The sequence below is a fragment of the Halichoeres trimaculatus genome, unplaced genomic scaffold (assembly GCF_033239565.1).
Source record: "Halichoeres trimaculatus isolate MK-OKI-2021-1 unplaced genomic scaffold, fHalTri1.1 fHalTri1_scaffold_3, whole genome shotgun sequence".
In the NCBI taxonomy this organism is placed as follows: Eukaryota; Metazoa; Chordata; class Actinopteri; order Labriformes; family Labridae; genus Halichoeres; species Halichoeres trimaculatus.
The window spans coordinates 38,048,481-38,192,659 of record NW_027437181.1 but is presented as its reverse complement, the minus strand read 5'-3'; the positions used below and the strand labels follow the sequence as shown (position 1 = coordinate 38,192,659).

General features: G+C 43.2%; 1 protein-coding gene across 2 annotated transcripts; it reads right to left on the bottom strand.

The window, feature by feature from the left end:
* Positions 1–47,302: 47,302 nt before the first annotated feature.
* On the bottom strand, positions 47,303–140,375 carry adamts18 (ADAM metallopeptidase with thrombospondin type 1 motif, 18). 2 transcript variants are annotated; one of them, XM_074666376.1, is made up of 24 exons: positions 139,913–140,375; positions 139,561–139,645; positions 138,476–138,798; positions 121,560–121,830; positions 119,440–119,654; positions 116,529–116,612; positions 116,084–116,243; positions 115,098–115,203; positions 113,123–113,260; positions 112,881–113,034; positions 109,877–109,972; positions 106,570–106,718; positions 95,158–95,330; positions 93,557–93,687; positions 89,922–90,045; positions 88,259–88,503; positions 74,422–74,542; positions 73,136–73,262; positions 64,033–64,237; positions 59,733–59,927; positions 55,352–55,422; positions 55,060–55,225; positions 49,876–50,074; positions 47,303–48,141 (listed from the first exon to the last, which is right to left on the bottom strand). In XM_074666376.1, the coding sequence occupies exons 1-24, from the start codon at positions 140,012–140,014 to the stop codon at positions 48,026–48,028; spliced, it is 3,756 nt and encodes a 1,251-aa protein (XP_074522477.1). In that variant the 5' UTR covers positions 140,015–140,375; the 3' UTR covers positions 47,303–48,025. The 2 variants fall into 2 exon arrangements, with proteins under 2 accessions (XP_074522477.1, XP_074522478.1); XM_074666377.1 differs by lacking the exons at positions 139,561–139,645; positions 139,913–140,375 and having other exon boundaries at positions 121,556–121,830; positions 138,476–138,613.
* Positions 140,376–144,179: the final 3,804 nt, after the last annotated feature.

Here is a 144,179-nt window from a genome sequence, read left to right as displayed (position 1 = left end):
TACAGAGGAGTGAGTGTAGAGGGAATGGCACGGCTCACTGATGTGTTTGGAGGCTGGCTTGTGTGTGTGTGTGTGTGTGTGTGTGTGTGTGTGTGTGTGTGTGTGTGTGTGTGTGTGTGTTAGACTTAATATCAGACCTCCAAATGAAGAATACCTAAAAGTCAGCGAGCAGCTGTGCACTTTCTATTCCACCCTTCACACTGGGAGTTTCTAGTTCAGTTCATGAATAGAAAACAGCTCATTTTTGATGTGGCTCTTTCTTCTAAATGGCACTCAAATCCGTGAACAACACTTCACTTCTCTCCCTGGTGAATAAGAAATCTATTTCTCCCCCTCTCTTATCCGCCTCTCTTGGAGTCCTCCTCCCTCCCTCTCACACACCCTGATCTAAAATTTGAAATGTGCTGTGTGTGTATGTGTGTGTTAGTGTGTTACAACCTCTCTGTCCCTGTGACAAAATGGTGTGACAGGCTGTGTCACATAGTGGACAAGCGGTGGATGGGAGCTCGCCATCACACGATAAAGCCTGTCAATCTCACAGGCAATGTTACGAGACATCTGCTGCCTGATGTGTGGCCTGTTAACACCCAGACACACACACACACACACACACAAAACAGAACCTCTTTTAACTCTACATTACCCCGACATGTTTTTCGTAGCCTGCAGGCCTCCTTATGCAAGAGTTGGAGGTTTGAGAAAGTTGTCTCCCCAAACACGCACAGCTGACACTTCCACTACTACACGTCCTTCCTCGGCCTCTTTTCCTTCACCTCCATGATCAGACTGACCCAGCAACAAGCAAACAAACACCCTCTGGACAGCAGAGCACAGTGTGAGAGGAAACAGCACTTACCCAGTGTTTCCTAGGAGCTTCTTCTCATTTCAAGGCAGGCAGAGGATTGGTCACATTGGTTACATAAAGAGGTGAACCATACCTTACAGGGGACATATCATGCTTGTTTCTCCTTTTCACTATGCCAGACTAGGATGCCTGTAAAGCATTTCTGCCCTCAGTACAAGTCATTTAGTTCCTTCATTGCCCCACGATAGCGTTCTCAGTATCCTCAGTTTAGGCCATTCTGAAGATCTCGTTGAAACGCTCCGTTTCCAGAATGACCTCCAGTAACCTCGCAACGTCACAGCCCTTTGTGCTCTGATTGGTCAGTTCTATCAGAGGGGCGGAGGGGGAAGAGCCAGGGGGCAGTTTTTGCAGCACGGCATTATTTACAAAATCGCCATATTGGATGGGGCAGACTGAGCGAGTTTGCTGTTTGCCAAAACTTCACCGTAAGGCATTGATAGCACTAATAAAATGGCAGAGTGAAGGATACGTCCTTTTGTATTGGACCCCGAGTCAAACCCAGACGGTTCTGCAGCTCAGGAGGAAAAAAATCCACCTGGACACAGATCATCTCAGGACGCTTCAGTGTGGTGAGTCAAAGCGGTACTGTAACAGGTATAGTTTATACGTTTATACTCGGCTCTTGGTGGGTGTATCCCTCGGTGGCGGTTGTGTGACTAACTGACATCACAGAGGAGGAGCTGCTTTATCAGATTACCCCAATAAATGAAAGGATCCTCGTGTCGTCACGAAGGTCGAAATCTCGCGGCCATCTGGCAATGACCTATTTTCAGAGGCATCAATTCTCGTTCTAGGATATCAGAAAAAATACAATATCTCTTTTTTTTGAAAATTCAGGGGGTGTAAGGTCTTGTTTTTAAATTTATTATATTATATGTGAGAATTAAATCAGGCATCGGCATGATATGTCCCCTTTAGGAACATGTGTACTGTCATATTTTTTTCTTAAAGGTGGATCAGAGCCCAATGCCTCCTGCAGGTGGGGTCTGGTTAGACCCTGAGTTCCCCTCACCAACTGTTCCCTAAATTAGTTGTCTAAAGCCCTGATTCTAACTTGAGGCAAAAGAAAACATGGACTTCAAAAATGGAGAGCTTAGCCAGCTTGAGTCCAAAACTTTATTCAAAGTAAGCAAAATATGAACAAAGTGTGTTGACAGGTGTGCAGGAAATCAGCTGTTTACCAGTTTATACCCCAGTGTTCGGCGTCCCTTCTGTACCAAATGGAGATTGATTGTCTCTCTTTGGGCAACAAGATTTTGGGACTCAGATGCCTTTGTCTCTGGGTGTATTTTTGGAAGGTTTATGATGGTTTCCTGTTTCTGAGTGCTCTGAGTGGTCAGGCAAAGGTAAAGGGAAAGGAGAGCTATGAGAATACGTTGGTTCAGGCACTGAGGGCCGTAGCCGTGTAACTGCTTTTACTGTGCTTAGTCAGGGTTGTATGAATGTATGTTGTAACTTCTGTTGTCAACCAAATTGCCCTCAGGGGACGTTAAAGATTTTCAAGTCAATTTTAATCGTTTTCCTGACCTTATTTAACTTTCCTTTATACACAGTAGTCCTGTACAATGAGCTCAAGTTCAGGGACCTCAAATTATTTCTTGTCAAGGCTGGCCTCTAACATGCATGTCAACTGACTCTTCAAGAGGGCAGGGAGTTTTATGGTTTTGCCCCTGGTTGACAGGAGATGGTCAGCTAACTGCTATATTTGAGCAAATACACAACTTTGAACTGTCCCATCATCAGGATTTTTGACAAAGATCCTTCACAGTACACCTTTAGCAGAGAACACTCTAGACTCTGGCCTATCCTTCAATGTCACTATTATGTGACACTGTGAGTTGACCATCAAGTCAACTTGAGGGGACAGGTAGGTGAGGGACAGGACAACCCAACTACATCTTGCTGTCACCTCACAAAATCGCAAGCACCAAACAACCTCAAGGGTAAAGAGCCATTATGGCTGCCAGACTACAAACTCCATCACCATCATGCATCAGGACTCAGACAACTGCAGGTGTTGGAGCCACCTGAAGTAGATCTGAGTTGGGGACAAGAAGCATCGGTCACTGAGAACGCCTGAAGGTCGAGCAGAAAAGTTTAGAGAAGGCAGGAGCTGGAGAGAACACAGCTGGAGTTGGACCCTTTATGTTGATCATAGTTTGAACAGTTAATTAGGTAGAGGACTTTTCCTTTTGGGTCACTTTAAGCTGCACTTTGATCCAAAGAAGAGATGTACCTGGGCCCAGGGTTCTGGTTTGGATAAAGACAGCTGACATTTTTGGTGGAACCTTCCATTTGTGCATTACTATTGCGCTGCCTCATTTTGTGCTGCTTTGAAGACCTCTCACGATAAAACATTACCTAGCTCGCTGAGCACGTTAGCATAATAATTCTGTGATCTACCACTAAGGGCCTGCAGGTCCTGAAGACTCACGCTGGAAATACACCAGATATGTGTGCAGTGTGACTCCGTTGCGCTGCATCTTGACTGCGTTTGTCAACTCACACTGGCTGTGCGTTCAGTCCGTAAAGCAGCGCAACTGTCCAGCAGCTGGAGTCACAGACTGAGGAGTTCCTGCTCTTCCCACTCCATTGATAAGTCTCTCTTCATTCATGTTGGTCTGTAAAACCTCAATCCTGTTGACTCCTGGTCTGGCTCGGCTTATTATGTGTATTTGTCATTGTAGTCAAGCTAAATACAAACTTATTTTGACACAGTTTGTTTAATTTTGAAAGACATTGGATGTTTTTAAGTAGTTTCTAATCACGGCTTCCTGTCCCGCTCGATCTTCTCTGCACCAAATTTATGCCCCACAGCTCCGCATCCATCAGAAATAGGATGGCTGTGTATTACCTGCAACACGACGGAGCAACCACGCTGCTGCACTGCAACAGAACAGATCCAGTGTAAGTTGACATATTGACTTGAATGAAACCTATTTGATCCATTTGCCTCAACAGAGCACAGATCTACTGCAGACGCATCACAGAATCACAGGGGGACAGGGTTCAGCATCTTACTCATATACACTGTAGCCCCATTCCCACCAAGAGATTCAGTTCAGTTTGTCTCAGTGCTACACACATTTTGTGGTGTTTCCACTGACAAATCCCAGGACAGATCCCCTAATAACTGTGTGGCACTATTAAGGCATCAGGCTATTATTTAACAGATGCGGCTATTGACATCCAGCATACAAGCCCCCTGCCACTAGGGGGCACAGTTAGCTGTGGGAACGTATCAGGACCAGGCTTAACTCAGCCAACCTGTACCAAACTGTACTGATCTGAACTGGACTTCTTGGTGTAATGGGGCTTTAAACATACGTACTGTGGAAACTTGGATTGAACCCCAACCTTTTAACTGTACCAGTGTACCACTGAACCATGGCTGCTCTAACTTCTGAAAGTGTTACAAAGTGGAAAGTGTTAAATGTGACCTTACAAACAAGACTGTTTCATGTTGCTGATATTACGGTTCTGCAGTGGTCACACCAAAATCACCCCCATAGGCCCATTATCAGTGTTTAAGGTGATGGGGAAGTGAAGCAGCTTCCTGGGAGTCCGCTCCATGGGCTTCAGAGGCTGTGCTCTGACCTCCAAAGGAGTTTGTGTGAATTTCCTTCCAAGGTTGGATATTTTGAATTTGGGGGAGGTGAGCAAATGAACACACTTCCTTCCTCTATAACTACCTCTGAAATGCCTGGAGGCAGTGGGGCTGCAAGCAGCAGCAGACTCAGGGCAGCTCCCAGCTCTAAATATGTGTGTAAGAGTAAAGCTGAAGGTTGCAGAGAAAAAGCTCCCTCCATCAGCGCTCTCTGCATAAATAAAGGTTAAAAACTCTGAGCCTCCTCTCCCTCTCGCTCCTTTAAATCTCCACCTCCTGTGCTCAAAGGCAGCAGCTCACCTATTAACATTTAACTATACACGGTTAACGACACGGCCGTCCTGTAACTTTAATCCTCTGCTTGTTTCATAGATATATCATCTCGTCACTGAGCTGCACCCCAACACACACCAGGAAGGAAACACACACTTCAACAAAACACACAGTTTTGACAAGCGTCTTTTTAAAACAAGCCTGTAAAATGATCTGGAGCCCTCCCTGTGCGGCTTTCAGACCAGATCCATTCAGCGAATCCTCACAAAGGGGAGGACATCAGGAGTAGTGGCAGCAAGTGAGAGCGCATTTAATGTCTGCACTTAGTTTTAATTCATTAGGTCTGCAAACGCTCCGTGAACGTCCCTCACCATAACGCTCTCTGTAATTAGGACAAATAAAACATCCTTGGATCTGAAACCACACACTCAGGACCACACAAACACCCACTGGTGAGGCCTCCCTGCTGTCAGACACTCAAGGCCGTTCTTATTCATAGAAGAAGATGACAACAAGAAGGACAACCAGAGACAACACGAGATTTTAGAGACAGAAGGCTGAGGACAAGGAAAACAAAATCTCTTCAAGGGCAGAAAGCATCACCACAGGAGGGTCTGTTTGCTTCATCCAGCAGACAGACCTTCAGCCATTACAGAACACACACACACACACATTCACATTTCATTCGACAACTCACATGCACACAGTTGTGTTTTATTTAAAAGATCTGTATTAAAGTCCTGGTCAAAGCTTAAAGCTTTTGGCTCGAACTGTAGCGCCACAAGAACAACATCCAACAGCACCACAGCAGGGTAAAGGTAGGACAGCAGACCCAATCCATTTAAGGTCAAACTCCTTTACAAGAAATTGCTGTTACAAAACTGGAAAAATAACGAAGCTCCAAGTGTAGACAAATGGAAAATAATAATGAAGTACTACTTGAGTATTGAGAAAACTTTGTCAGAGGACAAAAATAAACAAATGCAGTTTGACTGAGTGGAGACATATTTTTGAAGCTTTGTAAACAATTTAGCTATATTAGCTAAAAATTTAGCCCAACACCAACTGTTGTCTATATTTATGATATATGTATCAATTTATATTTATATATTTTTTTTTCTTTTCTCTCTCTTTTGTTTCCAACAGTTGTATGGGTATAAGGACAAAAGAACCACCAGAAATATAACTGAGTGAATGTGTGGGTGTTAATGAGTGATTAAGTTTGTTTTATATTTTTAGCTATTTCAAATGTGAGTATGTTGATTTTTTTGTTTTGTTTTGTTTTGTTTTTTTGGTTTTGCGTTAGGTGTCTTGTCTTGTTTGTGATGTTGTCTTGTGTCCTTCATTATTATTATTATTTTTATTTTTATTTAAAAAGGGGAAAAAAAATGAAAATGGGTTATATGTTTGTTGATAAGCAAATGGAATGTGCATTGATTAACTTTGTTTCCCTTCTGAGCGAGGGAGGAGCTTCATTGTTGTTTTTGTTGTCAAATGCCTTGTACAATCTTTGATCCTGTGAAATAAAAAATAATTATTAAAAAAAAAAACATTTAAGGTCGAACTCCATGAAAGGCCGTGCTCTTTTAGTGCCCTCAAAACTCAATCAATGAACCAGAGTGATGATCAGTAAAGTCTGAACCTGATTGCTTTTTCCACAGCCGACCATGCCCCTTATAAGAGGTGGCATGTAAGCCTGATGCTGATAGCCATGTCAGCTATGTAACAGCGGAACAGCATAGCAGCACACCACAGCGTACCCCACTAATAAATCCAACAAAGAAGAAAAATACAACACAGTAAACACAGAGCGAAAATGGAAGACACCGAGCAACTCATCTTCTTTTTGATTGGCATGTGGCTCTTTGTTACAAAAACAATCAAGCTTTGGTTCAGAGAAGGCGGTATGCTGTAGCACAGGAAGTGACGATTCTTTTGACCAATGGACAGACTGTAGGGTTTCTAACTCCACCTTCTGGGGTCGAATCGGTATGTCCAGCACCCCAACAGAGGGGTACCAAAAAGTGGGATGGTGTGGTCAGTAATTTTGAGACCTGTTCCAGTTTCAGTCAGAGGAAACGCCACAAAATGTGTGCCATACCAAGACAAACCAAACCCCTTGGCAGACACAGGGCTTTTAAACACCAGGGAGGGAAAACTAGTCGTTTTAGTATAACACACCCTCTTCAATGCCTTGGAAGACAGAACATGGTGTCTTGTTTTCTCTGTGTTGTGCCTAAAGTCCTTTGCCCCTTAAAACTTCCAGATACCATTAGACACATTAACAGTTTTCTTATATTTGTCTCAACTCTTTAGGTAATTAACCTATAGCTAAGCCCGCTTACAAATGTGATGAGCCAATTACAGTGCATATAGCCTTCAAATACACTCAGACATTCTCTGCCATGTCAGTACAACCATTGAAATACATGGCAGCGGGTGGGTAGTTTGTTTTTCATTCAGTCTTTTCATTCGTCTTTTTTCCGAGAGTTTAATTTTAAAAATGTTCAAACTGTGTTCATGAGGTACATGCAGCTTGGATACAAGGTATCTCGAAAGGCTGGGCAACGACGTGTGTTTTTAACCCTTTCCTGAGCCAAATTGAACAGAGGAAAGTGCCTGCTGTGGGTAAAGTTTTGCCGCAGACCAACGTCAGCTCTGTATGAATCAAATGAAGAAGGATGTCTCCATCTGCTCTAAGGTACGCTAACATCATATTTGGGGCAGCAGATTGTGACTTTGCTGTAAAGAAATATTAAGTTATCTTTAACACTAGAACCACCACTACAGTCTGATGAACGCTTTGGTATTTACTCAAATGTTAGCTAAAGTTAGCCAAAGGTTAGCTAAAGTTAGCCTAATGATAGCTCCTAGCTGCATTGCTCATCATGTCCCTTTGCTTACTGTTTTGTTCTAGTTTTTTTTTTTTTTTCTTTTTTGGTGATCGTACATCATTATTAGCTGTTGTCCAAAGGGCTCCAGTTTAACTAACGTTAACTTCTGGAGCTTAGCTTCATTATCTTGTCTCTAATAGCCAAGATAACAAAGGTTGTCAAAGGTTGTGCTGAATTATTCAGTGTAAATCCTGTAGCTCCAAACTAACAGACACACTCTTGGTAAAGATGGTGAAAAGGAGGTTATATCTTTGTCCTGACCAATGCTGATCCTGTATCTTGTTTTCTGAGATGCTAATGCTGACCAGGTGCTGTTTATCAGGTTTGCTTGGGGAGCTGTAAATTTAGTCTGTAACTTAAGTTTATCTACCTTCTTAACAATAAAATGATTCATATCTCCCTCCAATGTGGACTTTAGAGCCTTTTGGTGACTGAAAGATAATCTGTGATCTTTGTCTCCCAAACTCATCAACAGCATCCTGTGAAATGTCTCCCACTGTGACGCCTACCATAGCACCTATCGCTGAATGTTCAGTGTTTGTCCCAGTGAGTGGAGGGGGCGTGGCTTAGCCACAGGTCATTTAAGTTTTATTTAATTTCTATGCCCAGTGATTTTGAAATTACAACAACATATGAAATGTATTAGTTTGATATCTGCACATGCCCAGTCTACACATCCACCTTTGGAACTTATCCATGTTTACAATATTGGAAAGCAGAACACCCCCACTGCCTTCATCACAGCAGTTAGCACTTAACTCTTCATCATCAGTTTGTCCTTGTCTCAGCTTTCAGCTTCATGTCAGTGTCAGTCTGAGGCTGTTCTTGGGGTCCATGGTGTTTTTCTGACTCTTTGTTCCCGGCTCGATCCTCGCCTGTTTAGATAAACCCACATCGTGAAACACTTTTATAAACTTTCTCCTCAGCTCCATCCTGAGTAAATGAGGGGAGCGAGAAGCTATTTCTGTCTGCGCCTCAGGGTGTTTAATAGCAGCTGATATGTGGCGTCTTGTCAGCCTTTTGTCATAGCTTTGTTTTCTTTGTCGCTCGCAGTAATCCACATCAAACACAAAGCCCTACAAGCATCGTGTCATTACTCAGCCTGTCACGCACTGCTTCAGAATCCGTTTATTCTGCAATGTCGCTCATTTGTACAAACCGTCGCTTTGCAGAATTGGACACTTCAATCCATTAGGCTGTTTACAAGTCGAAAGTTTCTCTGTTTGCTTTAGTCAAAATGCTCCCATAAATTAAATAGATTTGGCTCCTTCAAACCGAGCAGTGTTTGACGAAATTGTCAACAAATCATGGTGAGAAGAGATCTTATAAACGTTATAATCAATGCTCTTTATTGGCTTTTTAAGGAGGGGGAGCACTATCAGATGGGCTCTGAGACAGTGAATTCTGGCAGAAGAGCAGGTTTGATGGGATAACGCAGACTCGGGTTGTATCCATTAAGTCATAATGAGGCAGACACATCAGTTGGGTGGATAAATGCTTTGTAATGGAAGTGTTTTCACATAAAGCAGTTCAAATTTATATTTCTTTAGGCTGCATGTGTTGACTTGATGTGGATTGTGAGAGCTTGTTGTTTTCCTGCAGGTGGAGAGAGGCTGTTTCATTTCTCCTCGTAATCTTTACCCCGCTTTTATTTCCATCGCTCCCCTCCTCTCCCCGCTCTGTGCTTCCCTCCAGAGGGTTTGTGACAGCTGTAAAACCTTGTATCAAGGCGTTGACCTATGATGTGGCCCCCCTTCCTCCCCTTTTCCTCCCACCCACACTTTGCTGAAGTACGGCCCCCATCCCTCTGCAGGCCTGCTCTGCCACTGCAGCACACCTCTCTGCAGCCGATGCTGTGGAGCTGATAACAGTCTCTTTTATCTGCCGCTTAGCTGCACAAAGGGACCAGGGCATTGATCAAATGCCAGCAGACTGATGGCTGCTCAACAGGCTGCTTTTTACACCCGCCACACAGCCGGGGGGATGGAGGGGGGGGCTCAACCCTCGCTGAAAGTACAACAAGGCCCAAACTGACAGGCTGGTGCTATGGTAATAGAGAGAAAATAGCACAAACTCCAGCTTGTTTGGAGAGCTCTTTTCAGTTTGAGCAGAGAGTGACGTGAGATTGGCTGGTCTAGACGGGGGCTAATGATGGGTGACAGCAGAAACGAAGACGGGAGCAAAGAGGGAGCTGCTGTTCCACATGGGGAGTCTGGCTTCAAGTCGAGCCCCAAAACATCACAGCATCACCGTGTTTAGCAAGCAAAAAGTAATGTGTCAACCTGTCCTGCTGGTTAAGGCTTTACCTTTCTTACCTTTCTGCTGCTGTTTTTATGCTGACATTACGCGTGCTACTCTGTTTGCATAGTTAACAGAAAATCTGTCCACCGCTCAGATACTCCTTCATTACACGTCTGTAGGAGACAGTCCAGCTGTACCTATCTGAATGTTTGAAGCAGAGTGAGGTGTAGGTGAAGAAAACTGTGCAAGAAGAGAGTCAAGACCAGGGATGGAACAGTTCATAAAATCCACAGTTCAGACCTTATCACATAGCCATGGTCAAGTAATACCAGAATACCATTTATCCCAATAATCCACTGTTAGCATTAAAAATTTACCAAAAAAAAAAAAAGAAAAAAAAAAAAGTTATGTCATGTTAAGTGAAATCATTTAAAGTGGGTGAGACATTGCTAGTTTCAACATGCCAACTCCTCAGGAAAGTCTCAGAAGTCACTGAAAGTCGTTCCTCCACAGACTGCAAGGGGTCTGGCCAGCTGCTAATTTACACAACAGGGGATAATTGCAGAAGCGCTGCAATAAATGCACTTTTAGTTGATTCAGCAGCAAAAGTAAAGGACAGTACTCCATCTTTGTTACAGATGTTGTTGTCCGGTTCATGGCAACTTAAGTTCAAGGTAGCTTTACTGTCAATTCTGCAATATGTGTAACACAACACAACTTTCAGTATAAAAATCAAGATTACAGAATAAAGAATAAATCAAATAGAAAAATATGAAAGGAGAAAGAAAAAAAAATCATGCAAAAAAAAAAAAAAAAAAAGATAGAGCAACACAAGTCAAAAAAGTACGAGTACCAAGGCTCATAAAGGTAACAAAGTGTGCAAAACAGTTGCCACAACAAATTATAATATGCAAAGCAGGGGCGGCTTTATGGGCGGGCCCAAAGGTGTTTTGTTAGTATTACAAGTGTTCGTGTCCTTGCTTTTACAGCTTATAATGCAACAATGTAAATTAAATGTGAAAACAGCAACCAAATCAGCTATAAAACCACACATTGTTACATCGCTATATTGTACGTAATTTTTATTAACTAGATTAATGATCTACAAACTTAAGTATCTTAAGGCCCAACCAAAATTTGTCTGGCGCACCCAGAAATTAAATCCTGGCTCCGTCCTTGATGCAAAGCAGAATGTGACATTAGTGTTTACACTGAAAACTGTTTTACATGGCAAGGATTGCTGTGGTGCCATGTAAATGGCCCCTTGTAAAGAGGAGCTCTGAAGGTGAGGGTGGTATGATTTCCCAATTTGTGGTGTCCCAAAGTGGGCAGATTCTGAACACAGCGTCAGACAGAGCGGTGTCGGATGAGGACTACAAGGGACTGGGATGGGAAGCCATCTAGAGGTCTGTCAGTTGTAGGCAGATCTTTGTGTCTGAACCAGTTTGAAGATCCTTATGTGATGACCTCATCATTTCAGAAAGAAGACCTCCTGCTGCTCTTAAAATGGACTACTTTGGCTGTTTTTAAACAGATTCTGGGATTTCTGCAACATATAGGTATGTAATTTGCACAAGGTGAGGATGGAGAGCCAGGATTGCTACTTAATATTTCAAATATGGAAAAGCAGAACATCCCCTCGAAGTTTGAATAAGAAGTTTGCCTACATGACCACACCTAAAGAAAAGAAAGACTACAGACCTAACAAAAGACTGAACATTCAATCTCCTGAGGAGGAATCTGAAGTTTCTTGATCTCCAACCAGAGTCTGATGAACAAAAAACACACATATATATATATATGAACTCACACTGTGACAAGATTTTTAACATAATTTTTCCTAAAAGCCTGATTTCTTCAGTTCAACTATCTCTGTCCAGTGAAATCAGAAACACAAACATGTGATGTTTACTCCTCAGTGATTGTTCTATAATTATGTCCCTACACAGTTTGTTTGTGTGAGGTCTGAATAACAACCACACATGTTTCACTTATAGATAAGTCCAGGCTTCCTCGAGCCTATCATCTGTGCTGTGAGTGGTAAACACGTCTTGAGTTAAACACGTATGGACTAAAGAAGAGTAAAAAAAAGGTCTTTATTTAACTCATCTTTCCATCTTCAGCCAGCTGAAGAAAAACATGACTTTAATGTCATTAAACCTCCCCCTGACAGGCTGATACCTCACTCTTATCTTGTCTGGATAATCCTTTTCACTGCGGCAGCTATCATTAGAGGGAGCTGCCTGTGTATTCATCTGAGCTATTTTCTCTCAGCACAATGTTAAAACCCTGTTGTCATGTTACCGTGGCACATTAGTCCCTTTTGGGGTTTACTTGAATTTGTGAACTTTTGTGAAACCACTTGTCAGAACAAAGCCTGAAATGAGGAAGATCCCTGCAGCACTCTGGGCTAAGAATAGAGACACGTAATGACATTTTAATTTGCTGCTGCTAACAAACCCGCTGCTCTCCTTCCCCTCCGTTTTGTGTGAACTAGCGGAGCTCCAACGTGGCTGCTTTCAGAATAAAACAGAGGGTGTCAGAGAGGAAAAAACTGACAGAGGAATTACTCTGTGACACCACGGTGACAAGAGCCACAGTTTGATTGTTTTAAGTCCAACGCTCACAAAGACTTCCTGACAGCATTTAATTATAGAGCAACGCTTCATCCGGCTGTTTCTGGATGAATCTTCCCATGAATGAGACGACTACACGATCACTGTTTCTGACACGTCTCTGACATCTGAAAGTAATCCCCAGAATCTGATTTTAAAGGGTCAACAAATACCAGTCTGTCAATCCCTGTAGCTGGATTTCATGGCAGGTTTTCAGACTCTGATCCCAAAGTTTTTTGCATTTTTTGCAGTGAAACCGGCCTGAAACTGAATCACATTCATTTTACATGGTAAAATAAATAAATAAATAAATAGCTATACATGAGGCGTCCTCTGAGGTCAGGTCCTGAGATTCTGTCGTCTCTTAACAGCAGTGGCTCTTTTAATCAGAGCAGTGGTCCCTAACCACCACCACAGACCTGTACTGGTTTGTGTATTAGTCAGAACAGGGCCACACAGAAAGACTAAATCATTCTTTTTATTTTACACTGAACGATGTTTTATTTTGAAAACTGGGTGCCCTTTAATAACTTCTGTCTGTTCCTGTCAACAACTGGCTCCCACCTGGTGCACGATCACCTGTCTCAGCTTTCAAAGGAGTTTCAGCGTTACTTCCCACTCACATATGATCCATGTAACATAAACGAGTAGATCTGCAACCTGTTTGTAAACATGCCTAGCACATCAAGCATGTCCAGACTTCAGAATAAACTTTGTGCCAAGCTGCAGGAAGTCTTTTTCTAGGGTTGAGAAGTAATTCATAAGAGTTTCTTTTGGGATGAACAGTTTGTTGCAGAGACTCCTGTGGCTGAGATGTTTGTTATGAGGCAAATATATGGAGAGCAGATCTTCTTTTCAACTCTACTTCTGTTTGTTCAAGCCAACTCTTCCCAGGATGCAAAATGAGGAGGTTATGTATTTATTAGCAGCTACATACTGTAGAGCTACAGTTTGAAAGGTGACACCAGTCAAACTTAGTAAACTTAGTTTGTAGGAGACTATCTGTTCCTCACAGCTCTGTGCTCTAAGACATGTCTGTAATGTGCAACGTTAGTGAATCCTGGTTATGTCCTGCCAGTCATCTACCAATCAGAGCTAACATAACTTCACTCTTCATTTCATTGATAGACTCTCAAGTTTAAACAGACCACTGCAGAATAACTGCTGACTGTGGGTTGGAGTCAACATTAGCACAAACAGTTTAGCCCGTGTAATCCGTGGGCCCATCCCAATTCTGCCCCTTAGCCCTTGGTGTTGTGGGTTTGCGTCTAGTGAAGGGTTGTCCTATTTCTCCATAAGGTCAAAGGGAAGGACAGCCATGAAGTTGAAGAAGTTGAAACTATGGGGTATGAAATATCTTATGATGTGGATATTTTTTTATCAATTATCCAATCCTTTGCTACTCCAAATGAATATTAGCCATGCTTTGAATTGTTGGTTGTATTTTGAAGTAGTTCTTTATAACGACCTAGCTACACTGCTTTAGCAACAGCTATAGCTAATAACAGCTACACCAATGTCAGACCAGGGTGAAAAATTTACAGTTTAAGTGACGTCTCTTTTCTAAGGGTTGGGTTTTTTTTACCCCTTTCCCTTGGACTTCAAAACTGAGGACCAAGGGGAATTAGTAAAGAGTGACATTTGGGAGTGTCCCTTAGCCTGTGTTTTAGCCTTCGTTTCACCTTGAGCCTTAGCTTTGGCTGTATTGTTCTCCTGTGAAGTTTTCTACTTTAAGCAGAAGAACACACAGATCTCTTTTCTCTCTGATAAACTTTGCTGGCTGGTTAGTGCCTGTCATGTTGGTTTGTGTTCTCCAAACTGATCATCTCATTGATTGATTTTCTTTAGATCTGTCTGAATGCAAGAAGCTTTTGACATAAAGTGACAAAGAGCCACAGTATGCAACAGGACTGTGAAGACAAATGTAAAGCTTAGATTGGTGTTCACCTACCAAGGGCTTACCAACACATTCAGATAGAGTTATACTGATCTGATTTCAGGTTGAAAAGAAACATGATGTGTATTATCCCTTTCTATTCATTTCATGAGTGGCTCAGATCAATGTGAAATGAAATGTTCCTGGCGAGGTGTTTTCTGTGCTTTGAATGCGAATACAGTGAGACCTTCATCTTGCTGCCAACACTTTAGGCCTGTTAATGACCTCTCATCAGATCAGCACAAAAACAGCTGTCAGCACCTTAGTCTAGCAGAAAAGGAACACTTATGTGAAGTTCAGCCTCCATAAATCCTCTCACAGTGACAGAGGCTGACAGAGGCTGATAGACAGTGACCAAACTGAATCTGTAACATGTGGCTAACTGATCCACCAAACAGTGACCTCCTGTCTAAAAACATGAAGCCAGTGCAGAACTGCTAAAAACTGTACTTCTTAGAGAGTCCACCTGAGGCTGGCTGCAACAAACACACCCAGCCAAAAGAGACGACAGAACTTGAAGCTATGGTCTACGATTTGGAAGCTTTGTACATCTTAACAACACTGTTTATAGGGCTGTTGTGGTCCTATGGTCCAATTTAGACAATATAAAGACCAAAAAGAATGAAAAAAATCCATTCAATCTGCTGCAAAGCTGCATACTAGTTGACCAATTCTAACCACGCATGGCATGTGGGGTTCGGATTGGTCCGTGAGTCCATCCAATCCCCTGTCTCCTTCACTTCGCACCGTCATGCCCATGGTCCCACCATGTCCTTCCCCACTACCCCTTTCATGTCAGCTAGCTGCTCAGCTAACAAAGCGTCATGGAGCCAGAGAAGACCCAAACCAGGGAGCTGTCACTGTTACCCTCCACAGGGAAGGGAAGAAAACGAAAAAGTTTCAAGGAAAAGGCTGAAGCAAGGAAGCATTATGACTGATACAGGTGCCAATAAAGACTTAATATTGGAGAAATGTACGACCGGTGGAAAAAGCTGCAGAGGGATTTGGGACCAAAGACTGACGCAGAGACAGCTGAGTTTCTGTTGAACAGGTAATGACTTTGTTTACCACAGTGGGAGATGTCAGCTGAATAACTCTGGTTAGTCTGTGCCTGTAATGGCTAATGACTGAACACTGCTGGTCAGAACGGGTCGGCTCTGTCAATAGATTTTAGCATAAGTTAGCCACACATCTTTAGCATTGTAAACTGAGCCGGTGAAGACACGCAGAGAAAGGTAAAGCCTCGCCCACAGTCGGCTCTGCTCTGATCAGCTGGCAGTGACAACGCCAGACCTGCTTCACCGGCTAATTCATGGTTTTGATCACGCCGGTCCAATTGAAAAAGCTACCACTGTGTGTTACAAGGAGAATGACTGTTTTGTTTGTTACATTTTCTGCCGGCCGGCTTCTTGCTCTGTTGGAGGGGGCGTGTTGTAAGGAGGCGAAGAAGGGCGATACGAGCTGGGGGGCGGGATCTTGGAACACGGAGGGGAGGGGTGAGTGAGGCTGTGTTTTTCAAATGTGTCTCATCAGCCAAACTTGGTTTCAGATCCTAGACCAAAGCTTTAACTGTTTTAAAATCAAGTTTTGATTCTGTAATTTTTAAAGTCACATGTAAGTAAAATTGTTCAAAAGCCCATTTGACATGTGTGGACCAGTCACAAGCCTGTTTGAAAAAACAAAGCAGAAGATATAAAACAACATGAACTGTCACTTAAATTAAGAACAGATAAACCAAAGACAGGCATACAGACAGACCAACTAAAGAGAAGCCAAGTAGAGAAAACCAATCCAAGACAGATCAACATAAGATAGGCCAACCACAGACAGACCAATCAACCGAAGACAGACCAACTGAAGAAAAACCAACCTAAGACAGGCCAACCGTAGACAGACCAAACACAGACAGTGTGTACTGATAGCAAAATCAATGTTTCAGACTCAAGATGTTTTTTGAACCTGGCTTTAAATATGCTTTTTAATCCCATAAAGTCTATTTCTAAGGCTAGGTGTGTATATGACCCCTGTTTTTTCTGCAGCCAGCCTCAATTAGATTCTTGATGAATAGCAACTTTTAGCATTTTAATTAACCGAATGATGCCCCTTGGATGTGGCATGGCACTGGGATACAATATGTTGAGGAAAATTCTTTTGGAGTCAAGTGCTGCACACACATATCCTTCTTTAAAGTTTGTAATAGAAATTATTAAAAAAAGGAAAAAAATTAAAAAAAATTAAGACAAATGGTAAAACACTAACAGTTGCTGTTCCTAAAGCTGGCTTAAAAAAAAAAAAACAAAAAAAAACAAAGAAGAAGGTGGTTTTGACCTGAACATTTCAGAGACCTGGAAATGAATCCTGTGGCCTACTATTCGTGTTTGTTTCCACCAGAAACCCAAGCTCAGGGTAGAACATGCAAAAGAGGCCACTGGCCTATGGAGGAAGTAAGGTAATTGCACTGCACTGCCAGACCAGTGGAGGGCAGTAAGACAATGACTTTTCCATGAAAAAGAGACGCCATAAAAGGAGACAGACAGGTTGGTATCGTGATGTGCAGAACCTCAGCTAGCCTGTTCTGTAGTTATGATTTTGCCCCCCACAGAGTTCAGCTCCAAGATAGTGTTTCTGTTCTCTGACTGAGTTAAGCCTGGGTTAATTACTTCATGCGAAGTCATAGCTCTACATATCCCCTATACATATACAGAGGCCTGCACAGGTAGCTACAAACAGCTCCTCCAACGTATAACTACACAATGAAGCCGATAGGGCCTTAAAGCTTGTGACTGGTCCACTGAGTGGGTCGTGTTTCCTGTATTTACGTTTACAGAATCATCGACTCTGATGTCTCCTCTCTGACCTTCCCTATGATAGTTACTGTATGATGAACATGTATCAACCTCAGGGTGAGACAACACGCTCAAAATCTCTGTGCAACAGCAGGAAGAATGAATGTTTGCTTCAAATGAACTCCTGTAGTTTCAAAATGTTTGATTTAGTTTCATTAATATTAAAGATGAAAGTAAATGTAGTTATTATAGAGAAGCTGTTTGTATGAGGGGCTGTCCCCAGGTCTAACCCTGGCCCAGGGACAGCTGGGATTGGCTCGAGCCCACCTGTGACCCTGATTTGGATAAAGTGCATGGATAATTAATGGATGGATAAACGTGTGAGCAGTCGTGTTGGCACCCCACACTCCTAAAGAAGGACAGCAGAAGTGGAGACAACTCAGTATAATGATCACTGCCTCCTTCAAGCCGTGATTAAATACTTTGGATAAATCAGAGAGTAGATGTGCCAAGATGTCCTCCAGTCAAACAAAGACTACACTGGGGTAGACTGTTTCAGGAGCCAAGGAGGAGTGATTTAAAGTCAGCGTGCAGCTTTAGTCATTACAGTTAGAAACACTGACCAAGGCAGAAAACTGGGATCTGGATGTTGTCATGGACTCAGGTCTGTTTTTAAAAACTACAACAGGACAGTTTCAAAGTCATCCTGCTGTGACATAAATAAAACTGGACTTAAGTCTCAACAAGGCCTACAACAATGATCTATGTATGTGTCTTATTTAGTCTATATTATTTTTATGTCTGTTACCTACCTGAAATATCAAACAACTGCAGCTGTTTCAGGCCTCTGCAGCCAGAATCCTCAAAAACCCGATCAGGGTCTTCTTTCTGAATCAGATTCAAATTGAAGCAACATGTTGTCTCACATATCTGAAAAAACAAAAAAAAACTTCTTTATAGGGGAGGTATTGTCCTTCTTTTTAGACTTTGCTCTGTCCCTCTGGTACCCCAGAGAAGGATCACCACATGCTTTACAGCTGAAATAAGTCCCTTTTTTTCTCTTTCTGGTGTTTTAAAACTATTATTTTATCTTCTGTATGAAACACTCTTGTTTTAGCTGCTGTGACTTTAACCACCTTACCACTGATTGGCCAGCTAGTTGGAGGCCAGTAACTTCTACAATTATGAATATGCACACACTTAGTCTGACCATCCAGCATTGGCCCTTTAAACATGTTGAAACAAACTGCAGAATACCCTCTCTTTAAACAATCAGTTCTTTAAATCAGGGCTGAAGACTCACCAGTTTACAGTTGTCTGTTCTTTAATGCTCTTAACATATGAGAGATGATTCAGTATTTTTAACGTGGGGCTGGATGAGTTACCTGTCACTGGTTGTTGTGTTAGCTAGGCTACAGTTTTTTTTTGCAGCTCTACAGACTGTACCTTACACACAGAGACAGACAAAGTGGTGTGTTAACGTCCAACTTAAGTGTTTTCAGTTGTTGCTCTCCACCCTGTGGGATGAATCATATGAGACTTCTCAGGGGCGGTCATAGATTTAACCTTTATGTCTCACCTCTTTTTCGTATTCCTCTGACTCTATGCCGTGAACACGGCTGCTCTCTGTGACAATGTGCACCCCATCAGTCCTTCCCTCATTTCTACCTTAGCTGTGTTTCTGCACACAAAAAAATTGTTGGATTATTTTTTCAACCCAACAGCTGGGTTGAGACTGGGTAATCTAAATACCCAGATTGCTGGGTTATTGTAGTTGGCAGTTGAGTTATTAGCTGTTGGGTTGTAATTTTCATTATACTGTGTTTGGTTATTCCTGACTACCCAACATGTTGGGTTGACGCTCGCGCATGCTTGACCAACAGCTACCCCCAGTTTACCCCTACTCATTCGACCCCCCCCCCCCCCCCTTCTCTTCGCGGGCTTCTACGTGCAGTACCGCCATCTAGCAGCGTTGCATACTGAGAGACACCCTGAGAGACTCAGCTCAACACAAGCAAGGTTTGCTACGTGTGCACTATTCTTTCACCACAATGTTCAATTTATATTAATAAAATGTATATAAAGCTCACTGTAGTAATCGTGTATGTTGGCTATCCGAAGTCATCGTGACACGGGCATCGTGGCGCAGTTGGATAGTGTGCTTGGTCAGTGGGAGGTTGCAGGTTCAAGCCCAGATCCAGGCAACATGTGGTGATGTGTCCTTAAGCAAGACACTTCAGTTGTTTAAATCATCCCACTGCTGCATCAGTGGCTTCTGAAAGGGTGTAGACATGTTAGAGTGCTGATGGACAACTAATATAGAAACTTACAACCATCAGTGAGTGAATGGGTGTGAATGGTTAGGTGTAACCTGTGGTGTAAAGCAGCTTTGAGTAGTCAAAGACGAGAAAAAGCGTTATATAAGCTCAGGTCCATTTACCATTTACATGAGCGTGTGCAGCAGTGATTGTGAGCTCTTGGTCATTTGTAGTTAACGTTAGCAATAGCTTCTTGTGGGTAACGTTGGGTTATTGGAACAACCCAACTGGCTGAGTAAAAACAACCCAACTGTGTAGTCAAATTGAGCCTGTGGTTAGTTGACAAATTTGTCAACCAACTGTTGGTTAAAGGAAACCAACCCAACATGTTGGGTCAAAATAACCCAGCATGTGTTCTGTCCAATATTTAACCAGTGTTGGGTTAAAAATAACCCATATTGGGTTGTTTTTAACCCAACATTTTTAAGTGTGTGTGCTCATAGATGCTGAGCAGCTATCGTTGTTCATATTATGTTGATATTTTTCTCTCTGGAGATTATTAAACTACATTCTGCTGTTCCTGTTTCCTCCGTCTGTATGGCTGGTGATGATTCTCTCATGTATGCAGACATGAACACATTCACTCAGCATGTATACACATATCAACCATCCATTTATTTTTCTGACATGAATTTATACTCGACAATAAACGATTGAGCAGAGGTCAGACAAGAGAGAAAGGCTTCGACCCAACCTCACCTTCACCAGCGTTCATCCTGAAAGCTCTCCTATTCCTCTTCTTTCAGCGTATGGATCCATTCATCTTTTCATTTCTTCTCCTTTTTTTCTTCTAAAGTGACAGTAGTCCTCATTTGTCATGTCCTCATTGACATCACTGTAAATCTAAACTGGGAGAAGATTGGCAAAAGGTTGTCTCCACTGATTTATGAAACCTCCCTAGCTATTGATACAAAGGGGGAAATCCAATGTGAAAGGCAGCCGGCTGACATTTATCAGCCATACAGTGGATACACAGTCTGCATGTGCTGTCTGAATGAAGCAGAAATAGGCCAACTCTACTGTTTTTAGAGGCTAAGGCTGCTCAACCTTAAAAGAAGATTGTCTTATTCTACCAAAAGACTTTTCTATTTAAGGAAACATGCTGTTAGAGGAAATATAACCCTCATATTATCAGCTGATGGTTGACATTTATTCCACACAACATATATTTGACACAAATGGTCATTGTGTTGCCAGCCTCTCCCTGTTCCCCCTGATGTCCTGAAATGTAAAAATAACATAAGGGGCTGTGTACCCACTTGGCTCCCTGAGTGTTCAGCTATCATAGCTAATTCCAGAATATTGCAGCCACTTCAGCCCGCTGCTGCTCCCATGCCACAAGTGGCTCTCGTGGGCTTTTTCATCGAAATTCAAGAAGGGTTTTCTGGCTTTTCGGTATCTCACAGGTGCAGAGACAAAGAGCAATTATTCCAACCTCTTCACAAAAAAGCCGTATCGAGTTACGGGTTGTGGAAACAGCCGATGTAATTTTTCCAAATAAAGAATGCATATCAAGCCATCAGATGCCCTGAAATGACACAAGCGTGGGCTCAGTAAATACCCTATTTCTGGAAACAAAGCTCTCAGGGATCCACTTATGACTCATGGTCAATGACATGTGCAGTCCAAAGCTTTTGCTGGAATAAATACGAAGTTATTTCAATACTCAAAGGGTCAAATTCAGACACTGAGTGTGCTCTGCATAGGTCTGTGTTTAGGCTTTTGTAAGAATGAAGGAACAGATGCAGCTGTTGGTGTGACTCTGATATTCTGATCATCTTCATCATTGTGGGTTCAAGATGTTAAATGAATGTAGATGATTCAAAGCATGTGTTAAGGTGTTCATGGGAGATATGTCTGCTTCTGTCCAATAGGTGGCACTTTTCATATGACCATGATAATGTGCGTAAAACTTGGTAAATACGCTGGTGGCAGGGGCTCAGCTCATAGGGACTTGGTTGGGGAATCTCAGGGTCACTGGTATAGCATAGCTGGAGAGATGTGAGCATTAAATGCTGAGCGCTGTCGAGGTGCCTTTGTGTGTCTGTATATACCGTATTGACCCAAAAATAGGATGAAATTTTACTCTCCTGAGAGCCAACAATGTTTTTTTGCCCTCCATAAGGGCCATCACTTTCAAAGCTTTATTCAAAAAAAAAAAAATTAAGGATTAAACCTGCTGTGCTCTGTAGAGACCATCCTGTGCTTTCCAGTAATATCTGATTTGTAGAGGTTGATTGAGTGAAACAAAAGCTCTGTCTTTCCAAAATGGCCACCAAACCAATTTTTGCATTTTTTGAGGGTAGGAATATGTGCCTTTATGGGTATATATTGAATGTTGCTTAAAACGTGTGTTGAATCTATATTTTGAGAGGTTTTGATGTCAACCTTTATTTTAGAAAAAAAAACTTACTCAAAACAACAAATTTTCCAAATGTCCTCCACAGTGGATATAGGGATCTATTTATTCATGTAAAATGCAAGTGGCAGAGATGTGAAGACTCACTGACTGAGATTCAGAAATTCATCAACACTCACATACATGAACATACACACTCTATATACATTCATATATACATACATACATACATACATACATACATATATACACACATACATACATACATACATACACACATACACACATACATACATACATACATACATACATACATACTTTGAGGGCTCGCCATTTGAAAACCGGGCCCGAAATAACAACTTCCTACTTAACTATTGTACAGCAGGGTCTAGTCTGTCATGTGAGCCAGTTTCAAGCCCACGGGACTTGTGGTTCTGGCCAAGATAATTTTGGCAGAAAGAGTAAAAATGCAGCGAACTCTTACTTTGAAAGGCAAATTGCCGGCTTCCTGTGCGAGAAAGGCAAAAACACCTCTTGCCTGTTTTATGTGTCTCAATGAGACGAACATTTTGGCATTGGTTTCACCTCTCTACGACCTTCCTAGCCCTGATCAGAGCCATTTTTGTGTGTTTTTGAGTGTTTTTTGGCATTTAAGAGCTTATAATGGGATATTGGGGGTTATGTTTGGTACCATATATAAGTCTTTCGCAACTGTGGGGTGTGTACCAATTTTGGTGAGCTTTTGAGCATGTTTAGGGGGTCTAATTAGAGCCCCAAACGGGTGTGCAATAATAAGAAAGAAACAGACGGAATACAAAGGCCAAGGGCACCTTCTAGCACCTTCTAGCTTCTAGCTCTGCTAGAAGGTGCCCTAGCTTAGGCTGAGGACCCTAATAAGAACCTGTTAATAATATACACAATGTCACATATACTCAAAAAGTCTAACACATAGCACGATGCCCATGTTGCACAAACCCGATGACATAAAAGAACAAAAAAATACAAAAAACATTAAAATACTGTTGCACACTCTACAGCCTCCTGCCCAGATCTCATACATGATAATGCTCTCCAAGAATGCCTGGTAAAATAAAAACGTTCTGGTTTGACTGACACCAAACAGTCTCAGTCTGCGTGAAAAGACAGAGAACACACATGGTCAACATGGTCAGTCCAGCTAAAGAGGTTATCTAGGTGAATACCCAAACACCTGTTGGACGTGACCTGCTTGATTTCCTCACTGTGTATGAACAGTGGAGTTTGATCCCCTTCTGTCCGGGGATCCAGCATCATCTTCTCTGTTTTATTTGTATTGATTATAAGTAGGTGGTCATCACACCACTGAAGAAACGATGATGAACCTCCGTCTTCATCGGGGCTCAGTTGAAGGACCACTGTTGCTGGATGACCTCCAGGGCATTTACAATCAATGTCAGCCTAGACACTGCACCGACCAGCTGCTTCGTGTCAGCAATGATGGCTGAGTGTCAGAAGGGAGGGGGCGCGCTACACTGGACACAGCTCCACTGTTCTCCAGCTCCATGGCTTCAAACTTCATGTTTTGTTTACTGCCACTCTGCTCTCCAAACTCTCCATGGTGACAGCAGGTAGCATGCTCTACACCCTTATTTAAATAAGACGGTTTGCTCCTGTTATCAATAGCGCACACAGTCTTAGTCTATCACCTGCAACACACACTCTAATAACAAAGTAAAGTAGATGTTCCTGTTTTATGTCTCTTAAGTAGTTGTATGATGTTCATTGGTACATCTGTCATGTTCAGCCTCTGTCAAAAATATAAACCAAGTCAAAAGTAACCTTCTGACGTCTTCTCACTTATGAGTAATGGAGAATCAGCTTGTCAAAACAGTTATTTGGTTTATGTCGGGACAAATATCGATTTCAACTGATGTGGAAAAAAATATTGTGATAGGATTAATTGTCATAACCCCCAGCCCTAACTGGCACATCATCATTTTCAAAGCTTACTTTGAAAGACCTCCTGGATGTTCATAATCTCATTGTGGAAACCACACCAACCACATCTCTATGACTCCATCACCCTGTGCAGAGAGAGAAAGGGTGTGGGCTGGGGCAGGCTGAGTGGAAATTCACCATGACTGTTGGTTTGTACTTATCCTCCTTTGTTCATCTCAGCTGAAGATGATCAGGTGGATTATATCTTTAAAACTGTTTTTTCTTCTGCAGCAGTTTCACAAACAGCAATTATCCACTTTCAGACATGAAGTTTGGGTGGTACCAACATCCAGCAGTAAGCTGAAGACTGAGCTTGTTAAGTTCCACCGTACAGTATGACACACAAAGAAAAAACTTCAACATTACAATGCACAAACCAAGGACATTTAGCCTCAGGAAAGACTGAAAGAAAACTCTATACTCTCGAACAGTCTGTTAACTTTCTGTGTAAGCCTTTTAGAAAGTGACAGAAAAACAAGGCCTGAAAACAAAAGTTTGGTCACAGCTGTGCTGCTGACTGTCTGCGTGTTACAGACTCGTCTCTCCCTCCTCTGGGTGTAGGCAGCAGGATAAGGAATGAAAAAAAATTACAGTGACACTTGTAGCTCTGCACCATTGTATCAGCTGAATGACTAATCTGCATCTGCCTGCTGATTTCAACAACAACGCTGCATTCCAGACGCAGAATAGGGATGGGGGGGCGTTGGGATGGGAGGGGGGTGACATGCCTCGCAATCAGTCCTCAGCAGCGCACGGAGAGCTGCTGTAATTAAGGAGCAGCGTCCCCCATGAATCCTATCCATGAAGCAGGACTTTAATTCCCCGCTAATTGAGGCTAACGCAGGGAGGGACGAGGTTTCTGCGGCTCCTGCCGGGTGGACCGACCACTGAGCTAGATGATTAGCTGAGGTGTAGCAAAGGTAACTAGGAAACCGAACCTCTCCAGCACAGTCGGACACACCTGCCCACCTCTGCCTGCTTCTCCCTCCTTCACTGCTGTGCTCTCCATGATGGAAACCCAAACCAAATGGAGGAAAACTTTCCCATTTTAGCTCCATTTTGATGGCAGCTGTTTTCTCTGCTGGTGGGAGGCGGGTGGGAGGGAGGAGAAGCAGGCGCTTTGATTGATTTGCTTCATTTGGATTTGTATCTATTGCAGTTGTGATTGCTGTTGACGGAGGTTTATACGACTGCAGGGGAAACCAAAGAGAGATGGGGTTATATTTAGAGAGAACTTCATGTTGCCATCGGCACTACATCTCACAAAGGCAATCATTTGCAACACAAGATTTATTTATTTTGCAGATATTAAAGAAGCATGGACTCTGAGAGTGTCTGTCTTTCATGTGAGTATTTTCACTATTTAACCCGTCTATAAACAAGCTGCTGAAAGTACAGCGAGGGAAGCCGTCAAACCGGCTGACTCCAGCTTCAGGTGACAGTTGTTTTGTATCTGTAATGGTGCCGTTCACCATTTCTGCTGCATGCAATGCCTCCTTCACTTTAATGTGTGTACTTCACCAGAGGCAGTGGAGAAAAAAAACAGCGCTGAGGAAGTGGCTGTGAGGCACATTGTCACTGAAATGTGTCAGACTGCTCTCTCTCCCTCTCTGTCTGTTTATATATATAAAATCTCTTGGTGTCAGAGCTCTCCCTGACAGCCACAGACTCCTCAGATGCCTGAGATCTACCTGCTACTGTCACTGTTGTCTTTGGAGAAGTCGTGATGTGTTCCTGCCTAACACTGCTGTGTACACACACATACTCACGCATGATGGCACAAACGCTCTCATTTAAAAGGCATATTAATCACAGACATATAGAGCAACCGAAACACAGATATAGAAAAGCTAGAGAAGAAATATATCACAATAAAGACAGACTAAAAGAGCAGTTTCAACATGCAGATATACAGCAGCCTAAAACAAAACAGATAGAGCAGCTTAAACACACATATATAGAGCAGCTTTAATACAGACATACAGAGAAGCTTAAACACAGGCATATAGAGCAGTTTCAACATGCAGATATAGAGCAGCCGAAGCCCAAAATATATACAGCAGATTACACACAGACCGATAGAGCAGATTAAATACAGATATACAGAGCAGCTTTAATACAGACATGTAGAGCAGCTTAAAACAGACATACCGAGAAGCTTAAACACAGATATATAGAGCAGCTAAAATAAAAACATATGGAGCAGCTTGAACATGAACATATAGAGAAGCTTAAACAAAGATATATAGAGCAGCTTTAATACAGACCTAAAGGGCAGCCTAAATACAGACATATAGAGCAGTTTTAACACAGACATATAGAGCAGCTTTGACATGGACATTTAGAGCAGCTTCATTACAGACATATAGAGCAGCTTGAGCACAGACATATAGAGCAGCTTTGACATGGATATTTAGAGCAGATTAAATACAGAGATATAGAGCAGCTTGAGCACAGACATATAGAGCAGCTTTGACATGGACATATAGAGCAGCCTAAATACAGAGATATAGAGCAGCTTGAGCACAGACATATAGAGCAGCTTTGACATGGACATATAGAGCAGCCTAAATACAGAGATATAGAGCAGCTTGAACACAGACATATAGAGCAGCTTTGACATGGACATATAGAGCAGCTTAAAAACATAGATATAGAGCAGCTTGAACACACACATAAAGAGCATCTTAGACAGTTATATGGAGCATCTTAAACACAGATATATAAAGCAGTTTAACATGGACATACAAAACAACTTAAATACAGACATAAAAAGCAGCTTCAACACAAACATATGGAGCAGTTTTTAAATTGGAAAAAAGAGGAGCTTAAATACAGATGGATAGCGCAGCTTTAACATGGACATATAGAGCAGCTTAAATACAGAAATATAGAGCAGCTTTGACATGAACATACATAGCAGCTTAAACACAGACATGTTTGGCAGTTGCAACACAGACATAAAGGGCAGTTTTGACATGCAGATATAGAGCAGCCGAAACACAAAACATATAAAGCAGATTACACACAGACCGATAGAGCAGATTAAATACAGATATACAGAGCAGCTTTAATACAGACATGTAGAGCAGCTTAAAACAGACATACCGAGAAGCTTAAACACAGATATATAGAGCAGCTAAAATAAAAACATATGGAGCAGCTTGAACATGAACATATAGAGAAGCTTAAACAAAGATATATAGAGCAGCTTTAATACAGACCTATAGAGCAGCCTAAATACAGACATATAGAGCAGTTTTAACACAGACATATAGAGCAGCTTTGACATGGACATTTAGAGCAGCTTCATTACAGACATATAGAGCAGCTTGAGCACAGACATATAGAGCAGCTTTGACATGGATATTTAGAGCAGATTAAATACAGAGATATAGAGCAGCTTGAACACAGACATAAAGAGCATCTTAGACAGTTATATGGAGCATCTTAAACACAGATATATAAAGCAGTTTAACATGGACATACAAAACAACTTAAATACAGACATAAAAAGCAGCTTCAACACAAACATATGGAGCAGTTTTTAAATTGGAAAAAAGAGGAGCTTAAATACAGATGGATAGCGCAGCTTTAACATGGACATATAGAGCAGCTTAAATACAGAAATATAGAGCAGCTTTGACATGAACATACACAGCAGCTTAAACAAAGACATGTTTGGCAGTTGCAACACAGACATAAAGGGCAGTTTTGACATGCAGATATAGAGCAGCCGAAACACAAAACATATAAAGCAGATTACACACAGACCGATAGAGCAGATTAAACACAAACACATAGAGCAGCTTAAATACAGAAAAATAGAGTGGCCTTATTAGACGTATAGAGCAGAATTAATACAGACATATTGAACAGCTTTAAAACAGACATTTTGAGTGGCTTAAACGCAAACTATTAGAGCAGCTTAAACAAAGACATACAGAGCAGCTTAAAGAGACGTAGAGCAGATTTAATACAGACATATAGAACAGCTTAAACACAGACATATTGAGCATCTTAAACACAGACATTTAGAGCAGCTCAAAGAGACATAAGGCAGATTAAACACAGACTTTTTGAACAGCTAAAACACACATATAGAGCAGCTTCAACACAGACTTTTAGAGAAACCTTAATTCAGACAAATAAACCAGCTTAAACAAAAACATAGAGCAGCTCAAAGACAGACATATAGAGCAGGTCTTACATGGACATAGATAGAACATTTAACACATACAGGGCACTGGCTGCAGAACAGAGCATCTGTCGGAGCTTTTTGAAGCATCACAACTACCCTTTATCAGTGTGATTTCTTTTTTTTTTTTTTTTTAAAGATGCAAGCTTTACTGGACAGCAGACAGTGGGCAGTTGGACTCCTCTGGCACCTTTTGAAACCAATTTCCTGAAGCTTCCTGTAAATATTAAAGCTTTATTGCAGCGGCCTCTCCGCAGAGTGGACTTATTAAGGCAATGTAAGGCAAAGGCAGGAAGAGACATGACCTATGGGACTCTGTCTTTAAGCCTTTGGGGACATGAACTGAAATATTAAAGATTCGTATAGACCATCAAAACTCAGTGTCATACAGCATCAACAAAGATATCTGTGAACATCAGCATTCATGACTGTAAGAAAGCTCTGTAAATAAACAAACAAAAAACCAGCTTGTTTTCAAGGTAAGATTATGTCTCAGGAAAACCCAGACCTTCTGGTCGTCTGACTCTGAAGGGGAAGATGAAGAGACCACCAGTATCTGGAAGTACCAGTGTGAATTTTCTTACTGTGATTGAGGAGTCATGTTTAATTTAAGATCCCTTGTAAAATGGGAGTATCTGCTCTGATGAATCTGAAAGGAATAAAGAATGCTGGACTAAAGTTATCAGCCAGGGCCAAAGCTCAGGCACTGCTGTTGGCATCAGGACCTCTGTATGTGGAGCGGTGCTAACCCTACAAAAACTTACAAAAAGTTACAGACACTCAGGGAACCAAACGACAAGCTACAAGCTTTACCACATCTCCACCACTGCCCACCAAATCCTCCACATCTGGAAAATACAAGAACCACAGTCAGGGGTCTTCACTGTGGGTCCAGCAGATAGGTGGTTAAAGAGGCTGATGTGTATTTTGATTTGTGATGACCGTTTAGATATTCATTTGGTTCAAGTGAAACCTCCAAAATGTAACACCCAGAATCTAAAGTGTTTAAAAAAAAAACTTCACAGAAAAAACAAACAAACAAACATCAAAGCTCATTTCACCTCTCTAAAGTATTTAGAATCAGTGTCACACCCCCAGCTGGCAGTTTGACTCCCATTAGTTCACTTTTTTTTTTTGTTACATAAGTCAGCCCTATTTAATCAAAACCATGAAAACATTGAAATGATAAATAATAATCATAAAAAATAAAATACAATAAAATAAACACACCCCTAGACACAAATAATCAATAACACCGCTAAAAACATTAAAAGTGAAAGATAAAAAAAAACCTTCAGAATGGGAGCTGTTCTGCAGGACCTGCTACTTTATGCTTCTCCAGACTGTAGAGTGTCCTCTTTCACCATGAATAACGAATAACTGTGAGTACCACCTATTTGCATTTGTTCATTTCCTGTTAACTGCAGCTGTGCAAAAAAACTCTGCCTTCAAAATAAAAGCCCATCATTCAATGGAGATGGAAGAAACAGAAAACCAAATCATGTATTAAAGATATTATCATCAGGAATATAAACAATCCTCTGGAGCCTAAAAAATGACTAATATGTGTGGTATTGAAATAAAATTTGGTGTTAATAACCATATCCTGAAGCTGAAAAAAGGAAAATTATCATTTAAAAAATGTGTCGTATAAAAAAAATTAAGTTTAAAAACACAGACATAACATGTTTTATATTATTTCACTTTGAAATATTCTTTGCATCCTAATGTTTTTGAAGTAAAAAAACAATTTCATTTTTTTCATGCTACTGTTTGATCAATGACATTTATTATTTTTGATTACCTTTTATTTATTTATTTATTTATTTATTTATTTATTTATTATTATTATTATTATTATTATTATTATTATTATTATTATTATTATTATTATTATTATTATTATTATTATTATTAGCAGTAGTAGTAGTATTTTGATCACACTTTTTTTGCTTACTGTCTTTTTTCAGTTTCAACTTTCTGTCACTGTCCTTGCGTGGAGGGGAGGGTTTGTGGAGAGGAGCTAGGAGGGCCTGATTTGCATGTTATTTTCATATTATTTGCAAATAACAGTGCACTGGGTTGGGCCATAAGCTGTATGTTCACAGTCTTTAGTTGGACCCCACAGGACTGACGAGACCCTAAAGCATGAGACATCCACAAACTCACCTGAAGCTCCAGAACCACCAAGTCAGTAAGTTTCTTTCTGCTTATGTTTATCAAGATTTGGGATGGATTGAAGATAGCTTAAAATGCTACAACAATCCTCCTCCTGCTGATGTGACTACGCTGAAGACTGATGCTGCTGGATGTTTTGAGTTAATACATTTATGAGGTCTTGTCAGTAATGATGTTGTCCCTTAACTCCTGGAGAAATAAAAGAAATCACAAAGGCAGACTCTTTCTTGATCACAATTAGCCACATGTTAGTAAGATAACACCTATGAGCTAACACAGGCTAGCTACTTTCAGCAGACCTCTGCAAACCTGTTCTAACATCATTTTAAAATGTACTTTTTGATGAATAACAGCAGAGAGAAACAGACTAACTTGTGGTTTTGGAGGTGAACTGTGGATATCTCACACTCATGGGTCTTGTAGATCCGTGGGGTCCAGCCAAGTGTTGCATTAGTCGCCAACCATATGCAAACAATATGCAAATCACAAACCAGGACATGTCTTCCCATACAAAATTTCATTTTCAATACCAAACATTTAAGTTATTACTTCAGCTCCATATGATTCTAAATGAAGTGAAAGTTTTTATTGAGCCGGGTAAACAGAAGCTTTAACAAAACCGCAGATTGTTGTTTTACTTGAAGCTTTCTGCAAGTGGTTTTGATCTGTTTAACTGATCTATTTAAAGATTAACTAAACACAGCAGGGCTGGAAATTTAGTCTCTTCAGAGCAGTTTGACTTTTAAAAATGCTCCTGACTGAGTTGAAAACGCAGCCAAAGCTTCTCTGCCTCTGAAACGGCTTCACAGAGATGTGAGACATAAAGCCTTTTTTTTCTTTTATACATGCAATCTGTTCAGTCTCATCAAGATGAAAGCAGAGCCTGATGTGGAGGCTCTTCATGTGCAATGTGTGCCACTCAATACCGCAGCACATACAGCGGGAGGTCAGCAGCCAGGGGGCGCTGCGAGCCGTCCAGCGTCTGCGTGTGGGGTTGGTTTGTCTGAAAATAAAGTATCCGCTGTACTGTGACCACTGCTGTGTCCTTCTTTCAAACACTACATGCCTTTGATTTATTGAGGTGTGTAAACCTTGGCCAATTACCTGCAAACACATTCTAGTGCTGCGTGTTTTTTCCACAGCGAAGGAGACCAAATCCCCCGCCCCCTCACACTTTTGCTGCTTGCGTTGCATAAAAACAGTAAAACAGTCGTCCTTAATTGGTGATCGTTCTGACCTTGTTTCTTTGCGTCTGATGATGTTTCCACGTGATTATTTGTAACACAGCTCTGCCCTCACATGCTGGAGAGCACTCCATATACCCTGGAAATCAGTGGTGGTCTAAGAAATCAAGCCTGGCTGGTTTTTAGCCTATTCATCTTTTTATCCGCAAGGGGCAGAAATGAAGGATGGCCTCTGAGATTCAGCTGGCATCCTGGACCAAAAAACCCTGAAAAATTGATAGGTTCTGAATTTACATATCTGTTGAGAAATGTATTCCCCGTGGCTGGCATGAGCACACTGTTCATCAATAAAATATAACCAAGCAACTAATATTAAAACCGTTTCCTCAACTTAGGTTTGGTGTGATGATGTTACACCTGGACGCAGAGGTCAGAGGAGTCGACGCTTGTGTTTGTGCGATTGAGGGAATCTGATCCACACACACCTCATCCCAGGTGTGAGAGTGTGTGATTCATTTTAAGGTTGTTCTTCTTTGTTTATGCTGTTGTTTGGAATTTACATGTTAAATCTGAGAGAAAATTTATGAAGAAGAGGAGATCAATGTGGGATAACTGGGTGAACAGTGCCCTCTGGTGACTGGAAGGGGAACAGCGCTCAGACCTGCGTCTCATTTCCTCAGCAGCTTCCTTTACTGTGTGTGAGTGTGTGAGTGTGCATGTGTGTGTGTGTGAGACACAGGTAGCATGTGTGTTTTTGCATGCATGTATCAGAAGATGCACTTTACTTTGTGATTCATTCAAAGTCCAGCAATACATCTGCCACGTGGGGGAGGAGGAGGAGGAGGAGGCACAGACACGTCCTCAGAGGATGAAACAGATGAGCTCTCTGCTTTACATTGATTCATTCTGGTACATACACACACCCAACAAACACAACAAATCTGACGAGACAGAGAAGAGACAAAGAGAGACACAAGCGGAGAAACAGCCCTCTCAGATACTGGGATGCTGTTTCCTCAAGGTTGCAGGGTTAACAGGCAGGTGGGCCCGGCTACAGCTGGTGTCTGCAGAGCCCAGAGGATCCTAATCAATTCTTACATTTCAGGGGAAAATGATGAGAAAGCGGCCGCTCAAAGGAAGATAGATGAGAGAGAGTTTCAGCAAACACACAGATCAATAATATTCATACCCTCAAGGAGAAAATACGTTAAGTAAAAGCTTTTTACTCAATGGATCTAAGCGGAGATGCTCGGAAAAGCAGCTGGCATGTCCACTTTTATGCTACAGAGAAATATAGAGAAAGAATGAGTTTATATCAGCAGAATGGAAAGAAATCGACCAGTCAAGGCTACGTGCCGAGGGAGGCTGAGCTGAAATGCAGCGTAATGCTGCCGAGTGTCTCTGAGCGCCGTGTGGGAGACGGAGGTAGAGATGAACAGGTGGAATCTATTTTGTAAATGAGCAGCTTTTCTTCTGCTGCAGTTTAACAAACAGAAATCAAGTCATCTCTTTTACTGAAGGTGGTTTAAAGGCTGAATCTGTGTGTAAGTGGTCCGATTGTTCAAACTCTCTTTTTTATTTGTCCTGGCTAAAGTCTGCGCTGCTGTACGCTGACTGAACAGCAGAAGAAGAGGAAAACAGGAAACACAGACAGAAATATAAAGACAAGAGCTGGCTAATGTTAGCCAGCTCCTTCAAACCATTAATACACATGACATAAGCTACTCTTAACAGAGTGTGTGACACCTAAACTGTAACCTCTCAGTGTGTCTTAAGATAAAGTGAACAAAGATAAAATCATCATCACAGGTGTCTTCATGTTAAACAGCTGCTCAGATCACCTGAACCCCTTATCCACTCAGAAAGCATGAGCACTGTGCACTATGCCGTACTTACAAACCACTCTGGTCAATCGTTGCATTGGCATAGCACACACTGCAGCCCGTCTACAGCTTGCACCACCAACGTCTGTGTCTCTGGCTCCTAATCGTAAAACTCATCTTCATTTTTCAAAACTACGTCACTGACAAGAAGTCATCAGCAGGTCAGATCCAGAGGAAATCTGGCGTTTTGGGTGTGAAAAGTTCATCTTAGAGGTGAAAAACTTCATAATTCTATATGACACAACACACAGGGGCGTAGCTACAATTAGGCAAACACAGGCAGTTGCCTGGGGCCCCAAGATTCCCAGGGGCCCCCAAAGCATCTCTTAAAAACTGATTTATGAAGTTCTCTTCAATTGAGAGAATTTCTTTTTTCTAAATCTTACTTCACATGCTTCAAAATACATCAAAAGGCTTAATCTTTAATGATGGTTTTGGGTACTCCCCCTCCCTTCTTATTCAATGGGCTATTCCATGTTACAACACATCTGAAAATTTGATTCAGGAAGAAAGTGGTAAAAATCACTTTTTTCCCCCCATTGTTTTTCTTATTTTCAACCAAGTCGGAAATAAAAACAATGTTGCTCTGAGATCTGAGATAAACATATAAGACTTTTAGGATTTTAAGGACTTTATCTAGCCCAGGAAACAGGATAATTTTCTCAAAATCAAACTTTTTGAGTTGATGATAAACATTATTGTACAAAATCTCTTTTTTGGATACATAACTCACTGGACAGGGGGTCAAATAAAAATACATTCACTTTAAAATAATAGTACCAGAAAGTATGGTAACTGTAAATATCACCTCTTTCAGTAGATTTTTTTCCAGTTTTATGTTGTGCTTGATATTTACATATTTTTTCTTTACTAAATTATTTTTTTCAATATTTACCTATTGTAATGTTTTTCACTTCATACTTTCTTGTTTGTTACTGTGTAAATTTCTCACTGTGGGACAAATAAGCTGTCAATTGACCATCAAAGATTTCAAATCCAGGACAAAGTGGACTCAATTATGTATTCACTTTTTTCAAAATCAAACTAAAGTACAGAACTTGAGGAAATGCATTTAGTTCGTTAAGTTACCATGTACAAGATTAGCACGGTCTCATGCCTTGATTCTGGGAAAGAGACAGTGGACCCAGGGAAGGCCAGTCTAGCTCTGAGGAAGATGAGTTACAAGGACATGGAGGGCCCCATTGACTGGGTTTGCCTTGGGCCCCCAAACCACTAAATACGCCCCTGACAACACATAATTTATGTAAGGACACCAACAGAAAGGAGAAGGCATCGACTGAAGGTGCTGAAGTTTTGGGAGGACCAGGTGAGTTTATCATGCTAATTAATCACCATGCAATTAGGTTGTCATGGGTGGGATTCCTGCAGGAACATGTGATCTTGGGTAACCAGCTGCTTTGGAGTGCGCTAAATAAATACTATTAATGTCTGGGTCCCTGATTGTGCTTCCTGATGTCTTCATGCATGTTGTCTTTCTGCCCGAGTGCCTCTTAGAACTGTGCGTTTTGTTTTGTTTTAGTGTTTCTGTGCTTTGTTGTTGTTTGTCAAAGCACTTTGTAAACTTTTGTTTTTTAAAGGTGCTATGTAAATAAATGTGTTATTATTATTATTATTATTATTATTATTATTATTATTATTATTATTATTATTATTATTATTATTATTATTATTAAAAACTCCTGTAGAGGGTTCTGGTCTGCAGGGGTCAGTACCTTGTAAGGCCCATTGTAGTAAAAGTTGCACCCTGATCAGAGGCAAATATACACTCACCAGCTTCTTTATTGGGCACACCTGTCCAACTGCTCATTAATGCAAATTTCTACTCAGTCAATCACATGGCAACTACTCAATGCATTTAGGCATGTAGACATGGTCAAGACAGTCTGCTGTAGTTCAAAGAAAGCATCAGAATGGGGAGAAAAGGTGATTTAATTGACTTTGAACGTAGCATGGTTGTTGGTGCCAGACGGGCTGGTCTGAGTATTTCAGAAACTGCTGATCTACTGGGAATTCAACCCACAACCATCTCTAGGGTTTACAGAGAATGGTCCCAAAAAGAGAAAATATCCAGTGGGCGGCCGTTCTATGGGCAAAAATGTCTTGTTGATTCCAGAGGTCAGAGGAGAATGGACAGACTGGTTGGAGCTGATAGAAAGACAACAGTAACTCAAATAACCACTGGTTACAACTGAGGTCTGCAGAAGAGCATCTCTGAACACACAACACGTCCAACCTTGAGGCAGATAGAATACAGCAGCAGAAGACCACACCGGGTGACCCTCCTGTCAGCTAAGAACAGGAAACTGAAGCTACAATTCACACAGCAACACCAAAACTGGACAATAGACGATTGAAAAACATCTCCTGGTCTGATGAGTCTGGATTTCTGCTCCACATTCAGATGGTAGGGTCAGAATTTGGCCTCAACAACATGAAAGCATGGATCCATCCTGCCTTGTATCAATGGTTCAGGCTGCTGCTGCTGGTGTAATGGTGTGGGGGATATTTTCTTGGCTCACTTTGGGCCCCTTAGTACCAACTGAGCATGGTTTAAAGTCCACAGCCTACCTGAGTATTGTTGCTGACCATGTCCATCCCTTTATGAGCACAGTGTACCCATCTTCTGATGGCTACTTCCAGCAGGATAACGCTCCATGTCATAAAGCTGGAATCATCTCAGACTGGTTTCTTCAACATGACAATGAGTTCCCTGTACTCAAATGTCCTCCACAGTCCCCAGATCTCAATCCAATAGAGCTCCTTTGGGATGTGGTGGAAATGGAGATTCTCATCATGGATGTTCAGCCGACAAATCTGCAGCAACTGTGTGATGCTATCGTGTCAATATGGACTAAACTCTCTGAGGAATGTTTCCAGTACCTTGTTGAATCTATACCACCAGGGATAAAGGCAGTTCTGAAGGCAAAAAGGGGGTCCAACCCACTACTAGCAAGGTGTACCTAATGAATTGGCCTATAGGTTTATGTTGTCTTTTTTATTTGTGTGTACATTTGTTTCTGCTTTAGAAGGGGTTCAGCACAGAGGCTCAAGGCAGCGCACAAGCACAGGGACAGGGATATTATTTGAATGTTTTTTTTTTTGTGTGTGTGTGTGTGTGTGTGTGTGTGTGTGTGTGTGTGTGTGTGTGTGTGTGTGTGTGTGTGTGTGTGTGTGTGTGTATGTGTTTGGTTGTCATTTATGCCATTTTTTGCCTGCTCTTGACTTTTTTTAGTTTATGGTTTTGGTAAGCAGCCACTCCCATGGAAGGTTATTTAAGGTGGTCAATCACTGTTTGAGCGACCTGAGGAGGCTCTTTCCAAACGAGTGGAACTATGTCCGGTCGGCGTGGCTGAGCAACGGCTGTGGCAGATGTAACCTCCTTTGTCGCTTCATTTTTTCTTTCTTTTGGATATAGCTTACAAGGAACTGGGAAAGGACTCATATCATTCACGGAAGTCACTTCTTTTCATTTCTTAAAACTTTTTTCCTGTTTACCAAGTCTAAAGGCAGGTTGGAGGGTCAAAGATGTCCATATTTACCTTTGTTAGGTGGTCAGCTACGTCAAATTGCTGACACCGCCTGCCCAAGCGCAGTGGCCATTCAGTTATTTTTGGTTGATAACTGTAATTGTTACATCCCAACCTAACTCTTACAGCAGCTAGAAAAAGAAATGTGGCTGTGAGCCTGCCCCCACCCCCACCTCCCATTTTGAACGTGCTCATAAAGTGAATTATTTCTCTCAGAACAGATTTATTTTCCATTTTCAGTGAGCAACGCTAGTTGATGTTTCTCTAGAAGAACAATCCATTTAGCCATTTATCCCTTTTTAGCGGTTAGCTAGGCAACTCACACGTATCACCCAATCAACGAGAGTCGCTAGCTAGTGTATTTATTTTGACAATTTGATTCGCTGAACTCCCATATGTGTGACTTTTTGGCAATGTGAGCAGGCACCACAGACTATAGCTTGTGTCAATCTATACCCAGATTTAACATGTGATCAGGCTGTTTTCAAATCACTGTTTTTTTCTTATTTTTCCATATACCTTCTTGTTCACTTTGCATACACAGGTTTGGAAATCACAGCATTGCTCCAGACTTAACAGATGGTGGGTTTCAGATAATGGAGCATCACTCCTGGTGCAAATTATTCCTCAGTGATCAATGCTAACAGCGTCTCCATCAGTCGTCAAATTAGCAGATTCAAAAAAAGACAAACCTCAGAGTTTTACCCCAGAAACGAAACATGAATCACCTCCAACAGGGCAGACTTTGCCTTTAAGACTGAATTTGAAAAGCTTCGCCGACACCAGCTGTGGAGGATTCCCAGACGACACCCAACAGACAAGAGACACACAGCAGGAGGGGTCATAAAGTGAGCTGGGTGTTTGGTAAGGCAAACACTGAGAGCCTCGCAGAGTTCACAAAAGTACACGCAAGGTTAATGAAGTCAAAGAGTGCAGGAAAGAAGCAAGAACTGCAGGAAAGGTTAAAGAAATGATGGAGCTGCAGAAAAAAAGACAAAAGGCAGAAAGGAGCAGAGGGGTGGGGAGGCTGCAAATAAAGAAAACACACAGAAGGAGACGGATAGAGAGGAGGGCTAATGAGACACAGCCTGGGAGCATGTGATGGGCAAGGATCGGTGTGAGGGGTTCAGGAGAGCCAGGGAGGTTTAGTGGGGCGCAAGGAAGATATCCCCGGGTCTTTACCTGACTCTTAAATCATCCAGTGTTACTGAGACACAGAGGCCGGGCGTGATGCAGAGCTGTCAGTCGTCTTTTGAGCTGTTAATCACAGAGATCTGCGAGGGCCAGATCTCTTAGCATCGAAGGAGACGCCTGGCAGCAACAAATGAGCCCCACACTGAGACTCCCACGCAAACGCACACCTCTAAAGCCCTGCCAGAGCCGTGATCCACCTGCAATCACCCTGCAGCAAATACCAGGCGCTCCCCGTGCAGGCGGCCACATTGTGTGAGAGGATGTGAGAAAGCCAGGGGGAGAAAAAGAAATGAAGAAAAGGGTAAGAGTGTGTGTCTGCTATCTCTTTGTATGTGTGGGCTGGAGCTGCGTGAACTCTGCCTGATACAGACGCTCTGATGGGAGAGGTGGCGTTGAAATATGACAGCTCAGACTTGTTCTGAAGCCTGCCCTCTGTGTAGCCTAAGCCCTGCAAGAAATATAAAGATCACTCTCACTTTCTCTTCCTCCGCACACACACACACACACACACACACACACACACACACACACACACACACACACACACACACACACACACACACACACACACACACACACACACACAAAGATAGAACTCTGTTAAGATGTGATTAGGCTGACTGTCAGTTGTGAGGAGTCCTATCAAGGTTCAGTGCTCACCAAGCGAACACAAACGGCTGTGTTAGCCGGCTGCCCCACAGTCAGCTAGGAGGAATGTAGGAGCTGAAAATAACACACTGACTTACAGCTGGACCAACGGCACCGGCTGCTTTGCCAAGTGGAAAAAAAAGATGAACCTGGGGTGTATTCTGAAGCAGAGGAGAAATACTTGCATCGATCTGCCTGGGCAGAAAGGTATTAACAGAGACAGGCCTGTGGGGCTCACACTTTGAGGCATGTGTTCGGGGTGCATGCTTCTCCTTCTACCTAAAGGGGAAACGTGTTCACTTGTTTAATGAAGACATGTTCTTCAGAAACATGAGATCCATGTCAGAACCACTCACTACAAGGTTCCAGTCCTTAATGATCCACTTTAGAAAAGCTTGGGTTCACGGACCACACCCAGGTCAGGACTCCTGTTAGCCGTCCGTGGAGTAGGGGAGAATGGGGTCAGTCTCACTCATTAGAATAGAATAGAATAGAATAGAATAGAATAGAATAGAATTGAAAATACTTTATTTATCCCCGAGGAGAAATTCAGGAGTTACAGCAGCATTTAAGAAAGCAAAAGGAAGAAAGTGTACAGAAAGTGCAAAAAGGTCCATAGCAAAATAGATGACCGTTCACCACTCTCCAGCCCAGCCAGTCTCCACCTCCACGGGGTCCAGGACTGAGCCTCCCCAGAAGTCTGTTCAGTCTCTGTCTCCTGGATCCTGTCTGCACACAGCAGGCGAAGCTCCTCCAATGTGGCGCCGGTGCCCGATGTCAGCTCCATCAGCCACGTCCGTGAACAGCACGATGCCACTCTGCCCTCCGGCAGCCCCTCTGCCGCTGGGCTAGCACGGCTAGCTCCTCCATCCCACCGGGGATAGATCCCACCTTCCAAACAACGATGGATGGAAGGACAGGTCCACGTCGTCCCCTCCCAGCTCACACCTGAGAACCAGCACATCGTCCTCACCTCCTCCTCCTCACCTCGAGGGAAATCATCAAGCCTTACACTAGTTAGCATTGACATGCTACAGACTGCTAACAGCTGAGATCACATGTAAACAATGCAGCCATGGTCACGTGTAGGATCTCCAGACAAACACAGGAGAAAAGTAGTAAAAATATCACTGAAGCCACAAAAAGTTTGGTGTTCATGACCAACAATGAACCATACAAAGTAATGATCCACTCCAAATACAAAGATGACGAAAAAGAGAAAAAAAAAATTACAAGAAATTGACAAAGAAGAGAGAGTTGTTGCAACAGGCAGATACTTGGGCGGCACCTAGCAACAAAAGATATTATACTACGCCACCAGAGGGTGCTGTCTCTCAAACTGCAGTATGTAAACTTAAAGAAGTGGGACCAGAGCTCATATACAGGGTCTTCTGGAGTCAGACAGCTGGACTTAAGGGAAAGGACTTACTTTGTTTTTCATGTCAAATTGTAAATATTCAGCTCCTCAGTAGTAGTAGTAGTAGTTGTGAGTTTGTAACAAAACAAGTGTTATCCTCAAACAGTCTGAGGGGACAGCTATTGTTAAATTGTTATTAGCTAGCTAACTGTTTGTTGCAAGGTTGTTAACCTTGATTATAGCAAGAAATTCCAGTTAGGGTTGGTTTGACATGTATGTTCATGTTATATACAGTAGGCTGAGACGCTGACACAGATGCTGCTCCCCCTGGTGGCTGGCTGCAGTGTAGGATGAAAAATCAATTTTCCCAGCCATTCCAGATGAGCTGTGGTCAAACTTTAAAAAAAATTGAAACATCTGATAGAAATGTGGATCTGAAGATATCACAGGGCTGCCTTGTGTTCAGGTGCTTCTTTTCTGAAATGGTTCATTTTTATTAGTTATTAGAGGTTAAAAACGAGGTTTACGTCATGTTTAATGATGACTAACGGCTGCCGTTCTTGTATTGTTGGGTTTTTTTTAGAGATTGTAAATCATGTCTGGAGGGAGAGCAAAGAAGAGATACCACTCTCTAGAGGAAATAATAAAAAAAAAAATTATCATTTTAGTCATCCGGCTCCACCCAGATTCCCTTTGAGTCCCTCATAGGCTCTACTCTGGCTGCACACTGGCTGCCTGGTGGCGCCTGTGGGGGTATGTAGTATAATTATTAGTAGTTATAATATTGACTGCATGTAAACGTAGCTATTGGCACATATGTATAGAGGCCCAGAAGTTACAATTGAGGGGAATTATGCCTGTAAAAGTTGAAAAAAAAAAAATCAGTTAAAATTCTGAAAAAACATACTAGGGATCATCTTAGGGTTTTTCAAAAGTGGGAGGTAAATCAGTTCTCAGAGTTCTTTTTTTTTTTTAAACATATTTTTTTCAAACTTATGACTTTTTTTTTTTTTTTAGGGGGTGGCGGGTGGGTTTTTTTTTTTTTTGCAAAATTTTGCTAAAATTACAACACTCCGTAATTTGTGCATCGGCCGCAAATATACAGTACTTAAAAGTAAATGGTCAAATAACAGCAATTTTCTGTTGAAGAAATGATCAATATTAGAATCAACAGGCATTTATCACTGTTCCAAAATCGAAGTGAAGTTCATAACCCAGCCCTAACTGCAGCTTCAGATCCAATCCAGGCAATGATGGCACAATAAAACACCCTGTGTGTGGGTCTCTTTATCTGAGCCCTGGTCTCTTTATTTCTCTGCAGCAGTAATAACTGGGCTGATGTGGCTCCCCATGCTAAGATAATCAAAATATGTCATTATGAACCAATATGGACAGGGAAAATTGAGTCCCATCTGGAAATGAAAGCACACTGGAGAAATAAAAACTCTCACATCAGCTCAGCAGTAAAATTGCTGTCCCACCGAGAGGCAGACATCATAAGCTGCTTCATGGAGACATACATGTGTTGTACCAACCCTCCCTTGTCCTTTAAGGCAAACACACACACACACACACACACACACACACACACACACACACACACACACACACACACACACACACACACACACACACACACACACACACATAGATACATACTAGATGCATGAATCCAAGCAGAAAATATGGGCATACACCCAGGGAAGCATGAAGAATGTGCACACATGCCTAAATTGCATAAGTGTACCCTCACACACAGATTTAAGCAAAGCTAATACACACCTTCACGGCCTGTCCAGGCTCAGTGAACATGCTATATTTGTGTATGTCAGCCAAGCTGCCATATTTTTGTGTACGTGCGTGGGCCCCAGCTTGTGGTGTCTGGCTCTCAGCATGCGGGTAAACAACATGCAGCCGAGACGATGTGGGGACTCAAGGCTCTGTGATTCACGCAGACGGGTTGATTAAAGAGCAATCCCAGCCCCCGCAGCGTGAGAAAGGGTGGCATAATCACCGTAAGAACAACTCTGCTTGATAGCATAAATCTCAGCACGCTCTAACTTATGAAAGTTTTTTGGGAGGCATGAAGTGAGCAAACATCTGAAGCTGCCAAGGAGGCCAAAGATAGTGCAACAGTTTCCCAGTATGTGGCCAGACGAATGTCAGCAACCGAGCATCTCGTTGAGCATAACAATCACTGTGTTTAAGGAAAGGGCAAAAAACGTTAGGAGGAGAAGAAAACTCTGTGCGTTATGCTTAACTCTACAGCTCCTCCAACAGTTTGACTCCAGCAATGGGTCAAAAAAGCATTTCAGACCACCTTTTTCAACCTTCTGCGTATGACACTGTTTTTCATGATTGGCACAGAAAGGGTATTATACGTTTTAAAGATCTGTCTATAGACAACAAATTAGCATCATTTGAGCAGTCAAGCAAAAAGTTTAATCTACCAAAGTCTGACTTCTTCAGATATTTACAAGCAAAACATTTTCTTATCTCAGCAACAGAAACAACCACCGCTAACTCAATCCTCTCCCTGTACCCATTTAGAAAAAGACTCATCTGAGTGCGGTATGGCATACTGGCAGACTTAAAGTGGGACACTACAGACATGCTTAAAAGATCATGGGAGGAAGACTTGGGCTTGTCTATATCTGAAGACACTTGGGGCTCAGGCGTGTTAACACAACTTCTCTCCGTGCTCGCCATTGCCTAATCCAGTTCAAACTGGTTCACAGAGCTCACATTTGTAAAGCTCAACTGTCTCGCTTCTATCCCGAAATCGCCCCATACGGTGACAAATGTTCATTCATTCATTCATTCATTCATTCATTCATTCATTTTCCCGTTCAGGGTTGCGGGTGCCTGGAGCCTATCCCAGCTGTCATTGGGCTAGAGGCAACGTACACTCTGGACCATCCAGTGTTGCATTCATTTTTCACCAAGATCTTGCATTGATGATGGTAGAGCCTTCTCCAGCACATCCCAAAGATTCTCAACGAGGTTTAGGTCTGGACTCTGTGGTGGCCAATCCATGTGTGAAAATGATGTCTCATGCTCCCTAAACCACTCTTTCACAGTTTGAGCCCGATGAATCCTGGCATTGTCATCTTGGAATATGGCCGTGCCATCAGGGAAGAAAAATCCATTGATGGACTAACCTGGTCATTCAGTATATTCACGTAGTCAGCTGACCTTATTCTTTGAGTACAGACTGCTGCTGAACCTAGACCTGACCAACAGCAATAACCCCGGATCATAGCACTGCCCCCACAGGCTTGGACAGTACGCACCAGGCATGATGGGAGCATCAATTCATCTGCCTCTCTTCTTACCCTGATGGCTCATCACTGTGGAGCAGGATCAACCTGGACTCATCAGACCACATGAACTTCTTCCATTGCTCCAGAGTCCAATCTTTATGCTCCCTGGCAAATTAGTGGTATTCTTAAGGTTACACAGCTGTTCAGTCCCAATCCCTTGAGTTCCCTTCACATTGTGCGTGTGGAAATGCTCTTACTTTAACTATCAAACATAGTCCTGAGTTCTACTGTTGCTTTTTCTTCCATTTGATTTCACCAAATGTTTTAGTGATCTCCAATTGTTCATGATTTTTTTCTGGCCACATTTCTTCCTGGATGACGATGGGTCCCCACTATCCTTCCAGTTTTAATAATGAGTGGAACAGTTCTTAACCCAGTTTTAGTAGTTTCTGCAATCTCCTTAGATGTTTTCTCTGCTTGATGTACGCCAATGATTTGACCCTTCTCAAGCAGACTATCATCTTTTCCACAACCTCGGGATGTGTCTTTTCACATGGTTGTTAAAGGGGACATATCATGCTGATCCCTGATTTAATACTTACATATAATATGATACATTTGAAAACAAGACCTTACACCCCCTGATTTTTAAAAAAAATGAGATATTGTATTTTTTCTGATATCCTAGAATGAGATTTGATGCCTCTGAAAATAGGTCATTGCCAGTTGGACGCAAGATTTCGACCTTTGTGACGACACGAGGATCCTTTCTTTTTATTGGAGTAATCTGATAAAGCAGCTCCTCCTCTGTGATGTCAGTTAGTCACACAACCGCCACCAAGGGATACACCCACCAAGAGCCGACTGACTGAGGGCTGGATGCAGGAACCCTGCTCTGCTGAGCAGCTCGGCTTTACATGGTGAACTAGCAGTTAAAACACTGTAGTTTTAGCTTGTGAGACTGTGATATTTGCATGCTTGTTCTGACATGCACTGTGAACCTGGACCACAATAAAGCTGCGGTAATAACATAGTGAGGAACTGACGGTAGAGGCGATCTTTAGACTACACTTTCAGCATGATGGATAAAACAGACAGAAAAGTGAAGGAGCAGGATGGAGCCCTGTTATAGAAATAGTTTATTGGTGAAGTCTGCCTATATTTCCACGTATAAACTATACATGTTACAGTACCGGTTTGACTCACCACACTGAAGCGTCCTGAGATGATCTGTGTCCAGGTGGATTTTCTTCCTCCTGAGCGTACCCCTCTGAACTCTGTAGACCTAAAACCATGACCCAGATGCAGCTTGACTATCTGTCTTTTTCAGATGCATAACTAAATTTTTAATAGGACTAGGGAAATTATTTCACATCATCATTTGCAGTGACAGGTTAGGGATTGTTTTATAATGGATATTTGTTCTGTCTTTCATTCGTCAGTTTTTATTTTCCACCTTGTTTTTCTTCATTTACCTAAAAAGCAAAATGGTAACAGTCTGTTGTTTTTTTCTTTTGTACACATCTCTCACCTTTTCTATACAGATGTAACTGCTAACTGCGATTAGTGTTTATTCATACTATTGTTTAATATCAGTGACCCATCAGCACTGCACTTTTATTTTGACAAAAAAAAAAAAAAAAAAAAAAGCGTTCAGTAAGAAAAAGGCTCCTTCAGTGAGTATGGACTAATTCACATCTATCAGCCTCATGTCCAGGTCAAAGGTGTGACACTGAGCCATCATAGCAGGCTTCATGCTAACTGCTTATGCTGCTGCTGTAAAGCTCTCTTCCTTTGTAGGCCTTGAACAGAGCCGTCTACATATCATGGCAATTTTTAATTTTGCTCTGCTGCAGGGCGCAGAGGGAACCAGACCAGAAACAGGTTCGTCAGCAGACTTCATTAACAAAATGAGAGGACCAGGCTCTTTTAAAGTTGTATCAGAGTGAAGCTGAACAAACTGTCACCCATTATGGACGCCATGCCGCCCTCCTAGATAACCCACAAGACAGACCTCAAGGCCTGCCCTCCAGCAGACTGGTTCAGCTTTGATCTCACAAACTGATATACAGGGAATCTTTCCTGTCAACCCACAGGAAAACTCTCAGTCCATCAGCTGCTCTCTGAGCCACTCTCCTCTCTGTTCAGTTACTGTAAAAAGAAAACTTAAACTTTGAATAAAGCCTGTCAGGCTTTAGAGACAGGCTCTCTGTCATTAGCAGGGTTTCGAGGCACATTTTGAAAAATTGTTAGCAATTTGCTAAATTAGAAACTCTAAACCATCAATCATTCATCAGAATGTCTGTGCATAAAGCAAATGAGTTTTTTTTCACCAAAACAAAACACATGATGTTCATACAGAGGAAAATTGCTGCCACACCAAAAAAAAAAAAAGAAAAAGAAAGTTTCATGTCATTTTATTTAACTGGTTTATGATGTTATTGTACTAAAAACCAAATACCTAGGTAGGGACCTTTGTGTGTCAGTGGTTGCTCAGGGGGCAAACAGAAGTGGTGAGTGAAGTAATCAGTTTTTACTCCAGCGTTGGACTAAGCAGTTTGTGGTCCTCTGTGTCCCTTGAACCTGTTGATAAGTCAAGTGACCTCCAGGGGTCCCCGTGCATTTCAAAATCGGTCTTAGTGTATGCATACTTAAAACTATATCATTGAAATTAAGCTAATCCATGGACGCAACCACATTGGTTATGACTGAGCTGTGAGCTTCCTTTCCAACAGCTACAGGGCGCCTGTCAGTCACGTGACCTGAGTTGTGTTTCTGGACAATCAGTCAATCCTAACAGCTTCTAAACCGCAGAGTTTAAAAAAAATTCACTCACCATACAATGTGTGCTGATAGTAAAATCATCATTTGAGACCCACAATGTTTTTTTGAACCAGGCTGTAATACATTTTTAATGCTGACAAAGCCTTTTTTTTGGCTCGGTGTGTATGTAGTTTCTGGCCTTTCTGTAGCCAGCCTCAGGCAGATCAACATGTACAGCAAACATCTGTGCTTGACTCTGACAGGCACCTGTTAAGAGTACCTCCAGATTTTATCAAAGTGCTGACATTTATCCACTCAGCAACCACTGACTCTGACCTAACTCTGCTTGTTTTATGAAATTATTTTATTTGAAGATGATTCGACATCAAGCTGCAACTGCTCCAGGGTTAAAGATTAAGCCAAAGAAGAAGTGCAAAAAACTGCATTTTTTCAGTTTAAAGAGGGGTATTTTCTTATGTCTTCCTTTCGCTGTACAGCCAAATAATTATCTCAGTTTTCTCTCTCTCGTGTTTTTAATAGTCATATTTCAGCCTCTGTCTGGAAACCTTCATTTTAGCTACTGCCTCTTTAAGACTCCCTGCTCCCCCTCCTCTCTGATTGGCCAGCCCTCTGGAAGCCTGTTGGGGGCAGAGTCACGGGCAAATCTTGGTGTTTGAGACCCAACCCTCCATCATGTCATAAACCAGTCAGGAGATCCTTATGTAAGTTTTTTGCCCTTGAATTGGCGTTAAAGCTTTTGCATTTATGTTGTAGCTTTTGCATATGATGGTTTTGTTTGCTCTTGCAGTTGTGTTGTGATTTTTTGCATCAGTGTTGTAGCGTTTGCATTCTTGGTATAACTTTTTCATTTATGTTGTAGCTTTTGGATTAGTTGTGTTTTGCTCTTGCATTAGTGTTTTTGCTCTTGCATCTGTGTTGTAACTCTTGCATTTACAATTTTGATCTTGCATTCATGTTGTAGCTTTTGGATTCCCATGTTGCAGCTTCTTCATTGTGTTTTTGCTTTTGCATACGGGTTGTAGCTTTTGAATTTGTGTTGTGGCTTTTGCATCAGTGTTGTGGCTTTTGCGAACCGTCTGACACCCACTGGCCACCGTATGTTCCCCTCCTCGTAGCTGAAACGGATGGAGAGAATGCACAAAGAGGAGAAACAGATAGATGACCATGTTGTATTTCCATGAACACACAGGAGAGATAAAAAGGACCACTTACAGCGTGACTGCATAAAGAGTTTAACGTACACAGAGAAGCATGGTCTAAAAGCGTTAACAGGGCACATAAAAACATTTCCAGGTATGACTCAGCAGCAGGAAACAAACAGGCGAAGAGTTATTCAAAGGAAAAGTGCAGAAAACTGACTGTTTAAACTATTACGTCATCTTAAATCTCATCACAAGGATCTAAAGTTGACTGGCACCATCCGATGGTTCATCCAAACAAACATATGACATGTCACAGATCCACTGTTCACCTGACAGAGTGTAAAATCATATATAATGCACCATAATAACTTAAATAGAGGAGTATGAAACCAGACGCTTTCAAAAAACACAACATAGAAGCTAGATAAAATGCTACTGTCCGTTTCCTGCTCTCTTGATGGCTTGTAGATTCAGAGGTTTCAAAAGGAAAACAGGCAACAGGACAACGTAGGGCTTATATTACATCAACGAGTCCTCAGAGGCTCCCATTTCCTGTTTGAAATATGACTCATAACCTTTGGCAGAGGAGCGCCAGCAGCCACGTCGTCTTGTCTGTAAGTCCGAGGAGTCTTTTACACCTTCTTAGAGTTCATCAGTCAAGTACTCCAGGAAGCAAACACAGGGGTAGAGCTCAGTTCTGAGTTTCAGTTCCCATCCCTGTAGAGTCTGTGTCGGCCCTAAGCTGTCAGTCCTCGGGCTCAAAGGAATTGGGCGTCTACGCCCTCTTGTTGGAGCAGGACTTGCAGCACTGCTGTCCGTAGAACTTGTGGCCGCAGACGCCGTGCTGAGGGACCAGGTGGCACCAGCTGAAGTGGTCCACACAATGCTCATCTGCGGGGAGAGGAAGATCAGGTTGAGTTTAACAGATGATGAGGCCAATAACCCACAAACTCATGACTTTATTTTCTGGAGTGGAGTCGTATCAGGGGATAGTCATCTTTTTCTCTCCCTGGTGTTTTGGTAAACTCTTATTTCAGCCTGTCTGCAACACTTTGTTTATGCTGCTGTCTCCCCCCGTTTTCACCAAGTGGTCCAGTTTGGATCAGTGCACTTTGGTACGGGTTGAATCAGTAAAGCCTGATCCTGTTTGCATTTCCACAGCCAACCCTGCCCATCTTGGTAGGCGGGGTGTAAGCTGGATGCTGATAGCTGCACCAGTTACTTAATAGCTGCACAGTAAACAAAGAGCAACGATGGAAGACATCCAGCAATTCACCTTCTTTGTGATTGTCATGTGGCTCTTTGTTAAAAAGTTTTGTTTCAGATAAGGCAGGAGACATACAGCAGTTGCTGTCACACAGGAAGTAACAATTCTTTCCACCAATCAGTAGACTGCAGTGTTTCTAGCTCCACCTTCTGGGGTTGGATCAGTATGTCTGGCACCCAAACAGAATGACACCACAAAGTGAGACCGTACAGGTTGGTAATTTGGGGAGCCTTTGGAAGCCTGTTTAGGGCCTTGTAAGAGCACCATTTGTAACAACAACACGTGATGTTATTTAAAAAAAAAATCTTAAGAGGCTTTTATATTTTGGGCAAAAGGTAAATTATTTTTATTTTTAATTTTAATTTTATTCTATTTAATTATTATTATTATTATTTTTTTTTTTTTTTTTTTTTGGGGGGGGGGGGGGGGGGGGGGGGGGGTGACCACTTTTGTTTTGACACTTACAGTATTGACCAGTAATTACTTTTTAGGTTGATTGGTTGAAACGTTACACATGGTTACAGCATGCAGGTTGTTGCAAACTTAGTGACTCTGTTGCTGTATTTAGCAAATTTTCAGACCCCTCTAGTGTATTTTTTTGTGGAAAAAAGCGACTACCCACAAATCTGTCAACTTTTGTGAAGTTTAAAGACTGAGGTGAAAGTTTTTAACAAGCTGCTCTGAACACAGTACTGAGCCTCTACCCTATCCAAAACACTCAGATAGACAAGTCCTCTCTTACGTAGCTTCTCTCAGAGCGTGGTCACACTGGCCATCCATACCGGGCCCAAGCACGCTTCAACCATAAGGCCAGTTTGTTTGGCCAGCGTGACCTCAGGTGTGCTGTGCCCAGGCACAATTCACCCCTCTGATTTGGCAGGAGGTGAGCTTTTTAGCGTGGTACACCTCATTCACAAGCACAAGCAAATCAGTGCATATGATGCATCATGTGTGCTGCAGCCTGAGAAGGCATCTTCATGCAAATGAATCATGGTTATACTTTTCTCTCTTGGTCATTTGTGGTGGTCCCAACCTGAGATAAAGAAGGAGGATTATTTTGACATTTAAAAAAAAAAAAGATCAGAAGAAAGTTCATTCAGTTATAAACACATTCATGGTGCACTCTGTATATTCTGACCTATTTCCTGTTTGCAACTGTTCTCCTGCTTGGGCAGTTATTTGTAGTTTATTTTTATAGGAAAATTGCTCAAAGTGAAAAAAAAACTACATTCAAAAAATGAGTCATTGACTTGTGGTAAAGCAGCCAAAGAGCTAACATTCAGCTGGTACATGGTTTAAGATTGATTTATTAGAGATAGCTGTCAGGCATCCAGAGTTTCCACCTCGGTGGGCTTTACCTTTCAGTGGGTGTCCGCCCGCTGGGACCCGTACAGGGCGTTGTGGAGGAGGTGGGACAGCAGCAGGGGGACAGAAGTGTGTGTTGCACGCCCTGGATGTGACAGGCCTCTGATGTGGCAGGCAGCCAGCTGCAGGGCGACCTTGCCGCAGACACTGAATGGTCCGGGTCTGCACTCCTCCACCACAGGACACAGAGCACTGACGAGGAAGGAGGTGGAAACAAGAAGACGGACTGAGTGAGCGGAAGAGGAACTGGAAAGAAGCGCGGTGGTATAGATAGTGGAGGGAGATCAATCAATAGAGCGCATGGCATTTTTCATTTGAAAAATGAACCATCATAAAAGGAGGAGGGGAGCAAGGGGAAGGATGGAGGAAAAGTCTGCGCCGAGACAAAGAAGAGATGAAGAAAACAAACATCCACCCAGCATGTACTCGCCCTCCAGCGAGCTGTCAGGAGAGATCTGCTCTGGTGGAAACATACTCAGATCACAGGCTTCAGATCAAGCAGAATAAGACTCCGTGCTATAAGAGGCTGCCCTTAAGACTTTCTGCATAATGGATGATATAACACATAGCCTACACAACCTGCACCCAGACACCATGTAACAGAGCCAAGCTTCTATATCTGAGACCTTTACCACACAGCAAGCCACTCCATCTCTGAACTATTACCATCTCTCTCAGTCTGCCTCACAGGTTTGGGAAAAGAGCGATACAGGATCAGAGGAGCCACTCTTGGTCATATATATCTCGTATTGATCGGTTTGGGCCCAGACATTGTGTTGCCTCCCTCGTGATGCCAGGGCCTCCCAGAGAAAGGAGCTTGGTAAACAGAAATCCATAAAGGGAGAGATGGTGAGGCAGAAATAAATGTTCTGAAACACCCTCTCACTAGATTTGTTAGCTGACGAGAAACTGACCACACAGAAATATGATTCTGTAAAGAGCTGAAACCTGCACTGCTTCCTGACCTGATCATTTCATATCCTGGCTTCAGAGACTGCGTTTACTTCTTGCCTGGTTCACTTCTTGCCTGGTTCACTTCTTGCCTGTAAGGAGTTTGTTTCCTAGTATTCATTAAAATCAGGTTGTTGATTTGAGAAAGAAGGGGATAAAAAGAGAGTTTTCCATCTGTAGACAGAGACTGTAGATATTTTTGACTGAAATGACCACTCTGGTTGAGCAGCTTTATCAGCTGTAGCTCCATTTGTTGTCAGCTAACATCTGCTGGGTTGAAAACATCATCCTGAACAGTATTTGCATGTAGCACAAACAGCTTAATCGTGTTATAGCATTTAGCTCGTGTTTCAGCCTTTAGCTTGTGTTTTAGTCCATATCTTGCGTTTTAGCCAATGTTTTTAAGCATTTTGCTTGTATTTGAGCCTTTAACTTGTGTTTCATCATCTAGCTCATGTTTAAGCCTTTAGCCAATGTTTCGGCCTTAAGCCTGTGTTCCAACCTTTAGCCTGTACTGTAGCCTTTAGCTCATATTTATACCTATTTCTTGTGTTTAAGCTTCTAGCTCTGGTTTAGCCTTTAGCTTGTGTTTCAACCTTTTGCTCATGTTTTAACCTAAAGCAGGGCTCTCAAGTGTCACGCATTGAGCATGACAGTCACTCTTTTAGGTCTTTAGTCTCGTGCTCCTGCCACACATTGTATTTCTCACGCTGAAAAAAAAAATGTCCACAGAGAGACTTCAGACTTGACTTGAACTCGTGAACAATCATTATAATCTTTCTTTTCCTGGCGTATAAACATTAGGAAAACCATGAAATATCTGATCAACTATGGAGCATCATAGATATGACACGCGTCTAGCGGTCCCACACATTAGTAGCCTACATCTGATGCCGCCACGATCCGCTCTGTGGACTATAGGCTTGATATCTTCCATTTAAAGTGTGGCTGTTACTGTTGATGTCTGACAGTAATGTCACTTAACAGCTGATGTACGTGTAAATATCTGACCTACATACCTCCAGAAACGCTCGGCGTCTTTGGGGGCAGCGCCCTGTGTGCTGGTGAGAGAAAAGACGCAGACAGAAAACTCCATCTCCAAGCTGCTGTTTTTAGTCACTCACTGAAATAAGTTCAACCTGAGGTATCCTGCATCACGTATTGTTTATACCGGGGTGAAGACAGTTCCATTTTTAACGTTAGCCTTTTTTCTGTAAAAGCTGTGAGAGGATGTCCGGGACACATTAGAGGTGATTTCTTGATCATAGATTAAAAAAAAAAAAAGGACAAAGCCACTTTAATTCCAAGTTGAAAAAAAACACACTTATAGTGACTGGCCCTTGATTATGTTCTCAGTGGGTTTTTATGACCTTTTATTAAAAAAATTAAGAGCTGTGGAAGTTGTGAGAGGATGTCCAGGACAGTTGAGAGGTGATTTAGTATCAACAAATTTAAAAATGAGAAAGCTACTGAAATTTTAACCTGAAAAATTGTCTTTTTAAGACAAAATTTTGATGATGATGAAGATTAGCTGAGTTTCTTTTTATTATTATGCAGTATTTATTGTTGTGATATGTTAAGGGCTGTCACATCCTAAAACAGCAGTGGATTGAGGCGGAGCCTGCACTCAAAACTTGAGAGCCCTGCCTAAAGCCTGTGTCTAAGCCCTTAACTAGCCTTGCAGCCTTTGGCTTGTGTTTTAGCCTTTGGCTAGTGTTTCGACCTTTAGCTTATGTATAAGCAAATATGTTGTGTTTTAATCCTTTAGCTTGTATTTTAGGCTTTAGCTTGTATTTTAGGCCTTTAGCTTGTGTTTCATCCTTTAGCTTGTATTTTAGGCTTTTAGCTTGTGTTTCAGCCTTTAGCTTATATTTTAGGCCTTAAGCTTGTGCTTTAGGCCTTTAGCTTGTGTTTTACGCCTTTAGCTTGTATTTTAGGCTTTTAGCTTGTATTTTAGGCCTTTAGCTTGTGTTTCAGCCTTTAGCCTGTATTTTACGCCTTTAGCTTGTATTTTACGCCTTTAGCTTGTATTTTAGGCCTTTAGCTTGTATTTTACGCCTTTAGCTTGTATTTTAGGCTTTTAGCTTGTGTTTCAGCCTTTAGCTTATATTTTAGGCCTTTAGCTTGTGTTTCGATCTTTAGCTTGTATTTTACGCCTTTAGCTTGTGCTTTAGGCCTTTAGCTTGTGTTTCGACCTTTAGCTTGTATTTTACGCCTTTAGCTTGTGCTTTAGGCCTTTAGCTTGTGTTTCGACCTTTAGCTTGTATTTTACGCCTTTAGCTTGTGCTTTAGGCCTTTAGCTTGTGTTTCATCCTTTAGCTTGTATTTTACACCTTTAGCTTGTGTTTCAGCCTTTAGCATGTATTTTAGGCCTTTAGCTTGTGTTTCAGCCTTTAGCCTGTATCTTAGGCCTTTAGCTTTTATTTTTGGCCTTTTGCTTGTGTTTCATCCTTTAGCTTGTATTTTAGGCTTTTAGCTTGTATTTTACGCCTTTACCTTGTATTTTAGGCTTTTAGCTTGTATTTTAGATCTTTAGCTTGTGTTTCAGCCTTTAGCCTGTATCTTAGGCCTTTAGCTTTTATTTTTGGCCTTTTGCTTGTGTTTCATCCTTTAGCTTGTATTTTAGGCTTTTAGCTTGTATTTTAGGCCTTTAGCTTGTGTTTCAGCCTTTAGCTTGTATTTTACGCCTTTACCTTGTATTTTAGGCTTTTAGCTTGTATTTTAGGCCTTTAGCTTGTGTTTCAGCCTTTAGCTTGTATTTTACGCCTTTAGCTTGTATTTTAGGCTTTTAGCTTGTATTTTAGGCCTTTAGCTTGTGTTTCAGCCTTTAGCCTGTATTTTACGCCTTTAGCTTGTATTTTACGCCTTTAGCTTGTATTTTAGGCCTTTAGCTTGTGTTTCAGCCTTTAGCCTGTGATACAACCTTCGGCCTATGTATGAGCAGATAGCTACACTTTTAGCCTTTAGCTTGTGTTAAAGCCTTTTGCTTGTGCCATATCTCTCACCTGTTTTTCTTTCTTCTGCTTTTCTGTCCTTTTTCTGTCTGACAGTTAGGCTCCAGTGTCCACCATCACAACTAAATTATTTTCAGAAGAGAAAAACTTAGATCTCTCTCTTCAATCTTGATGGTTTTGTCTTTAAAGGGAGGTTTGGTTTATGTATTTGATGGATTGTGTTCTCCCGGGCAAATCCCACCTGACCACAAAAACTGAGAAATAACGTCTAGAAATAACTGATTTTGCGGCTGATAACCTCATTCTAAATGGTGGATTTTGAACAGGTGAATGTGTTAAAGAGAGACTCTTTAAAGATCCCTGATGAACCCCTGTAAGTTGATTGTTTTCCAGCCAAACAATATGGGAAGTAAAAAATGAGCTTGACTTGCCCAGAGCCAAAACCTGTCCTTGAGTGTCAGTTTGGCTCCGTTTTACTTTTTAACTTGATTAAACTCTTGTGATTTATATTCCAGATAATAGAAAGTATACAGTTGTGTTTATGTATTCAGGGATGGAGGCTTTTAGTAACGGTGAAGTCCCCAAAAAAACCTTGTTCATTAGTCTGTTTGAGTTTACAGCTTCAGTCGGCTGCCTCCATGCTGACCTCACAAACATCCCTGTACTCTGTGCTTCTCATGGAAACTTGGTGAAAGCTTGTTTTTTATCTCCACAATAACTGAATCAACCACAGGCCCACGCTTTGCTTCACTGAACTCTCTGCTGTCCAGCTCCACCCCATGGTCCAAATGAGACCAACACGCTGACCTCTAGAACGAAGGGCAGCTGTCAACAAAGTGGTGAATCCCAATTTATTTAACTGGACAAGTCAGAAATGAAGGAAGGAAGGGGGAGTGGTCATCTCATGCTCATCTTTAGCTGGCCTCCCCAAACATCTGTCAGTGAAGATCTTTTTGAAGCTTGGCTTTTTCTCCAAACAGCTCACATCTACTGCTCTACTTCCTGTCCCGTTCCAGCCGGTGTAACAGATTACAGATCTGAGAGCTGGCATGGCTGTGATGACAAATCCTGGTTGGAGTATCCAGTCATGTGTTACCCATCTGTGCATTAACGTTTATCTGGGTAATAAATGTGGAGCAGGCAGAAACTGTTTCATATGTTGGAGGAACAACTCCTGATTGGACGCCTGTCAGCTGGAACACCTGAAAGACTAAAAGGATCTCAGGTAGACTGTTCAGGATCTGTTTAGGATCAAAGCATGGGAAAATGTACCTGCTGCCAGGGAGACGAGTACCAGCCCAAGACCACCGCGGTGGAGGGGGTTCTGCCAGGGAGGACCCGGGGGAGCTGTGGGCACGGACCTCTGTTACAGACCTGCTGGAGATCCACCAAAGGTTTGGCCGTGTTCCTGCACCTCCGTGTGGGAAACTCAGTGAGCCTGTGAGCCAGAGGAGAGGTTTCTGTTAAAAACACTGGAGCCCAGGGGACAGAGGAGATGCTGGGGGGTCCTGAGTACCTGAGCAGGTCTGTCAGAGTGTGAGGGGTGTCTCTTAAAGCTACATACCCTCCATGTGAGTCTCTCTCTCCACAGCGAAGCTCTCTTTTCTGGACCCCTGAACCACAAGACCTGGAGCACTAAAAGAGAGGGCAGGCAGAGGGGACAGTTTTAGACACTGGACTCTGTGATGCAGGTACAGACAGACTCAGACAGAACAAGGTCACCTTTTGGTGCAGTGATCGCACCAAAAGACAGAGGGCGCCACAGGGCACATCTGTCCCTATGTGTGCTGGGCAGACAGAGTGTGTGTTTTTAGAGTGTGTGTGAATGTGTGTTGGAACTTTTTCTAAAATGGGGATTTAACAAGACTTTTTTTTTTTCCTTTTTTTTCATCAAACTGCAGATTTTTTTGTTACCTCTGAGTAAATTAAATTGTTGCTAGGCACTGCCCAACTAGCTGCCTGTTGCAGCAGCTCTCTCTTCTTTGTCCGTTTCTTGTAATTTTTTTCGTCTGTTTTTCGTCATCTTTGTATTTGGAGTGGATCATTACTTTGTATGGTTCATTGTTGGTCATGAACACCAAACTTTTTGTGTCTTCAGTGATATTTTTACTACTTTTCTCCTGTGTTTGTCTGGAGATCCCATATGTATCCATGGCTGCATTGTTTATATGTGAAATTAGCAGCCTGTAGCATGTCAATGCTAACTAGTGTAAGGCTTGATGATTTCCCTCTAGGTGAGGAGGAGGAGGTGAGGACGACGTGCTGGTTCTGGGGTGTGAGCTGGGAGGTGACGACGTGGATCTGTCCTTCCATCCATCGTTGTTGGGAACGTGGGATCTAGCCCCGGTGGGATGGACGAGCTAGCCGTGCTAACCCAGCGGCATCATGCTGTTCACGGACGTAGCTGACGGAGCTGACATCAGACGCCGGCGCCACATTGGAGGAGCTTCGCCTGCTGTGAGCAGACAGGATCCAGGAGACAGAGACTGAACAGACTGCTGGGGAGGCTCAGTCCTGGACCCTGTGGAGGTGGAGACTGGCTGGGCTGGAGAGTGGTGGACGGGATGTCGTCATCTATTTTCTTATGGACCTTTTTGCACTTTCTATACTCTTTCTTACTTTTGTTTTCTTGATTGCTGCTGTGTCTCCTAAATTTCCCCTCGGGGATAAATAAAGTATTTTCTATTCTGTTCTATTTCTATTCTATTCTAAATATTAGAAACACTACTAAAAAGCCTTTCTTTCAGTAATGCGAGACATTTTTGTACATTGTGCATAAAAATAAACAAATAAATGAATAGGAATAAATGAATAAATAAAACTCAAATGATCAACCAATTAACATGTTTAAGTTGATTTATTTACATTGCAGCCTAAATTTTCATACAGCTTGACTGCAAACTGAGTAAATCTATTGTGATTTGTCCCTTAACCTGGTCCTTACATTTGACAGGTGTTCTGCTGCATCTAAAACATGAACTTTAAAAAAATTAATGACGGTAAATGAAAATATTTAATATCATAGCAGTAAAAATAAACACCAATAAAAACAGACAAACATCTAAAAGAAAATATAAATAGTGATAAAAAGCTCAAGAAGAGTTTTTCTAAAAGCAAACTGAACCAAAATGCCAGATGCGGTGATGTTCATACGTTATGGTTCAGTCCTCTCTTTTCTTTGTCTCATCTTGTTTTATTTTGTAATGATATCTCTCTCCTTGTTTCAGGAAACTGCCCTGAACTGTTTCCTGCCTTTGTGATTGTGGTCCCCGCCCTCATTGTTTCCCCCAGTGTTTCATGTATGAAGAACCCGTGTCTCCATTTGTCTTCTACCTGCTTTCTACCTCGAGTCCACCGAGTTTCAGAGGTCTGTGTCTTATTTTCATGTTGGGGCTGTGGTGGCAGTGATGGAGGGCAGAGCAAAGACACACACAACAGGCAGGACGAAGTGTAACTCAGTAAGCAGGAAACTCAGTTCCTGCCTCTTCCTGTGTGCTTTAGAGAAAAAGGATCATAAAATAACTTCTCAGAGTTTAGTTCTGCTGCTTGGTTTCCTCTGCCACTCTCTGTCTTTGCTTTATCTCAGTGCTGATCAACTACTGTTTCAGCCTCGGTGCACTTCCACACTACAGGGTGTGAAAATAAGGAATCATTAGCGTGAGTGATGCTGAAAAGTACCCCCATTCAGAACATTTTCAGACTCTCCTGCTGTTGAAGGTAGCAGTCATTCAGCTTCTGGTGGACGTTGGTCTCATCCTTTCTGAGGGGCCAACAACACACACTGCCTCTGAGAAGTTTCAGAAAGGATTTATTTCAATTTTTCTTGTTTTCTTGTTCTTTGAGTCACGTTTGTCATTTCCCAACATCTGTGAGTTTGCTTTCCAAGAACCCAGCAAAGGGGAGTGAAGTTGAGGAATGCTGATAGCGTTTCAGTCCACATGAAGCACAAGGCTTGATGTTACGATGCATTCTGGTCTACTGAGGCTCCCAGCTGTGAAACTGTTTCCTCTGTTCTGTGATGGATTTCTCCCAGTTTGGTTGTCAAATGTCTTTGAAAACTTGGAGCATAATGCAAGAGGCCGTTTTTACCCTGCAGAGCTGTCATCAGAGGGAGACGTTTCATCTTTTAAAGCTGGAGGTCGGAGCTTTGTGAGACATGTCTGAGGCTGAGGAGGTTAAATCATAAGACTCAGAAATATGCGCTGCATCTCCTCAACTTTTTACAGAGGTCCTCTGAATATTTAGTCACCCACCCAACCCCATCAGCCTCCTGCTAGAGGTTGGCTGGTGTGAAAGCAGCAGGTTCACAGTGAGTGGAGGTCCTAGTGCTGTCACGCCATCAAAAATATGCATTTTGGCAGCGAAAGCAATGCTTAGCACCCTTCATTCAAAGGAGATATCATCCTTTAAAGACTAAATTCAAACTGTAAGCGGCATTAAAATGTCTGTTTTTCCTGAGGTCACACTTTACACTGAAACACCAGCCGCTTTTGCAACTAAATGTATCTTCTTTATCCAACCTCAGGTAACCAGGTTCAACCACAAATAAATAATATTAACTGCTGATATTCTCAACCTTGTTTTTACTTTGTGAATTTAATACAAAATTTGATTTTGGGCTGAGGTTATGACGTGGATATACTGTGGAGGGTAAATAATAAGTGAACCTATCAATTAACAGAGCAGATTTATATTCAAAGTAAAACTACAATATGTTATCAAACTGTTAACCGGTCTTATCAGTAATCTGACAATAAAAACATTAATATTTTGGTAGATCTGGTGCTGTTCTATCTGGATCTAGTTTTCAGACTCCTGTGTTATAACCCAGGTCTTAGGGGTCTCTCTTAGCTCTTTCTGGTTTGGGAGGGTTTGTGGTTTATTGACAAGAGTTCATGTCTTTATATTTAACAGCCTGGTTAGTGTCCACAGATAATGCAGTCACCAGCTCAGCAGTAAGAAGTTTCTGCTCATCCAGGACCTTATGTCTTTGAGGGATGCTTCAAGTTTAGATAGGTGGTTGGTTTCTTCAGGCTTCATTGACAAGTAAAGCTGAGTATCGTCTGCATAGCAGTGAAAGTTTATGGAGGGTTTCCTCAATATAGTGCAGAGAGGAAGCACATACAAGGTGAAAAGAATCGGTCCGAGCACTGAACCTTGAGGAACTCCATATTGCACCCTGGTGTGCGAAGTAGAGATGTTGTTCACAAGAACAAACTGATGTCGATCCGGAAGACACGATCAATCCGAAAGATACGATGATAAGACTCCTTATCTTGTCTTGATGTTGGGTTTCTGCTAATAAAATTTTATCAACATTTACGGGTCTAGACCTGTAAATGTTTTTGTAAAGTGTCTAGGGATAACGTTTGTTTTGATTTGGCGCTATACAAATAAAGATTGATTGATTGATTGACCAGTATCGAGTGATTTGTGTTTAAACTCCTCTGTGGGGTGCCTGCTGGACTTCTCCTCTAAAAACCTCTGTCTTCTGAATCCGCTTGCTGATTCCCCCCCAAACCTGTGAGTCATTGAGCATCTGTCAAATTGGTGTTTAGGTTAAAAAAAAAAAAAAAAAAAAAAAAAGTGCTTTTTTGATGGTTTACAAACAGTGAATTGGTCAATAATTGAAACATATTTTAAAACAGTGGAGTGAAAATAGCCTGTACAAAGTCCACATGTGGTTTAGTGAGATGTTTCTGAATAGACTTTGGTTTAGATTGTGGCTCCTTTTTCTTCAGCTGGATCAATGCTGATTTCATGTTTCTGTCGATGGCTCTACATTTTGGAAAATACTGAAACTGAACAGAGGTGAGTGTGAGTCCTCAGACTTTTGTTCTGTTCTCAGATCTCTCAGGTGGATGTTCTCCACCTATCTATCTAAAAATACAACATCACATCTTCCACTTCAGCCTCTCAGCTCCGCGTGGCCCTCGTCCCCTTACCTCTCCCCAGGGAGTGGGGATCCACTGTAACCTCTCGTTCTTGGGGCAGCGCCGCAGGACACATGTCTCCTGGGCTTTGGGTTTGTGATGCTGTCTGCACATGCTGTCAGGGACCACCACCGCTTTGGCCCCGGGATCAGTGCTGCGACAGAACACGCTCCTCTTCCTCAGTCCACGACCGCAACTCTTAGAGCACTGGGGGGGGGGCAGAGAGGGTCAGAGGTCAGTGACATGGATGACTGCGTCCTGAGCTGACAATATCACACAATCATAAACATACACTTCCTCTAACTCTTACACTTCCTCATCTTTATCCTTCATCAGATCACAGTGAAGCAGCAGGCTGTGTGAACAGAGGTTAAATCCTTGGCATAGACTCAGGAAATGCATTTTGGATTCACCACATGGTGTACAAGCAAACAGAAGGTCATGGGTTTGATGGCAGCCCATTATGGCCCAACATTAAATACAATAAACCAATAACTCAGGGCTGAATGTGACCCCATCCCAGCAGAAAGAGCTGCTGCTTTAAACTCAGCTCCGGAGTCAAACTGCTCCATGGGGACACACAACTGTGGCGGTCACTGCAGTTTTAACATCCCATTCATTTATTAGTAAAGCTCTGCACACATCTGTGCACACTTTAAACTCTGACAGCGCACACACACACACACCCAGTCGTCCTTTTGTCACCCAGAGGTTGGATTGATCTCTTCAGGGAGACTGACCTTCTCTCTGCGACCGCCAGCTGAACCCCGAGTGGAGCTTAAAGCGACATCGCCAAAGCACACAACACAAGTGTCCAGAAGAGTGATGGCTGAGTGACAGCTAAATGTCCCAGCTGTGCGGGTCACTCCAGCTAATCACTCCATAAAGTTTGACTAGCTGTCAGATGTGCAGCCAGCCCACTCATACTCTGCACAAGGACTGCTCCCATCATGCACTTTGGTTTCAGAGGCCAAATCCTCCCAATTAAACCCGCTTATTGGCGGGAGGATGAACTCCCCTCATCAAGTCATGGCTTTGTTTCATACTCCTCTCCCCTCAGATCTGCAGCTAACAGGAATAATTAGTGAAAATATGATCTGCAAACCAGGAAACAATCAGACATGATCCTTTTGGTGAGGCTGATTTTGATTTATCTGGGTGTTTGGTTACTTCTTGCAGGTAGAGTTTGTTAGAACTCAGTTGTTCATCATTTCCAAACTTGAATAAAGATGAGTCAGAGATAGATTTCTGTCTGATTGTAATTAAAAAAACAAAGACAGAACTTTAGAAACAATAGTTAAAACAATCCAGATCCTCCACATGAAAGCTGAATGTGTCTCAAATGGATCCAGACAGGAAACGTTTTCCTCATGTTTTTAAAGTTCCTCACATGGCCAGCAGAGGGCAGCAGAGTCTGTATTTTAGCTTGAGCCTGCATAGACAGGGACCATGAGTCTGAGGGTTTGTGTTTGTGGATGGTTAAAAATTTAGGATTGAAGATGAACTAGTGTCAGATATGATGAAGTGCAGAGTGTTAGCTTATAGCTTAGCATAACAAGAGCCATGAGTTACCTCCAAAGCCTGATGCATCAAACTAAATATTGATTTCTTATGGATTAAAACTGGATCAACAAACCTTCCTTTAAACCCTCCTACTGGAAAATGATTCTTGAAGCTCAGAAACTTCCAGTCATGAGAAATGACATCCATGTGGAAGTGTTCAAAACTGCAGGTATCTACAATTCTGTTTCAGGCTCGTTACAGAAACACCAAGCTCATTCAATCAGTTACTGAATCAGCCAAACTTTATTTATAAACTTTATTTTACAAAAAAAATGTAACCTGAACTGCTTTACAGTAAAATCCTTTTAGCACAGGCTGTACACAGGAACATTTTCCATTCACTTTTATTTTCAGAGTTACCAAACTTCCCAGTTTGCCTTTAAAAGGACGTGGCCGATTTGATTGACAGGTGGACGCCCTGTCACTGCCTTAGAGAGGCTTAAGGCCCACCTCTCTAGCTCACCCTGACCTGGATGAAGCCTGGTTGAGTTTAGTAACCTGACTGTGCCCTCTGTCGCTGATGGGCCTCAAAGTCTAAATCAGAGACAGAAGATGGATGTCATGGAGACAACCTCAAAGACTCTTGGTGAGTGCTGCATGAGTGTATACCATCGACTGTATAAAACATGGATGTAGTCTCACCGACGTCACTCGTCTGTTTCTGAAATGGAAAATGAAGCACATGGGCTGTTGCGGCCATATTGGTAGTGGAAAGAGCTTTGCTTACATCCATAGGGCGCTGGCCATCACGTGACCCTCAGCTGTGCCTCTTATTGGGGGGGCTCGCAATCTTAAAGGGGACATATCATGCTTGTTTCTCCTTTTCACTATGCCAGACTAGGATGCCTGTAAAGCATTTCTGTCCTCAGTACAAGTCATTTAGTTCCTTCATTGCCCCACAATAGAGTTCTCAATATCCTCAGTTTAGGCCATTCTGAAGATCTCATTGAAACGCTCCATTTCCAGAATGACCTCCAGTAACCTTGCAACACAGCCCTTTGTGCTCTGATTGGTCAGTTCTATCAGAGGGGCAGAGGGGGTAGAGCCAGGGGGCGGTTTTTTGCAGGATGGCAGTATTTACAAAATCGCCATATTGAATGGAGCAGACCGAGCGAGTTTGCTGTTTGCCAAAACTTCACCGTAAGGCATTGATAGCACTGATAAAATGGCAGAGTGTAGGATACGTCCTTTTGTATTGGACCCCGAGTCAGACCGGGACGGTTCTGCAGCTCAGGAGGAAGAAAATCCACCTGGACACAGATCATCTCAGGACACTTCAGTGTGGTGAGTCAAACCGGTACTGTAACATGTATAGTTTATACGTTTATACTCGGCTCTTGGTGGGTGTATCCCTCGGTGGCGGTTGTGTGACTAACTGACATCACAGAGGAGGAGCTGCTTTATCAGATTACTCCAATAAAAAGAAAGGATCCTCGTGTCGTCACAAAGGTCGAACTCTTGCGGCCATCTGGCAATGACCTATTTTCAGAGGAATCAAATCTTGTTCTAGGGTATCAGAAAAAATACAATATCTCATTTTTTGAAAACTCAGGGGGTGAAAGGTCTTGTTTTCAAATTTATTATATGATATGTAAGTATTAAATCAGGGATCAGCATGATATGTCCCCTTTAATATCCTCTGAACAGCCACGTTAGAAAAAAATTCACCCCCCGTACAGTGAGTGCTGGTAGTAAAATTAGCAACTCAGACAGGAGACGTTTTTTGAACCAGGCTGTAAATAGGTTAATTTCTGCTTTGAATGGCTTTTTTTTTTTTTGGCTTGGTGTGTATGTGACTTCCGGTACTTCTGGAGCCAGCCTCAAGCAAACACTCCAGAAATAGCGGATTTTAGCACTTCCGCATTGTCTCATATTCTCAGACTGGAGGTTGCTGCTTGGTGTAAACTGAAAGCTGGATATGTAAATCCACAAAGACTAACTGGACCACCCACATGGGGCACAAAAGTTCACTAAACCTAAAGGTTCCTCACAGGAGCTTTAATGGTCTATGCACTAACTACTCCTCTTCAAACCAGCAGCACATCTGCACTGCAAAAAACTGTAACTTCAGCAAATGTTTTATCTTGGCAAAAGTTCTCCTTTCAGCCCTAATATGACTCAAATTCAGCTGAAAAACCCAAAAACATGTTTGAATTCAAAACAGAACTGTTAATGGGGTTAGAAAATGGACTCATCCAGTTTCTTTAAATACACACAATTGTTAAATAAAAAATAATAAAAAATAAATAAAAAATTAAATTGTTAAAGACTTTTCTTACCCCATTATCAGATGTGTTTTTTGGTCTTCAGGGCTCATTTTTTGTCCTCTGATATCTTGTTAGATATAGACATGTTTCAGGTGAATATGGCTTAAATGATTTCTGATAAGAAATCTTGACTAAAATAAGACATAAACAGCCACTTCCTGTTTGTATGGGCCCAAAATACAAACAGAGACGAGCAGAAATCTTGAGTCATGATTCTCTCTCCTCTACCTCAGAGGGTTTTATTCACTCTGCTGCCTGTTGCTCTTCTTGGCTCACACATGATATAACCATCATCACCTTCACGTCTCCTTCGTGTGGTTCCTTTGTTTCCTGTTTGTTTCCTGCTGCCTTCTCCTGCTGGCTCCCTCTGATACCACACAGAAGACTGTCCTTCATGACTTCACATTCACACTTTTTTTTAAAGATGGAGAGGTCTTATTCTATCCCCTAACCTTCAGCCTTCAACCATCTCTAAAACCCACCTGAGACCAGGATCCAGTACTCCACTCTGGCGGGCAGGCCTGGGTGTGGCAGGGTTGGACCTGGGCGGGAGAGATGACAGGACAGAGGGAGTGGGCCACCACTTCCTCCCTCTGATAGGTCACCTTCCTCAGGCAGCGCAGTGTCCTGGTCTGCTGACCTCCCCCACACGAGCGGCTGCAGGAGCCCCACTCCCCTGTGGCCCAGCTGTGGAGACACAAGCAGAGAAATGAACTTTCAAACATGTACAGAGTTCGTTAGGGTCTGAGTCTAAGCCACCTGAGAATCATCCAGTCCAGGGTTTGCAGCATCAGAGCTGAGGTAGGCAAGACCACATCCACACCAGGGATCATGTGACTCACTTTTCTTAAAGACAGCGTTGACATAATGATCATTTTTGCTGTACCCACATCTTTAATGTGAAGTTGTTACTCCGGCAAACTTAAAAGCAAATTAGAAGAAAATGTTCTGTTTTTCAGGATAATACCACAGGCATTAGCCTGAAAAGGTGCTGCTATGGTCAGGTAAATGGAAAAAAAGCAAACAACCCATGGGACAGAGAAACACAGACAGATAGTTGACACTTTCTCCTTTGTTTCCTAATTTTTTCTTCTGATTTCATTGTATGGCTGCTATTTTGGCCAGGTCTCTCTTGTAAAACAGATTTTTTTTTCTCAATGGGACTTCCTGGTTAAATAAAGGTAAAAAAAATAAAATAAATAATAATAATAATAATAATAATAATAATAATAATAATAATAATAATAATAATAATAATAATAATAATAATAATAATAATAAAAAACAATTGTCCACTGTTCATCATTTCACCTCTCCTCTTTCATCCCCAGTCATGTAACCTCCTCTCTTTGCCTCTGATTCTCTCCTGTCCTCTCCTGTCCTCCCCTGTCCTGTCCTCTCCTCTCCTCTCCTCTCCTCTCCTCTCCTCTCCTCTCCTCTCCTCTCCTCTCCTCTCCTCTCCTCTCCTCTCCTCTCCTCTCCTCTCCTCTCCTCCAGTGTCTCTGAGTCGTTCGTGCTCTGATGAAAGCCTTCTGCTGTTTCTAAAATAGCTTCTGTCTTGGCATCAGGGCTGCAGGGGGAGATTACAGCAAATGAGTGGTCTGACAACCACAGGCTTCGAAGAGGGAGATGGAGACATGGGCAGATAGCTCGGTCCGGTTTCTGAGATGACAACCCACCGCAAAAGACCGTTCCTCCGCACCGCTGACTTGCTCCAGGGGAAGAAAAATGCTTTCATTCTCTTTCAAAGGCCACAGACCAGTGAGGCAGCCAGGCTAAACTGCAATTTAGGAGAGGGAAGGATTTGAACCATTGGGACCCAAAGGCATGGGTTTAGGATTTTTTAGGGACTGTTTGCTTTTTTCCCTTTGCTTGGCCTGGCTTATAAATAACAATATATCATTGGAGAAAAGTGGCTAAAGTGCCACTCCGCTTTGCTGCAAACCACCACGAAGGGTTACTGTAATTTCTACCTCTGCAGTCTTTCAATAACTGGCATATTTTGAGGCAGAACCAAGAACTCTCTCCCAGGCGCTTTGAGGACTCATGCTGCTGCGCACACGCTGCCACAGATGAATGACGATCTGTTTCTTTTGAACCTAATGCTGAGTTAATTGAAGGTCAGTGGTTTTCTGCTGAATTATGCACTGAATGGACCACCTTAGCTAAACAGGTCTATACCGCCCCTTTAACCAGAACTCTAAACAAAGTATTTCTAACTCCGATAAATCCATGCTTACATGTGTGTGGTTTGGAGAAGTCTTCTGTTTGTATTTGCTTTGCGCTGCTTTCTTTCTCCTAGCACATTTTCTTTTCTAATGTTTCCCTCAAGTGCACTTTTTCAGTAATTCCAACCAGCTTTCACGTGTGTCAGCCTCACAGTCACAGGTTAGTATGCTTCTTCCTCAATCCCTTTCAGCTGCTTTTGTTTCAGGGTCCTGGGTAAAATGGACACAATGAACCACAGATTCTGAGTCAAATTTCCCGACTGTCACAGCAAAGAAAGATCCAAAGTGTCAAAAAGTTTACCAAATACATCTTATTACCTGGCTGACTAAAAACTCAATTCTGATTGGTCAATACCAAACAGCAGAGCTGGTGAGACAAAGTAACTGATAACAGCAATTGAGTTAAAATTGTGACATTGGCTTTATTCATGTTAAAAGTTTGATCTGCTGCAAAGTTTTGAGAAGAGAAGGAGCTGAGTGGAGAAAATCAACACATAAACATCTCTGTCCCCTTCGCCTTGTCTGATATTACAGTCAAAACTAGTTTATTATAATTAAGAAAGTTAAGTTTTGACTGGAGCAGAGGCTCACTGGACCAAATGAATAAACTGCTGTCATGAAATATTTGAAGAGAAAGAACAAACTCTGCAGTATGCCAAAAATATCCTGATGTTAGACTGGTTCGGAAAAAATCCCTTTCTTTCCTGCTCTATCTGTTCTACGGTGAATTGTCGTGTTGCAGCTCCAGCATCCAGCAAAAATAGACAGTATGAATTATTAAGTATGTAGTAAGTAGTGTGTAGAAGGTTGTATGGAGAATGTAGTATATGGCAGACAGGCTGTCATATGTAGTATGTTGTGAGTAATATGTAGCATGATGTGTGTAGTATATGTTATGTAGTGAGTAGAATGTTTTATGTAGTATGTCATACGTTGTACGTAGAAATCAGTATCTGGTATGCAGTAAGCAGTATGTATCATGCAGTGAGTAGTGATACGTTTGTTATATATAAAAAGTAGTATAAAGTAAGTAATATGTAGTTAGTAGTATGTAGTAAGTAGTATCTGGGGAAGGGTACCTTTCAGATTTGAAACGATACCGTACCGATGCCTGGTACCTGGCAACGGGTTTTAGTACTCAACAGCACCAGTATTTGGTATTTTTATGTGTTTATGTGGTGAAATATTATTTTTAAAAAAATCTAATCTCAAAGTTTTTCAATTTAACAAATTAATTTTTCAGTATATAAATTTGCAATGCTACGTTTATGTCCAGTATGGAAAATTGCCTACTCTTTCACTCCCACAGTCACAAGGATTTGTTGAGGTACCTAAACATGGTACCTTTTGGATTTACATGAATTGGTACTTGGTACTACAGACAGAATACGGTCCGCACATACAAAAGTACCCAATTCGGTACCCATCTCTAGTAGGGATGGGTACCTTTCACATTTGAAATGATACAGTAACGATGCCCGGTACCTGGCTATCGGTATCGGTACTCAATGGTACCAATTTTCGGTACTTTTTTTGTGTTTATGTGGTAAAAAATATAAGTTTGTTTAGTAGTAAAGTATAGATTTTTTTTCAATTAAACATATTTATTCTTCAATATATAACCTTGCAATGCTGTGTTCATGACCAGCATGGAAAATAACCTACTCTTCCACTCCCTCACAGTCACAAGGATGCATTTAGGTACCTAAACATTGAGCCTTTGGATTTTACATGAATCGATACCCGGTACTTTTGACAGAATTCGGTCGGTACCTGTAAAAGTACCTAATTCGGTACCCATCCCTAATCTCTAGTAGTATGTAGTAACTAGTGAGTAGTGTGTAATAAGTACTATGTGGTGAGTAGTATGAAGTCAGTTATATGTAGTATGTAGTTTCTGGTAAGTTGAGAGTAGTATGTAGTATGTAGTAAGTGGTATCTAGTATGTTGTATGTTGTAAGTAGTGTGAAGTAAGTAGTATGTTGTATGAAGTATATAGTATTAAGTGTTTAGTTTGATGTACGTAGTCTGTAGTGAGTTGTATGCAGTGGATATTATACAGTGTGTAGTTTATAGTATGCAGTGAGTAGTATGGAGTATGTCGTATTAGGTTTTGTAAACAGCCTGAGCTTATCTAGAGAAAACAGATCTTCATTCTGGTGTTTCTGTGACATGATCAGAGAAGAGCAGACAAAGGGCAGAGAAAACAGCACAGACTGAAGTGAGGGAGGTTAAAACACACAAGCTAAGGCAGCTTAGCAAAGGGCAAAGAGACCTCAACCACACACCGCAACATGGTCTGGTCTGTGGCAGAGAAACAAGACTGGCTGATTAAGAGTGAAACACCACAGAAGAGTTTCTAAGAGGACCTTAGAAAGGGGCTGCTGCTTCTTCTACTTCTGTTAGTCCGAGCTAAAGCCACAACATTAGTGTTTTTTATTGGCACTGTCTCTCATCCCGTAGAGGTTTTACATCTGAATAACAACTGGCTTACTATCCATTATCCCTTAGTTTACAGTGTGACGTTGTCTGCTTGTTCTCATACTGCATTAACTCATTCTAACCCTATCTGTATTAGGACAGACATCTGTTGGGTTACACTAGGGGGTTAACATTTCTCACTGATTGGTCACATGATTTAACTTTCTGAAGTCGTCACAAAGCTCTCTTCAATGTTCTGCTCAGTAACTTGTGCATACATTCTGTTTTGTCTTTCTGCCTCTGGCTCAGGTACAACATGTCTCACTTTGATCTGTCTACGTATCCTGCTGAGTGATGCACAGAGAAATCCCCGACCTGGTGGTAAGCGACTCAACAGATGGCCTCTGCCAGGAGAACGAGCCAAGAAACTTCAAACAGCAGAGGAGGACGTATGGATTCAGAGGAGATGGAGAGGTAGATGGAGGAAGGGAAAGGCCGAGCTGCAGAGGAAGCTGAAGGAGAGACTTCCTTTAGAGACATGAGCGTGTCTTCTTCAGACTCCATGCTGGGCGGGAATATTGTAAAGCTTCAAATTCTCTTTGCATCTCAATCTGATGCTCTGAGGCTGCTGCTGCTGCTGCTACAACACAGACAAGCCTCCCTGCTCTCCCTGACAGTCTGGGAAGAGGAGGTTTCAGGAGTGTCTGACGCAAAAGGGGGTAGATGGCGGTGAAGGGGTGAGAGTTTGGCTGGCATGGCTAGACTGGCTGGGCCCTGTGGGAATCCCGTCGTCTCTGCACAATAAAACATGGATAGGCCTGTCAGCAGCCGAGGGACACGCTGCAGAGATAAGCAGGCACTTTTACAACCCCCCCTCCAGCCACACACACACACACACACTCACACACACACACACATACACACACAGAGTGCACTTGCATCCCACCTCTGTTTCAGTCGGTCTTCTCTGGGATCTTGAATGCGTGCCCATACGTTGGAGGTCTTAATGCAGTCGTTAAAGCTTTCATGCTGCTCACTCAACTCCACTCTCTTCCTGTGCAGTGCCCATAAATTGGCCACAACAAGCTGAGAAACGGTGTCAGCTACTGTATAATAAGATCCATGGGCGTTAAATGCTGCTTTATTTCCCTGAATGGACGACCTCGCTGCTGCTTTTTTACCATCAGATCTATACTACTTTCTCCACACCAACAAAGGAGGGAGGCTGGGACACGCAACAAGGCTGTTTAATACCTTTCACCAAGATAAGAGATGTGGTATGCCTGAGATCAGGCGCAGGAAATGCCCTCTCGGGTGGTGGGAAACTGAGGGAGAAACAGAGGCTGTATGTTGAAGGTGTAACTGATAGCAGTCTGGTTTGTTCAACCCCCGACACTGGAGAGAGTTCAGCCTGGACCTGATGTGGCTGCACAAAATGACAACATTAAAACAAACAGCTCTGCTCATGTTTTGCATCTTAAATATTTACAATCTGCATATGTGTGTGTATGTGTGTATGAGCTGTAAGTGTGCAAACTTCCATGCTCCTCTGTTTTGCCTGGATACTGGCTTTGAACTCAAGACACGGTCCCCTGCCTGTTCTCTGGACCAGCGCTGTAAATCAAGCTAGCTCCAGCCCCTCAGCCAAAGGCCCAGGTAGAAGAGAGGGCATTCATTCATTCATTCATTCATTCATTCATTCATTCATTCATTCATTCATTCAGGGCTGTTTCCACCTGTTACTGTGCTGGTTTCCTCTGCTCTCTGCTCTGCTCCCAAAGCACAGACTCCTTTAAAAATGCATGCCACTAACCACGCCGTCTAGACAACACAGAGAGAGAACAGGGGTATGAATCTGCTCCTGGGAAAGTGGAGGAGCTCTGAGTTAAAACCTTCTGACAGAAACCAAAGCTCCGCTTGGCTCCACTCTCCAGCTCCTTGTCTTTAACCCTGTCTGTCTTCATTTTCCTCTTTCTGATCCTCAGCTGTTTGCTGGAGTGAAATGTTATCCCAGGCTCTGAAATAACAACTTGTTCCTTCTTCATGACAACAATGATTAAGATATTGGTAATCCTTGCAGGATTAGACTTCAATGACAGGCCTTGACCAGGAATCAAAAGGGTAATAAGACCAAAATCCCAAATAGTGCTCGGCCCACGGGATCAGCTGATTAGCTGGTTAGAGAACTGGCTCAGGTGGACAACAATCAATCTCTGGTTTTGTTTTCCTTTTACCTGTCATAGCGTGTTTCCTGTGACTGATCTTAATGTTGTTACCCTAGCATGCAGTGTGTAATGAATTCTTTCATCCAAACAGAGGGCTGTGGGTCACACACTGCTGGTTAAAGGGACAGTTCAGTTTTTTTTTTAAGTGGGGTTGTATGAGCTCTATGTGACCACTAAGGACATTAGATACAGTAGAAAGTTGTCTCCTCTCCCTCAGTAAGACACAAACTGTAATCGCTGGTGACGAGGAAATAGACGCTAACAGGGAGAGACCGTACCAAATTCAAAGGCTTTTTTCTCTGCCTACAAGAACTCAAATCAAAAAGTAATACCACAGTTTAAGAGTACGATACGTAAAATATTTTTAAGTGCATTAAGTCTTCAGAAATATAAACATTTATCCGGATCTAACTCACTGGTCATGTATCCTTCCGCGCAGTGCTAGTGCGCTCCGTCCCCCCTCCTCCTTTCAGCTGTAGGGAATGTAAACAAGCTATGCTTCGGGCACCGGTTGTAGCCTTGTGTAAGTTTGATCAAGTATCGTAATTCTTTTGTTTGTACTCTAAGGATTGTGAGGCAGCGTAGGAAATTCAAAATGAGTGACCATGACAGCGATGATGAAGTTTCATTCACTTTGGAACCAAAAGGATACCTGCATGAAACGGAGCACACAGAAGAGGAGCTGCTACAGATGGTGACTGAAAGGAATACAGAGGAAACATCCACGGATGTTAATAAATGTTTATATTTCCGAAGACTTAATGCACTTAAAAAATATTTTATGTATCGTACTCTTAAACTGTGGTATTACGTTTTGATTTTAGTTCTTGTAGGCAGAGAAAATAGCCTTTGAATTTGGTACGGTCTTTCCCTGTTAGCGCCTATTTCCTCGTCACCATCGATTGCAGTCTGTGTCTTACTGAGGGAGAGGAGACAACTTTCTACTGTATCTAATGTCCTTAGTGGTCACAAAGAGATCATACAACCCCACTTAAAAAAAACTGAACTGCCCCTTTAAAGTTTCACAGCTGGTGGATCACAGGATGGTACTTTAGCTCCATCACAGACATGACAACATCACCCACTGTGGACAACCAGATGCAGGCACCTGCAGATCAGCTCCATGATTTCCCTCACTGCAGAGTGTATGGACATAGTCTCTGTGATATCACCCATCTGATCCTGTTACAGCTTTTTAAAGCCCATCATGTTCAGGGGTCAAAGAGTGCGGGCTTTGGGCCTCCTCACTAACAGCTATAAGACCTGTCAGTCAGCTAAGCCCTGCCTCTGATTGGGTGAACCTGTGATCTTAATATCTTCAAACTACCTGGTTATAAGAACACACTCACCTTGTGCAGTGTGTGTTGATAGAGGAGTGAGATTCCCAGACCCTCACTGTGTTCTGAACCAGGCCGTAAACAGGTTTTTCGTCAGGTTCACTTTCCATTATAACAAACGGCTTTAATCTGACATCAGATGTGACGGGACAGTTAATATAGATATAAATGTATATGCTGGTTCAGACAGTTACATTAAATAGTGATTGCTGTGATTGTTTATTGCATTAAAATGTGCCTGACACTCTGGAAACCTGCCTCTGAGGCTTTGTTGACATGTGCGCACATGTGGGCCTGTCACCAAATTACAGCTGTGGAGGGTGCGCTCCGCTTTGCGCCGAGGATAGACCAAGTTGGAGCTGGCGAGCTTTAAGCGCACTTTCTGCACTGTTTTTGGCACAAAATTGTCACTGTGCCAACATGAATATGCCGACGCCTCCCCCTGGTGCGCCGTCAACTCCCCCTGGTGCACCGTCACACCCATCTCTGTGCAGACGGTCTACCAAATTGTCAAATTGGCAGGGCACAGCGGTGCGCCGCATGAAATTAACACTGTGCCCGGTGCGCCAGGCTTGCGCCCCCTGCGCTGGGCCACGAAATTAGAGCCCATTCAGTCATAAAAACACAGAATTATTCATTCAGCAGCATCATGTAAAACCGAGGTGAACCTGATGACCTGGGAACAGGACTCATCTTACTGTGAGCTTAAATGAGGACATTGTGTTTCAAGGAGAACGACCAAACATGAACCAACCCTGGCTAAAATTTAGAGCTAAAACATGAGTCAAGGTCAGGAGCCTCTCCAAGTTCAGACTTTCCTTCAGCTGAGCCCGGTCTCACAAAGTGAACGAACAAAACTGGACATCCCAGACAGAGACAGAGACAGAGACAGAGACATCAAAGTAAGACATGATTCCTTCAGAGGGATCAGAATGACTGGTACTATCAGACGGACCTGCAGATTGAGCCAACTCTGACTGAACATTAAATCCTGGAGCAAACAGAGTGAGGAGCGTCCACATTTTTTCCTCCAGAAAAAAAATAGAAGAAAACTGAGAGAAAGATGAATGGATGGAGGACGAGGAGAAGGACGAGGAGGAGGAGGAGGAGGAGGAGGAGAGAACAGCTGAGCAGAGTGAAGCAGGGACCGCAGCACATGAACCACAGTCAACCTCCACACTGCTCCACCACACTAAACACGAGTGTGTGTGTGTGTGTCTGTGTGTTTGCCTGTCATTAAAACAGTGCCTCAGGCTCCTGAAAATTTGGCAACATAAAGACCAGCATCACACACACACACCACACACCACACACCACACACACACCACAGCCCAGTGTAGACAGAGAGGAGCTCTGCCCCACAGCAGCACTTACTATGCAGGGCAGGGCTGAGTGTTGCACAGATGGGAGCCCAGACTGGGTCTGCTCTGAGGATTACACATGCTGGAGTTGACCTGGACCTTCTGGTCCTGCAGACAGATAGCCTTGGTGGAGATACGACCTGAGCGGGGAGGAGGAGAGAGGAGGAGAAAGAGAGCTTGAGACGTGGAAGCAGGGCTCCAAAGAGCACACACACACACACACACACACACACACACACACGCACACACACACACACACACACACACACGCACACACACGCACACACACACACACACACACACACACACACACACACACACACACACACACACACACACACACACACACACACACACACACACACACACACACACACAGAATCATGCACTGACAAGTGAGCAGGGGGTTAATGTGAGTGTTTTGGGACCAACAGAGTCTCAACTTCTCAGTTAACAAAGGAGCTTTTCTTTCCCTGATACACAGAAAGAAACACACACACACACACACACACACACACACACACACACACACACACACACACACACACACACACACACACACACACACACACACACTCATGCACACACATGCACATTTTCTTTTAATTTTCAGATCATGGTATTTTCAGATTCCATGGAGTCAGAGTGTTTGTGTCTTAAACTAACCCTTATGTTTGTCATCCACATGGTTCCTGACCTTAAAGAGGGGGTATTGTGCTTTTCTTAGCCCTTATCCCAGCTCTCTGGTGCCCCCTTCACATGATTCACAGCTCAATAAATAACCTCTTTTTTCTGAGTCTTATTTCAGCCTCTAACTGAAACACTTTGTTCTAGCTGCTGTGCCTTTAAGACTCCATGCTCCACAAACCCCCTTAACTCTGATTGGCCAGCCCTCTAGATGTCAGTCAGGGCCGGGGCTACAGGCAGACCTTGGTGTTTGAGGCCCGACCCTCCACATGTTCATTCTCCTGACTGAACTGAAGTTGTTTTTTTTCCTCCTGCTGCTGCATAAAAACAACGTCAATCACATCACTGCACTTTGTTAAAGAGAAAAGGTTGGACTGTTTTTTTTTTTATTTGACATTTGTCTGTATTAAAGACCCAATTAACTAAGCTCAGGAGAAAAAATCAGATTAATTGCTGCTGAAACATCAGGTAAAAGCTCTCATTGTTTCTCCCTGAGGCCAGCTCAGGTCTTCAGGTTGACAACAGCTCAGAGAGAAAGCAGATATTTGTTTCCGCTCTGATGGCAGGGCTCCAGCTGTGTGTTGGTTAACGTAGACAAACACAGAGTCTCACCTCCAGCACAGGGAGCAGAGCAGTCTGAGCGGACCACGCCCCAGCTGTAGTCAGGTTTTCTCTCAGTGCGAGGCAGCGTGTACTCCCACATCACGCCCGGGTTCTTCCCCTGCAGGAGGATCTGTCAGGGAGAACACAGGAGCATGTGAGTACGGTTTTTAACCCTGATGTACCCAGAAGAAAGCTACCCACTGACATGGACCCCAACATTTACACTAAGAAAACATAAATATCAGTCAGTGTGAGTCAATGCCCCGACACAGACTTCTCCCTCTGTTTCTTCTAAATGACCTCTTCTAGTTTAAGATGCTCTCTAATATTCAGGTGAAGCAGAGAACCAGATGAGTGACGCTTAAAGTATCAGACTATCATCAAACCGCCTTACTCAGAGATGAAAACTGTGCACTGGATTGTGCCGAGTCTGTTTCATAGACTCTCAGTTCAGGTTGGGTGGGAACTAATCCTCTGTCAATTTGACAAATTGCATTAAGTCAAAGTGCCAGCAGCTATTCCAACCCCTGACAAACTAATCACATCTTTTGGTATCTGCATTAAGATGCTTTGACAAGTCTATTTTCTTTGGTAATATCCCAGAGTCTGAGGAGTTTACCTCAACCACCAGAGAGCCAGGAACCCTCTGGGTTTGATCCACATTCAACATTCCTGCAGTGCTCCCATTGACTGGACTGAACAGCCTCTGCTGCATCATCACTGCTCAACATGGACAGTCTGCGGATAGTCATCAGTTTAGTTCCTCTCAGTATGGCACACATTTTGTGAATTTTCCTTTGACTAAAACCAGGACAGGTCCCTAAATTACCAACGTGTACTGTCCCACTTTTTGGTTCCCTTTTGTTGGGGGAGCCAGACAGCGAGATTTTTTTCCCTAGGATGAAATTGGGAAATCCACGCCCCCAAACCATTTGATTGGTTGCTGCAGCATCTCTTCTTCTTCTGTGTAATCCTGCTGATTTGACATTGAGTGCATTACATGCGCCACCATCGATCTCCAAGGGAAATGAGGCACCTCGCAGGGAGTTTACATTTACCTATCAGAATGGTATACAAAATCAGAACAAGAAGAAACGCGCTGATTTTGAATATTTTCTTGTTGCAATGGCTATCTTTTGTCAGCATTGCAAGCGGCCAGGAGGCAAAGACTGGAAAAGTCCACTTTTGGAGGTTAGAAATTATGTTAAAGTAAAATATTCTGCACTTAAATTACATTCGGTAACAGCATCATCAGTATGCTGTTTTGCATCTAGTGGAAATGCGCGCCTACCTTCCAAAGCTAATGCGTTTTTTCTTCAAAACGTTTCGGCTACATATGGTTCTGACTGATGGAGTGATGGTGGTCCAACTTCAAGGAAGCCATGTAGTATCCTATTAACTGAAGATCTATGCATTATCATCTAGTTATGCAATTTGGGTAAGTAGTTATGGTGGTAATAATCATGATGATGAAGTGTACATATTTATAATAAAACCAGGCCTGTTTGTAGAACACTTTAAATGAGATGAAATGCAGCTCAAAGTGCTTCAGAGTTTAACAGAAAAAAAGAAATGATTAACTAAGCTGATTTTTTTTTAATGTAAAGTAAAAACATCAAACTAAAAAAGCATCAAAGATTAATAACATTTAAAATTTCACACTACTATAGAATTACCTCATGTTAAATTTCAATTCAAGAACTAAACACTTCCAACACAGCGTGGTGGGAAAGGCGATGTAATTGCAGTGAAAATGTAAAGACCATTCGGGCATTCCATAGAGGCTGTGGAAGTGAGAGACTTTGCAGGAACCGATCACATGGGTTGGGGGCGTGGATTTCCCGATTTCATCCTAGGGAAAAAAACCTTGCGGCCAGACATACTGATCTGACCCCAGAAGGTGGGGCTAGAAACACTGCAGTCCACTGACTGGTGGAAAAATCAATCACTTCCTGTGTGATAGTCGCTTACTGTGTCACATTTTTCTTTTTCATTCGATTTATCCAACCCACTTCGTTTATACAACACATTTGATATAGAATCAAGTTTACCAAAAAATCAAATAAGAACACAATAAAATAAATAAAATGAAAAAAAAAAACACAGAAAAACACTGTTTTGGACTAACTGTAAGCATGCAAGGGAAGTCTGATTAACACCAATGATGGGCACATCACAATAATCCAACCATGTAGAAATGAAAGCATGAATCACTCACTCAAAGTACTCAAAAGATAAAACCAATGTAACCTTGGATAAAAGCCTGAGGTGATAAAAACTGGATTTAACAACTGAATTCATTTGTTGTTCCAGTTTAAAATCACTGTCAACTTTACACCAAGATTTAAAACCGTGGGTTTAAAATCAGATAAAAGAGGGTCCAGGTCCCTGGGAGCGAGGTGCCTCCTGAGCTACATTCGAGCCAAAAATGATCAATGATTCATTAGAGGTACTCTTCGTCACGCTGTTACACAGCTGATGCTGTTAGCAGCATCCTGTTGGCTGTGGAAACCGGGCTTTTGTTTACCCCTTTCTGATCCTATACCTTATCTAATCTGGAGAACGTAAAGCCTGAAAAACATGAAACTTCTACCCTGACCCTTGAGCCAACAGCTTGATGACGGCCAACACTTTGTTTCCCACAGTTCCTCCCATCTATCAGCTATCCCCCAAACCCAAAGCCATGACAACACTGCTGCAACGATCCACACCATGTCTTTCTGTTTGTCAAAGCAAACTAACTCTTACCAAAGATCCTCCTCTTCACCAGAAACCAGGAGTTGTGCAAACCAGTAGTTGTAAACCTGATCTTCTCTGGCATCAGACGGTGGAAAACCAACAAACACTCAGGGCCTTGACGTTTCCTAAATAACTGACCTTTCTTTCAAAAGCTATCCACATGACAAACACAGCCAACCCACCACAGCGTGAACTGTCTGCCTGCAGAAACTCTTAAGTTTAAATAATGACAGAAGACACAAACTCGTCTCCTCTCCAGGTCTCTAATCTGAAAACTGCAGCCAAACTTTGTTCATGTGCAGCCAAATAATCACCCAAACTGATAAGAACAAAAAGAAACAGATCACCTGCCCACGATGGAGCAAGAAAATCACACAAACCAAACTCTTTGGTTGTCAAAGCAAAGCAGCAGCAGAACACTTCTCTAGTATTTGTCACAACACATATAAATCTAACAAACCTCCACAGCAGCAAGTCGTCACTGACAACACCACTCAGAAAATCAGCACAAGACGGGAGGAGGAGCTGTCACCGAGGCTTAGGCTGACCTGATGTCCTAAAGCTGGCTGGTGAAATACATTTGTTACCCCTTTATCAGGTTCACCTGTTCACCTGCTCGTTACCACAATTATCCAAACAGCCAATCACAGGGCAGAAGCTCTGCAGCATTCAGCCATGTAGACAGGGAGGAAATGAGCTGCTGAAGTTCAAACTGAGCAGAATAGAGAAGGAAGGTGATTTAAGAGACTCTGATCATGGCATGGTGGTTGACCTGAGTGTTTATTAAGAAAGTAAGTAACCTTTATTTGTATAGCACTTTTCACAGACAAGCGTCACAAAGTGCTTCACATTGCATTGTTACATTCACATTGTTTGACAAACTGATGATCTTCTGGGATTTTAACCCACAACTAGGCCTGTCACGATAAAAAAATTTGCTAGACGATAATTTTCCCAAATATCATTGCCGATAAACTATATTATTGTCACTATTATGTTGATTTTTTTTTTTTTTTCGTTTTTCCATTGATCTAATTATGATAAATGAGATAATAGAGTGAGTACACCATATCAAAAGCAAGAAACTTTAATTTCTTAAGAGTATTTAACTGTAATTAAAAAGGTCAGGATCTTTTAAATAAAATAAAATAAACAAAAAATATAATAAATTTAACAAACAAGAAAGAGAAAAAAATACAATGAAAATGAAATGGACTCTCTTTTAGAAAAAAATACATGTCAATGAAAATAATTAATACTAATCAAAAACAATAAAACATAGACCCTGTCTCTAAAGAAAAAACGAAACTCCAAGAAAAACAACAATAAAAACTTTAGCCTAAATAAAAGGGAGTTTTTACAGTTCCTGAATTGTTTGTAACATGTACTTTTTCCCAGTCAATCCGTACTGTCTGTCAAACATTTTGAACATTTCTGGCTTTCAACCGTATTGAAGGGCTGCATTTCTTTGGTAATGTAGCTGTCTTTGAGCACCCACCATTTGGCGCTTTTATTTCTATTTACTTTGCCGACCAAAAGCCTCAGTAAGAGCGGATTGTCAAAGAACAAGGCTCTGCTGCACCTCCCCTTCTTCTTCTTCGTCGCCACTATTTTCAAACAAATGCGACATATCAGCTCGTTGGTGTTCATGAGCTCACACTTTGTTCATTCTGATAAAAAACAAAATATTCCCACACTGGGACTGTGGCAGGCGGCTTAAGGACCAAATCTTTGGTGCCATCACTCATATTAGCGTGTGTTTCCTCCTTACCCCTCAGGATGCTCGCTTCAGCTCTCTCCGTGTGTAAGTGCGAGCAGCCCCGTCTTCACCCCAAAGATTACATTTTTGACAGATGCTCACTCCGCTATAAACCGCTAAAGAACCTATGCACCCCGATGTTAGGAAAGAAAGATGTAGTGAGTCATCTTCTCATTCAGCCTCTTTGGTCGAAAGAGAGGAGGAAAACAAACAAACATGCACTAGTCAGTTTATCGAGGCTGGCAAACTAACTCCGTTAATTGATTTATTGATTATCGTGACAGGCCTACCCACAACCATCTGTATGGTTTACAGAGAATGGTCCCATACAGAGCAAATATCCAGTGAGCAGCAGTTCTGTGGGCCAAAATGCCTTGTTGATGCCAGAGGTCAGAGGAGAATGGACAGACTGGTTGGAGCTGATAGAAAGGCAACAGTAACTCAAATAACCACTGGTTACAACCGAGGTCTGCAGAAGAGCATCTCTGAACACACAACACGTCCAACCTTGAGGCAGATGGGCTACAGCAGCAGAAGACCACACCGGGTGACCCTCCTGTCAGCTAAGAACAGGAAACTGAGGCTACACTTCACACAGCAACACCAAAACTAGATCATAGAGGACTTAAAACTGTTGGTCTGATGATTGACTCAGGGTTTGGAGGAAACAACATGAAAGCATGGATCCATCCTCACTTGGATCAACCCTTCAGCTGTTGCTGTGGGGCAGATTTTCTTGGCTCACTTTGGACCCCTTAGACCACCTGAGCCTGGTTAAGGTCCACAGCCTTCTTAAGTCTTGTTGCTGATCATGTCCATCCCTTAATGTGCTTGCTGAATCTATGACACCGGGATGAAGACAGTTTGAAAGCCAAAAGAAACAAATCAGTGTGAGAGTCTGAAGTCTGTCTTTCTACACTGAACCATCAGACCACGAGTGTGAAGAAGGATCTCTGTTTCCTAACTAAACCAGCCCACATCTCATCACGTCAGATGAGATGATGATGAATTAGGCTGTGGCGGACACAGATATCAATCTCACTTCTTAACCCACAATGCTTTGCTTTGGACTGGCATGACCTCGTCTCACCAGACCACAAGAATGTCTCTTCAGAGAGAACAACCCTCTTGAGTCTCCATGAGACCTCAGCCATATGTTCTGTTTCCTATTCCTACACACCAGCTGAGCAGCTGCAGATGTGAACACCTTGTCACAGCTCACATTCACACTTCTCAACATTTGTTTTTCTTCCAGTGATCAAGCTGAGCTGGGGTCTGGGGGCGATCCCTGTCTCCTCACTCCGTCTCTGTGTGACAGCAGCAGTGAAGTAGAAAGTGTGAAACAGACGAGGATCAGGAGGAAATAAAGAGCCTGACTCATTTAGCATTTTTCATTTGCACTTTAAGTCCCAACACCCTGATCTCAACTTCTCACATCCGTCAGTTCAATTGCAGATATTTTAATCTCTTAATCTCACTCTCCCCTCTCTACATCCTGGGTTTTTGTAATTACAGGACATACTTACAGAGATTATGCTCGTGTCATCTGCAGATCAGCAGCATGCCACACTGAGAGCTCGGCTGGACAGCTGCATGACTTAAACACACACGCCAGCAGGAAGAGCACCATGTGAGCCAGTGATGTCCTGTCTGTATGCACTAAGGACAACTCAGGGCGCTGGTTTGGCCCCGTGGGTGAAGTACATGCCCCTGAGTCCTCCTCAGAGCCATGATCCTTTTCTCCATGTCATCCCCTTCTTAAACTCCTACACTTCCTGTCACTCTTCATGGGCACACATGGCCTCTGACAGATATCTAATCCTCTTTCTTTGAGCCCAAACCAAAAGACTGCACAGCTCCTCAAAGTGTTCAGAGATAAAGCTGAACCAGAAAAAGTTGGTCCTTTGACTCAGACTACAGAAACAGTCTGCAGTGCCTGCTCTGGATCCTCTTGGTTCATGTTTGTGTCCATCCAGCGGGTCATGGTTTCTCCATTAGCTGGTGTAGCATAATCCCATCACATACATACAGCCCAGTTATATTCTTCAGCTAGCAAACAGCTCATGTTTGTCCACTGAGCTAATGTTATCATTTAATTAACAAGCATTCTCACTGACCATCCAGCTGGTCAAGATGCATGATTCTGATTGGTCAAACACCCTGATGACAGTCTTTACCTTACAATCACAAGAACAACGTCAGAGGCAGAGCTACAGATGCCTCAAAGACACCTCTGAGCGGTAGTGATAAAATCAAATCAGTGTTTGAAGTGGTGACAGTATGCAAGTGTGTTAAAGGTGTGTACAGCTGCAGGGGTCACAGAAGAAGAGCTGGATGACGACAGTTTGATGTTAACTGGACCACAAGAAGCAGAGGAGAATCTACTGATGATGGAACGATAACTCCCCAAACCAACTTGTTTGTATCTGAAGTTAGCAGCCAGGTATTGAGTAGGTGGTTTATAGTCCAATGTTTTTTCCACATACATTCAAACACAGACCACAGAGTTAGGTTTGGGATCATCCTTAGGTTGCAGAACACTGAGCAAAGGCCAGCAGGGGAGACAGGAAAACTATGCCTCAGCCTATGCAGCGTGGGCCCTTGAGCTCTGTTTTAACTCCTGTGTTGACCTTATAACACGTTGTCTACTTACTCATGAGCACTTCATACTTCTGCATCAATGTGTCCAAGACGCTCTGTGGTACTCCGAATGACACAGTGTCTGTTTGATCTGCGTAATGTTCACGCTTTGTTTTAGCAGCTTTGAACGTACTGTTATTCTTCGAAGCTGATACGTGTTATTTAACATCCAGCACTTTCACTAGGAAGGATAGAGAGGACACGTCACAAGAGATGAACTCTAAAGGAGGTACAGTGATTCTGGACATGTCCATTTTTAAGGAGGTACATGTTGGGCTACATGCATTGGCTCAGAGCCGACCCAGGCTTCCATGGGGTCCTAAGGAAAATTTTATTTGGGGGCCTCAATTTCTGCTTGCAAACAAGGTGACAGATTTACTAATGATTGCTATCAAATGTTTACAAAAACTTTGTTTTGAAGCCAAGAAATATAAAGCCAACCCCAAGTATCAACTCAAAGTTAGTATTACACAAACACAAAAAGGTTAGCATGAATATTTCAGATGCTATGAGGAGGATCTGTTTTATTTGGACTGTCTCATCACCTTCTGGCCCGGAGTCTCCGCACACTGTGAAAAGATGTGACTTTTAACAACACGTGTGTTTGTTTTGGAACAAATTTTCTTTGTTCAAGTCAGTTTTTTACTGGATACAACGCAACGAGGTAAGGTATTTATCAGTACAGTTACACAGTGCTGTTGTTTGGAACATGACAACAAGCAAACATTGTAAGTTTGTACTGTACGTCAGTAGCCGGATGTATGCAGCGCTACTAGCAGCCGGCTCTGCACTGGCTACAGAAAAGGTGTTGAATTAAAGCAGGTGTATAAACCCAGCTTGAGACATGCAGACCAAAGGAAATTAAACCATGATTCTATGATGAATGGATAACCTGTCCCCCCTGACCCATCACAAACCTGTGACCTGAGCTGTAAGGATTCAACAACTGTATAAAATAACAATTAACAAAAAAAATCTGAGACGTTCATGTCTCATGTTCATGTCTCTGAAGATGTGGACTCATCATCTTCCTCCAAGACTGACCTTTTTAAAGTCATTGCCAAATACTGCCTGGGCTGTTGAAGGTCCATTTTTGTGGAGTAAAGAGATATCTGCATCAGAAATAAGTGAAATCTGTACCCCTTCCCCTGGTCTTGGAGAAACAGCAACAAGACTTTTTTTTGCGTGTGTTCACCTCTGCAGGCATTCATCCTTCAGAGGCAAGGATAGCTAAACAGCTAAAGACACACTCAGACATTTTAGGACAGCCAATAAGTGACCAGCCAAGCACTTTGGAAACATCCCCAAAGTCTTTCTGCAGGACCTTCAGGCCAATCATTCCTGCTTCAACCACAGAGTTTCAGTAGCCCCAGGGAGTGGAAGAGGGGCAGCTCCTACATGACTATCACTTCAGCTGTTACAGAGGGAGGGGAAGACATGTCTGCTCTTTACCTGGCTCCCACTTCTGTTTCCTCAGCTCTGGGTCAAAGGTCGAGGGAAAAGAAATGCTTTCACTGACACAGTTATGAGAGAGGTACATCCCACATGTCCCCGCAGCGCTCACTCAAAGCTCCAGAGTCAGGATAACAGCTGGGCTGCTTGTTGAGTATGAGTTCAGCTCCCAGGAGGAGCCCATCCAGCTTAAGGACAGGTAAAGACTTGCACTCCCTTCAGAGATCTGGTTTCTGACACACTGCTGATGACAAAACGTTGGGCGGGTACGAGCCATCAGCTCATAAATCGCTTCCTTTACTGTGCAGAACGTCTTGTTCCACGCAGCCATCTGATTTTATACTCTCCATCCTGCCTTTAGCGGGCAGTTGACTCAGGGATTTACTCGCTCTATTAGCCCTGAATCACATGGCTGCAGCAAAGCACTTGTGAGATCAGTGGCCATAGGGGCCACATCCCTGCCTTTGTGTATGTGTATGTAGACCAACACGTGACTGTGCTCACACAGGAGCCAGCAGAAGAAGAACATGCACAGCACAATAACGGAGGGGGCTTCTGCCATGTGAGACAGAGCTGAATAGTGAAGAGGGCACAAAAGCTCTTTTTGGACTTCTCCTTTCGGCATCTTCCTCTTTCTGATGCCTTTGATAACCTCCATGTTTTCCTTTTACTGCACAAGGAGATTTTAAATGGATAGTTGGAAATGTATACAAGCTTTGATGAACATTAATACATTTTGAATGAGTAAATCAGATGAATAATCTGTGATATTTTGGTTAAAGATATTTTTGTGAGATTGTCTTGTTTTGGCCAAATCTCCAAAAAGACTTAATTCCCAGATCCATACTTCCCTACTTTGTTCTGATTCTCCAGGCGGTGACTCTCTGAAGCCGTGATGGGAGCATGATCTAGAGGTGACGTTTAATCCTGCAGACTGGAACAAGATTTGCAGTGGGGTTTTTCCTAAGTCTACGTCAATCTCATTTCATGAACAGAACTTTTTTCACCGAACCTACTACACACCTGTTCACCTCCAGAAAATGTTCTCTTACACTTCCAATCTCTGTAATAAATGTAATAAACATAAAGAGGCATTTATCCACTTGTTATAGTCCTGTGACTGCATTCAAACTTTCTGGAAGGGGGTTCACTCTGTAATCCAGGAGGTCACTGGCAAAATGTTTTTGCTGACTCCCTTTTTCTGTTTTTTTTTAACTATGATCCAGACAATTTCTCGGACTCGGAGACTACGACCCTCATTTATCAAACATGGGTGCACTCAAATCCACATACAGATCGGTATTTATCAATCTGGATGTAGGTGTCAGATACGTTCAAATCCTACGCCAGGTCTGAGTTAGTGTACGCAAGATTCATATCAGTCGGCAGTGCGGTGTAGCGAGGAAAAACAATTAGATCAAGCAAAACATTTCAGACGGAAAAACTGATGTTTTTAGATTAATACTTAGATCGTCCAATTAGCTATGGGTGTGTAACCCATGTCTCTCTCCCTAGGTTGCTATGGCATTGTCCATCACCAGCACTAAGACGTCCCCTTTTTCCTTAATGTGTCCCTCCATTTCATAAATTCCATGGGTTCGGCCAGCTGAATGTTGAATATTTAGCTGCTTGTTAAATAAATCAGAATTGATTTCAGACGCCACATTTATCAACAGCTGATCAGGCGTGTGCCGTAATTAGCCCTGGTACATACGTTTCATAAAACAGACGTCTACTCCCGAGGTCCCTACTAGGGATGGGCAAGTACTGATACCAGATATCGGTATCAAGCCAATACCAGACATTTTTCAAGGTACCAGTACTCGTGCAGGCTGCAGATACCAGCATCAGATTCTTTTGGCAAAAAAATCTCACGTCGGGCAAGTCCTCCTTGCCACTAGTTGCTGCTGTTTAACACCACAGCAAATGTGCGCCAGGTCCCATTTGTTGCAGAGGAAGTCAACATGATCTGTCCATTTTAAAAAATTGTCATGGACAATTTTTTAAAATGGACAGATCATGTTGACACAGATCATGTTGACTCCCTCTGCAACAAATTATCTCAAAGACTGCATTTCCTTCGCAGGCTAAGACTGTTTGGTGTCAGTCGTGAAATCGTGTTGATTTTCTATAATGCCATATTCGAAAGTCTTCTGAGATATGGATTGGCAGCTTGGTTCGGCACATTATCCATCCAGAGTAAATCCAAAATCAGTGGACTGATAAAATCAGCTATGAAGGTGACTCTTCTCTCAAGTCTGTCTTTGATAGTGTCGTCCTTAACCAGGCATGGAAAATTCTGAATGATCCTTCCCATATTCTTCCTCCGGAATATAAACTTCTGCCTTCAGGGAGACGATACAGAGCAAGCAAACACAAAACAAATCGATACAAGCTCTCGTTTCTCCCTACATCCATCTCTCTGCTTAACAAAAAAACTAATTAATTTTTTCCTTGAATTGACATATAATGCTTGTATATATATTTTTTGTCAGCCTATTTATTGCCACCAGTCACTGACCTGTTATGATTATTCCACTTTTATCCATGGGTTTTATTTTCTACTTTTTATCTATTTTTTTTAACTTGTTTCTACATATTTTACTTATTCTCTGCTTCTACTTGATCTTAGCTGTTATTATCCAACTTTTACCCATGTTTTGTTCTTATCGTCAAAACTTGGTTTTTAACTTGTTTCTGCTTAGCTTCACTGCGTATTGTGTCGAGCACTGCACTTTAACATCCTTGTGCAATAACCTCTGGCCATGCTTGCTGCCGACCTCTTGCTTTTGTGACTGTTGTATGTGTCTAATATTTTGTCATTTAAAATACTGCGTCCTTGGCCAGTAGTACTGCTGTCTAAGACAAATTTCCTGCTAAGGACAATAAAGTTGATCTAATCTAATCTAATCTAAAGGTCGTGTTCAGACAACATGATTGAACCAGTGAGAGTTAACAACTAAACTCTGGTATTTTGCACTTAAGTTTACTTTAAAAACTACTTTAACTCTAACAGTTGTTAGTTTTATTATGCATTTTTAATTTATATTTTTTAAATATTTATCAAAAAAAATCTTAATTCAGAGAGAGTTGTTTGTGTTTTATTTGGACTCAAAGGCAAAGTGACTGTACTGTCTTTCATCAAAATGATCTGTCACTGTCATTGAAATTTTATGTATCAGAAGTACTAGTAGTATCGGTACTCGGTATTAGTGAGTACTTAAGAGGGAGTACTCGTACTGGTATCGGTCTGCATAAAAAGTGGTATCGAACATCCAAGGTCCCTGCAGTCAACATGTTGATCTCACAGATCTCTGCTCTCAGGACTGATCACGCAGCTGGTGTGAGTTGACCAACGCAGTCACGCAATGAAATGGAGTCAGACTGCAGACGTACCTGGTGTATTTGAGGTGTGAGTGGGATTGCCAATTGTCCTGTATTAGCCAGGACATCCTGTATTTTGGGCTGAATAGACTGACTATTAACTCTTGTAAATTCAGCAGGCTGCTCTCAACAGATTCCAGATCAGTGGCATACTGCATTTCACCTGTGGGACAAACCTGGTCAGGTTCAGAGAAGGCAGACAGAGCTTTAACAGAAGGGCTCTGCAAAGTGACATCAACCTGACCGGGGCCTGAGCCAGGAAGGAAGCTTAACTATGAGACATGGATTTTATTTCAACAAGTGATGATGATAAGTCATGTTTTGTCATTTTGTCTTGCTGTTTTACGTGTCAGCTTACATTTTTAATGCAACATTTAATGGAAAAAAACTTCCCTAATCTTCTAAGCACTGCCACAGTGACTTATCCTTTTTTAAACGTTTTAAATAATCTCTTCCACTTTCAGTTGACACTTCATCTCTTCCCATTAAGCTTTTAACAAGTAAATTAGCTCTAGGTATTGAGTTGATGTAAAAGTTAAGGTGATGTGTAGTGTAGTTTGGCAAAAGAAACGTGGATAACCTGCAAAAGAGACAAGATTGTGTAATGTACACACTTTCCGCACTTCCAGTTGAATCAGAATATGATTATACACTGAATTCACACATCATGCTCACACCACCATAGCACTGTGCACCTGTCTGTATTCAGTAGTGAGAAAGTTGGCAACCCTAGGTATGAGGCTCAACCCTTTTGGTATCTCTGCTTGTTCATACTCTGAATAAATGAATATGTCAGCTGTGAGCTTACAGTGGAGGGTGTGTGTATCTGGTTGGGGCGATGCTGCAGTGAGTGGTGAGTCCCAGTGGGACGCCTGGTGTGGCTCTTAAACCACACTCTCTTTGCAGGAACTGGCACTTCCTGAAACATCAACACAAAGGTTGCGGCTGCCAGGCATTCTCAAATGACTGTGACCACGCTGCTCCTCCTGACAGACTATAAATGAGGTGCGGAAAGGAAATTGAAAGTAAAGTTGCTAAAATTAGTGCTGTTTGTGAGGAAAGCTTTGCAGGAGAAACAGTGAGAGAATAGAAAACCCAGTCATACATAAAAATGTAGCAACTGCCTCAAGAAACAAGTTTGTGTTTGATGAATAATTCCCAGAAATCACTGGTATGGGGAGGGAAGGAAAGGGGCTTCATGAGATCTATTGGGCTCGTTGTGTTAGCCACAGCTAGCTCAGTCAAGGTTACATGTACCTGTAGGTAGATGTGTTGGCACAATTTCTGACTGTTTATAACTGAATATAACTCTCCTCAGAAAACAGTGAGTTCTCAACAATGAAGAACAGTTTATCTGGGTCAACCAATCAGAGCAGGCCAGCCAGACAGACCAGCCTCCCACAACATATGCTAACACACCCAGTCAGTGCAGTCACTTGGCTGTTAGCAGCTGATTGTTGAACACAGCCTGAACAAACAGGCAGGCAGTATCTTCACACTGAATCAGGTCTTCACCTTCTGTCTGTCACTTTGATTCAACCCAATCCATCCTATATTTCTCTGTCTCAGCTCTCACAGAGCTGTGTGTAGGATCGGCCCCCAAAGCTCTGTTTCTTCCTGATTAAAGCCTTCCACACAACTAACCCATCCCCAGATCATCCCTGACACAACCAATCACCAAACACAATTAATCCCCCACAGAAGCCCCGCAGACAGCTACGACCAGCCCTGCTCTCCCTACCACCCAAACTCCTTCTTTCATCTCAGCCTATTCATATCCAGACATTCAAAACAGGAGGGCCGGCAGCTCTGCCAGGGACCCTGTCACTCTCCATCACCTCAAACGGTCATCACCAAGCAGCGGCGGCTTACTTCAAACACTAGCGTCTCATTAGTAGGTCCAGCGGCGTACAGGCTCTCTGGCTTGTTGAAGGAGCGCTGGTAGTCGAACACAGTCCCACCAAAGTGGAACTTCCCTGGCCAGTCAACGGTCCAGTCCCCAGTCAGGTAGTACTTCCTCTTCAGGGAGCGGACCGCCAGGTAGCTGGATGCCACCTCCATTTCCCGGATGTGGATGCTTCGTGCTCCCGCTGGGATTGTCACCATGGAGTAGTACTCTGAGGTACAAAAATGTCATAAAATGAGTTGTTTTTTTCCAAATCTTTTTTATTAATTTTTTTTCAGACAGTACAACAACATGTCAAATATGAATAATTCAAAGTCTCTGCTTAGAATTAACAGAATAATCCCAATAAAATAGAAAAAAGTAGATAAAAAGTCATACGACAGCAGAATACTTAACACCGGTTTAACTTTCCTGCCCTCAACTACCCTGCTTCCCAAGGTACCTAATATATATATATATATATATATATATATATATATATATATATATATATATATATATATATATATATATATCTGTGTGTGTGTGTGTGTGTGTGTGTGTGTGTGTGTGTGTGTGTGTGTGTGTGTGTGTGTGTGTGTGTGTGTAAATTAATATGGTAAAATAAACAAACAATACAAAAAAAAGAATCAAAACAATAGAGGACAGAAAAAAATGAATAAAATGGGGGGAGGGGGTCTCTCTCTTCAGTATTTAGCTCTATTCAAGTTGTATCTCCAGCATCATTAGGAATGATAGAGAACTTGTCTCTTATGAGGCTGATAAGTGAGTCCCAAGTCTTACTGGAGGATGCAAGACAACCCTTCTGTGATGAGAACTTTGGCTTCTCCAGTTGTAAACACTGTAAAACATCCTGTGCCCATTTTGTAAGCCATTCTGGTTTACAAAGCATTAACAACAATGGCTCCTTCCTACCTGGGGTATCTCATCAGGTCTACACTCCTTCTGGTCCACTATGCTTTGCTTGTGAAAATCACCTGGTGCTCCCAGCCCAGCGTGGCTCCAAATCTCTAGCCAGACTCTTCCCCCCTGTTATCCCCAAATGGTGGCATGAATTACCTAACTCTATACGATCCACAGAGCCCCTGTCTACTTTAAGAGATGTCTGAAGACTCATCTGTTCAGGGAACACTCAGGCCATTAATCTGAGCCTTGTATTCTTTGTCCTCAGGGGTAGAAGGAGCCAGAAGGTCTCAGACCCAGCTCTTTGTGGATATTTAGCACTGAACATTGAATGTTGAAGGTTGAAGTTCATTGTTGCAGCAACTAATTGTGGTTAGTTGAACACATGACATTAGCAGAGGGTTCAGTTCTATAGCCATATTTAGTCAAGAGCTTGTCAGAGAGAATCCACATTAGACCAGAAGTTTGTGAGTCTTGGGCACATCCAGATCATATGTAAGTGGTCAGCTGGAAGTTGTTTACAGCAGGTACAAGCGTCACTAATTTGAGTATAATGTGTTAATATTTTTACTGTTTATATTTTCTTACTGCAGCAGCATGCAGCAGCAGCTAATCCTGCAGTAAAACCGCCTGTAACTCATCAGTGCTTTACCTGTGTCACTGCACACATGAAGTGAAGCTGCTTTGTCTTGCAGAGGCTTCGAGTTCAAACACAGACACACTCACCGTTAGCCCTGTGCTGGAGGCCATACTGGCCCTTAAAGAACTTGCAAGTGGAGTTGTCCCCTTTACAGACCCCACAGGCATCCAGAGAGGCCTTGGAGCCCAGCATCTGGTCACAACCTACTGCCTGCATACACACACACACAAGAAACACACACGGAAAAAAACACAAGTGCAATCAATGTTAAAAGAGACAGGATTAAGAGGCCGTGGGTCTCTGTCTGGCTGTTTGAAGCTCTCAGCTCAATGGAAAGGACTGCTTAGATATAATCAGATGTAGCTCTGTTGCTGCTGGGACACAGAGGTGACACACCTAGCTGCAGGCACAGGCAGAGGACAGTTTGGACCTTCAGTTGAGTCAGGATATAAACTTTTTAAAGAGATAAAAAAAAAAAAACTAAAAACAGCAAAGTCACATATATTCAAACTCTGTACCTCTCATCACATTTAATGAAGCCAGTTGTCCTTACTGCCAACATTTTCATATTCCAGAGGAGATTTTTTTATTTCTTAAACTGTTAAAAGTTTTATAAGCCATAAAGACTGCACCCCTCACACACGCCTTCACAGCAATTAGATGACAGACTGGCCAAAAATCTCAGTCTGTTCGTTGTTTCTGGTGCTGAAAATGATTTAAATTAATATGAATACATCTTTATGAGCGACAAGAGCAAACAGGTCTGTTTGAATAAAGACTGGGGATTTCCAGGCAGTCACTTGAACCATTAAAAACGCTGTTTGGGGAGTTAGGATGAGATTAAGCTACAAACAGCATCATTTTCACCTCCACAGTAGAGACTATGAGGCCCCGTTTACACCAAGATGCTAAAACGCTGTGAAAAAAATCTGCGTTTACACGGAAACACCAAGGGACTAGAAACGCTGTAGTAAGCATGCCAGGCCTATAGTCGGTGCTATAACTGTCTTGTCCAGAAGCTGCTTTGGGAGATCTTCACCGAAGTGGAGTTGAGCCGATCATCTGGTGTATTGGAAAATACTAAGTTAAAAAGTGGAGCAACAGACGCACATTTTGCTGAAAGACAGTCAGCAGATTCAGTAGATTAAGCAGCACAAGCTCAATATAGTAGTTACCAACAATTGTTACAAAAGTACTGTTGTCCTATTGTATGCGTGAAGCGCAAAGCAGAGCGTGACGTCATTGTTTCCACAGAAAACGCCGGCTTACTGTTTACATGGCAACAGTGTCAGCAGCATTTCAGAAAAAATCCCACTCTGGAGGCCGTTTTCTAAAATTTGCTTTTAAGGTCGGCTGAAATGCTGTTTCCGCGCAAACGCGAGGCTGAAACGCAACAAAACTTTTGCGTTTCACCCTTAAACCATTGTCCTGTAAACAGCCCCTGAGTGACAGAGTAAGATGGCAGACAAAGTAGAATGAACAGCTCAGAGGAAGGAGGTGCCACTTGCTCCACAGGGGGCGAAAGTCAACAGAAATCTGAAGTTTCTCACAGGAACTCATGGTAGAGTAAGTACAGGTTCCTTATCCACCATAGGAACTTTACCCAGAAACATGTGACTTTTTGAGGAACTAAATATTTTTCAACCTGAGTAACTCTGATCTAAATTTAGCTCCAGGGTAATCTACCTTTTTAAACAGCCCTGATCTGAGGATGGTACTTTTTTAGAAGTCCAGTAGCTGGGAGGGCAGGGGCTTCTTGTTAAAAAGCACCCCATGGCAAATTATGCGACATCTGCAATCAAACCTCACTATTTTTAATACTTACTCAGAGCTTAAACTGAGAGTTGTCTCAAATAAAATGTAAAAATAAACACTTTAGCTAGTTTTTCTGTCAAACAATCATCAATGCCTGAAGCCTTGGAATAGTTATTTACCGTCTAGGGGGCACAATTCATTAGCTACTTTGCCTAAGATGTGTTATAACATCATGTTTTTTATTTTTTATTTTTTAATTAATTAATTAATTAATTTTTGTTGAAGAAATATGAACTAAAGATAATGGGTGGAACTAGGATTTCAGGAAAAACACACAAGTATTTTGTTTGTATTTAATTTACCACAACACAATAAACAGTGTTATGCATACAGTTGTCATGGATGCTGTAATGCCGCGGCCACACCAAACGCGAACACGCGAATTTACTCGCGCGAATGGCCTGTCACGCGCCGCGTGAACGCCCGAGTCTCGCCGCTGGACTTTTTTGACAACCTGAGGCGCGAACACGCGAATGCGCGGTACTGCGCATGCGGAGTAGAGAGCTCATTCATTTAAAGACCGAAAGTCCAAAAGAGCATCTGAAAAACAATGAGCTGTGGTTTCCAAAGCATGACAGGAGAGTGTGTGAAAGCTTTGGAGATCACAATCAATGCCTGCTGCCTCTCCCTGGTAATCCACCAGCCCTGCTTGGCTGTTCCCTGCGATCTCATCCCCGATCCCCCGAACCTCCGACACCCCGTACCCCCGACCACCCGAACCCCCGACCCATGTTCCCGGAGGTCTCCCTGGGGATAATGAAGGGGTGGAGGAAAGAGAGGAGCACAGAGAACTTTCATCTTTTCCCTGGCTCTGCCCCTGCCCCGCACTTTCCTCCTCTCTATCAGGCTCAAAACTCCGCTGAGGAAAACACAGTCGGACTCAGTGATAACCTGTGCAGGCAGATCCAGCTGGGAACGAATGTTTTCAGAACTTACATTCAAAACCTGTCTCCTCAGAGACTTTCAACCAAGCCTGATCATTTTTTCCCGGTCTCTGTAGAGTAGGCCTACACACGTCGTATCGTATAACTCTGGATGATGACACACCGCACAGATTGTTTTCTCCTCCATCCTCTGGCGGAGTTGGAGCCGGAGCAGGCGGCAGTTGCCCCCCAACGTTGTCAAAACAATGACGTCGTGGGGGAATATTTTGAACTCGAGCGAATTCGCGTCTACCGCCCAAACGCGTGAACGCTCCAAACTTGCCGCGCCAAACGCGCGAATCGCGCCGCGAGAGGCGAATCGGCGGCTAAACGCGTCTTTGCATAGACTTTGTATGTAATCGCGCCGCAAATTCGCGTTTGGTGTGGCCACACCATAAGAGAGAGGAATAACATCATGGAAGAGACAGAAAGTGAGTACATAACACTGTGAATATGTTTGAAACTACAAATAAACTTTCTGGCCAAATATCAATCCTCCTCCTTTATCTGGGCTTAGGACCAGCAAAAGTAACTCCATAGAAACATGTGTTTTATCTGCATGCAGTCATCTGCTCTGGCTGCAGCTGGGAGGGACTGTTGTGAGTGAGGGGGACTTGTCTGCCTGTGAGTGTTTTGGATAGTGTCAGAGTTCCCTAACTCCAGAGAAGTCACAAGACTTGTCACTTGCTGCTTTTTTTTTTTTTTTTTTTTTTTAAAAGACACTTGAGGAGACTGAAAAGACACTAAATGTAGCCACACAGTCGCTAATTGGTCACACTGAGAGTCTGTTAGTGCAGACTGGAAGTGAGAAAAGAGGTGAGCTTGTTTAACCTTCCAAACACTACCTCAAAACTCTGTTTCCCCACCTCCATAAACAACCAGTTAACGCCCCTCTGAGGGAAAAGAAATTACCCGATGACAAGACATCATTTTGCTTTTTTTTGGGGGGGGGGGGGGGGGGGGGGGGGGTTGAGATTATGTACCTCACACACTCCATCGATGCAGACGTCTCCTTTGTGCTCTGAGCAGGAGGTGCCATCTTTGACCTTGCTGGACATGGCGAAGAAGAAGTCAAAGTCCTCGGCGATGCAGTAGAGCTTACAGATGTCCTCATCTAAACAAAGAACACACATGATGCAGGTACTCTCAACAAGACATGATGTAAAAACTCACAGAATCAAGGGGAACAGGCCGATGAACTCATTCATCACATTTCATCTTCAGTAGGTTTTAAACAGAGACTCCTGACGGCCTGATATTAGCGGGAACTAGCTGTTCAAACATGCTCACAGCAGCTGATGGTTTCCTCTGCTCTGGTTTAAAGGGGGTTTGGCTTGGCACTGGGCAGAGGTCTGGATTAATGATGGACATTTCTGTTTTGTTTTTTTTTTCTACAAAGTGAATAACTATGAACAACAACAGATTTTCTTTTCTTTTTTTTCATTCTAAAACTGAAAAAATTGAAAAAACAATTTCTGAAGTTTTGTTTTTGAATCATGATTGATTAGGTTCAACGCTGCCACCACACTCCAGTGTGTATGGAGGCCGCTGTAGACAGAGGAGAGCAGTACAAAGTAGTGACATGAGAAATTCTGCTCTGTCTGTTCCTAACCACACTGTCACTCACATACCTGCTCACCCTGACTCGCTGCAGGGCTCTGGCAGTAAAAAAATCCTGAATAAAACATGTTTTCCTGACGAGGTGGATGTAAAGTTAAAGAGCTTTTTGGCCCCAGCCTGCTGTTCAGACAGTTTGTACAGCGCCTGCTGAAAGTGGATTAGAAAAGACAGGACCTGACTCTGAGAGCACCCAGGGGTTTTCATGTGGAGCTACGAGTTTATTCTGCAGTTCAGATCAGTTATCACAGACAAGTCTCTGCAGCCGTCTTTGATTAAAATAAATGTTGGTGAAGGTGACTTGGCCCAAGGTCCCAGAGGGCAGCTCAGAATTAGTTCCTCTCCACATCCTTTCCCATTCATCAGCAGCTTAAACAGGTCTGGGAAGACAGCCAAACAGTGCTCTCCTTCACCCCCTCCCCTCCTCCTCTCTGTGTAACAAAGCCCACCCCAAGGCTTCCTTTTTAAAGCTCTCCCCACTGTGTCAGAGGGTGCAGGTGGCTACATGTCTCTCATGCTCATAACCCAGAGTGATAGTTTCCTCCAGCTCTTGGCCCAGATCACTGCAGCAGCACAGAGAGGCTGGATTTACAGAAACACTCCATACAGAGACCTGGACCAGTACGCTGCAGCGGGGTGCAGATTGTAAGAGATCTGGAGAATTAAAACAAGAAATATATTGCCCTAAGCGATCGGCAGCTCTCTATGTTTTTCAACAATGAGATTTCTCTTCCAGTGCAGTGCCAAGCCACAATAAATCATTTAGTGTCTTCATAATCCTTGGAAAGCTGTGTGTGATTAGAAGATACAGTACGCCTTTGTCTAGAGAAGAAGATAAAACTCTTCAAATTATCAGCTACATTCAAAGACGAGTGGGAAAGAAAAAAACATCCAAAACATCCTCAGAGGAAATCATCATCTGAAGATGAAAGCACTCTCAAGCTGTGGCCCTTAATGCTGATCTTACCATCCACTTTAGTGTACGGCTTCCACTTGTAGTACCAGCCTCTGAAGGGCTTGCTGTTGTACTCAGCACACTGCTGGGCCCTGAAGTCCACGCTGTTCAGAGGACACGGGCGAGTGTTGCACAGCTGGTTAAGACGGCTGGAGCCGGAGCAGAATTTCCCATTGTTCTGAGGCCTGAGAGGGACGGGACAGGAAGACACAGAGGGAAGGACAGGTTAACAAAACTAACACAAAACAAACAGGACCATTAGTCCTAACGTTCTGTTATGGAATGGCCCGTTTGGCTGCAGCATTAGTCACATGCAGGACTGAAAATAATCGTTCAGTTAACAAATTACACCGTGAAAGAGACCCAGGTGCAGATTACGTCATAATAAAGGGGAACCTCCAGGAAAACCACATCAAACAAACTAAAACTGTGCATGTCTACCACTCATAAACAGTGAAAACCCTGACGAACGGTCACGGTGTGACTGAGAGAAGATCATGAAAAACATTTTTAAGAGGAAGAAATAGAGATTTCTTTACAAGAATACACAAACAGCTGTTATCAGTGAGTCGATCATGTAAACAAAGAGAAAGAGAAAGTTTGTTGACCTTCAATGGAGTAACTGTGTGTTGTGTTTCTGAGTGCACAGTAGAAAACCTCTATGATAAAATCAAACCTGCTTTGTGGAAAAGGCACCACAGCAGTGCCCCAGTACCTCCATGAATAACTTTTAAAGCAGTTTATCAACTCCGACATTTCACCACACACATCTTGAAGGACCCAGACTTATAAAAGCAAAGACGCTAGCTTAACTTAAAACTGATGGCAGCGAGTCTTGCTGGTTTCAGACTTCGATTGTCTCCCTTATCTCATCTGTTCACTGAAAAAATGTTGTGTCCCCCAAATCTAAGTTTGCTGTCTTTTCCAAAGGATTGTCCACTGTCTTTGTATATTTAGTCTCAAACACATTGCGCAATGTCTTCCTTTGAACAGCTGAACAGCTGAACAGCGCTGCCGTAAGGGCCTGTAATGGTGGGGTATACTTCTATTAAACTTAATGCTTTTTTTGCCTGTTAACCTGGATCATCCATCCCGCCAATCCATTTTTTTTTATTGCTGTAAGAACAAATGGTCCATTTTCCTTGCTAATGACTGGTCATGCATACAGGCCCAGCTTAGCATCAGGCTGCTCAAAGGTGTGCTGTTGGTGTGTTGCTGATGTGTTTTTATTTTGTTTAACCTTTTTTTAACCAGATAAAACCCATTGAGATCTAGATCTCTTCTGCAAGGGTGACTTTCAACTCTATCATCTGTGAAACTAAAAGATTGTTCATCTGTCCTTGAGGACGAGGAAGAGCAATTCTGCAATGGTTACAATTCTGAATGAACAGAGGAAACATTACGTAAAGGGGACAAATCATGCTTGTTTCTCCTTTTCACTATGCCAGACTAGGATGCCTGTAAAGCATTTCTGCCCTCAGTACAAGTCATTTAGATCCTTCATTGCCCCACAATAGCGTTCTCAATATCCTCATTTTAGGCCATTCTGAAGATCTTGTTGAAACGCTCCGTTTCCAGAATGACCTCCTGTAACCTTGCAACGTCACAGCCCTTTGTGCTCTGATTGGTCAGTTCTATCAGAGGGGCGGAGGGGGTAGAGCCAGGGGGCAGTTTTTGCAGCATGGCAGTATTTACAAAATCGACATATTGAATGGAGCAGACCGAGCGAGTTTGCTGTTTGCCAAAACTTCACTGTAAGGCATTGATAGCACTAATAAAATGGCAGAGTGTAGGATACGTCCTTTTGTAGTGGACCCCGAGTCAGACCCAGACGGTTCTGCAGCCCAGGAGGAAGAAAATCCACCTGGACACAGATCATCTCAGGACGCTTCAGTGTGGTGAGTCAAAGCGGTACTGTAACATGTATAGTTTATACGTGGAAATATAGGCAGACTTCACCAATAAACTATTTCTATAACAGGGCTCCATCCTGCTCCTTCACTTTTCTCTGTTTTATCCATCATGCTGAAAGTGTAGTCTAAAGATCACCTCTACCCTCAGTTCATCACTATGTTATTACCGAAGCATTATTGTGGTCCAGGTTCACAGTGCATGTCAGAACAAGCATGCAAATATCACAGTCTCAAAAGTATTACGACGTATGACTAACTGACATCACAGAGGAGGAGCTGCTTTATCAGATTACTCCAATAAAAAGAAAGGATCCTTGTGTCGTCACAATGTTTGAAATCTCGCGGCCAACTAGCAATGACCTATTTTCAGAGGCATCAAATCTCCTTCTAAGATATCAGAAAAAAATACAATGTCTCATTTTTTGAAAATTCAGGGGGTGAAAGGTCTTGTTTTCAAATTTAATATATTATATTATATATAAGTATTAAATCAGACATCAGCATGATATGTCCTCTTTAAACACAGTCCACTGTTACACCTCATCCCTGATCCAGTTCCAAGTTTTTACAGCAGCAGGTTGTGAGGTTAGAAGTGTTAAAATACAGTGTCACATATTTCCATAGTCTAAAAAACAGCATCACTACAACTTCAACATCTGGATAAGAAAAAAAAAATGTGGGCTCTTTTTAACACAATGAACAAACCCCACACATTGGAGCAAAACAGGCAGAGTCTTCATGTTCACTAACGTCAGAGGAGGAAATGTCTGACTTCATAGGCCGTCTAAACCAATAACAGGCTGTCTGACACCACCACCAGCAGAGAAAATTGACTTCAGCTATTTACCAAAGAGGCTCTCAAACACACACACACACACACACACATTAACACACACACACACACACACACATAAACACATGCGCGCACACACAGAGGGGGAATCATGCTGATCAAATATTTGTAATAAAAAACAAGTCTCTGAGCATTACACTGCACTGAAAGCTTCTGGGAGAGGAACAAGGAGAGCTTAATGGAAACCGTAGACACTGCAGGGGCACAGCAACGTGAAGCACATTTCTCTGAAATCCTTCTTTCAGCGATGCATCAGTGATGAAAACGTCTGCATGAAACAAACGTCAGCCTTGATCAGAAGCACAACATCCCTGACGCCTGGCTGCAGATTCCTCTCACTGAGCTGTCCAGCTCCTCATTCAGACATGGACTGAGCCACACTCGCTGATGGAGCTGCCAACAATCAGGGAGCTCCATTCAAGGTGTGAGTGTGTAAGTGTGTGTGTAAACCTGCTCGCTGCTGATCCTGCCTCTCCTGTCAGTCCTGATCCTATTAGGACTTAGCAGCAGACACATGTAGCCCATATGGTAACATGCTTACAGCGGGCCGGTGGGGTACGCCTCAGAAGTCAGTGGAGGATCTGATCAGAGGACCTTTTGTACTCAGAGGGAGGGGACTACATTCAATCTGTGGATTATAGACGGGCTGGCCTTGAGTTTTACAACACTCCTGATTTCTTTGTCTCCTCCACTCCAGGGAGTTTCCAGCATCATCCGAACCTTAAATCTCCTTCCAGAAACCAGAGATGACAACTTTTCACTTTGCTTTCAGTCATCCTTCTACTTTACCTAAAACCCAGACTCCAGCGCAGCCTCCAGGCCGCTTAAGGATGCTTAAACGTCCCAGAGGGCGAGTAAATCTACCCGGCGACAGAAGCTGAGACTAATGTAGGTCAGAGGTCACCGTGTCTCGTCTTGTCTTTGCCTTGATTCACCCGCTCCCTTCTCCCCCCCTCTGTGCGGATCCTTATTCTGCTGAATGCCTTTAACCCTGTGAGGCACCTTTACAGCCTGTACGGCTCGATCTCATCAAACCGCTGCTCCTCATCAAACTCCCTCACTCCTTTTAGATCAAGTGTGTGACAAAATACACTCCCTACAAAAAGCAGGTCAAGATTGTGAACCTAATCTCCCCGGCTTGTTGGTGGGGATTAGGTTGACTGTGTTTGATCTGGCAGGTGGTCTGCAGGGGGATGGAGGAGTGAATGGGAGGTGGAAGAGGGGAGGAAGGAAGGAAAGAGAGAAGAAGAGATTCATTTTCTGCCTTGGACTGAGTCCTCGAGGAGCAGGCTTTAATCAGCTGATGCACAGACCTCTTTAAGCCAGAAGAGGAGATACTGTAGAAGCTGGTCTCAGGAAGGGGGTAGGTTTTAATGGATGTGTCATGGAATTATTAAGCAAATGAAACACATGATTTGCTCTCAATAAACTCTGAATTCAGACACATGTCATACACAGCTACATGTCTGCGCTGGTGTCATGAACATGTCCTGACATTACCCTGAGGAAGCTGCGTGTAAGGAGGACACTGTTCAGATCTGATGCAGGACATTCAGCAGACTGTCTGTCTGACCGATCTGTGAGGGGATGTGTGCATGCATCATGTCACCGCTCACTGCAGCTAAATGCTGAGCACAACTTTATAATGAAGATTCACTGGTTCCTCCTCTCCTCTGCTCACTGTCTTTATTACTTTGACACGTCTGACAAACTTTTAGCTGCAGGCTTTAAAACATCACCACATCAAACCCACACTGAAAAAACTGAAATCTAAATAAGTGTTTGTGTCTTATTTCCAGTACAAACTGCCTTGTTAGACTGAAAGTCTTCCTTCTAGATATATACCTAATTGACATCCACTCATTAAAATGAGATTATCAGCACCATTATTACTGGTTACAGGTTTTTTTTAATTGTCACATCTAGGTCTCTGCTGAAAACCATTTCTGTGATTAATTTTGTAGTAATGGTGGACACTGGAGCCTAACTGTCGGACAGAAAAAGGACAAAAGAGCAAAAGAAAGATAAACAGGAGAGTGATAGGGCAAGCTGAAGGCTAACACAGAGGCTAAACTGTTTGTGCTAATAATCATTCCAACCCACAGTTATTCTGCAGTGGTCTGTTCAAACTTGAGAGTCTATCAATAAAATGAAGAGTGAGGTTATGTTAGCTCTGATTGGTAGATGACTGGAAGGACATGACCAGGATTCACTAACATTACACATTACAGACATGTCTCAGAGCACCGGGCAAACCTACAGTGTTTACTTCTTGTCACACGTACAGAGTACCGTGCTGACGATAGCAGGACATATAGCCAGCTACTACAATGTTTGCTTGATTTCATTTTTCATACCATAGCACCACATAACCGTACTGATAAAAACCTTACCTTGGTGCGTTGTATCCAGTTAAAAGTTTTCTTGTACAAAGAAAATTTGTTTGATCCAATTTAGCTCCAAAACAAACACACACCTCGCTAAAAATCATTACGACAGTGTGCGTGAGACTCCAGGCCACAAGATAGCAAGGCCATCCAATGAAAGAAGAAAGAAAATGTTCTCGTCAATTTTTGGGAAATATGAATTGAGTTTTAATCATCACTTTGTTCCTGATACAGAGTTTTGAAGCCTCTTATTATCAGGGGCCATGTTGGAAAAGCAGAACTCAACCTTAGTTTGAGTCAGGACCGCAAACCGTTTAAAACATAATTCTCCGTTAAGTCACCAGTCTGTTCCTTGTGCAGAGTAATAAAGCCAATCATTGGCAGAGGGCCATGGTGAATATGATGCAGGCTTGGAGCTTCCTTTCTAACAGCTGCAAACAAGCCTAAAATCTTTGAAGCCGCTGAGTTAGATTTTAAAAAAAAAAAAAAAACAGTGCTGATAGAGAAATTAGTGTTTTAGACCAAAGCTGTTTTATGTACCAGGCTGTAAGTATGTTTTCAATGTTGTAAAGTTTTTTTTTTTTTTTTTTCTGGCTGGACGTATACATGGCAGGCGGGTCTTCAGGATAGATTCAGATCTTTTTCAGCTTCAGGTGTTTCTGTATGGAGTTAGATCAGTCTCATAATAAATAAATGCACACAGAAGGATTCACAAATGTATACTTGGATAAATGTCTCTCAACTCACAAATATTTTTCAAAGTTCACAAATGTATTTCTAATACACACACAAATATTACTTGATTTATGTATTTCTAATGGAAATCCAAAAATGTCTATATTTAAAATAATTTGCAATTTTCGTTTAAAATGAATAAGTACATTGTGATATTTATTCACAAACTTTTGAATCTGCATTCACAAACCGCTCATCATTTGTGAACATCACTGCATTTGTGTGTGAATCCTTTTGATACCGATACGTTGGACTGAGAGAGAAAACCATTCGTAGTCGGCATCCAAGTGGACATGGCGTCAGCACAGCAAAGTGTAAATCCAACATTATCTGGGTTTTCTTTGCTTTCCCAAGTTGTGAGTTTTGCTCGGAGACTTAGAGAAATGTATGAAATGTGCATATGGTTACACAGTTTAACTGTATCTAGAGATATGAGCAAGCCAGCTATTATAGTGTCAGCTAGCAGCTTATACAAGGGGGCTTTGCCCATGGATGTATAAATGGCCTGGCCAATTGACATTATTTGGATTCATTCACTGTGTGGAGTCCATATGAGAACACGATGAATAACCACAGGTTGGTGGATACAGTGTCAGTCCCGATAGCACTGCTGTTGGTGGACAGTGTTAGCCCTGATAGCACTGGTCGCCCCGCTAGCACTGACGGTAGTTGCACATTTTACACATTTCTACAAGTCTCTGAGAAACTTAGGAAAGCAAAGAAAATTCAGATAATGTTGGACTTACACTTTGCTGTGCTGACGACATGTCCATTTGGATGCCGATTTCGAGTGGTTCTCTTCTTCTTCTGGTTTTACGGCGGTTGGCATCCAGCGTTAGAGATTAAATGATTCTCTCAGTCCAATGTGTCGGTCAAGCTGTACGAACGCGTTCATATGATTGGCTGAAAAGTACATCCCACCCAATGCGGGATATGTTCTTGACAGATACTTTCCTGTTGAAAAAATGTGTGGATCGAGACACGTCAAGGGAGTCTCAAAAAGATTCACACACAAATACAGCAATGTTCACAAACGACGAGCGGTTTCTTTGTGTGTGCATCAGAAATAAATTCGTGAACTTTGAAAAATATTTGTGAGTTGAGAGACATTTATGTATCAATCCCAGTATACAGTTGTGAATCCTGCTGTGTGCATTTATTTATTATGAAACTGATCTAACTCCATGTTTCTGCAGCTAGCCTCAGGAGGACTCTGGAGTAATGCTGTCTTCAATTTACATCAGACGTGGAAAGTGGGGAGTGGGAGGGACGTTGAGTTAAAAGCGTTCCAGTTGCCAAATTGGAAACCTTGACATAAATCCCGACTTCCGAGTACAAATGTTACGCACATTACTGCAGCACTTCCTTTTGATCAGCGTTTAATACTGGAGGAGGTTGATGCTTAGTTATGTTTCTTACCCAATTTGCAGATTTTTTTATTACACTCAATAAGTAACTCAGGTATGATTTTTGTCCTTTAATATTGCATCTTTTAATAAACCAGACATTTTTCTGGACTCGTCAGGTAAATTTGACTCGTATTTACATCTAATCAGACAATTAAACTGAAAATAAGACAGAGAACCTTGGCGTCACTCCACCATGGTTCATATGTAGAAGTTATTTTAGGATCACTGATGATCTAATGATGATCCATGCTCAGGTCTTTGCAAGCCTTTGACTGAAATCATATCGTTTTAGTCTTTGTGGACAGAGCAGACGGTCAAGAAGGCTCGGTTTGGGGTAAAGAGGACTCTAAAGACAAGCAGTGAGATTCAGGCTAATCCTTCTTGTTCTCTTCAGATTAAAAGCTGCCAAAATAATCCCAGAGATTACTGGGGACAGACACTCTGAATGTCATGACTCAGGGAACAAAACGTGACTTGGGGTACACGCTGCAGGCGGGATTACTCTGAGTCTGTTTGTGACTGAACTCGTGAAAACAGGGACTCTATGAACCCACCCTGAGGTCCCTTTAAGGGTCAGACTCTGTGTTTGAGATGCTGAGTGAAGACAATGAAATGCTTTATTTAACCATCCTCACTTTACAAAAACCAACAGGCTCAGGGTATGTAAATCATGACTCGGCACTCATGGATTTATGATTCAGCCCTTGCCATCGCTCCATCCCCTCCGTGTCCCACTGACCCCATAACTCAGCGTTTCACAGCCCGGCCCAGGCGCTGCTACAAAGCGCTCCTAAGTGGCACAGGGATGATAAATGAAGCTGACAGGTAGCCTGCTTTAAAGGGCTCTTTATGCTCTGCCAGTCATGGTGTATAATGTGTATCATATGAGGGCCGGTCTGCCTCTGAACAGGTTTTGGTCTTTGATCCCTCACAGGGCTTAAGAGACGAGTCAGCTGTGACGGACCAAACAACCACATCAATGTCTGTCTGGCTGTTAGAGACGTCCTGATGAAGCTGTCAGACCACAGAGAGGACTTTGAAGCAGACCAAACGTTCAGGTACAGACTCCAGTGTGGACTGGATGTGCAGACTCCTCCAGAAAGTTCTTCATCTTTGCAGAGCATGTCAGGCTTTCTGTGGGCTCTGTGAATTACTCAGAGTTTGCACAAAACCTGAGCAGTCCTTTAAAGGATCAGGTCTTTGGTCCTCACAGAGCCAAAGATCATCCAAAGAAAGAAACATGAGAAAGATTTCTGAATGTGTGATACATTTTCCCTTAACTAAACAAACCTTTGGTTTTCTGTACTGCACGCTACAGAAATGATTGTTGTTGGGATGAAGTGAGCTACAGGGTTTTCCTTCCCAAAGGAAAACATGAGACAACCTTCAAGTTACTGTCAGCTGTTTGTTCAGAAAGGTACAAAGTCAGGACTCAGTGAAACTATAAAAAGAAATCAAACTCTACCAACCAGCCTACTTTTTCCCTCCCCTACTAAATGAAATATCCAGAGATAAAAGAGCAGCTGAATCTTCCCTCACAGAGGTCTGGAGACTTAACCAGGAAAATTGTTAAACTATCAAATATTAAAGTCAAAGAGCAACAGGAACTAAGGGGAGAGCCCACTCGCTTTACCTTTCTTTACCTTTAGCAGCCAAATGCTAAGCACCAAGGCGACAAAGCTAGTTAACTGTTAGGATGTGTACCAGTATTTTAAATACCGTTCCAATGCCTTATGGGTAGGGAACTACAGTCAAAGCCAGTGTTAGTTATTGTTGATGAAGGCTATGACATAAAATAATAACCACATAACTGAACAGGTAAACCTCTCTGTCTGTCGCTCCCTAGCAGCAGCAGTTACACAGGAGAATTTATACTAATAAATACAACTTTACAACAGTTAGGTTGTTGACATTGTATCTGACAAAAATCTGCTGATATTTAGTCGACTAGACTAACTGTGTGTTCACACCAAAGGAGGCAAAAGAGGCAAAAGCGGCAAGCACACCAGAGGTTCATTCATTTTCAATGAGAGCCAGGCGTACTGAGCGTCCTGAGCGGCTAAAGCGTCATGAGCGCCCTCAGCGGCTAAAGTGGCTAAAGCATCAAAAGGGACACCAGATGAGAAGTTGAGGATCGGTCAGCTTTATGGTAATTAGCTATGACACAGTTCAACGGCAAACGGTGGCAACCAATCAGAGTAGAGATGTCCTTCAACTGAGCGGGCCCTAAGGAACAACGCACGTAACTTCGGTTCCTAGTTCCGTCTTGGATGCAGAAAAGCTCATAAACTGTGTTCGGGCACATCCTATTCTTTTTACTGTCCGCCTTTTTAGCTACCACGACCAACAACAAAAAAATCGTGTTGTGGAGGTGGTAGATTAAATAAGTGCAGTAATAGCAGAAAATAGCGAAGTAAAGTGTAGTCTGTGGCAAAGACGTAGCCTAGCCTAGCATGCTATCATTTCTTGCTTCATCTGAATGAGATGACACCAGGGCTCCAGACTAACTTTTTTCAGTAACGATCTAAGATTTGGGGGGTGCAGGTTACTTTAATTACCAAACAGTCTCCCGCTGGATCCTTCTGGATCCTTCTGTGGATGGCTTAGTACTGGACTGTGCGCCAGGATCTGAACAGATGCCGGTAACCTGGTTTTCAATTGCGTGTTTTGGGCTACCTTTTTTCTTCCTTGAGGATTTATTTCGTTTCTTGTAGATCAACGTCGTTTTGTTTTACGGACTTAAGAGGACCGGAAAAACAGGATTATAGGACAGTTTAAAATAGTGTGAAAAAGGAGAGCTTGTATTTTTTTTGTTAGTTGGGAACTTTTTCATGATTTTGGTTTTATGAACATTGAGATTATTGTTTTATTTTGGTTGTGATTTATTTTGGAACAGGAAATATGCACGGGCTGTGCAGGGGTTTGATTTACTGATTCAAAGATTAACATTGAGTCTGGCTCCTGGGTATTTTTCTTTAGGATTATAGAAAACACACACACACACACACTGTGCAAATGCACAAATGGGCGCTCATTACCACCACAGAATTTTAGTATATTTCAAAACTGTAAAAGTTTGATGTCGTGGATAAATCAATATCATCTCCTTCGTAAATTGCTTCCTGCCTGTCAATCCGCTCGAGACTAGAGATGGGTACCAAATTAGGTACTTTTACAGGTACCAACCAAAGTCTGTCAAAAGTATCGGGTATCGATTCATGTAAATGTGATCTTACATTATGTTCATGCTATGCTTATATTATGTTCGTGTTATGCTCTAAACTGAAGTTGAACAACAGCAAGCAGCTGCCGCTGTGCAGAAGTGCGCTGTGCAGCTCCTTTAAATGACGAGCGGCCAAAGCGGCTAAAATATTTAGCCGCTTTGGCTGCTGTCCACTTTCTCTGGCTTGCTTGCCACTTTTACCTCTTTTGCCTCTTTTGCCTCTTTTGGTGTGAACGCACGGTAAGTCTAAAAGGTTTCTGATGACTAAAATATGACTTAAACTAAACTGTCAAACCTCCACCATACCAGCCTGATACAACAATAAATCAGGTCATTCACACTGTGTTATGACACACCGTATTTACAGTGAGGATCTCTTGGACTCCTGTGATGGCATGCACTGAGCAGTTTGCTGATAGCAGGCTGAGCTCAGTGGGATCTGGGTCTGCAGAGTTCTGGAGGATTATGTTTGTGTGAGTGAGCAGCAAAGGGGGACAGCGTTCAGAGAGCTATTAAGAGGCTCTCCTCCTCGTCTGGAGCATGGGGAGAGACTGTCTGTAGTCTGGACTGTGCGCCTGACTGATGGAAGGCTTTATCAGCATGTGTGTGTGTGTAGGAGTGTGCATGTATGATGTGTGTGTGTGCTGACAGCTCCCTGGCAGACAGTGTGTTCAGGTGTTCAGAAAGGAAAGATATTTAGCCATGCAGCTTTTGGAGATCGTCTCTCTGTCTCCAAACTGAGCTCTGATGTTCGGAGTGAAGCAGTTGCATCAATCACTCTGTCAGTTCTTCAGAATCAGAATCAGAATCAGGTTTTATTGCCTTTGGCTCCTTATCAGGGATAAAGAGGAGGTGATGAGTCAGATCCATACGTGTTTTCACAAGTTCACACAGGTCTGTTTACCTTGGGCTGCTGCAGGAGCGCTCCCTGTACATCACGCCTCCCCCACAGGTTCTGGAGCAGTCTGACCACTGAGACCACGAGGACCATTGGCCGTGGACCGCCCGTGGACCGTGCTCTCCATATTTAACACACTGACCCCTTCGACACCACTGGGGGAAAGAAGAAAAGAAAAAGGAAATCAGACTGAAACAGCTTCCCCATCAGTGATTTGAGCCGTGGGCCGGGTCTCTGGATCAGACTTCTGGTTTGGACAGACGCCCAGCACTACACCTGGTGACCCCCGAGTCAACAGCTAGAGTCAAAACACACACACACACATACACCCAGCCTGATTCAAGCCAGACCCTCACTCACACACATCGTCACCTCCATCTTCCTAAATATGACATGACGTGGGGAGAGGTTTGTCCATCCTGTGTCCAGCTCTGTGATGGAGCAGCTTCTAGACTATTTAACTCTGTAACATCACTCTGCTACATGCTGGGATATCCCAGCTCTTTATCCTGACCACCCACAGTGTTCATTCAGTGAAGTCATCAGGAACAAGTGAGATCCAAGCTCATCTTTATGTTTTATATAATCAGGAAAAAAGGTCATCATATTTATCTGACAAGTCCAGAAAGTTTAGTTTGTTCAAATATGAGTAATGTCTTATTAAGCAAGCATTTCTCCTACATCAGCAGTTTTTTTTCTTTTTTCTTTTGCCATACCATACCAACTTTATTCATAAAGCACTTTTAAAAACAACTACAGCTGTAAACAAAGTGTTGTACAGGTAAAGATAAAATGATAAAAAACAGATTAGAAAAAAAGACACAAATAAAAGAAAACAAATTAAAAACAACTAAAAGCAAAAAAAGCAAATGAAAGGGAATACGATCAGGCAAAAAAAAAAAAAAAAAAAAAAAGATCCAAAAATAAAATAAATCAAAGGGTTTTAGGATGTGTTTCAAGGGGTCTGAAGGGGTTTCTCTGATGTCCAGGGGAAGATAGTTACACATCAAGGACCTGCACTACAGAAAGCCCTGTCCCCTCTGAGCTTCTTCCTGGACCTTGGTACCTGCAGGAGCGGCTGGCTGACCTGAGGGACTGAGAGGGTGTGTAGGGCTAAAGAAGCTCAAAAAGGTAAGGTGGGGCAAGACCATTAAAACATTTAAAAACAAATGTAAGAATTTTAAAATCAGCTCTGAAAGTCACAGGCAGCCAGTGAAGTGAAGCCAGGACCAGACTGATGTGCTCCATTTTTACACATACTGGTTAAAAGTCGTGCAGCAGCGTTCTGAACCAGCTGCAGTTCAGAGAGCACAGACTGACTTACTCCGACAAAAAGCTTCTTACAGTGATTCAGATGGGATGAAATCAAAATGGATTACTGTTTCAAAGTGCTGCCTGGACAGAAAAGATTTGCCTTTCCCCACCGCCCTAACTGATGAAAACAAGAGTTGGCCACAGTTTTAATTTGGCTACTCTTTTTACTTTCAGGACTCCTTTTTTTTATCTTGAAATCAGACATTTTTCTGGACTTGTCGGGTAAACATGCATAAAGGAAGTCGAATCAGACATTTTGGACTTAAAATCAGATTTTCTTTGTCATCAGTATTTGCTGTGTACCTGGTTTAATGTATAAGGCTCTCACACAGCACAGACACAGCAGCAGCAGAGACCAGGCACACAGCGCCGAGTGACCCTGTTCATCAGTGCCATTTGCAGGTTGCTCTCCCTGACTCTGACCTTCTGCACCCACGCATCACCTCAACCTGATTTCACGCAGAAATCTCATGATGAGAGCGGCAGCATAAAGTCAGACTGAGGTCACACAAAGAGGTGAGGTGGGAAAGTTTCCTGTCTTTGTGAACAGTGCTATGGTCTGACAAAGGAATCAGACTCTGAAAAATGTCCAGAAGATTCCTAAAGTTCAGCTCATGGCCATTTCCAGTGTGAAGCTCTTCATAACCAGGGATGAAGTGTGCTGTTTATTGTGGGAGGTGTGCATTAGTCTCTACATGCTGAAGCAAACGCTCACCTTCTGATGTGCACCTCCTCCTAAATGTATCTAAAGCCCTGTTTCCACCAAGCAGCTGTAACCCGGGTAGAAAAATCAATTTATCCCTTTTTCCTTGAACGAAACTCGCTACGTCATCACGCCGAATGTCGTACACGTCATCACATGAAACGTCATATACGTCATCACGCAGAGCGTTCACCCTTTTCATTCAGCCTGAGCTGCAGCGTGCTGCTGGTGTTTTGGGGAAACACAAGGAGAATTGTTTGTAAAGGAGCCAACTACCAGAGCCGAAGAGTGTCATAACGGAATTCGGAGAGTCCAATGAATCATGGAATTGGCCAGATGATGGCGAGTTAATGACCTTAGCCGGTTGCAAAGCCTGAAGAACTGATCAGCTGGACCTCCACTGCTCTGGTCGGGCTGGTAGGAGGCTTCTTTAAGAAGCCGCTCCTTTTTGGTTTTACAAGTTATTTCCCCCTTTTTTCCATAATAACGGCCGAGTATCTACACACAAACAAAGCCCAATGATTGGACCTTTGCCTTTCCCAACTGGACAATTTTTTAAAGCTGTTCTGCCTGAAGATTTATTTTGTCTTTTGTTTTTATTCCAGGCGATGTGACTTGTCTTTTGTTTTTTTGGTGACAACTTTGAATTCATGAATTTCTTGAAATCAACTCAGGTTTAAAAGAATGATTGTAAATATATATATATATATATATATATATATATATATATATATATATATATATATATATATATATATATATATATATATATATATATATAGTGTTGGAATGGCCATTCAAGATTGAAATCTGTCGATAACTGGGTTTTACACTTGTGCACTTTTCAATATATGGTGTCTAAAAATCCAAGGACGTGTTCATTGTCTCCTTCACTCCTAGAGTCGAGCTTGGTCTTCTGATCTAGTCCATAGAACAACAGCCTTGCTATCTTTTAATTAATTAATTAGTTATTAATTAATTCAATTCAATTGATTAGCAAACTGGTTAAACAGCTAAGTTCAGTTCGTGTCTGTACAGCAGTAGTCCTCAGAGGTGGGTCAGCCTCTGTAGTGTAGGGTCAGTACAGAGCTATGAAAAAGGCTTTACACCTGAGCCTCAGTGTGAAACTCATGAGAAACATCTAGGAATCCATGCAAACAGATAGCACTAACACTGTTCTTTTACATGCATAAATAAACACATCCCCCTTATCACGACTCATCACTTGGTAAAGTTTGAGGACAGACTGCCGTCAGGGGTCACAGGAAGAAGAAGAAGAAGAAGAAGTTTCCTCACCATGTCAGGACCACAGCTGGTGCCCTCTGCTGCCGGCATGAACTTGGTCTCACACCGATGCCCTGTGCGGTGACACCAAAGAGACTTGCAGATGTCCTGTCAATAAAACACACACACACACACACACACACACACACACAGACACACACACACACACACACACACACACACACACACACACACAGACACACACACACACACAGACACACACACACACACACAGAATTGGTTTCTCTCAGGTAGCTGTTTTCTACCATCATAGCTTCCCTCATGAACCTGAGCTGACACCCACTCTCCTCTTCCTCCTCTCTTTACCCAGCAGCACCTGCTCCATGCCAGGACCACCATCACGCTGCTGGATCATCCCCCACCAGCCCGACCGCCGGGGATAAAGCCCGCGTGTCAAACCTCATCAACTTACTTCTTTAATGAAAGGGGCTATAATTGTATGTGTCAGCTGACCCAACAGAGCCGAGACAGAGCGAGAGAGTGAGCACAGAGGGAGAGCCGGGGTCGAAAGACAGGCGGCAGAGTCTGGCAACCCGCCCAGCTGCAACTGGCAACCAGGCAGAGAGCAGAGCGAGGAGTTATCACTGGGTGTGTGTGTGTGTGTGTGTGTGTGTGAGAGAGAGAGTCTTTGTGCTGTTCATCCTCCATGATGCTGAGCAGGTGGCTAACAGTTACAGCAGCATGTGAAGGTTTTCCTCCACCAGCCCAGCAGGAGGTCAGGGAGCAGGGTGGTGTGAGAAAGCAGCTCTGAATCCACAGTTGATCAGTGTGTGGGTTCATTTACCACCCACTGTGGGAACACAGCTCCAAGACATGCAGATGCAGCATTTGATCTTGTGTTAGGGAGGCACGGTGGGTCAGGATTTAAAGAAGTCCTGAATGAGTTGGACCACGTCACGGCTGCTAATCCATCATATACACCATTTCCCACCAACCCCAACCCCGAGCAGAGGACCTGAGCTATTTTCCTCAGATTTACATATGAATCAGGCTCACAGCACAGGGCTTCAGGGTGACTGTTAGCATTCAGAGCTGGAACGCTTTCTGATGCAGGGTCAAACGTGGGGTTAGAGGTTCTCATTCAAAGATCATGCTAATGAATAAAGTGCCAATTAAGCCGTGCATCATGAAGCCCCCTGGTCCCTGTATAATCTGTGTGCTGCAGCTCATTACTTGGGGCTCATCCACTAAGGCTCTGTTGAAGCAAAAGGGGACATGAAAAAAACCCACACAGGACTGCTGGGGTCCAAGCAGATCCAGGTCTATTCATCTGCTTTGTGTTGGGGTCTTTGTATAAACACAGATTCAGATGAAGCAATCTCTCCCCGTTTATAGCTCTATTTGTAAAGTGTGGTGTAGTACAAATAATTCCCAGGCACAGCCTGATGTGTCATCTGACATCAGTCAGTGGAAAGGAGTCCAGCACTCCTCTGCCTTTGGACAAGGTGGGAAACCATGTGTGTGCTTCTCAGGCCATGTCCACACATAGCAGGGTATCTGGGACTACCTGCATTTGTTTATATCCGGCATGCCTCGCGCACGGACTGTTACAGTAAGCGGTGAGAGCCTCGTAACCAGCTGTGGCTCTGCAGCGGAGGTAGTGCCATTTTACGACATGATGAGAACTAGAGCCTTATTTAGCTGTGTTTTTGTGTGAAAGTAACACACTGAAAATTCTCTAAATAAAGCGTGAATGCAGACCAATATCAGATTTTTTCGGTGGGAGTCCGTTTATTTGTGTTTTTGGTCAAGTAAAATATGGCCCCATCTGAGTGCAGAGGAAACCGGCAGAGGAGCAGGGAGGGGGTGTTTGGTGTGAGCGCTCTGGGCTTCTGCTGCACAAAAACACTGCTGTAGGGGTCATTTCTGCCCTAAACCTTGTGATAGGACCCAACTTGTTCCACCCCGGAGTATCACTTTAAGACATGTTTGTTTAATATGCAACTGGGTCCTCCTTATGGTTCCTGCTCCTGCGGATTCTGACACCCGGTTCAGACATTCAGGTTCCTGATCTACACCTGATAGTCAGCTTATGGAATGGGCCTCGCTGCAAGGGTTGGTAAATTTCCACCCCAGGAATCAGCGTGCCATGTTTGACTGACCTGGATAAGGCCCGTGTGATAGGGCAACTTGGAGCTGGTGTTCCACAAAACCAAGTTACAGGGTTATTTGGAGTGAGCCCTGGGACCATCTCTAAAGAGTAGGGGGGGTCAAAGACAGGGTGGGAAGTCTGTGTCTCAAGAAGACAACACCCTGGAGACCGTTTCTTCACAAAGAAGCATCATAACAACAAATGAAATTATCTATCAAACACAGACCTGCTTCATTTTGTGCTCAGTTTAAATTTTAGCAGTAGGTGTCTGGGTTATAAGAGGTAGTCGACAAAACCTCCACCCTGGGGTGGTGTCCTGCTGACCCTGTCTGCCCCGTCATTCCTTCATTCACTCATTCATTAATGTGTAAAATAAATTTCACAAAAGCATGACTGAATGAGGAGCTGCACAGCCTCACAGCAAGAAGGTCACTGGTTCAAATCCAAGCTTGGCGGTGGGCCTTTCTGTGTGGAGTTAGCATGTTCTCCCCATGCATGCGTGGGTTCTGTCTGGCTTCCTCCCACAGTCCAATAACATTCTCACCAGGTCAATTGATCACTCTAAATTGTCCCTAGGTGTGAGTGTGTGTGTGAATGGTTGTCTGTCTCTGTATCAGCCCTGTGATTGACTGGCGACCAGTCCAGTGTGTACCCCGCCTCTCGCCCAATGACAGCTGGGATAGGCTCCAGCCACCCGCAACCCTGAATAGAATAAGCGGTTAAGATGGATGGATGATTGAATGACACAATACTTCCTACAAAAAAGAAAAAAAAAATTGTCCAGTGACTGAACCAGGACCATGCGATCATGGTCATGTTCAGTGACAGCTGTAAAGTGATCTTCATTAAGTCCAGAAACATGATGCAGATACTGTCTGTGCTCAGACCCGGTCTCTGTCTCACCTTGACAAAGTCCAGGCTGCACAGCTTAGCCTTGGAGCCAAACTGCCACTTGCACTGCGTGTCTGCGTCATAGAGCTGCCCGGGGAGCTGTTCAGGGTACTTGTACTGACCGATCTGCTTGGGCTCGTCCACCAGACAGGAAGCCTGGGCTGTTCTGAAACACAGCAGAGCAGCAGAGTCAGCCGCAGACAGCAGTGACTCAACACATCACATCAACCGCTGCGGTCAGCGCTGAGGCCTACCCAAGGAAGCGGCTCAGGTACTGCCTGCTGCAGGTGGACCAGAAGAAGACCCCGTTGTTTCCAGCCAGAGTCGGGGACATGATGTTGCCTTCAGTCTTGCGACACGGGTTTCCCTCGCCATCGTGGATCATCCCAAAACTGAAGGGAAAAACAAGGAAAAGAAAACAATCAAATTAAGGAGCATTTGAGCTCCAGCTGTCGTCTTTGTTTCACTTTCTACTAAAAGAAGAAGTTGTAGATGTTTCCAAACTGCACAGAGGTCTATGAAGAAACGTGAACCCTGGCCCTCGGTTTGCTACTCTAAGTCCTCATGACGCCTCACAGAGAAGATGAGGTGATGGACCACTGTACTGCTCTCATTACACCAGAGGGGAACCCTCTGGGCCTTCAAGGTATTCAGTGAAGGCCTAATAAAAATATTGAAAGAATTTTTGTACTCCAAAATAATTATTTTGTTTTATTTTGTTTTTATTTACTTATTTTACTCACTGAAATCATAGCAATGAGTTTTATATTATTTTTATAAACTTGTCCTGGCAAACAGTGGGTTAACATAACTAAATGGAAAATGGACCAATCACAATTTTCCTTTTAATGGTATCTGGGTAAATCAGTGACACCTTCTTGCAGGCAGGGCCTTCAGTAACTGTAGCGAATGCCTGTGTAACTCAAGCGAATGTGGACACAATTTGACAATGACAGCCGTCTAAGCCAATCATATTTAGTTAAGTTGTGGGCGGGATCATTTCCTGTCATCTTCCGGGGATTCGTGAATACTTAATGGATAAGCGCCTAACTGTAGCTGTGAGTGAGTGAGGAGAAAAGAGAAAATCTAGTTGGCAGAACATGAAGAGAAATGGCAGAAAGTAACAGAGAAGACTTTGTGGTTGCTGGATTACTTGAAACTCCGTTTTCAAGGCTGTTTTTTCAAGAAAAGCTTGAAATTGCGCTGAAAGCACGCCAGCTCCAACCTGGTCTCACCTCGGCGCAGGGCGGAGTGCATCCTCCGCAGCTGTAATTTGGTGACAGGCGCACATGTGCGAACATGTTAACAAAGCCTCAGAGGCAGGTTTCCAGAGTGTCAGGCACATTTTAATGCAATAAACAATCACAGCAATCACTATTTAATGTAACCATCTGAACCAGCATATACATTTATATCTATATTAACTGTCCCGTCACATCTGATGTCAGATTAAAGCTGTTTGTCATAATGGAAAGTTAACCTGACGGCAGCTGGAAGTTTGATGCACATCTTACAATTAAACAATAAACAGCCTTTACATCTGGTACTGAGTATATATGTGGTTTCTCTCATTTCATTAAATTCAAATAAAAAAAAGGAGAAAAAAGACAGAGAAAAAAGAGAGAAAATAAATGTGTGGTACTCTGAATGTACCTGTTATTTCCCATATTCCTCTATTTTAGTCTTTATTTTTAACGTGATCTAAAAAGATGGAGTACATTATTGCAAGGCAGATGAGGAGGAGACACTGGGAGAGTAAACAGTATATCACAAAAGGTACGCACTATTTAAGCACAAATTTGTGCGTACACACTGTTCGTGAATGAGGCCCATTGTGAGCATAGTGATTGATTTTATTTTGATTTTTTTTTAATTTTATATTTTAATTTATCAATTGTTTGAAATTGTGTTAGGTATTGCAGTGTTCAGGCACATGATAAATTTGTAATCCTGCAAAACTATAAATATACTGAACTTCCATGTCACATGATTCTGGCTATTGTTTTTATTTCTTTGTTTGATTGTTTATTGCCACGTGTGGTCCCATGGTCCTACTGAAGGCCCAGTGGCTGGGGCCACGGCTCGCCACTGCATTACACTAGTTGTATTTGTTAAACCTGATCACATTAACTCTACTCAGTGCCTGGCTGAGACACTACCAATCACTTCACAACATCATAAGTCTGACAATGTTTCAAGTTCCAGTGATCGAATCAGTCCTTAACATACTTGTGTCCAGATTCGTGAGCGATAGTGAAAGCCAGTCCCAGGCCCGTGTCCTCGTTAATGGTGCAACTCCTGTACTTGCTGCACATTCCACTGATGGGAGCGAAACCTGCACAGACAGATGAGCAGAGGAGAGATAACACACTGTAACATAAATTATAATGTATTGGCAGCGCTCAAACTCAATCTGGAACATAAATCTAGTTTTACCTTCACTGTAACTGTGACCATTGTTTGAGAGCTGGCAGACCACCAGAATTATTCATTCACATCAGCAAATTGTGTACATGAATGAAAGGATTTTTCAACTAGTGCAGGTGAACTTCAGGAGCCACAGTTTTTCCCTCTCAGACAAACCAGCTGACTGGTCTCTCAGGCCCCGTTTTTCGTCATGAATGAATTTGATGTTTCCAGTTTCACAATCAGACAAAGTTTCCTCACAGTAGGGATGGGTACCAAATTAGGTACTTTTATAGGTACCAACTGAATTCCGTCTCTTGCATCCAGTATGTTTGTTGACCATGTTTAAGTATCTAAACTCATCCTTGTGCAAGGTGATATATTGAAGAATAAATATATTAAAATGAAAAAAAGAGATTTTATTGTTCAACAAATTAATATTCATTCCTACAGAAACACACACACACAAAAGTACCAAAAGTTGGAACCGTTGAGCACTGATACCGGTAGTGGGCATCGGTACTTTATGGTTTTAAATGTGAAAGGTACCCATCCCTACCTCACAGGCTTTAACCATGTGGACACCTGAGGGATCTTTCTCACCAACCCGTCACCCTGGCTGCACTTCTTCAAAGTCCACAGTCTTCCTGACAGGCAGGGGGCGCTGTCAATGAGGGGCCATCACAGCTGACAGCTCCAAACCCAAACCTTGTCATTGCTCTCCAGAAACATTCTCCAGCTGCCTCTTTCTTCACGTTACTGAGACAACAAAGGTTCAGCTTGTTATTGCTCCCTGCACACTTCCTTACCCAGGGTGTCACAGGGCTCGTTCTTCCAGGAACAGATGTCCAGCCCCGTGAGCAGCACCGCATGGTCGTGCCGTTTACCGCCTTTCCCCACCAGACCGGACTGCCACTGACAGAAGCTGTTGAGGGACTGGTCTGCGTGGTGATTGATGTTCAGACCCAGCTGGAGGTGAGAGGAGAGAAACCCACAAACCATCAGAAGGTTTCATGTTTTCTAAAGCAGCTTGACCCCTAAGGCCCTGGACTCGTTTTTAGGTCTCAGCTTGAAAAACCCAAATCTGCATCTGCAAGGTCTGTTTGAATCATACTGGTACCAAATGTGTTGAGAGGTGTCAGTGTTGGTATTTATGTCATTGGCTCAGTAATAACTCAAGTATTACTCAAACAAACAGGAACTTTGGTTGAAGAATGACTTGAAGGTGTTTGTAGTTCAAGTGTGTTCACTCACCGGGTCCTGCTCCAGCAGCAACAAGCTAACAACCACAATGTTGATGTCTGACCCAATGGTGCCGTCTTTGAAGAGGCTGGAAACCTAAAGAAGAGACAGAGAGCGTCTCAGTGAGGGCAACAAACTCATGTCTAATCTGATCAAATATTGGTTCAGAGTTTTCTTGAGGACAAACTAGCACATGAGCTCCCTGGTATCACTTTTAGACTGAACTGGTACTTCTCCTAGTTCCAGGCCAGTGGCTGACTTATCACTGGCTCTTTTTGTTCCCACTGACAAAGCTCTGGCTTCAGGTGCTCAAAACTGATGCTTAGAAAGCACCAACTCTTTGCTGGGTCAGAGCAAAGCACAGATTATGTCTGGGAACGGGGGCGGGGCTACAGTCACCAACGAAAAGGAAAGCTGCAGGTGGGGGAAGCTTATAAATCCTTCTGAGCTCCAGCTCCCAGTGCTGACTCATTATATCACCTCCAGAGGAAGTGACAGGTTACTCCTAGGCCCCGTTTACACGACGTTTCATCTGAAAACGCTGAAACGCAATGAAAACACAGTAAAAAAAACCTGCATTTACACGAAAATCCTGATGGACTGAAAACGCTGTAGTAAGCATGCCAGGCCTGTAGGTGGTGCTATAACTATCTTGTCGAGAAGCCACTTTTGGGAGATCTCTTTTGGGAGAAGTAGAGTTGAGCCAGTCATCTGGTGTATTGGTGAATGCTAAGTGGAGCAACTGATGCACATTTTGTTAAAGACAGTCATAGATTCAGCAGATTAAGCAGCACAAGCACAACATGGAAGTTCGTGACTATCGTAACAATGGTACTGTTGTACTGTTGTATGCGTGCGTGCGAGGTAGATTGTGACATCAGCGTTTCCACTGAAAACGCCGGCTTACTGTTTACACGGCAACAGTGTCGGGAGAGTTTCACAAAAAATCCACTCTGTAGGCCGTTTTCAAAAGTTTGCGTTTTAGGTCAGCTGAAAGGCAGTTTCCGTGTAAACATGAAGCTGAAACGCAACAAAACTTTTGCGTTTCACCCTAAAACCGTTGTCGTGTAAACGGCCCCCTAGTTTCCAGTGTTTCCAGTGTTCCACTGTGTTTTGTAAGCACCCTGTATCTTCCCTGCACCTGGTCTGGTTTCTGAAGTTTCCTCTGCCAAGTAGCATTAGTCTCTGGGCCTAAAGCTCAGCTCTCTGTGTCAGTCTTACCTGTCCATCCTCAGTGTTCTCTTTATCTGGAGAGTCTCTGGTTCAGTTTCTTATCAGCAGATGGCAGTACTGGTTTGGTTAATGATTAGGAATGGAATATGTTTTTATCAGGGCAGATGCCATTACCGATAATTATTAGTCAAACAGGGCGATAACCAATTTTTGGAGCCAATATTTATTTGCAATAAAAGTAAAAATATTGGTGTCAATAATTTGAAAAATACAAACTCCAACACTTTACTTCATTCAAACGCCTTTAAACATATGTTTATTTAACAGCCCCCAGGCTCAGCAGCATGTTTGGTAAAGTTCAATGAAACCTTGAAAAAATAAATGGCTAAAGTTTTCTAAAGTAAATTAAGTTTTCCAAAATGTCAGTGTTACTGCAATAAAAGTGGACGGAATTGAGTTTGTGCTGCTGTTTGTAGGCATGTAATAATTTGCAATATTATTCTGTTAAGTTTTCACATGACTGTTCAGGCCATCAAGGGCCTCCAAAGAGCAGACAGAGAAACAACATTTCTTATCATTTTTTTATAGTAGGAGTGTTTTTGTTTGCCTTTGAAATCTTAAATAAGTAATAGACAGTAAGATAATCTTGATGCTAACTGCGTTAGCCTGTCAACGTGATTTTCCATTGACGTTAGCATTAAGCTAGCAGACTTTTGCTAGCAGTCCTTTCCTGTGTTCAGTTAGGCAGTGTATATCATTTTGCATCTGTTTTCCATTGCCGTTGTGTGCTGAGTGTTCATAAATGAAAATATCAACAATGGTCTTACATTTCAACTCATTTCTTTTTACAGCGCTACACCAAGAACTGTTCAGCAATCTGCCGAGATGGGAACCTACGTTTATGGAATTCACTAGGTTTTTCTCTACTAATACTATCATGGACAATTTCTATATCATTAATATCAGCAACCTTGTTTCGAGTGATTGACGGACATGTTTGGAGGGACTGTCAGCGAGCAGAGCTGCTGCTTATGTTAACATTGTGTTATTTGGTTCACAGTTACAGTACTAGTAGCTGTGATTGTAGAGGACTTGAATGTATTTTTACAGTTCTGGGAGAGTCTGCTGCCTTAATTTACCTTTAAAATATAAATCCGCTTTCTAGGGTCTGTCCACTCTGCAAAAACTTTCTCCTCTCAGCTATGAGTGTGTTTATGTGTCTGTGACTGCTAGATGGCTCTGCTTGTAACTAATCAGATGGTACTGTGGGTGGGACAGTGCTGGGGACTGGTTTTGTTTGAAGTGCCAGTTTTACTCAGCTCGTTAGAGCTTCACCTTTTTACTCCACCCTGTGATGAATTAAGATTTTAGTGGTGATCCTTTTCAGAAATTTCTTTTTTTGTGGTCCACTATTATGTCCAACTTCCTCCATTGTGACAGAACGGGAGGGAAATAAAAACACTGTTGTCACCAATCAGAAACCTTCAGCTTAAAAGGCAGACCCAGCCCTTTATAGTTCCTTTATCTCTGGAAAGTACCACCCCCCAGGCAGGACTGCTTCAAGGAGTAGATCAACTACCTCAGAACCAAATTAAGACTCTAGTTCCAGCTTTGAAAGAAATCTTCTGAAAGACTCTTGCAATAGCTGTCCCCTCAGAGTCTCCTGTCTCGCAAACACAAGCTTCATAAGGAAACTGGACAGAGGTTCCATCCATGTGTTAGTTTCATTATTTTCCTCTGCCTCCCTCACCATGTTCATGACTGTGAGGACGTAGGTGGTGACGTTGTCCCTGCCGTGTTTCTCCAGCATCTTCCTGTCAGCTACCACCAGCGTCTCCACATTCAGACCCCCCACTCTGTTGGAGTTTATGGGTGATCTCCTTGCCCTTCCTGGACCTTCTGCTCCAGATGTCTCGAACTCATCAGGCATGATGAAATGGTCTTCAGCGGGAGGCTTGGGTGCGTCTAGGAGAGCAGAAAAAGGGAAGGGAGGAGAGAAAGAGGGTGGAGGAGTGAACAGAAAAACTTGGCACTGAGGGTCAGATGAACGGCTCTTTCCTGGCTCGTGCCGGGTGATAAGAGAGCAAGCCCTGGTGTTGAAAGGACAGGAAATTCCCTCCCTGCAGCCTCTTACCTCTCAGCACTGAAAGGAAAGATTAGACGAACCTGTGGTCGGGTGGCTTCGGGCAGTTGAGGCCGTTTAAGGCGCTCAGAAACATTTAATACAGACATTAATCTTCATGATGGATAGAGAAAGATTTACTGCAGATGTACAGTCCTTACTGCTCCGTGACACATGAACCCAATACTTTAAAGTGAAAAGGTGGCAATACAGCACTCATACTTTGATCATACTTCACATTACTGAACACTCTTTAAGGTTTCAGCTCGTTTTTAGGCTCTTCAGATCACATCAGTGCTTCAGCAGTTAATTCTCAAACCTCCCACAAAATCATCTAAAGAAACATTCCTGCAAACACAGGACAGTCAAAGAGTTACCACAGTGAAGCGATGCTTTCCAGAGACCAAAACAACAGCTCCCCCTCTGAATCAGAATTAAGGATGTCTCGATACCGATTTTTTAACAATATGTTTTGCTGATACCCATCTGATACTGATCTGATACCAGTCTCTGTTAAATTCCGTACTTCGGTGATTCTGTTGTAAATGACAAATCATATTTGTTGTATTACAGTGAGCGCTGTTGGAACCTCCTCGGGGAACAAGCACTTTACAAATGTTACAAGACGCTGTTCTACTATCATTGCTTTCCAAAGAGAAGTAGCCTTACACAACATGTATGAAACGTGGTTTGATTTACAACAGCCGTAAAGCGTGACAGTACTGAAAGCACGTGAAAACTGGGTTGGTCCTGATTAGGTAACGAAATTGAATGCTATCCGATCCTTGAAAAAAAGCAATAGCAAGGGCCGTTTCGCTCAGTGTATCAGATTTGGACATTCCTAATTAGAATAAGGCCCAGGAGTTAAATCAGTCAGCAGGAGTCTTAAGCCCCATTTCCACAAAGTAGTCTGGTTTAGATCAGTATGGTTTGGTACAGGGCTAAGCTTAGCCCTGTTTGTGTTTCCAGCAGCTACTGTCACACAGGAAGTGACGATTCTTTGGACCAATTAACAGACCACAGTGTTTCTAGCTCCACCTGCTGGAGTCAGATCCAAATGTCTGGCACTCCCACAGAAGGGCACCAAAAATTGGAAGGGTATGGGTCTGTCACCTGGGGACCTGTCCCAGGATCAGTCAGTGGCGTTTAACTGTACTGATCCATACCGGACCACTTGGTGGAAACAAGGCCATAGACCTTGAGAGGGAGCAGGCACAGTGGGCAAATAATATGTAACTCTTGGAGCAAATATTGGCAGTTATCCATTCTTAGTAAAATTCCCCCCTTTCACTCCATCATGGACTGTGTGAGTCAGGAACGACCCTACCAACTTTACAACAGAGAGACAACCAACCCCACCACAGTTCCCACCCAAAGTGCATATAGAAAGCTCCTCTTTATGTGGAGATGTACGAAGTAACTGCCAATGATGAGATGATTACTCAGAGTCCTCAGAGATTTCAGCTCTCTGTTTTTGATGGCATAATGACACAACCCATAATCCACAACCTGTGCACACCTTCAGACAGACCCTGTTAGCTGCTGACCCGAGCAGAAATCACAACCCCTGCAGACATCTCTGAGACACAGTTTGGAAAGTGTAACTAGTAACAGTGAGCAGGTGGAGAAAAAGGTGTGTTGAATCTGAAAACAATGGTAGAGAAACAAGCTTTCTGACAGCAACAGACGTGTGTGAAGCTACAGTTATCACATGTTCAGCATTAGGAAAAGAAGGTTCCCTTACATACATTGCTTGCGGCGTCCACAGAAGTGTTGCCTCTGCAGCTTTCCCTGCTGCTCCTCGTGGTGGTGATGGTGCTGGAAGTGAGGTTTGTCAGAGTTAGAAGAAATCGTGCTGGATGGACTGTTGGATCTCCCATGCACCATGTGTTCAGCAGAGCGTTTGTAGATGACGTGTGGCTGGTGACCATCGGGGGCGCTGTAGTTGTGTCGATCCATCAAGTGTTGTGGTAGCGGCGCAATCAAATACTCCTCCTGAGACACACGGATCAGACCTGACTGAAAAACACATGAGAAAAAGGCTCAATGAGAATGAGATCAAAGTGTAGATCAGTGTGAAAACTTGAAATCTGTAAACAGCCAGGACTGTGGCAGAGGTCTACCCAGGGAGAGGGCTACCTGCAGCAACACAGAGCTGGATCAGATGAGCCACATTTGTTGTTATGCTGAAAGGTTGACTTCATACAGCTCCAGGACTCTAACAATATTTTTTGGACTGCCCATGTCTAAGTTGCTAGTTACCTTTTTCTTAATCTACAAAATCTAGTCTCTGCACTGATGATTCCCCATGAATCAATATGAAGCAGGCATGCAGCTGTCAGACATTTTATATCCGTTCCTAAAAAAAGCTGAAGGGCAGCTGAAGAGCAGTGTTCAAATCCTGCTGAGCCTAACTGGAGGGCTCACCAGGACTTCACCTCAAGATGCACCCTGATCAGCCCCTCCTCCACCCTCCTCCACATCCTGTAGCATTAGACAGATGTGCCCAGTGCCAGAGCAAACAGCTGCTCAGGGAGGATATGCTGCATGAAGTTAGCACATAGAGCTTATTTATTTAATAGAACCTTAAACTGGGGCGTGTTACATTCAGGTTTCAGTCCTGCATTACATCTATTTCTTTTGCCATGAATCAACAGGTGCTTTGGCCCAGAGTCAGACAAGAGAATGAACCAAGCTTCACATTTATCTGAAAAACACCTCAACTTGTTTTTTCACCACTTTAATATTTGTTTTTAAGTATTGACTTTCCAGGTAAGGAGCTGTGGAACAACATTCAGTGAGTTATAACTATAGATCCATTCTTACATCACAGTCCTGCTCACCTTGTTGGGGTTCAAATCCACGCTCAGCTGATTAGACACCATCATGCTCCAACCCCACCCCCAACCAAGTACCAATCCTGAGACCTGGACCTTGATACCAGCAGGTACCAACACTACTCTGTTCTGAAACAAGTATCAATGTAACTGTCAATGTTTCCTCAGACATCGGTATCAGTCTTAGTCTTTGAGTGTGTATCAGTGTGTATCAGTGTGTATCAGTGTGTATCATTGGGAATCAGTGTGTATCAGTGTGTATCAGTGAGTATCAGTGAGTATCAGTGTAAATCAGATAAACAGGATCAGTCCATGTGTCACACACACACACACACACACACACACACACACACACACACACACACACACACACACACACACACACACACACACACACACACACACACACCAGTTTTCCCAACAGTTGCAGAAGATGAGCTCAGTGTTTAAGGTCTCTGCTTTAGTGGATCCCTGGTTCAGGGGCAGTTTGCACCCTGGTGCGTTTCAGCCTCGCCTTACACGTTAACAGCTTTATAGCTTAAAATGCAATCTTTTGAAAACAGCCTCCAAAGTGGAGCTTTCTGAAACACTGTCGTCACTGTTGTCGTATATATAGCAAGCCAGCCTTTCAATGGATGCTGACCAGACGCTCTGCTTTGTGCTAGCGCATACAACAGTCCAACAGTACAACTGTACAACAGTACTGTTGTTAGGATCACCGGGTCTTTGTTGTGTTTGTGTTGCTCAATCTGCTGAAGCTGACTGCAATTATAACTGCATTGTTATGCTGTCAATGCACTGTCAATACTTTCCAAAACCAACTATGTGTAATTTTATTTTATTTTTTTATTTTTTTTTATTTTTTCTCTTCCAATGCATGCTGCTACCCTTGTACCTGCCCTGTGCTGCTGCAATACCTGAATTTCCCCTCTGGGGATCAATTAGGATTATCTTATCTTATCTTATCTGCTGACTGTCTTTTAACTCTACGACTGTCACCCAACTCTACTTCAATGGAGATCAGCCAAACACCACTTCTGGACAAGACAGTTATAGCGCCACCTACATGCCTGGCATGCTAACTACAGTGTTTTCTGTCCTTAGCATTTCAGAGTAAACACAAGTTTAGCAAATTTGGATGGTATGTTGTCATGTTAACAGGGTCTTAGAGTCCTTGGTTCAGAGGGATCCTGGTTTAGAGTGTCTGGTTCAGTGGTTCCCTGGTTTCAAGTGCCCCAGGTTCAGAGAGTCCCTGGTTCAGATGGTCCCTGGTTCAGTGGTCTGGCCTCAGATGCTCCCTGAACTTACAGAGTGAGCTGCTGAACCTCAAACATTCCGTCTGACCACAGAGTTTATCCTAATGCAACCCCTCAAAGCACACACACACACACACACACACACACACACACACACACACACACACACACACACACACACACACACACACACACACACACACACACACACACACACACACCATGAGCACACACCATGAGCCCACACTTGCTAATATGATCTAAAAGCACACACTTATTGAGCCTCTGACTCCTGACCTTTTGGTGTATGGTCTGTGTTAATGTTATGGACTAAAACTGCAACCTGCCGATGTGTGTGTGTGTGTGTGTGTGTGTGTGTGTGTGTGTGTGTGTGTGTGTGTGTGTGTGTGTGTGTGTGTGTGTGTGTGTGTGTGTGTGTGTGACCTCATTCCCCTCAGATGAGCAGGTGGCAAAATAAACAGAGGCTGACAAAGGGAAGCCCCGGCTCTGCTCATGTTGTCAAAACACGGCCTGGATACATGGACGGCAGCCACCAGGAGCCAAAATATACCTCTAACTCCATCCTTCCATCAGGAGACAAACTTTACCTCTATCTCCATCCCCCCATCCCTGGATACGTGAACGACAGCCGTCAGGAGGCTAAACCATACCTCCATCCCTCCAACTTCCCCTCCATCCCTCCATCTCTTCCCTCAAACATCCATCCTCCATCCTCTTCCTCTGTTCATAAATCATGGCCCCCTCCCTGTCTCTTTTACACAGTGATGACAGCTTTCACAGGCCGTCAGCTGTCAGACTCCATTGTGGTGACCCTTTGACAGGTCCTCATGGTCCAGTGGTTTGGAGCTTTTCTGTCAGCAGAGTCACTGGTTTGAATCCCAGTACATGCCAAAACACATGCCAAAACCTGCCAAAACAACCTTCAGATGGTCCTCAACAGCTCCAGCACTGTCACACCATGCTCCATGCTCCACGCTCAGACACAGTATGTGGAGCAAACAACCCCCATGGGCTGGGAAAACAATATCAATTTAAAGAGGCTGAGACTCCAGGGCAGCTATTACTCTCATTCCATCTCTCTTTAACCCTAATTTAATCTACCTTTTAACCCCATTTCATCCCCCTTTTACTCTTTTCCATCTTCCTTTGACCATCAGTTCATCCCCTCTATTACCCTTATTTTATCCCTCCACAGGGTGGATAACCTGCTTTCAGAGCCCTTCATCGTTCGCCTGTCCTCTACGTGTTGGTTTCACACGGTGAACGTGAGAGATGCTTCATTTTCAGCTCCAAACATCAGGATCTGTTCATTTCTCTGCATGCATATCCCAAAAGTCCTGTTAGCACAATAACAGACCACATCCTGCACTTTGAGCCCAGTTTGTCTCCATTTTCTGCTCGTCATGTTTGGGGACAACACGATGCTCAAACGTGAGCCTCCACATTATAATTATGAGAGATGAGAGAGAAAGACGGGCTGTGGGGCTTCACAGACGGCCAGCTGCAGCCCTGATCCTGCAGGCCTCTAGTTATCTTCACACATTAACACTTGTTAAGACTCAGCCAGATTAAAGGGATGAACATGCAGCTAAATGCTCCTCCACTCTGCTCCCACATCCACATGCAGACACACACAGTCGCACAGATTACAGCTGAAGCAGGTCCACATGCAGACACACACAGACACACAGATTACAGCTGTAGCAGGTCCATGCTGGTGTTGTCTACAAACCAGGGATAAAAAACTCTCTCCAGACTTTGCTCCTCTCTCCTTTTCTCTCTTCTCCTTCTCTTCTGGCAGCAGGGCTCTTCATGTCAGGGAGACGGCATCTTTAGCTCGTCTCTGTATAAACTCAGGCCTCTTTTAAGGTTTCCTACCATGGTATTATAAGGCAAATGAGTAAGTGCTTACATGCTGTTAAAGACCAGTGCCGAGCAGCGAGAAGCCCCAAGCCGGTGATTACTAAACTCTAAAGCACATCTGCACTCCAGCTCAGCAGAGTCACGTGAACACAGTGTGTGGTGAGGGGGAAAATCATACAGGAGCAGAAAAGAGAGGCCCCTCAGGCTCCCACTCATTCAATACAATCACAATCTGAGTAATTACAGTTTCCCCTACTGAATTATGTGTTTTTAAAATGGGAAAGAGGAGAGATGGTAATTTTGGATCTGAAGACGATGGCACAGTAGGAACGAGCCAAGCAGCAATGACAGGGCATGACATGGGCTGGACTTTGGAGGTTTGAATGAATGAATTCCATTCCACAGAGACACACTCACAGAAAGGTATAGGCCCCTGCTGTTTGCATCAACCCCTGGGTGGTATTAAGTCTACACCTCCCTGTTCGTGAAACTGATTAGAATAACAATCTGTCAACAACCTGGGGTCTCTCTTTCTTTAACACCCTGTCTGAGGAGCAGAGCAGAAAGTGGTGAGTCCTTTGTCATGTGCAGCCTCTGGTCACAGACACACTTGTTACCCTGTGTGGACACAGCAGGGGACAGGAGGATGGTAGGACAGGAGGACGACTCCCTCAGCAGTCCTAACAAATGGAAATGTCCTCTGTCAAATTGGCTCTCTAACGGGGTCACAATGCAGCAGGAACACGTTGCCTGACTTTCCCTGACAAAGCTGGTTCGAAGAGTTTCATCTGAATAAAGAGAGCATAACGGTACTGTTATATGAGCAAACAACTAGCATTCAAGCTAAGACCACTGTCACTGCTGAGACACTCAGACTGAAAGAAGCATGCTAACAGGAGCATTCACGTTACACCTTAGACTGATGGTTAAGAAAGAGCTCATTTTAAGCAAGTTACACAAAATTTCAAATGTGAAAGGTACACACCATCACAACATCTTTGTTTTCAAACTTTACACCTCAAAACTGTGTGATACTGGACCCCCACTGGTTTTATTTACGGTATGGAAGCACAAGAGGCTGGAGTTGTAAACTCACAGCAGGAGCTACACACACACACACACACACACACACACACACACACACACACACACACACACACACACACACACACACACACACACACACACACACTAATAAACATAATATTGTTCAGCCCTGCTAACTAAGACAGACCTCCACCTTGCAGCCCCCCAATCTGCCTCTGTTTGGATCCCTAAAAACCGACCCTGGTCCACCATTCTGTCTTTTTGGGTTACACGATGCAGATGAGACCACCTCCTGGTGGTCTCCTTCTGTCTGATCTCATGACTAACAAAGGAGCACGGCACATAGCGCTAACAAACAACTGTTGTGACCATTCATTATCAGCTTGTGTGCATGGCTGCCTTTATAATGTCACACCAATCTTGAATGTGTGAAAGGTATTAAAACTAGCTGCCTGACTGAGTAATCCATGACAGCATCACGTGTCGCTTATGACTAGCCACAACATCCAGAGGAATTTTAACCTGCACCCTCTGTTAATCCACCAACGGGAGCTAATATTAACCATAAGCTGTCAGGCTGATCTGTTCTGTGTGAGTTCAAAATTGTATTTGGATGTCAACAACATCTCTCTGACAATCGTCTGTGTTTCCAACAAAGCTACACAGGTTTTACTCATTACATCATTTGGGTTACCAAAAAGTGATGGGCGTCTCAAAGAGTCCTAAGCAGCAGTGAGGCAGCAGTGAGTGAGGCAGCAGTGAGGAGGCAGCAGTGACACAGCAGTGAGTGAGGCAGCAGTGAGACAGCAGTGAGTGAGGCAGCAGTGAGACAGCAGTGAGGGAGGCAGCAGTGAGACAGCAGTGAGTGAGGCAGCAGTGAGACAGCAGTGAGTGAGGCAGCAGTGAGACAGCAGTGAGGGAGGCAGCAGTGAGACAGCAGTGAGTGAGGCAGCAGTGAGGAGGCAGCAGTGAGACAGCAGTCAGGCAGCAGTGAGACAGCAGTGAGACAGCAGTGAGGAAGCAGTGAGGAGGCAGCAGTGAGACAGCAGTGAGACAGAAGTGAGGCTGCAGTGAGGCAGCAGTGAGACAGCTGTGAGACAGCAGTGAGGAGGCAGCAGTGAGACAGCAGTGAGACAGCAGTGAGACAGCAGTGAGGCTGCAGTGAGACAGCAGTGAGGAAGCAGTGAGGAGGCAGCAGAGAGACAGCAGTGAGACAGCAGTGAGACAGCAGTGAGACAGCAGTGAGGCTGCAGTGAGACAGCAGTGAGACAGCAGTGAGACAGCAGTGAGACTGCAGTGAGACAGCAGTGAGACAGCAGTGAGACAGCAGTGAGGCTGCAGTGAGACAGCAGTGAGACAGCAGTGAGACAGCAGTGAGGCTGCAGTGAGACAGCAGTGAGGAAGCAGTGAGGAGGCAGCAGAGAGACAGCAGTGAGACAGCAGTGAGACAGCAGTGAGGCAGCAGTGAGACAGCAGTGAGACAGCAGTGAGGAGGCAGCAGTGAGGAGGGAGTGAGACAGCAGTGAGGCAGCAGAACAGCAGCATTGAGGCAGCAGTGAGACAGCAGTGAGGCAGCAGTGAGGAGGCAGCAGTGAGGAGGCAGCAGTGAGGAGGCAGCAGTGAGGCAGCAGTGAGGCAGCATCGAGGAGGCAGCAGTGAGGAGGGAGTGAGACAGCAGTGAATGAGGCAGCAGAACAGCAGCATTGATGCAGCAGTGAGTTAGGCAGCAGTGAGACAGCAGTGAGACAGAAGTGAGGCTGCAGTGAGACAGCAGTGAGGCAGCAGTGAGGCAGCAGTGAGACAGCAGTGAGGCAGCAGTGAGACAACAGTGAGACAGCAGTAAGACAACAGTGAGACAGCAGTGAGGCAGCAGTGAGACAGCAGTGAGACAGCAGTGAGGCAGCAGTGAGGAGGCAGCAGTGAGACAGCAGTAAGACAGCAGTGAGACAGCAGTGAGACAGCAGTAAGACAGCAGTGAGACAGCAGTGAGGAGGCAGTGAGGCAGTCGTGAGGAGGCAGCAGTGAGGAGGGATTGAGACAGCAGTGAATGAGGCAGCAGAGCAGCAGCATTGAGGCAGCAGTGAGTAAGGACGCAGTCACTCTGGCCAACAGTGCCATGCCTAAGCAGGCTTCAGCCGTAAAGCACATGTGTAATGGTCAGTGTGACAGAACCATGCCGTGCTCAAGCACGATTTGGCTCCCGTGCTTTGGCACTCTTCCGAGAGGTGGGCTCCAGCACCGTTTACTTCATGCACAAGCACAAGCAGGTGGACAGCGCGTGTGATTAATGACATATGATCGCCGGGAGCACATCTCTCTCCAATCATTTTAAACAAAGCGGGCTTGTTAGAGGGCTGTGTCGGGCAAAATCAACTTACTATTAGTCCAAAAGTTGTAGCAGTGCTCTCTGTGTCTCATTGTGCTGATACTGATGAGATCACTCTTCATGTAAACAGACGCTTCACGATGATGGAGGTGGGGATGGCGCGTGTGAGATACCCGCTAAAGTCCGGTTCATATAGTGGTAGTGTGACCGATGTCCGTACTCTACAGCTGGGGAACAGCGTTGCCGGGGGGCAACGGACTCAAGCACGGCACGGTTTGGATGGCCAGTGTGACCGTGCCCTTAGTGAGTGATGAAGTAGTAAGTGAGGAAGTAGTGGGTGAGGAAGTAGTGAGTGAGGAAGTAGTGGGTGAAGAAGTAGTGAGTGAGGAAGCAGTGAGTGCAGAGAGGCTGTGACATCAGTAGGTCAGATCTGATGTATGGGCTCTGTTTGTGGAAGTTGCAGCACCCACTTGAAGACTTCAACAGCAGCCATTAGTCATGTGTGAGAAAGTCCTTCCACAAAGGCAGAGAGGATGGACAGAAACACACACACACACACACACACACACACACACACACACACACACACACACACACACACACACACACACACACACACACACACACACACACACACACACACACACACACACACAACAACTTTCCGTTTTGGCTCTCCCTCTAACACACGTCCCACACCCATGCTGAGAGCCTGTCCCTCTCCCCCTGCTGGCATCTAACAGTGGGCACTACATCACTGTCAGCGAGCAGACCACCAGGGAACAGCTGTGGGCCACTCTCCTCCTGTAGCACCAGGCTCTGTGCTCCTCTGTGGCCCGGTCCGGGAGCTGAGTTATGGCAGAGCGAGAGAGGCACACTGTAGCAGGGAGACAGTCCAATTTGTTAGCCTTACAGAGAACAGACAGGTACAAATGACCTGGGTACTGGCTGGAAATCCCTCATTCAGGTGTCATTTCAACTCCACAAGACCTTCACACCTCATCATCATCATCATCATCATCATCATCATCATCATCATCATCATCATCATCATCATCATCATCATCATCATCACACTCTGTCTCCTACCCAGGCCTTACATATGAGCCAACAAATCAGCTCCATGAGGAGTCACAGGATTACAACATCTACATGTGTGATCTATCCAAAGTGACCTTATGAGGGTTAAAACAAGGCAACACACTGACACATCCAGGTGTGGTTATGAACACTCTGTGTGTTGACTTTTAGAGCTCATCAAAAAAAGCTTTGACATGCATTTGTCTGTGTGGATTAAGATAACCCTGTTCATAAAGAGAGGACTGTCTCTGTCCCACATGTGTAAAACATCTACACAGACATCAGGACTTTGTAAACCAGCTGTTTCTGCAGTGCGTCAGTGAAAAACAGTTCTCAGTACTGTAACTGATCCAGAGATCAGCATGGAGAGCCACTTGAGCTCAGCAACATGCGTTTGTAGGTTGTGATCCATGTTTGCAGATCTTTGACAGCAGAACTGAAACAAAGTGAGCTGAAAACAGAGCGAGAAGCCTGCTTCAGCTGTTACTCATGAGGAGGGACTTTTAAAGCCCCGAGAGGAGTTTATGTTGTGAAACTGACTGAAATATAAAACTAAAGCATGTGACAGAGCTCCAAAAGTAAACCAGACCATCAGCAACATGAGCCCGAACTTCATAAAGTAGTGAGTGCTGCCTGAAAACACCATGAGGGGGTCGGTGTCATCCACACGGTCTGAAAAATGCTGAGGAAAGTTTTTGTTTTTTACATTTTCATCATTCATCATTTTCACATGTTCAGGATGTGGTGCTCATCTTTGTCGCCAGGGGAGTACTAACTCATTGATCTGTGTCCCTGTGATTTACTCTTTTATTTCTTTTTAATAGTTAGTAATAGTATTAGCTCTTAAAACGTCCTGTGACCTGGCAGTTTCTTACACTTCAGGTGGTTGTAAGTCATTAATGCAGAGGTCATGTTAGGTTTTAGAGGCTTGGGTACCATGGCTCCAAGTTTCAGAGAATTGTGGGTTCCAGAAAAGCTATGCATTTGAACAGTGGTCTCTACAGTGACACTTTGTTCTCATCCTCCAGGACCACAGAGTGTAAAACATGTGGACTTGGTCTCTTTTGTCCAGTTTCCAACAAGTGGTTTAGTTTGGTTCGTCTTAGCATGGCACACATTTTGTGGTGTTTTCACCCATTAATCCCAGCTCCGTTTAACACCGCTACATGGATCCACTCAACCAGATATTTTTTTATTTCTTCACTTTTTTATCCGTTTTTAAAAATTTCCGTTTATGTGGGTAAAATAGCCGTGTTCGTGTGGTTGAGAGGCCCAATTAGACAGAAAAATGTGCGTTTAGGAATATATCCATATACGTGTGGTTCAGGCTTCAGATTATACAATGTATGCTGGTAATGTCTTATATTTGAACATGTTTTTGTTCTCTCCTTCTTTTCTTTTATTTCAGGTTTGATCTATCCTTTCTTTTCATATCAGAGAGGGATGTGTGATAAATAAAGAAAGTCAAACCATTTTCACAGCTGACTGTTCACTGAGCCTGAGTGTCCCATTAGAGAGGTCAGGCTGGCTCCTGTTCCCGAAATATTCCTCCCATAATGAGTAATTAGTGAGTCGTTTAGATGAACAGGACTGTGAGCTCTTCTCAGGGTTAAAACAAATTCTGAAACATTCTCCACCATAAATGTCAGAAATGTTTTGGTTCCAGCTCCTAAAGTCAGAGGATGTAACTTCACTCATTTTTCTCCATAAAAGTTAAGGAACTCTCAGTACTGGATGAAGTTTCTTAATCGTCCTGACTGTTGGAATAAGACGCAGCACTTTGTTTCTCAGTTACTTTGACAAGCTTATTCCTGACCATTGCTTTGTGATTTGAGACTACAGACTGATGGATTATTCTGAAAAACAATCTGGATTTCTGCATGAACCCTATCCACTGCTTTTGGAGTTTAATTAATTGAACAGTTTTATTAAACAGACACAGATGCTTCGTTTTTACCAAACCACACAGTCCACCAGAGACCCCAAACCAAGGCTCACTATTCAACGCTAATTGTCGTCACTCCACCCGGAGGCTGCTGCTCATCAGAGACAAGAAGAGGTCAAAGGTCAAGCCCCCCTCTTCCAATATTCATTGGTGTTTTCCACAACATGCAACCACGTGTCAACGACAGCTGTCAAACAGGACTGAGGGGAGCTTCCTGAAAAGATGAAGGAGAGAGCAGAGGAGGAGTGTAGTGACCCTCTGTTGTGTTTTTTTTTCTCACAGTGGGCTGTGGAAACACACAGAGCTGTGAACTCTGAGTTCTGGGGACTAATGGGTCATTAGGCTGATCAAAGAGCTCCCCCAAAAAGTCTCTGGAACCAAACCACACCACAGGATCTGTACCAACCAATACCAAAGCAAGAAACAATCCATATCCTCCTGACCACTTGGAAATAAAATATTGTCCAATCACAAAGTTTTTAAGATTCCCCAATCTTTGTGAGGTCATTAGAATACTAAACATATTTTTTTGGGGAAAAAAAGTTTTTATTTTTCAGATATCATGTGTCTACTACAGAGAACATTGGAATGCCAAACATGTGAAACTAAACCTTGATGGCAATCATTTAGTGCCAAAAAAAATAGCAAAAAGTAAATATAAGAACGAGTTTAACTGTCCATTTTCCTTTTTTTTTCCCCCATTTGTGCTTATTTGGTTTAATACTTCGAAATGAAGTTTCCCCTCTTGGAAACACAAAGGAAAACTCTGCACTTTGTGAACATTAAATGTGTTTTGCCCTTGCAGCCAGATCTGCGACATCTTGCTGCATATGTTTTTTTATCCATTTCTGGAAGATGGATGGCATGTTGGTGTTGTACTCAGCAATCGCAAAGGGCCTTGACACCTGGACAAACCTTCTGTCTTTCTTGGACCTTTTTTACAACACAAACTGAAGGTGTACTTTGGATTTTTGCTCCACAGTTGACACCAACTGGACTTAGATGGACCGTTCTGTCATCTGACATCTGCTTGCCCTGCCTGAGTTTCATCCTCAGAGCTCTCTGAATCATCTTCCTCTGCCTCTGCATCTTGATCTTCATCATCAGACAACTCAATATCTGAGTTTCTATCAACAACTGCAGTAAAATTCTCTCTGCTTCTGAGAATGAGTCCCTTTCTTGCCATTTGGTAAAAAACAGAACAAAATGAAGTGAATAACTACTAATGTCCACTACAGAGGACCATTTTTAAACACTTAATTACAATGATAAAATACAGTAAAAATTATTCAGATAATATTTAAATGTGTTGTTAAGAGTCCCATATAAAATATTCCACCAAAATTTCAAGCCAAAATGTGCTTATTAAAAAGTTTTAAACACTCACTTTTCCTCTTCCCATAAAATGTACTTGCACTGATGAATGCCATTTTCCTTAATGAAAAAGAGAAAGGTACCAAAGCCCCACCCTTTAACATTTGGTATCATTGAAAAGCCCCAAATGTCCTCTGTAGATGATATGAGGAGTTTATTCAGTAGTGCGAAGTAATTGGAAGATATTCAGGTTAAGAAATGTCCTCCACAGAGGACAAATTTAAACAACTGGTAGTCAGGAGGATATCTACCTAAACAAGCCTTTAGTCCTGAACCTCAGATTCCTCAGAGTCCAACCTTTGTGTGACCTGGCCTGAGGCGTTCAGTAAAGGTCATGGTAAAGGTCATGGTCTGTTTTGTCAGCCTGACACAATCAGCTGGACATGGTGATCATCCACGCTCAGATGTTTCAGAAATAATGACAGCCCTGTCACCAGTACCGACTGGACTGTCTATGTGGGCAGGTCCTCCACTCTGCAAGACCTGATCCACATGTCCATGTGGAAAGTTTCATCACCAACAGCACAGAGTAGCAAGGAGATCCAACATGCACGGATCAACAAAGAAATCATCACCACCACACAGAGATGACCCAGAGGACACAGGAGGCTGAGAGGAATTGATTTCTCAGCAGGTCTAAACTTGTCCTTCATCCTCAGAATCTGTGAAGGTCCAGGTTTCTGCTCATCAACCAACACCACCCAGCCTCATATACACCAGCAAAGAGGATTGGGGTCAAGTAGCAGAGTGACCCCTGAAAAGAAGAATGAGAGACCCCCCCTCAACAAATCAGAGAGCGTCCCCTGTGAGGAGGACTCCTTTCACACGTTGTGATAGAGAGACATGAAGGAGGAGGAGCTTCATGATGACATGCAGCCTGTGATTAAAAACCCATCACCATGTTCAATTAAAGAGGATTGAGAGGAGAAAATCCCTCTCCTCCAGTCAACCATCCATCTATCCTCCCTCCATCTTCATACCACCTCCCAGCTGAATCTGTCTCCCATCTGCTTTTCCTGAGTGAATCTTTAAAACAGACATCGCCCAGTTTCTGCTGCTGACACCTCTGCTGCCGTTAACGAGCAGTCTCAAGTCCAAAACCACTATTTCACACAGCTTCTTCCTCTTTCCGCTCCTTCCAGAGCTGTGCTGAAAGGAGACAATGACATGAAGTACGAGCACCAAGCGCTCCTCTCTTCCTCCTTTTTCTTTCTCACCCCATTTCTCCTCCAAAGCCCTTTGACATCAGCAGAGTCCATCTTTCCAGCTCTCTATAAAGAGACCATCCGCCCTCCCTGGGAGCTCCCAGCCCAGACAATGAACCCACATTACTCTGACCCAGCACTGCGCTTCACTTCGCATTCATTATTTCAGCCCTTTGCTGATCCCTGTCTGCTGTTTTCCTGGATTTCTCAGTTTCTCATCTGTTTTCCTGACTTCCTTTTCTTTGGCGTTGTTTTTTTTAATCCCACCTTAATCTCTTTCTCGAGCTCATCGCTGCATCATGCAGGCTTGAATGACTGATTACCCATTTATCCTTCAGACTTTCTTGGTGCAGGCCATGATGAAAAATTCAGTCCAACAAGTAAACTGCCTTTTTTTGATCTTTGTGAACAGACACTGAAAAAGACCAAGAACAGTCTTTTTACCAGGCTGAGTGAGCATCCACCCAACGGTGACTCTGAGGTCCCACTCCAGAGAGGGAAAAGAGGAGGAAAAACTCTGCAGAGCCTGAGAGGAGTAAAAATAGATCAAAGACCTGGTCCCAGCCTTTTCAGCTGCAATCAGGACCCAATCACATCGTGTCCTCGCAGCGCTCTTAAGAGAACGGGTCAGTGGTGCTTTAGTGGAGTAGGGCCTAGCCTAATGAAAGGGACAATGCAAAGATTAGCAGCTCCGATGAGGCGGCTCAAACCTCCCCCTGGCTTTAATTGCTGCAAACAAGAGGAGAAGCAGAGGCAGGGCAAACAGGGGCCAGGAGAGCAGGGCCGGAGGAGGCATGATGGATGGAGCTATGGCTTTTATGGAGGTGTAGAGTGTCCATCTGGTCCAGGCTGGTGTGGGATGTGTCGAGGAATGTGTGTGTGTGTGTTGGTGGGCCAGAAGGTCCAGGACCCTCATAAACCAGCGCTGAAAGCAGAGGATCCTGTATTTACACAACCCCTGTGGTTTGAGGGAAACTACCTGGAAAGTAAAGTCCTAAACAGAGATCTGAAGCTGAACCAGGGACTCCTGAGGTCAGTCTGATGGATTACACCCTGACCACACAGCTGCTGGCTTCCTGCTAACATATTCAGATCCATACATCAGGTCTGAGTCAGTGTTTGATGCTTATCAGGAGGGACAAGGCGTCATGATTGACCGCTCTCTTGACAGATGAGGCTGATGCAGAGATCTTCACTGGATGATGGGAGTGAAAGAGGGAAAGATAGTGGACTAACAGCAACAAGCACCATCCTAAGAGTCAGACGGTCACATCTGAATGATTGTCAACTGAGACTGATGAAGAGCTGGGGCTGAGATGGACCACCGCTTTAAAACACGAAACCCCTGTGGAAATGTTAATAACTGCAGTACTTTAAATGTCCATTTGGGGCTGACTGAAGGAAACACTGGAAACATAAGCCCTGTTTCCAACAAGAGGTCCAGTTCGTTCCCCACAGTGGCATTTCCTTAGACTAAAACCAGGACAGATCCCTTAATGACCCAAACCGTCCCACTTTTTGGTACCCTTCTGTTGTACTAATCCAACTCCAGAAGGTGGAGCTAGAGAACACTGCAGATTGTTGATAGGTCAAAAGAATTGTCATTTTCCATTCTACTGCAGTGATGAAGACACAAAGAGCCACATGCCAATCACAAAGAAGATGAGTTGCTGGATGTCTTCCTTTGTTGCTCTTTGTTTACTGTGTCATGTTTTTCTTCTTCACTGGATATATTGGCGGTGCACAATGTGCCATGCTGCTATGTCATCACGTGGTTGAGTAGCTTATCAGGGTTTCATTCCATATCTGTTCATTCTTTCGTTATTCTGTGTCAAAACAGAGTTCACATTTTGTATCAAAATATCACAAAAACATTTTTGACACAATCTATATATTTTTTTTTTCATTTTTAAAACCAGGACAGAAAAAACACGTTTTTCTGTTATTCTGTTTTTCCGTTTTGGTTTTAAAACAGAAAAACAAAAAAAACGAGTCCATTTTTTTTGGTTTTTTTTTTAAGTTTTGTTTTGAAACAGAATAAAGAAAGAACGAACCATACACAGATTCAAAAATCCCATTATAATTCCATTCCCTCATATTCTAATTTTAATTTCAAAACAAAATCAAAAAAGCGAAAAATAGATCGTTATTTGTTTTCTGATTTTGATTTGAAAATTGAATTACAAGTCATTATCCATTTTTCTATTTTGGATTCTGAAACGGACATGGAATGAATGCATGATACCCTGATACTAGCTGATGTTGCTATCAACATCTGGCTTACACGCCGCCTACCCAAAAGGGTGTGACCGGCTTTGGATACATTCATGGAGTCCTCCAGCCAGACCTTCTGAACACACCCTGACTGTAAAATGATGGTCAGGGTATTCATCCAATCAGGAGCAAACTAAGAGCATTGAGCACAGGGCATGCTCACCTGAACAGGTCACCAGCCAATCACAGCGCTTTAAGGCGGTAAGAGAAGGTCAGAGAGAACCCACACATGCCAGGAGGGACCTTCCACTCTCCACACAGAAAGGCTGCTGCCCAGCCGGGGAATCAAACCAGGGACCTTCTTAGTGTCATGCATCAGTGCTGACCCCTGCAGGAGAGGGGATCATTGCTGAGCTCTTTCCCACAGACCTGAGAGCACACTCACTCACAGCAACCATCATGACACTCATTACCACAGGAATACTAAGAGCAGAGAGGCTTTGTCAGATGGACCGCCTTTGTTCCCAGAATGCATCATGCTCAGAGCTCCAGTTTTAAACATTCAGACATGAACTTCTGGGTCACGATGAGGAGGAGGGTTTGTTTCTCTGAGGACGCCCGTCAGCAATGCCCGTCCTCAGAGGCTGCAGGGACAACAGTGGAACACTTTTCCCCTCTTTCCTCCTCCTCCAAGCTCCTTTCTGCTCCTCTTTGCTCCTCCCTGCTCTCTGCTCCTCCTTGCTCCTTCTTGCTTATCACTGCTCCTCCCTGCTGTTCCCTTCTCTCTGCTTTGCTCTGCTCTTCCCTGGTCTCTCTTGTACTTTCTCCACTCCTCTCCTCCTCTGTGCTCCTACCTGGCCTCTTTGATCCTCTCTGCTCCTCGCTGCTCCTACCTGCTATCTGCTCCTCCCTACTTCATTGTACTCCTTCTGCTCCTTCTTGCTCTTCTCTGCTTCGCTCTGCTCTTCCCCCCCCTTCTCACAGCTACTCTCCACTTTGCTCTGCTCCTCTTTGGCCTCTAGCAAACACCCCCCCCCCCCCCCCCCCCCCCCCCGCTTCTCTCTGCTACTCCTTTTTTTCCTCCTTGCTCTTCTCTGCTCTTCCCATTTCAATCTCTTCTTCCCTGCTTCCCGTTCCCCTCTTTTCCCCTCTTCTCCTCTCTGGTCCTCCCTCCTCTTTGCTTCTCCTTGCTTCTCCCTGCTCCTCTCTGCTCCCCCCTGGGTTCAGAGATGAAGCCTTGAAACTGATGCGCCGACTCAGAGAGCAATATAGTCACCAGAAAGTCTGACCAGCTCAGACATAAAGCATCAAAGAGTGGCAGTCAGAGGAGGACAGGGGGCGAGTCTGAGGAAAGGAGGCTCAGGAAAGGAGACTAAGGGCAGGTGCTGAAGTTGTAGGTGGATCATTAGGTGTGTTGAGTTTGAGTCTTTTTTCTAAACTCTGTCTCAAATCCACTTTTTGCAGAACAGTCACAGAGAACAGGGTCAGACACTTACCAGTCCTGAGCAGGTGGATATGGCAGCTGAGGAGGCCGACAGGTTACGGATAAATCCCTGATACAGACAGTTGTGAAACCCTGTATCATCCTTCACTGTGGCGATGCCATCTGAGCCCAGAGTCTGCACCGTGAAGCCTGGGCCGACCACCGAGGATGGATGCAGGTCCAGGTGCATGTCCTGCCCGAAGGCAGAGAGCCGGTAATGTAGGGAGGAGGAGGAGGAGGAGAGGGATCTCCTGCTGCGGTGACTCTGTCCGCTGACATCATGTGTCAGGTACACTCCGTCTGAGTCCACCTCCACGGGGGTCACAAACACGTAGTCTGAGGAGGAAAAGGAAGACTTTACATCGGTTTGTCAGCTCGTCCTTCGTCTGCATGAATCAGTCTGAACTTCTCACTGAGTCACAGTGTTTTAACAGTGTGATCGCTCTGCCCGCTCAGTGCTGTCAGCTCTTTCTAAAAACCTCTCACTCAGCGCGTTTAGAGGAACCTACAGAGGTAACAGATACCAAAACACATCATGTGTGTAATCATCAGACTGAAGAAGATGTTAGCAGGACCGGCTCCTCTCACATGCTCCTGTTAGAGAAACATATCCCAGCCTGAAATAGGTGTGTGCTCAGCTACAGCTGCTGCACGGAGAGCAGAGCTTCATGTGGATCACAGTCCACCTGAGGCAGAGACTCTCAGATCAGACTCATGCTCATGTCACACACCGGTCAGCGCTGAGAGCAGAGGCTGCGCGTCAGGATGGATCGTGATGCTCCTTTCACATCGAATAACTTATCAATCTGTCTGAAAGCAGGAAGTATGAGCAGACAGAGCCACTACTTCCTGATTTATTAATTCATAAAAGATCTGAACTCTCCTCGTTTGCCAAGCTCCAGATCAAAGTTTTCAATCATCTCATCTGGGTCCCTGTTCTTTCAGAGCAGCCAGAGGGTTCCCTGAGTGTGTGCTCACTGTTCCTGTCTCCGTGTCAGTCCTGCATTATCACATTATCATTAACAACAAATTGGAGCCATAACCTCTGACGGTTTTACGCATGAGCAAAGAGACATGCGTTGATGTCCGGACACTCACCGTGATTTAATCCGTGGCTGTGGCTGGAGGAAGAGTAGCTGGCCGAGGCGGTGTGGGAGGTGTGTGTGCCGTAAACGTGCAGCGTCTGCAGAAAGAGAGAAAGGCTGATGAAGGACAGGACAGGTAGCAACAGGCTGCGGGAAGCCCGGAGCTGATGAATGGAGCTCCCGGGCTGAACAGTGTGCTGAGTCCGGGTCAACAACCACCAGGGTTACTTTCCAACACCAGCAGTGACCACAGCGGTAAGTCCGTGACAGGGACCACTGCTTCCTCTGCTGTGCCACCCCCCTCACACACACATACACACACCGGGAGCGCGCAGTGTAAACACAGTGAATGAAGAGCCACATGCCTTGATTATATTCCAGGATAAGAGCGTGGACAGGAGCCGGAGTGAGGTGCAGCCAACCAGCGGGATGGGTAAAGTCCATATCAAGAGGAAGAGGCAATCCATGGTGACGGCATGCGAGCTACACCTCCCCGTTACCTCCGCAAAGAGCGCAAAAGTCCTGATATCCTGCGAGTGCGCATAATGCAGCGTGCGTGCATTGTTCGGAGTTTGTGCTCCCCGCTCCTCTCCTCCGAGCTCAGGTGGAGTCTGCAGGTAGCAGCGGCCGGCGGTGCGCAAAGACGCAGAGCGCACTCATGAGTGCCAGTGTGTGTGTGTGTGTGTGTGTGTGTGTGTGTGTGTGTGTGTGTGTGTGTGTGTGTGTGTGTGTGTGTGTGTGAGTGAGTGAGTGAGTGAGTGTGTTTGAAGTGAGCGAGCTGGCGCAGGGGGCAGGTTACGGTGTCGGGGATCACAGGCAGGAGCGCTGACTGAGCACTAAGCCCGGTCTGTGAGAGTCGCCCTGCAGGATGTAGCACAAGTCAGCGGGCAGCAGCCAATCAGCGCGCAGCATCATTCACCACGCGGAGATAAAAGAAGAAAAAGAGATTCTCCTCCTGGCAGTAGCGGGGCTCCTTCTGCGTTCAGGGACCGCTCGGAAACTTCCACTTCGGGGAGGGGAAAACTTTTCCTTTTTTTCCCCTTGTTTTTAAATTAACATAGTCCATAAATCATGACTGTTACTGTACTACTCTGTATGAGTAAGAAAAGCTTGTGTCTGTCTTTATTTGTCATGCTGCTGTAAGAATATGGAGGAGCAAAACTGCAAAAATTAAAAACAGATAAAAGTGAAAGTAAAACTAAAATAATAATAAACTTCGAAAATTTAATGCGTGCAGAAATGCAAAGTGAGTGCGGAAATGGACTAAATGTTTATTTTTTATTTTCACTTTATTTATTTATTTATTTATTTATTTATTTATTTATTTATTTATTTTGGCAGTTTTGCTCCTCCATAGCTTGCAGACATACCTCGTCCATTTCCTGCACTCACAATGATGAACCTGTAGGCAAACAGTTCAACCCAAGACACACTTAGGACCGCCCCCTCACTTGAATAACATTTTCTTCCATATTTAATGCTGACAGTGTCTGCAGCATAAATTTACTTATTTGTTGATATTTTATTGTATTTCCATATTTTTGTATTTATTTATACTTTTCTTTATTTTATTTATTTATTTATTTATTTATTTTAACTTGAATTTATCATTATAATTTTTTTTATTTTGGCAGTTTTGGTCCTTCATGGAAGAACATTATAATAGTGAAACCGATCAACTCACTCTGAGGTGGAAACCTGCACTGACAGGACTCCGGCCTTTAATCCTAATCAAAACATAATCCAGATAGAGGAGTACTGTTTAATCTAAATTACCTTTGTATTAAAGCAGATATGGTGTGAGCGTGATCAGTGTGAAGCACTTACACCCAGGACTCTTAAAGACCCTCTTCTACAGTATTCTCTGCTTATTGAAGGTTTCTTATACATGTATCCCTCTGCTCAAGCCTTGAACGCTTTGGATGCTGTGTATCATGGAGCTTTGTGGTGTATCTCAGGTTTTAAAGCAATGACTCGTCACTGCTTGCTCTACTCTGGTAAAGGGTGGTCTTCCCTGTGGTCACTTATAAGTGTATCTTAGGCCTGCTTCCATCTTATCTCCTCACTTACATGCTACAAAAAAGTGCAGGAACTCAGGGCCTTCAATCACAGGGTCAAAACCAAGCGGCAAACTCCAGTCCAAGAATATGAGACGATGCTTAAGTGCTAAAATCTTCCCAAATCTTCGGGTGTCCGCTTGAGGCTGGCTCCAGAAGTACCAGAAGTCACATACACACCAAGAGAAAAAAAGCAGTTTCCACAGCAGAAATTAACCTATTTACATCCTGGTCCAAAAAACGTCTCCTGTCTGATTCGCTAATTTCACTATCAGCATACACTGTACAGGGGGATTTTTTCTAACTCGGCTGTTGATAGGATATTAAGATTGCGAGCTCCCTCAATAAGAGGCACAGCTGAGGGTCACGTGACCGACAGGCGCCCTATGGCTGTAGGCGAAGCCCTTCCCACTACCAATATGGCCGCTATAGCCGATGTGCTTCATTTTCTGTTTCAGAAACAGACGGGTGACGTTGGCAAGACTTTGTCCATTTTTTATACAGTCTCTGGTTTAACCCCACACATGTTGGGCTACCACACATCTTTCTGGAAAGGATACGATTACACTTGGTCTAAGGTTGTAGACACATCCTCCGCAAGACTTAATTCATAGCAACTGTCTGTCACTGAGTAAAAGCAACGTGTTGCTATAAAACATATAGTGACCAATCAGAATCAAATTATTAAAGCATGGGCATTGTGTTTATTTCCATCTTTATTCTGCCACACTGCTACCTCTGCAGCAGCTTTACACGATTTACTGATCAAATTAATCTTTGTTTTCCTCTCCCTGGTGTTTTAGAAAACTTTTATTTCAGCCTCAGTCTGAAATGCCTTGTTTTAACTTCTGTCTCTTTAGCCCCCTTCCCTCTGATTGGTCAGCTCTCTGGAAGCCTGTTGGAGGCGGGCCTTGGTGTTTAAGGACCACATCATGTTTTATACAGACTATGGTCAGGACTGCAGCTGGCAAAAAAATAAACCTTTCATGTTTGCAGCTCCCTCTAGCTGGAACGTTTTGAAATCCTGGAGGTATTCGTCATGTTTGGATGTTGTGTTGGGTGTATTCCTGAATTTCCCTTTGGGATAAATAAAGTATTTTTCATTTCATTTCATTTCATTTCATTTCATTTCATTCATAATATGTGTTTGTGTTTGTTGTTAAAATGTAACTGGGCTGCTTCTGTCTAGGCCAGGACACTCTTTGAGATTTTTAATCTCAATAAGTCTTTTCCTGGTTAAAGAAAATAAAGAAAGGAGGTCTCGTAAGTCCAAAATGCAGCTGTGTGAGTGGAACAAGGTCAGACACAGCTCCTCTGTCTCGCAGACTACTACAGTATACAGACCGGCCAGATGGTGGTGCTATAACAGGCACTGCTGATCTTCAGCCAAGAGCCCATGAGCTGATGGCTTTGAACATTTCCTAACTGAACACAAACATGGTGCAGATGTAATCTTGGGCTGGATCTGGCTGGTGTGTTGAACACAGATAAACATATTTATTTTCTGGATTCATCATCTCAAACGAGAGCAGCGTCCCCTCACTCCTGGACCGTCACCAAAATGTCTCCACTTCAAAACAGTTCACCAGGATTTATCACCCCCAAACGTCTGGCCACAGTCTCTGTGCTTTGCCAACTTTGGGTTTTTTATTGCCCTGCATCTCTGCCTTCACACAATCCTTCACACACAAGATTTCATTTATATATCTTCTTTCAATGGCAGGATTTCTTGTTGTGGTTAGGCTGCAGTTACACAACAGGCAGCCATGATGCTGGAGCATGAGAGGATGCAGACTTCCCGGATGCTGCCCGAGGCTGAACACTGAACTGATCCAGCAGAACATGATCATCTGCAGGACCCCTGCATGTATGCCGGATCATTTCAGGCCCTGATTCATCTGCACAATGTGGAACTGAGCAAGTAGCTGAGCAACTTTATGTTTTCATCACACTGGATCAGTACACCAACACAAACAATACAGCGATGCAGCGAGTGAAGACCAGAGACAAAGGACAAACCAGGAAACAAAGTGCATGCAGGTCTATGCTTGATAAAAACCAGGATTATGGGTATTCTATGGAGGGCTGACATCAAATGAGGTCTGCATGTGTTTCTGAAATGTTCAAGCTGACTTCACTAATGTCCCAAAGCATACTGCTTTATTTATGGACCCATCAAAGTCTGGATCTTTTAACCTCAATGAGTTGTCAAGCTTCAATCTGGAAGATGCTTCAGAGACCGGACGTGTGTGACTCCTCAGGATCAATCTGGGTCACGCTTTGAGTTCAGCAACAATCAGTAAAAAGACAAACATTCCACACAACATCTGGACAAAACAGAGATTTACAGAGTGAGAAATAAAAAATGAGGAAATTACCTGTTCTACTGTATTCAAATTGAAAATATGAAATGTCTGAATGTGTTCCGAATTTGTATTATTTATATACAGTTTATATTTCCTGAGATCATTTTAAAAAAAAAAGGATATTTAATAGAGAACTATCCTTGTCTTAAAAAGTTTTTGGATTTATAGACTCAGCGCTTAATTGGGGCTCACTAAATTGTTGCAGGGCT

Bases quoted from the DNA above. Each gene is read 5' to 3' on its own strand.
- adamts18 (XM_074666376.1), bottom strand. From the start codon at position 140,014: ATGGATTGCCTCTTCCTCTTGATATGGACTTTACCCATCCCGCTGGTT. The intron at 119,655-121,559 runs GTATGTAAGGGA...CTGCTCTCCTAG, and splicing joins CTGTGGACGCCGCAAGCAAT to ACGCACCCAAGCCTCCCGCT. The intron at 115,204-116,083 runs GTAAGGAAGTGT...CTGTCTGTGCAG, and splicing joins CGAGCCCTGTGACACCCTGG to GTTTCGCTCCCATCAGTGGA.